The 117,881-nt window shown below is 47.4% G+C and overlaps 1 protein-coding gene and 1 long non-coding RNA gene across 9 annotated transcripts; one reads left to right on the top strand and one right to left on the bottom strand.

The window, feature by feature from the left end:
- Positions 1-5,150: 5,150 nt before the first annotated feature.
- Positions 5,151-9,515, bottom strand: LOC308654928. 2 transcript variants are annotated; one of them, XR_014023346.1, is made up of 4 exons: positions 9,414-9,515; positions 9,081-9,287; positions 6,929-7,023; positions 5,151-6,256 (listed from the first exon to the last, which is right to left on the bottom strand). It is a non-coding gene; the product is annotated as an uncharacterized lncRNA (long non-coding RNA). The 2 variants fall into 2 exon arrangements; XR_014023347.1 differs by having other exon boundaries at positions 9,081-9,484.
- A 25,657-nt stretch (positions 9,516-35,172) lies between these two features.
- On the top strand, positions 35,173-117,572 carry KIAA0232. 7 transcript variants are annotated; one of them, XM_081304092.1, is made up of 10 exons: positions 35,173-35,326; positions 63,354-63,847; positions 82,000-82,137; positions 94,562-94,628; positions 95,773-95,854; positions 97,713-100,998; positions 102,244-102,315; positions 108,829-108,937; positions 112,954-113,051; positions 115,124-117,572. In XM_081304092.1, exons 2-10 carry the CDS (start codon positions 63,704-63,706, stop codon positions 115,301-115,303), a joined length of 4,176 nt encoding a protein of 1,391 aa, XP_081160218.1. In that variant the 5' UTR covers positions 35,173-35,326; positions 63,354-63,703; the 3' UTR covers positions 115,304-117,572. The 7 variants fall into 7 exon arrangements, with proteins under 7 accessions (XP_081160218.1, XP_081160217.1, XP_081160219.1 ...); XM_081304091.1 differs by having other exon boundaries at positions 97,713-101,040; XM_081304093.1 differs by lacking the exon at positions 102,244-102,315 and having other exon boundaries at positions 97,713-101,040.
- Positions 117,573-117,881: the final 309 nt, after the last annotated feature.

Genomic DNA, 117,881 nt, shown 5'->3' with positions numbered 1-117,881 from the left:
GTTGCGCGGCTTGTCAGAGACGCAGGCAGAGACCTAGTCCTCCACGAGTCGGCGCAACAGATTTTTTACCCAGTGTCTACTGGATGCAGAGGTGGCCTAAAAGCTGAGAGCCACCAAGAGACAAGAAAAGGAGCAGAAGCTGGGAGGAAAGGGGGTGCAGAGGGGGGCCACTGCTCCCAAGGGGGAGGGGCAGGACGGCTCCCGGTGCGAGGGGAGGCAGCCCCAGGGGGAGTCCCACCTGCAGTCAGCAGGTCAGGTGGAGCCTGGCCAGCCGCAGTATGTGTGTGTCAAGAGCAGATCTGGGAGGGACAGGGGGCTGGCTCTGCAGTCTCGAGAACCAGGGCTGGGGCCAGAAGCTCATGAGGACCCTTTTGACTTCACAACATTTCCAACAGAGGACAGAACGGAATGGCCAGGAAGGAGGAGATCCCATGTCTGGTGGGGTGCCAGCTGGGATGCAAACGGGGATGAGGGTGAGCTTAGAGAGGAACCCCATAAAATCCCCCCGACCCAAGAATCTATAGGTCTAGAACCTGAAAGAGCCTCATGCAGGTCGAGGACATGCGTATCAGGCAGTCTCAGCATCATCTTAATACACACTGCATAAAGAGGATCACCACCACAGGTTGTTTTTTTTTTTTTTTTAATGCAATAGGGAAAACTGTCTCCTAAATTCCACTTTTAAAGAGTTCTCCTAGGCTGAGGCTGTGGCTCAGTGGTACAGCACTCGCCTGGCATGGGTGGGGCACTGGGTTCAAACCTTAGCACCACATAAGAAAATAAATAAATAAACAAATAAAGAGTTCTCCTAACAGGCTCAGTGTGCTCGCTCAGACACTCGGCTTACATCCCTGCCATATGGTTTGTAAAAGGGAAACCAGGGACAACCTGTTTATGTTTCTATTTTCTGTTTCCTTTCTAGACTGTGAGCTCCTCCAGAGGTGGTGGTAGAAGGGACGCTGGTGTTCTTTTTATCAAGGGGATGGGGGAGAAAGGAAATGCATCAAAATATTAGATTGTTTCTGGGGGACAGAATTAAGGGTAATTTTGATGTTCTTTATTTTTTTACTACATTTTCCAGGTGACAATAAATACCTGTGATGTTTGTAACATGAAAAAAGTTTAAGAAAAAAATAGAACGACATTAGGGTAAAGAAGAAAAAAAAGAAAAACCTGCCTCATTTGCAGAGCTCTGCAAATAATTTTAAAAGCCAAACTGGGTTGTGTGAGTCTCTGCCAGAGTACCCCTTGTGGCATCTTTTGGCCACCTGGCTGGGACTCACAAGAACAATCCAACTTGTTTGGGGAAGAAAATAATTTTCATCTTCACAGCAGTCGGCAGGCCTGAAGCCGACACATCTCCCCGCCCCAGGTGGGTTTCGGAGCTTTCTTTGGGTGCGGGCTTGACGTTTATCTGAGCTAACCAGAGGTCCTCTCTGTTTGGGTATTCCAAAGCCACTTCTGCTCCAGGCAGATAAGAAGACAGATAACTCTGCAGTGAGGAATCTGCCTTTGAATTTGTCTTTCAAAACAAGAGGGCTCTCTCAGGGTTTGGGGAGAAAACAAGCTGCTTTGACTGGTTCAAGATTGTGAAATGCAATTCTCCTGCTTTCCATTTCAGAAGGGCCAAAGGAATTCCTCCTCCAGGCTGGGCCGGCATCCAAGCACCGGTGAGAGGTCACTAATCACCATGCATGTCCCTTGGGAAGTAGAGGGCCGCCTGGCTGGAGGTGTGCAAGTCCAGGCTGGATGTCACAATGAGGGTTAGGCACAGACGGGGTGGGGGTATCATGGTCTCCACCACCCAGGTGGGAGAGGTGAAGCTCGGGGAAGTCAAGGGATGTGCCCAGGGTCTCACCACCAGCTCCTGGGAAGGCCACACTCAAATCTGGGCTGGTCTGTCCTGGACTTTTCTATTCATCCACAGTTTGGAGTGACAGAAACTCTAGTAGGACTTGATAGGAGATATTAGTTCACCTGGAGAAGGGAGGGTGCTCCTTGGCTTGGAATAGGCCAGGTGCTTAAAGGAGGAGCACACACTCAATAAGAGAGAGTGGGGAAGGGACCTCACACTCCATGAGCCTCCAATGACAGTGCAAACCTACTAATCAATCCCCAGCACACTCCCCTGGAGCTCATGCCTGTGAGCATCTGTCAGTGTCACAAAAACAAATACAAACATCACCCCTCTCATGCTGCAGGCTCCAAGCTTCATGGAGCAGAGAGACCTGACCCCAGGAGAAGGCCTGGTTCCAATCCCAGCCCTGTCTCTTCTGGCTGTGTGCGCTTGGGGAAGTTACGTGACCTCATTGGAAGAATACTTGCTTCACAGGATGCACTCACTCCTCAGATATGCATCCCAAGCTCCTACTGTATACCAGACATTGTTGTGTGCCCCAAGGAAAAGTGAGACCCGGAGCAGGATGCCTGCTTATGGAGGGAGCAGACGTCAGACCTGGGGTCATGAGGGTTGGGGGAGGACACTGTTTCAGCAGCATGATCAGAAGGTTTTCTGCAGGGCTGGGGTTGTAGCCAGCGGTAGAGCGCTTGCCTTGCAAGCATGAGGTACTGGGTTCAATCCTTAGCGCCACATAAAAAAATAAACAAAAATAACGATATTGTGTCCATCTACAACTAAAAAAAAATTAAAAAAAAAAAAGGGATTTTCTGTAGAAGAGATGTCCTGCGCACGTCTGGGGAAGAGTGTCAGGAAACAGGGATCATGGGGCTGGGCGTGTAGCTCAGTGGTGCATGCCAATCAATCCCCAGCCCCACGTCCCTGGAGCTCATGCCTGTGAGTGTCCAATTCACAGACACAAACACAAATATCACCCTTGCACTAATGCTTTCACATAGTTGTACAGCCACCTCCAGAAGGTTCCCAGCTAAAACTTTTCTATTAAACACCCACTGCCATTCCCACCCCCAAGCCCGACTCCCCCCATTGCGTTTTCTTTCTCTAAGAATGTAAGGACTCTAGGGACCTCGGGTGGGTGGGACCGCACAAGAGTTGTCCTTTAGCGACTGACAGGCTTCCCTTGGCATGTCTTTGGGCTCTCTCCTTCTCTTCCAGACAGTCACATTCTAGCATGTGGACACCCTACATTGTATTCATGCATTAAGCTGCTGGGGGACGTGGGGGCTGTCTTCACCCGGGGCTCTGTGAAGACGGCTGCTGTGAGTGTGGCTGTCCAGATAGATGGATCTCTGTGAGTCCCTTCTTTCAGTTCTTTGAGGTATATACCCAGAAGCGGAATTGCTGGATTGTGCGACAATTCTGCGTTCAGTACTGTGGCGCGCAGTGGCTGCGCACGTTGGGGCCACTGGCAGTGCCACAGTGTCAACTTTTGTCTCCAGCCGTGCGGGCGTTTCCTCGGGCGTTTCCTCTGCTGCTTTCTACCCGAGCAGTCCTAATGCCTGTGAAGCACTCTCGCCTTGTGGTTTGGGCTTGCATTTCCGTAATGATAGTGGTGCTGAGCGCCTTCTCCTGTGCTTACTGGCCATCTGTACGGCTTTGGAGAGCTGTCTGTTCAAGTCCTTTGTACACTTTAAAAGACTGAGTCATTAGTGTTGTTTGTTTTCTTGTTTTTTGTTTGCTTGTTCTGGAGTTGCAGGAATCCTTTACATGGTCCAGATGTCAATCTCTTATCAGATATGTGGTTTTCAGACAGTTTCGCCATCCTGTGGTCGCCTTTCACCCTGTTGATTGTGTCCTTTGATGTCCAAGAGCTTTTAAGTTGGATGTAGTTCTGTTTATCTGTCTTATCCAAGAAACCATTGCCAAACCCAATACCAGATGCTTTCCTTGTGTTTTCTACAGGTTTTATAGTTTTTATAGTTCCAGCTCTTACATTTAGGTCTTGGGTCCATCTTGAGCAATTCTGCTTGTAACAGTGGGTGAGGGTCCAGTCTCGGTCCTTCGCATGTGGCTGTCGGGTTTTCACAAGGCCTCTCCCTTCCACATCAAATGGTCTCCGTGTGTCATGGAACTTCTCTTGGCAGCAGAGGCCATCCATTCTCTCCCACTGATGTCTCAGTGCTTTGATGCCACTACCGCACTGTGATGTGACCGCGGTGAGACTCCAGCTCAGGAAGGTGAGGCCTCCAGCTTTGTTCTTTTTCAAGATTGTTTTCACTATTTAGAGTCCCTGACAATCCCATGAAAATTTTAGGATGGTTTTTTTCTCTTTCAACCAAAAAGTAAACCTGTTTGTAAGAACCTGTCCCAAGGAAGCCTTCCCTGGCATCATTTATAACAGCAGAGGAGGTGCCGCAGGGGATTGCACACGCGACCCAGGCATTGCTCACCTGTCACTGAGCAGGGAGAATCACGTCAGAACTGCACAGTAGTATGAGCACACCAGAGGGAGCACAAAACCTTAATTTTATTTATTTTTTTAATGTGGTGCTGAGGATCAAACCCAGGGCGAGCGCTCTACACAATCCCAACCCTCATGCAGTGTTTTAACTCCACTAAAGAGGTGCAACAATGATTGCCTTCAGATACTTTTAGCAGAATGAAAAAAGCAAGTCCATGATTTTTGGTGAAAAAGAAGACTATGAAACTGTGTATGCAAATTGCTATAGTAATGTATACGACACAATTATGAAAATACAATCACTGGGACATGAATGCTGGAAGGAAACCCCTCTTTCTCTTCCTCTCTCCCCCCCCCCCTTTCTTGTACCAGGGATTGAGCCCAGCAGCCCTGAACCAGTGAGACACATCCCCAACCCTTTTTCATATTTTGTTTAGATACAAGGTCTCACTGAGTTGCTTAGGGCCTCATTAAGTTGCTGAGGCTGGCTTTGAACTCTCAATCTTCCTGCCTCAGCCTCCAGAGCCACTGGGATCACAGGTGTGCGCCACTGCACCCAGATCCCCTTATCTCTTTTTACTTACATTTTTACTGTATGAGTCCATACAACTCCTAAGATGATGAAAAACAGGGTTTTTAAAAAATACTTAGACAAATTGAAAGTGTATCAAAATGTGGAATAAATATTTGTGTTAGGCTGAGAAGAAAGGTACTTTTTTTCTTTATGTTCAACATTTTGGCTTGTATTATCAGATTACCATTGTAATAATTCTATGAGTCTGCAAATTTTTAACTATGAGTATTTTTAGCAGTTACATAAAAACACAAAAATCATACATAGTAATGAGGCAATATATACTGTTTTGATACACATCTACATTGTGCAATGTTCAAATCAGGCCAAATACATCTGTTTCCTGAAACATTTATCATTTCCATATGGTGAAAACTTTCAAAATCCTTTCTCCTAGTTCTTTGAAATTTACATCCATCATCATGCTCTACGGAACAGAAACACACTGGAACTTCTTGCTTCTCTCTAAGTGGAACTCAGTGCCCTGCTTGTCATTATTAATCCACTGAATTGGGCCTTTTCCTTGTCACCTTGCACCATTCTAGCGGTCACCCCTGTTTCCAGATGACTAGGACCTGAACTTGGCTGAGCGCAGCAGTCCATGATTGACAGCGGCCCTCTCTTGTTAATTTGAGTCACACAGGCGAGACGGTGAACATCTGGGGAGGTGTCCAGGGACTCTGTCAGCCTCTCATGGAGAACGGGCCCTCCAGCCTAGACCGCCTCTCTTTATCTCCCCTGTGCAGAGACACACGGAGGAAGAGGAGCTGGAACAGGATATGCACAGAGTGTCCATTTTCCACAAGCCTAGACTGCCACGTCTCCACCTAGATGCAGAGTCCTGAAAACACCTCGGCTTCGCACAGGCTAGGCATGCGCTCTAGCGCTGAGCCACAACCCCAGGGGAACGCGAAGGGGCTGCCTTGGCTGCTAACAAGCCCCCTGGCTGCTGGGCCAGTGGGGAGGAAAGGCTGTGGGGATCCCCAGCTCTTTTTCTCTTTACCAGAGACATCTTGCTGAGACCTTTCATCTAGGGTTATCACCATTTCTCAAAAGAAAAAATAAATTAGTCATAGGACTTCATCTCAGAGTAGGGAAAGTAACAAAAAGCTGTGAATAGCATCCTGACGTTCCCCCAAACGATTTTGTAAAGAGTGTATCTGAAACGTTCATTTGAAACACCCCCAAATCCATTGCCTAATGAGTGGGCAACTGAAGTGGGGTCCACCCTCACAGTGGAATGAAGTAAAAAGGAAGGACTGAGAATTACGAAATCAGAATGAACCTAAAAGCATCACATTACGTGAAAGGAGACGGACCCACGTGCGGTGTGACTCCACGTATGTAAAATGTTCAGTCAAATCTAGAGGAAAAGAAAGCAGATTGGTGTTTATGTCAGCTTTCTGTCACTGTGACAAAATAACTGGGAAAATTAACTTATAAGGAGGAAAGATTGACTTTGACTCCCAATTTCAGAGGTTCGGTACTCAGTCGTGTGACCCTGTTGCTTGGAGCTGTGGTGAGGCAGAACATCATGGTGGAAGCACGGCGAGGCGAGGAATTCTGCTCACCTCCTGGTCCCAATGTCCCCTCGAGGGCACACCCAATGCCCTGACTTCCTCTCACTAGGCCCCACCTCTTAAACTTCCCCCGCCTCCCAGTAACACCACTTTGGGGATCGAACCTTCAACACTTGGGCCTTTGGAAACATTCAAGGTGCAAACCGGAACAGTGGGTGTCAGGGACTGGGAGGAGGGAGAGATGGGGAGCAACCACTATGGGTTGTGAGGTTTATTTTGAGGTTGATGAATCAGGTTATGGTGAAGTCACACAGCACTGTGAATGTCCTAAAATGTGTGGATTGTATACTTCAAAGTGACACATTTTACATGATATGAATTATCTCTCAATTACAATTCAATGTCAAATAGAGGCGTGAGACTGTGCAAATAGGAGAACACTGAGTTTTGTTCTGTGTGCATGCCGGCCCAAGTGGTCTCCCCAGAAGCACAACCAGCGGACAGCACACACTGACCTTGCTCTGCTGCCTTGGATTCTGTATCTGTCACAGATCCATTTTCACAGAGGTGGGTTGACCAAAATGCAAGCAGCGCTCATTTCAGCTTCCACCTGGGGCAGAACGTTCTGTGTGAGCTGACCCCTCCTGTTTCAACCTCTGGCCCCTCCAGTTTTCCTGAATTTAGCAGAACCCAGGCACCGAGAAGCAGATCCTGGCTCTGGCCGTACCTGGGGACTCTGAAGTTTGTCCACTTCTGAACAACGTCTTCAGGTCATAGACACTCTTTCCCTTTGAAGTTGTGTGGCCATCACCCTGTGGGGCCCTTGCAGCCTTTGTCCCTCCCCAGTACCCAAAGTCCTGCTCTGTCCCCCACGCTAGCTGGAAGTGAAATTTTGGTGTGCAACCTGAACTGGAAGCTGAGTGTCACAGCAGGGGCAACAGGGACCAGCAGGATGGCACAGAAGCAGGACTTAGAAACCCTGTGGACTTAGAAACCCTGAGGGAGGAGGTGGGGGGTCTCCAAGACTGGTGGATGTCCAGGTAGTGGGAGGAGTGAACTCTGGAGTGTAAACTGCAGCCTCTGTGGGAGAATCCGCTCCCACCAAAGCTCCAGAATGTTCCGGGACTGTACCACACATAGTTGCCCAGGCTGAGGAGAGCCCCACCCAGCTCCCGATGAGGAGGAACCAAGGGGTCTGTCCGCCATTTGTCAGCTCAGGACCAATGAACCCTTGAGGGACCAGGGCCCCAACTGTGCCTTTGTGGGCCTGGGTCCGCACTTGCCCCTGCACCTGGTTGGACCTGGGCTCACGCAGTGCACGTGTGCTGCTGAATGTGAGCGTGGGACCTGGTCCCCCTGTGTGAGTGTTGGCACACGTGAGCTTTTGGGGGATACGACATCTAAACCCCCAAACACCCACACCCTGCTGCCTGCTCCCGCATGCAGCCTGGGATGGTCAAGGGTGCAGGGGCTCAGTCCTGTCAACAACGCTCCGTGCTCATGAGGGCGTGTGCATGGGGAGGCGGGCTGGAGGGTGGGCGTGTGTGTGAAGGCCAGTGAGTGAGAGGGCGTGTGGGGGTTGGCCCACTGGGAGGAGCTGGGAGCCTGGACAGGCCTTCCCAGCAGCCACCTCCCTCTCCAGCTCTGTCATCGCCCAGGATTCTGTGTGTTATGGTGGTGGCCCAGACCAGGTGCCTGGGTGTCCAGTCGAGCTGCTCTGCCTAGCTTGTCTCCATGACATGGCCTGTCTTTGTGCTCTTTCTCTGCCTCTTTCCTCCCACCATCCTGGACTTATCCCTTTCTTAGTCTCTGTGGCCCTTTCCTGTCTCTCACCCACACCTCCTCTGTCCACCTCTCATACTCCCTCTCGGGGGAGGGCTGGCCCAGCAGCCACCGCCTTCCCTCCCCAGGACCCTGCGTGGGTCAGAAGGGCCTTTGGGAAGCCTGTCCCTCTCTCTGACATGGTGCGCTGTCACTCCACTTTGTGGGGCCTTACTGAGCCCATCCAGGCAGACAGAGCTGCAGACAATGTGGAGACAGGGTGCTGATTGGAGCGGGGCCGCCTGCCCGCACGGCTGCACCAGGCACCAGGAGCTTGAGGGAGAACGGCCTCCGCGCAGACCCTGGGGCTCCGGGGAGCCAGGCCTATAACAGCCTCGAGGTGCACACCCTGCCTCCTGGGGATGACTTCTGGCAGACTGCACAGATGGGGAAACCAAGGCCAGGGAGGGTCAGTGCCTGGTCTGAGGCCACACTGCACGGCACGTCTTGGGTGGAGACTGCCCTGTCCTTGTGTTGCCCAGGCTGGGGAGAACCCCACCCAGCTCTGATGAGGAGGCGGGGGTTGGGGAGACCTGAGCCACAGGAGCCAAGGGGTCTGTCCACCATTAAGCACCAAAGGTCCCCTCACCCTCCATTACCCCTGAGAGGCTCGGCTTCATTGTCTCCCAGAGTCAAGTTCTTTCCCTGATGTAAAGATATTAGAATATTCTCCACCTTATGTCATCTACCCCACGCCCCTCATGGGCACCTGTGGCACCCAGGCCTGGGCTGGGCACAGGGCCAGCAAAGAATCTGCACCCAGGAGGCAGCAGGAGGGGCAGAAGGGAGGCCCTGCCTCCTGGGGAGAGCTTGGTGGCCTCCTGCCCCTCCAGCCCCAGGCCTTACCTGCTTGGGCTGTCCCAGCAGTGCCCCCGGGGTTGGCCTCTGCCTCCCGGCCTGCTGTGGTCCCAGTGCTGCTGTAAGAGGGAAGGGCTGCCCTTTCAGGCGAAATGCCCTGTACCCGTGGAGGTCATGCACAGGTGAGGCCCTCCAGCCTCAGGGGCGTTTGAGGGCCGGGTCAGCCAGGCCAGGATGGCATCAGGAGAACGTTGTCTGTGGTTTTGGAGAAGAACCAGTGAGGTCCAGGCCTCCCAGGTGACCTTGACTTCCCCTGAGGCTGGCCACCCCTACCACAGAGCCCAAGGACTCCCCGCCCCTAGATATTGACAGATGCGGAACCTGAGGGCCAGAGGAGGGCTTTGCACCGATCCGCGGCTCCCCAGGAGCAGAGCTGGGGTCCCAGTCTCCGGCTTCTCCCACCAGATGGTGCCGTCACCCCCCCTGCCAGCCCTGTATGAAGCCATGACAATAACAGTCAGCACAGCACGTCCTTCAGGAGGAGCCGCACAGCCTACGTGATTTTCACCTGCACTATCTCAGCAGGGCTCTGTAAGATGGGGACACTGAAGCCCAGGGCCAGGTCCTGCCTCACGCGCAGGGGCGTGTCCAGCCACAGAGGCTGGCCTAGCTCCTGGGTAGGAACAGGGCTCCACCCAGCTCTGCGCCTCGGCCTGCTGCCTGGTAGGCCTCTAACGGGTCTCCAAGCTTGAGTGTGGCCCAGGGGTCAGGCCAGGGGGGACACTGCCAGAAAGGCCGGGTCCAGCTGGCCCCTTAGGCCCCTTAGGCCGCTCTGCTAAGTTGCCAGGCTCCTGAGTCATCCTGCCAGGTCCGCCTGCTCGGACCTGTTCCCTGGCAGCTGCTGCCAGGGTAGGTCAGCCCAGCCCTGGTGTCCTGCCAAAGCAGAGGTGGCCGTGAGGTCAGAGGCAGTGTCCTCTGCCCTCCCCACTGCCCTGCCTTTGCCCGCTGCTCCTTGCATGGCAGGGAAGCCTCTCCCCTCTCTCCCAAACTCCCACCCATCTGTCCTCCCCACCAAGTGGCCTTGCTCCAGGACCTCCCTGCCACAGTTGCCCTGAGGCGCCTCCCCTGCTGTGTCTTCAGGGGCTTCATGGCCCCTCTTCCTTCTCCTGTCATCCTGACTACAGCAGAGGTCCCCAGCCCTGGGGGGGGGTGTCAACTTCCAGTTTCCCTGGGTGATGGAGATCTCTTTCCACCAGGGCATTGGGGCATGGGGGGGCCCAGACTCAAGGGGGTGCCAGGCCGAGGGAGAGAGCTCTGGAGGGTCCAGCGGGGGAGGCACTCCATGGCTACCCCCGGGCTGGGAGGAGGCCTGGCCACACTGCCAGCCAGAATCCAGCAGGCTCTGCTGAGGGTGGGGGTACCTGGAGGCTGGTGTGTGGCTCTACTGGAGCACTGTCCTACATGTGTGCGGCCCCCCGCCTTCCCCACACGGGACCTGGCTCTCCCCAGAAGCTCACTGAGCCCTGGAGAAGCTTGATGTTATTTAAGCAGCAAGTATCCTGTCTATTCTGGGCCAGGCATGGTTCACTCACTCCTTACCACAGTCATGCCGGGCAGGAACCTGGGGCTCAGAGGACAGAGGAAACCTGCCCAAGTCACACGGTACATGGAAGAACCAGAACTCAAACACTGAGCGTCAGGTGCCGCAGACCAGGCCCACACGGCTCTTCCCCTGGAGCCCTTTACCTATCACTGATAATCCACCTCCACTGTGAACCAGATCCCACGGGGGGGCAGGGGCTGGCATGAGGCTGAGACCACTGTGTGAAATCTGACAGGTCTATGGCCAAGCCTCCTCCTAGCTGTGTGGACTTAGACAAGTTGCTTAACCTCTCTGAGCCTCAGATGTCTCGTTTCCAGAGTAGAGATGGTAGCAGTGACCATCTAATTGAGCACTTTCTAAGTATCAGGCCCCCTTCTAGAACACAAGAACACAGCTCTCATGAAGACAGGCAAAACCTGCCTCACAGGGAGGTGGGAGGATCACCCAAACCCTGGTGTGGAAGCCCCAGGGTAGCAGGACAAGCACCTCCTGCCTGTGGCTGTTCTGAATGCCCCTCTGCTTGTGCCCAAGGACCACTGAAGGACCACGAGGATAAGAGGCGCTCGGAGCTGGAAGGGAGGAGCCCCAGGCCGAGGGCAGTGCCCGTACAGAGCCAAGAGGCCGGATGGGCAGCACAGCAGGGTGTGGGCGGGTCCAGGCTGACATACCCCTGCCACAGGGGCTGCGCTGGACGCCCTGACTGGTGAGCCTGGGCTGGGGCTGGGGTCAGGCCAGCAACCCCTGGGCAAACCCCAGGTGCAGGAACATCCCATCTGACAGCTTCTGAACAAGACCCCCTGTCTTGTTCCCCTGGGCAGGAACACCCTGGGCTCTGAGCTGGAAATGTCCACCTTTTGACTTTAGAGTTGCTTTCCTTCTGAATAAAAGTAATATCTATGTGTTCATTATGAAAATAAAAGTGGAAAACTTACATGTTAATCGCAATTTCATTGCACAATTTTAAGCACACCAGGAATAGCCCTCTGGACACATGGGTGCCCAGCCCTCTGGGTGTTTTTCTGGTCACTGGTTCTGAGGGTTGAGATAAAGCGACACATGGAATTTATTCACGTTCAGCTCTTTTCGTTGAGCGTGAGCCTGTAGGGTGGTGTTTACCATTTCTTTCTGTTATAAACTTAACGTGGCCATTGTAAAGCCTAGCAGCTACAGAAATACCAGACAGAGAGAATCCAGGGAAGGCAGGCAGAGGTGCCCGGGACCCAGCCCAGGGTCGACCTCCTCAGACATCCTGGCACTGTGGACCCAGGAGGCACTTGGAGCCTGGGGTCGGGTTGGCCTGGCTTCCACTCCTCCCAGAGGACAGCTGGCCTCCCTGAGCCTCGGTCTTCTGTAGGCAGAACCGACCTCACCGGTGCCTGCCCATAAAGCCGAGGGCAGAATTCCAGAATGAACCAGAAGCACTGTCCCAAAAGGGTTGACACAGCCCCGTGCTTGGGACAGCACACAGGAAGCACAGGAAATGTCAGGTGGCGCGGTGACCCCGGCCAGCCACGGGCCCAGGGCTCGCCACAGCCTGCGGGTTTGTAATCCCCAGTCCTTCACGGACTCCGGGGGCGCAGGCCCACGCGTGGGTCCAGATGAACAGCGAGCAGTACGGGGTGTCCGTGCGACCCCGTGGTACTTGGCCAGAGAGAGAATGAAGTTCTGGTAAGCGCTCCAAGTGGAGACCCTGAGAACATCAGGTAAAAAGGCCACTCTCCAAACTCTGCCTGGGGTTTGAGTCCTTTCATAAGGAGCATCCCCAGCAGGAGAATCCAGAGAAACAGAAGGAACCCCCAGCTTTGTCAGGAAGGAGTTAAAGCAGATCAGCGCTGGGCCCAGGAGCGCGGCTGAGCTGCCAGGCTGGGAGCGGGAGGGTGGGGCGAGGGCATCCCGCGGCGGTGCTTTCCAGGAGAGAACTGGAACCACACAGAGGTGGTGCGTGCACAGCGTTGTAAGGTACAAGTGCCACCAAATTATACACTGCGGGTGATTTTGCCTCAATTTTTAAAAAAATGAAAAAAAGGTGTAGTGACTTGCCTGGGCTCAGGGTCACCAGGGCAACGAGTGACACCACAGAGCCACGATTCCCCATTGGGCCAAGTGCAGGCCACAGGACAGATCTCTCCACTTGCCAGAGCCCGTGACCTTTACCATGACCCGATTTTGAGGAGAGGAGTCACTGGGTCAAAGGTACCAACCCCCACACAGATGACACATTTGGGGACTGGGCCTCTCCCTGCGTGGGCACCTGGGTGGGAGGGAGCACTGGCACAGCCAGAACCCCAGGGGACTGCTCACAGAGCCAGCGAGGATGGACCGCCCTTTGGCCTGCACTTTCTGGTTGAGCCTGAGATTTCCACCCCCGCCTGCCGCCTGCCTGGGTTATATTTAATCCTGCTGCTTCCAGAAACCAGGACTCAAGGACAGCGTGGCCTCCTTCTGGCTCCAGAGCCCAGTGGGGTTCGTCACAACCCAGCTGCCTCTGTCACTGAGCAGCCTCAGTTTCCTCCTCTGAAAACACAGCCCAGGGAGGCTTCTGTGGGGCGGTGCAGGAAGTGCTAGGCACCCGGGGACAGAGGCACAGGGAGCCTTTGTGCACGTCTCCTGAGACACCCCCGGCTGTTCTGCAGCCTCCTGAGGAGTTGCTTATGGATTAGAAACATGTTCAAGTCCAAGGTGTAGGGTCAAGGGGGAGAGCGAGGGCAGCCAGGAGCCTGGCCCTGCTGAAGGCTCACCTGTGGGAGCTACTGCCGCTTCTCTGGGCTTTAAATGCTTTGCCCACGTGTTTCCATACACGCAGGTCGTTTCTGGAAGGCCTCGGGGAGGCTGTGGGCAGCAATTAGTCCTTCCAGAGATGGGCAGGAAGGAGATGTTTTACTTTTTTACTTAATTCCTTACTTTCTCAAGTTCTCACCATGAGCATGTATTACTTTTGTAACAAAGTCACAGTTTAACATATAATTAAGCTCTGAAACAAGAAGCTGTAACTCTTACGACCACCCCAACTAACAGAAGAGGAATGTGGCTCCTGGGCCTCACCTCCTCCAGGGAGTCCTTCTGAAGGCCCAGCGGCCCAGCTACACCACCTTCCCCAGATGGAAGGGAGCACCCTGCCTGCCGCCTTTCCTCATCTGCCTCTCCAGGGAAGCTAGGAGGGCCTGGACCGAAGGGCCTGTCTGACTCATCCTGGATCCCAGTTCCGGCAAGACGCCAGGCACTGCTGAGTGAAGGAATGAGGCTCAGAGAGGTTAGACCAGTAGCCTTGACCTCTGGAGATCACAGAGTACGTGGTTTGGCAGGGTGAGACCCAGTCTCTGGGCTCTAACCTCACCACACCCTGACTTCTGCAGCATGGCTCCCTCCCACTCACTAAAAATGTCCCAAAGAGGCCGCCTAGATGTCACGACACGGCCTCCAGCCCTTGTGTAGGTGTAGTGGCATTCAGGTTTGGGAGAAAAGATTGTTCAGGGCCCCGGGGGTAGCTGGAGATGCCCAGGTGTACATTAGGAAAGCCATAAAAGAAGGGTAATCTGCCCCTTTGGCCAAGAATGTCATAAAATAAAGAGTGGTTTGCCCTCCTGTCTCCTTATCTGACACTTCAAAACTGAGGTCTTAGCTGGGTGCAGTGGCGCCCACCCGTAATCCCAGCAGCTCAGAAGGCTGAGGCAGGAGGATCATGAGTTCAGGGCCAGCATCAGCAATTTAGCAAGACCCTAAGCAACTCAGGGAGACCCTCTCTCAAACTAAAATATAAAAAGGGCTGGGGATGTGACTCAGTGGTTAAGCACCCCTAGGTTCAATCCCCAGTGTCCCCCTCCCCCCCAAAAAAAACAACCGAGGTCTTGGTCTTCCAAGTTAGTATAGACCTCTTTTTTGGGGGGGGGGGCGGTACCAGGGATTGAATGGGAGGCAACAGCAGACAGACACCACGGATGGGCCCAGAACACTCAAGCACAGTCCCCAAAGCTAGGACTTGGACAGTTAGTTCTCCTCCCTGGTCTGCTTTGGAAGAGGAGGTCTAGGAGCCGTGGTCTTCAAACGTTTTGAATTACACGGCCTTGCAGCTCTGTGGCTGGGGAAGCCCTCATCCCAGCCTCCTGGACCACTGCCTCCCGGCTGGGCTGCAGCCACCCGCCACACTCCTCCCGCTTCAACCTCCCCCAGACACCAAGCCTGACCCTCCGACTCCTCTGCTTAAGACCCTGGGTGGCTCCATCATGCCCCAGGTCAAGTCACCACCGGCCAGGCTGTTGAAGGCCAGCGCTGCCCCACCCTCCTGGCCCCAGCGCCATCCCTGCTCGCCCTGCATGCCAGCTCTGCAGGTGGGTGAGCCCAGCCCACCCTCGCTCTGCAGCCGCCCAACTGGTGACAGCTTCCACCCATGGTCAGGTGCTGTTAGGACCGAGCGAGGAACCCAGAGTACTGGCACAGAAATGGCACTCGTGTGTGGGCAGGGTTCATGTCCAGCCTCCCTCCCTGCTCTGGGCCATCAGCTGGACATGGGCAGGATCCTTGGAATGGACCAACCCAGATGTGGGCAGCCTGGGCTGCAGTGTGAGCTCAGAAAGGCCACTCCTCTCTTGGGACCTGGGCGTCTTCACCTGCCACACCAGGAGGCGTGGCCCACCCACCCTCTTCTCCCGCAGGCTGATGGCTCAGCTGTCTGTGCCCAGGGTCCTGTACATGTCCACTCCAGGCCCTGGGTGTCCTGTTTGCCCCTTTCCCACACTTTCACCGTCCTGTTCCCCTTCGGAACAGGGAACCTGATCACCTCAGGCCTGAATCTGTGGCCCCCGCTTCTGAAGGAACACGGTGTCACCAGCCTCTGAGGGGAGGTGTCCCCTGGCAGGCGGAGGACAAAGGCGGCTCTGTCCCCAGCCCGGTGGTCATTTGATGTTCCGTGTATCTCTGTGCTCCTTCCCTCCCACTGCGGGGTGTAAGGTGGACGGAGCCTCCCGGCGGGCCCTCGGGTCTAGCCTTCTGCTGTAGGAATGCTGGCCACCTCAGACACTGCTGGGCCAAGGCCACGGCCTGGGGGTCAGCGAGGAGAGGGCAGGGGCAGCAGTGTAGCCACACTCGACCCCCAGGTAGGACAGCAGGTCTTGAATAGAGCAGCTCAGGGCCTGAGAGAGGGGGCTGTGGGGGCTTGCGGGCATGGGCAGGAGGCACCGGGCTCCCTGACCACCTGTGGCCCGTGGCCAGCGTGTCTGGAGCAGACAGCAGAGCTCCTGGAGCTGTCTCCCACGCGGCTTCTCTTTTACATTTATTTATGTAAATGTCTGTTTCATATCAAATCATCCACCTAGATTTAGGACAGTTGGGTGACACTCAGTGAATTTGAGATGTTTGTTGATCTAATTATGTGTGTGGTGGCTTTGAAACGTGACCCCGACATGCCTGGTGCAGTCTGCATTGAGAGGCAGTGTCCCCTCTTGTGATGGCTGCCACCAAAAGACGGGAGAAGCCAGCACTGTGGGACCTGGGCCAAGCTGTCTGTCCACTTGCTCTAGGCTGAAGGCCCATGTCCCCCAAATTTGTATGTTGACTCCCAAGCCCCGGGCAAGGGCCTCAGGAGGGAGGCCTTCAGAGGGAGATTGGGCCATGACAGCAGAGCCTTCCTGTATGGGAAAGAGACCCAGAGAGACTCACGCCTCTTCCACCACCGGAGGACCCAGCGAGAAGCCGTCATCTATGAACAGGAATGGGTCTCCCCAGGTGCTGAGCCTGCCCGTGTCCGGACCTTGGACTCCCAGCCTCCAGAGCTGTGAGGAGTCATATCTGTGGTCTCTACGCCTCCTGTGGCAGCAGCCCCGAGCACACCATCCCACCTCTCCAGCCACTGCAAGGTGCAGACAGAGGCGCCTTCCTCAGGGACACCCCCAGGACCTGAAGGGGCACTGGCAGAGAAGGCACGGGCTCAGGCAGCCCCGTGAACCCTACCTTGGTGCTGTCCCCCGACCTCCCTCCTCCCTTCCCCCTCACAGCCCTCCTTGAGACCCACGCTCCCCCTACATGAGTTAGCCACTTGGGGGAGGGGTCACAGGCGGTGAAGGTAAAATGACATGTGACCAGCCACTTCATCCTGGCTGTGCAGAGGGTGGTGAAGGAAAGCTCGGGCGAGGGGAGCACCCAGCAGCATGGGGCAGGGCAGGCTTCGCAGGCAGAAAGTGGGTCAGTGTGCCATGCAGAGGCAAGAGGCCGGCCGTGAGCCAGGACAGGTGGGGACGGGTGGCAATTCAGAGATGCAGCACCCGGGCCAGTGGACCCTGGCCACAGCACTCCTCGAGTGCTTGTCCAGTCTCCATTTTGCAATGAAAGCGAAGGAGAGCTAGCCTGCACCCCCGGACACCCAGGGCAAACCAGACCTGGGAGACAGCTCCCAGCGCTCTCGAAGGGGAGGGGCTGGGTGGAAAGGGGAGTGGGGGACCTCCTGGGGGCTGAGATACCATCCCTTGTCGAGGGCATGCTCACAGGTTGTTTAATATTTGAACCTCATTTTGTTTTTTCCATTTGTAAAAGCAAATGATCTCTGAGCACAGTGCCTGGTAGGAAGGTACTTGGCCACTGGTCCCTCTCACCCATGACATGGGAACAAGGGACAAAGAGAGCTGAGAAAGGCTGCTGCTGGCTTGAAGGGGTCTCTGCCCGTGCCTGGGCTCCCCATCCTGTCCCTGTCCTTGGCCATATCAATCTTTAAAACATCCCTTTCTGTTTTCTTCCTAAAGTGCACATAAAGCGGGGCGCAGTGACACACACCTGTAACCCCAGCACTCAGAAGCTGGGGCAGGAGGATCCCAAGTTTAGGGCCAGCTTCAGCAACTTAGTGAGATCCATCTCACTCAAAAAAGTCTGGGGGTGTAGCTCGGTGGTAGAGCACCCCTGGGCTCCCTGGTACTGGAAGACAAACAAACAAATTTTAGAAATAAAATAAAAAGGTACTCATCACATTTTATACTTCTCCAGGGCTGGGAATGCAACTCAGTGATGGAGCGTTTGCCTCACACACACGCAAGGGCCTGGGTTCAATCCCCGTGTAACACACACACACAAAGAAGGAGGAGGAGGGAGGGAGGGAGGGAGGGAGGGAAGGAAGGAGGGAAGGAGGGAAGGAGGGAAGGAGGGAGGGAGGGAGGGAGAGGGAGGGAGGGAGGAAGGAAGGAAGGAAGGAGGGAAGGAGGGAAGGAGGGAAGGAGGGAAGGAGGGAGGGAGGGAGGGAGAGGGAGGGAGGGAGGGAAGGAAGGAAGGAAGGAGGGAAGGAGGGAAGGAGGGAGGGAGGGAGGGAGGGAGGGAGGGAGGGAGAGAGGAAGGAAGGAAGGAAAGAGGGAAGGGAGGAAGGAAGGGAGGGAGGAAGGAGGGGAGGGAAGAAGGAAGGGAGAGAGGGAGGGGTGAAGGAAGGGAAGCCTCCTTTATCTGCTGCCAAGTTGTATTAACTTCTCTCTCTCCTGGGACCATGTGGCCAGCAGTCCCCTCTCCCAGAGGTGGTGGCCCAGTTCTGTGCACCCTGACCTCTCGGAACCCCAGGAAAACCACAGGGGAGCCTCTTAGGACAGCAGTGGAAATGGCCCAGCCATGAACAGAGCTGCCTTTCTAATATCCCTAACTCTCCCCAGGATCACATACTGTTCTAGAAGGCACTGCCAGAACCCAGCAGAGGGGACGGGACACGGAGTCACCATGATGTGACTTCCACTAGGAATGGAAACTGTCTGGAGCCAGAATACAAGGACCACGGCGCGGAGGCAGGGGGAGGCTGGGCGTGAGGGCGAGGTCCAACTGTGAGTGCCACCCAGAGGGGCCGGGAGAGGGTGAGCCAGGGAGAGAATAGCAAGAAGAGAGCGCAGCACAGACGGTGGCCACTCCCATTCTGTGGCTCCTGTCGTCCCTTCCAGTGACCCCTGAAATCAGTTGTGCAGAAAAGGGTCTGCCGGAAGACAACACATCACAGGGTCCCTTGCTGCCTGGTGTGGCACGTGACTGCATTCCAACCAATGAGATCTAGGAGCTGGAGAGGGTCTTTGCTGAAAGATCATTAAGAGCCAAGTGATTTAGAGCACTTGCCTAGTATGCTTGAAGTACTGGGTTTAATCCTCAAAGACAAACGTTCAAAAACAAAACAAGGCTGGGGATGTGGCTCAAGCGGTAGCGCGCTCGCCTGGCATGCGTGCAGCCCGGGTTCGATCCTCAGCACCACATACAAACAAAGATGTTGTGTCCACCGAAAACTAAAAAATAAATATAAAAAAAAAAAAATTCTCTCTCTTTCTCTCTCTCCCCCTCTCGCTCTCTCTTAAAAAAAAAAAACAAAAAAAAAAAAAAACAGAGTTCAGAGCTGGTGAAAGCCCTTTGAAACCATTTCTTTTTACTTTCTGCCTGAGATGGAGGCATGATCACCGGAGCCCCAGCAATTATTCTGGGCTATGAAGTAACCCCAAGGTTAGAGGTCAGAACTTAGGAAGGCAGATCAAAGAGATGTTATTTGTCCTTGATCCCAAGCCAGTGCCACTAGCCCAAAGATGCCTGGTGCCTTAACCCTTTATCTGCCCCAAGAAAAATGCATTTAGATTTCTACCCCTATTCAGAACTTGATGCCCACTCTAGCCTGTCCCCATCATCCTCCCGCCTCTGTCAGTGCACCATTGTCCCCAGTTTCTAGCCAGGAAAGTGTGTCACTCTTCATTCTTCGTTCTCATCGCACGCCCTTCCAGCTGAACCTCTGGATGTATCTCTAATCCAGACGGGATGCTCATTCCACTGCGGCCAGTCTTGGCCAGTCGCCACCGTCCCCTTGCGCCCGAGGGCTCCCCGCTTCCCCTGCGGCAGCCTCAGTGAAGTTTAGAATATCAATCTGCTCACGCCTGTGTCCCGTGGCTTCCTACCGGATTTAGAGAAGGCTGCCCTGCTGACCCCAAGGCCTGCCCCTCACCCTCGCCTCTGTGGGTTGAGCCACGGTGCCGAGCCTGGGGTCAAGGGACTTGTGCGCATGCAGGAGGAGAAGGCACGCAGACAAGAGACACAGCACACACCCCAGCCCTGCCCCAGATGCCCCTAGGAGGACAGTGACAGGCCCTCCTCTCTCCTTGGCCACCTGCACTCCCTTCTCCCTCCCCCTCTAGCAGGAGAGACTTCCTGATTCCTCCAACGCCCCACCTAAGGGGGTCCCTGGGTACTTTCACTCACGGCCGATGGTGTGTGCCTCAGCTGCGGTTGTAGTCAACACTGGGACCAAAAGATCAAACCAGAACGATTTTAGAGGAGGAAAAGTTTGTCACTCACAGTTTCAGAGGTCTCAGTCCGGAGACAGCAGATTCCATCCCTTAGGGCTCAAGGCGAGGAGACTATCATGGCAGAAGAGTGTGGCAGAGGGAAGCGGCTCAGGACATGGCCACCATGAAGCAGAGCGCTCTCATCGTGACAAAATATACCCCCAAAGCCACGTCCCCAATGCCCACCTCCTCCAGCCACACCCCCACCTGCCTCAGTCACCACCCAGTTAATCCCAACAGGGGATCAATCCTCTGATTAGGTTAAGACTCTCACAACACAATCACTTCTCTCTGAACCTTCTTGAACTGTCTCACACCTGAGCTTCTGGGGGACACCTCACCTCCAGACCGGAACAGCTGGGAAGCCCGGATTGCTGATTCTGCAAATGCTCCTACCACAGCTAATGTCAAGTTGCCAGTGTGGTATCATTGAACTCCGAGCTGTGTGCAAGCAGGTCTTGTTAACCCTGTGAGCCAACTGCATGCACTGTGGTGACCCTGCAGCACACGGTGAGCGTGCAAACCGAGGTGGACGGTGTGCATTTACCTTTTTAATGTCACTGTTCCCACGCTCGGTGAGGAGTCCACTACATTCCCGGGGCTAGCACAGCGTCTAGCTCATCACAGACTCCAGCGGAGAGGGAAATCAGGGGGAGAGGCCTGGATGTCAGCTTTCTCCTGGTGCCCCGCAGGCTCCTACAGGGAAGCGCTGCTGATGTCGAAGAACTGGCTCACAGGGCTGCCGGTCTGCAGGGCGGCCTGCAAGCTGGAGCCTCTCAGGCAGAAGCTCCTCTTCTCAGGGAAGCTTCAGTATTGTTCTTCAGGCCTTCGACTGCTCAGATGAGGCCCACCAACATCAAGCACAATCTCCTTGGCTTATCAACAGACAGTGATGTTAACCACAGCTACAAAGTGTCCTTCCAGCAGCACCTGGATTCCTGTGGGTGAGTAAATGGGGCTGGCCCCTGGCCGAGCAGACCTCTGACACTGACAGCACAGCACTCTAAGAGGGTTCTTGCCTCTCTTTGAGGTCCCCGCTGGTGTGATTTCTCCACAGCCTTGGTCACTGTCTTCGGAGTGAGATTGGGGTGGCCAGTCTCCTCGCCCAGAGCAGGGAGCTGGCCTGTACAGTCAGAGCCCACTCTTTCCTTGCTCCTTAGCTGCCTGGCGGGAGCAGGTCACCCGGCTGCAGGATCCTAGGGCCTGGGCTCAGATCCAGCTGGGAGCCCCTGGCTGAGTGTGCGGATGGGCTCGTGTCCATATCCCAGAATGGAAGGCATGTGGGACAGCACCGGGGGCCCACGGGAAGCAGAGAGCTGTCCAGCACTGGCCCTTCTCAGCCCACTTGGCACCGAGACCTCCTTTCCCTCCCTCGCTGGCCCTTCCTCCCCTCCCCATCAGAGGCCCCTGTCCAGCCCTCCCAGGAGTCCTTCCCCTGCCCTAGCCCCTTCCCCCCTGCCCCAAGGACCCCCGCTCTGCTCATTCTATAGGGTCGCAGGAATAGACCACAAGGGACAAACAAGGCAAAGACCATGTTCAGGACTCCAGGGGCATTGTCCCCACTCATGGCCCCCACCCAAGGTGACCGTGGGCCTGTGGGGCTTCTCCTTCTGTGACCCAGAGCTTGTCAGGTCAGGTGACCAGTGGGGGTGAAGGAGCCATCCTTCCCTCTGAGGCCATGGTCTCCCATCACGGAGTCCCCCAGTCTCTCGGCTGGCATGACTGAGGTGTCCTCACCAGGCCTCCCCCATCTTCCTGGGTGCTCGGCCTCTTTCTCAGGGTCAACTCTGGGGATTCTGTTGCCCTGGAGCTCAAGTCTGGGAGAGAAAGGGCGGCTACCTCCTGGAGCAGGGGAGGCTCAGCCCTCGGTGTGGCTGGGAGGAGAGAAGTAGGCGCAGGGAGACGGCGCGTCCTGCCCAACCTCACCCCGTGGAGGCAGCATCAGGCTCAGCCCTGACTCCCAGGGCACTGGCTCAGTGCCTGACCCCAAGAGGGGTCTGCTGCTGACGGTCACACTCTGGACCCTCCACCCACTGGTGCTGGCCCAGTGCTGGGGAAACTGGAGGGGTCGGGGCGGTGCCTCCTGGGGTCTTCTCCTCCTGGTGAGCAGAGGGAGCCAATCATGGCCAGCGGGCAGCCTCTGAAAGCCCCGCCCTGGCAGAGCCGCTCGCAGCCCACCCAGGGACGCCAGGGGAATGGCAGATGGCTGCCCCTTCCTGCTTCATACACTCCTTCTTTATCACCTCAACGGCGAAGAGGAACTGGCGCTATGCCCACTGTGCAAATGAGGAGACTGAGCTCCTCAGGTGCCCAATGTCACCCACATGGCTAGTGGCAAAGATAGGTCTTCGATCATATGCACAGATGCTTTGCAGAAGCTCATCCCTAGCCTCTCAAAAGTGGTCTAATTCCAGGGGACTCGGGAATCTACATCCACGCTCTTAACCAGAATTCCATCTTGCCCTGGAGAACAGTCACCATGGACGGGACAGTTTTTCTCTGCCCACCAGATCCTTGGCTCATGGTAAACACAGCCTGGCACCTAGAACTGCCATCAGTTCCCTTGACTCTGGTCAAGAGTCAGCCCTCCAGAGTGGGGTAGAGGGGCCCTCTGGGAGCTGGGATGGGGGCTGCCCAGGTGGGCTGGGCAGCCAGGAGCCTCCAAGTAGTGGCTGCCTTCCTGTGCCCCCCTCCCCTCCCACAGAGCTCCTGCCAGGCTGCAGCCGTCCCTGCCGGGACTCAACCTGGGCCACAGCTGCTGCAGCCAATGTGGACCCAGACGGCGACGGGGTGCATGCGGGCCCTGTGGGCACACCCACTTCCAGGAACTGAAGGTGGTGCTGATAACAGAGCTCCAGCCTGGCCTGGCCCAGGATAGAGACCCCAACACCTCAACTGCCTCGGGAGCCCACCACTCAGCCTGGCTCACCTGGTGAGGCTCGCGCAGAGTGGGGCTCCGGGGAGTCCACAGATGTCGGTGGCTGAGCCTCTTCTCTCTGGATCTTCTGCTCCTTGGTGTTACTGTGGTTGTGCAGAGCTGGCCATCTGCACCACGTAGAGTGCATCACAGGATGAGGCTCATTTAATACTTAGGACAACCCCACCAGGCAGCTCCTACTAACACAGATAAGGAAACCGAGGGCCGAGAGCTGAAGGGACTTGCCTTAGGTCATGCACAGAGTGACCGGGGAGCCAGGCCTCGAGTCCAGGCAGTCTGGCTCTGGGGAAGGCCCTTTCCTCTTTGAGCCTCTGCTTCTTTGTCCACAAGATGGACAAAAGATGTCTCCCTACCTGGTTCCCAAGGGGACAGCTCACCGGCCAGTTCCAGGTGCTGGAGATAGAGTAGGGTACAGAGGGACGAAGTCCCTGCCCGCCCTGCAGAATGGAAAGGAGCAGATACACAAGCATCTCCTGTGTCAGCTGATGAGCAGCAGCAGAGGAGGTGAGAGAACTCCGAGCAGGCTGCAGTGCCTTCCACAGAGGGAGCAGCGAGAGCCCAGAACAACACCTGCCCAGAGGGGGGTCCAGTGTGTTTGGGTTGTGTGGCTAATGTGACATCATCCTTATCTGCCAGACGCTTCTACCTGCAGTTTCTGACTTCACCCTCCTTGTGGCCTGGACGGTAGATATTAATACTCTCAGCCTACAGATGAGGAAGAGGCTCTGAGGCTCAGAGAAGTTAAACTTGCCCAGAGTCACCCAGCTGATACATGGGACAACCTGAATTCAAAGAACCCTCCTGATTCTTAGAGCAGGGCCTCCTCTTCATGAGGGAGTAGAATTTAACTTCATGTTGTAGAATTTAAACATAATGAGTTCTTATGAGTCTGGATTCAAGTCATAATGATGTCGTGTCAGAGGAATTGAAGGATCTTTTGGGCCCTGGTCCAACCTTGTTCTAGGCCTTGTCCCAGAGCTGTGGGCCAGTAGTAGTATGAATGGGACCATGAGATGAATAAGCTGTGGGTGTCCCTGCCAGTCCCAAGTGCAGGAAGGCCAGTGATGCTCTGGGGTGCCCTGACAAGGTGCAGGTGGGCCGCCCTTTCGGAGGGCAGGGCAGGGCAGGGCATAACCACGTTCCAGTTCTGGGCCCGTCACTCCCATGCTGTGTGACTTAGGACAAGGCCCTGGTCTCTCTGGATATTGGGAAACTCTGTGGGGTGAGCTGCCTGGAGTGGGGCCCTCATATCTGGACAGAGCAGTCCATCAGGTAGTAGGAGGCAGGGCACTCACTGTCCCCACTACTGCGTGTCCATTGGTGGGGGGCCCTCACAGGGACAGCTCAACCTGACTTTCCTGCCTGCACCCTGGGAGGTGCCCAGCAGCGATCATGGAGAAAGCCCCCACTTTTTTTTTTTTTTTTTTGGTACTTGGGGATTGAACCCAGAGGCACTTTACCACTGAGCCATATCTCTGGACACCCTTTTCTGTTATTTTAATTTTTATTTTTAAATTTTGAGACAAGGTCTTGCTAAGTCACTGAGGCTGGTCTTGACCTTGCGATCCTCCTGCCTCAGCTTCCTGAGTTGCTGGCATTGCAAATGCGTGACACTATATCGAGCAGGCTGCAGCCTTCTGGGTCATCACAACAGCCACAGGAATGAAGCCAAACAGGTTTTGGGGTCCAAAACCTGTCCTTGACTCCTAACTCTGCCACCAGCCAGCTGTGTGACTTTGCCCAAGTCAGCCTCTCTGAAACTCAGTTTCCTTATCCATAAAATGGGGGACACATTTATGAGGAACACAGCACGGTGTCTATGAGCTGCTCACTCAATGATCAGCTGGCTGTCGAAGCTGGAAATAAGAAGCTGAGGATGTTGAAGGTGTCACATAAGCATGACCACCTCTGAGCTCCAACTATGGGTCAGAGCATGTAGTACCAAGTAGGTGCTCGGTGCCCATGAGTGGGCCAATCTATCCACCTACCTACCTACCTCCCTAGGAGAACGGTGCACCAGCTAACGTCCCAAAGCACAGCTGGCCGGATGCTGCAGGGTCACGGGCTGGGTTGGCACTCAGGAAACACTCCTTTCTGCATTTTAATTTTGAATCATGTGGTTATTTTACCTGTTTGAAGCTTACATTAGAATCAGACTCAGTGATTTATCATTTGATCCTCAAAGTGGCTACCAGAGCTCAATCCCCACCCTCCTGACAGAGGAGAAGAAAGGGGACATGGTTTGCTCCAGGTCGCAGCAAGAGTGAGGCAGACCTGGGCTCCAGGGACAGCTCTCTGGCTGCTGGAGAGGAGGAGCCTGGGCCGCTCCTGCGGGCCTGGCTCAGGCAGCCCCAGCAAGTGGCCCCGGTCTGTCTGGCAGGTTTCCCTGGCTCCATCTGAGAACCTGCCCCACAGGCCTCTGCTCTGCAGGGTAAGGAATAAAAATAGCCAGGCGGAGAGGCCACGGCTGGGCTGTGGGCAGCAGCGCGTGCCTTTCCCATGACTTGGTGCCACAGAGGAGCGTCCTTCCCTAAGCCACCCTAGGTGCCAGGCCCTGGGCTGGACGCCCAGAAACCCCACCCAGAGGGACTTGCAGCCTGATGGGTGGGACAGATGCTTCCAGGGGCAGCACCTGGAAGGGGGCCTGAGAGGGGTAGCAGTAAGCAAGCGAGAGAGGCCTCTTACCCACCTGGGAGTGGGCACGGGAAGCTGCTGGACACAGTCACACGGAGAAAAGAAGAATGCGGCAGAGATGGGGGGGCATTCCAGCTGCAGAGGTTAGCCCAGCAGAGGTTCCTGAACACGGCCCACGGGGAAAGAGGGGCCAGCGGCTCGTGCTCCTGCAGGCGGGGGCCCGTTGGGCTAGGACACGCAGCAGCTGGGGAAGCAGGCAGACCAGGACTGGGGGGCAGTGGCCAGCCAGCTGAGGTTAGGACCAGGTGAAGGCATGACTTCTCTGTCCCAAGGTCCATGACCCTGGGCTGGGGCTGCGGCTCGGTGGTGGTGCGCTTGCCTAGCTAGCACGTGGGAGGCACTGGGTTGGACCCTCGGCAGCACATAGAAATAAATAAGTAAAACAAAGGTCTATGTGTCCATCTACAGCTAAAAAAAAGATCCATGACGTTAACCGCAAAGTCCCTTTTGCCATGTGCCATCCACATATTCCCAGGTCTGGGAATTAGGAGGCACGCGACTTTGGGGGTCAGTATTCTCTGAGTTCACCTCATGATCAATCTTTTGCTCTGAATACTAGCCCACGGTTGGCTTTTAGGGTCCCCGGATTAAGATACCCCCAGCTTCAATCCTGGTCTCCGAGTCCCCCTGCATGTGTCCCCCTCGGGGTCTCAGCAGGGCCTCTCTGCTCTGAAGGTCTCTCAGGCCAGTCAGGGACAGAGCCAGGCTCCAGCCAGCCTCTGCCACCTACTTGCCTCTGCCCTCATCCACTGGAGCCCCCTTTCCTCATCTGACAAACTTGGGGACGGGCCCTGCAGGATCCCTGCTCAGGTTGGAGAGTCGATGGTGTGAATCCCTGAGCAGAGGGCGCTCCGGAAACAAGAGTGGTCGGCAGGCACCAGAAGTCCCAGCTCTTTGTCACCTCTCCCTGCACAGAAAACCATCAGTAATCATAAGTACGTCCTGGCTCTCACCTGAGCTGCCAGCACTCTCAAGAGTAAAAGAAGTTAGTTTCGTTTGCTTGTTTCCTGGAGGCAAAGTACCAGTTGACTGACTTCTCCAGGCCTGGTGCCGGCTACAAGCGACCCAGCCCACGCTGACCCGGCCGACACGGTTGGAGTTGGGAGTGGCACCCAAGAGGTCTCCTCCGCAGAGCACCTCCACCTTGAAACCAGTAGCAATCGTGGGCCATGAGCCAGCCCCGGAGGTAATGAGGCCAGAGGGTTTCAAGGCAGAAATTCCAAGAGTCCCCGTGACCTGCTGTGTGGAGCCACGGGCGGGACAGACGTGGAGACCAGCAGCAGTTTCTCCCTGACAGCCACGCGGCCAGCCTTCTCTCCACTCCTCTGTGGATGTGAACACGGTGATGGGTGTTGGCTTTTTTTTTTTTTTTTTTTTGCCTTAAATTAAGAGGAGGATTCTCTTTGGATATTGTTTGATATTCTTCTTGATCATGTCAACTAGACAGAATGTGTTTTTCTAGCACATTTTCAAAAAAGATGCGTGAAATAGGAGCTTTTACGTAATTCCCAAACGGGTTGTCGTGGTAGGTTGTTCTGTTTCTCAACAGATGGGACTGAAGAGCACCTACCTTTCCGGGGTGGTATGCCTTTAGTCGGCCGGAGCAGCTGCAAGTCTGCGAGGCCCGCTTCTCACCCTCCTCCCTGGGCAACTGGATCTGATTGGCAGGGTGGCCCATTCCCCACAAACCCAAGGCACAGACTCTCTGCAGCTTGGTCACAAGCCTGGCTCCAAAATGAGTCAGCTTTTCCAGATCCTTCTGCTGAGTCCTCCCAGCAACTGGCTGCTCGACCTTGGGAAAGGTCATTGTTTCTTTCTGCTTCTGTAAACTGGGTTAGCAAGGGTGCGCCTAAGACTCTGTGACCGTGAGTCCCCGCAGTCTGTCGACATCGAGCACACCCCACACAGGCTGTGTCGATGCTTTCCAGGCCCCCAGGGCTTGTTAAGAAAGTGGCAGGCAGAGTCACTCCTATAAGAACATGAGGACAGGGACACTATTTTGCAAATAAGGAACAAGACTTAAAAAGAATTGAACCATAGCAGCTTTTTGGCTGTTATTCCCAATAGCCAAAAAGTGGAAGCACTCCAGTGCCTGGACAGACGAACAGATAAAACAACTGGAAAAAAACATCCATACAGTGGAATATTAGTCAGCCTTTAAAAAGAAGGACATTCAGATGCCTGCTACAATATGGGTGAACTTTGAGTAGCAAAGGATGCTTACTGGGTGATTTCAGTTATATAAGGTTCCTAGAGCCTCAAAGCCATAGAGAGACAGGAGACCTCTATTAACTCCTTCCCAGGGCAGCTTCCCCATGACCTAACCACCTCTACCAGGCCCTGACCCTTAAAGGTTTACATCTCAGGGTTACCACACTGGGGACCAAGATTTCAACCCACTAGGGGACACACTTAAAACACATCCAAACCCCACTGTGGCCCAGAATGAGCAGAATTCCCGTTCAAGGTCAGGGACCCTGAGGGGCTGCTGAGTGTGGAAGGCAGGAGAGGCAGGGCAGCAGGGGCTCCCACCACCAAGGTCTAGCGCTCTGAGGATCAGCCACCTGCCGACTTTTGCCTGTGGAACGCAGAGACTCCGAGAGGCCCCATCGCCTGCCTTTCCTGCTCTGGGCAGGCTCTGTGCCAGGTGCTTACCTGGGGGTCATCTCATTTACGGTCACTTCTTTCTGGAAGATGCTAGCATCCTGCCAAAGATACTTAAGCATTGTAATCAGACTTTGAAATAATTATGGCATGTAAATATAATATAATATCCATCTTAATAAATGACAATTATACCACTTCCCCTATAAACACCACAGCATCATTAGCTGTTAGTAGCAATTCTTTATAGCCCAAATAGGGCTGTAAATCCTTGGCATTCTGAGTGATTGCCACCCTGCCTGCCTCCTAACCAGGAAAGCTTCATAAACACACCCAAGGTACGCGTCGATCCTAGAGTGCCAACCTGCAGGGTTGGAGGACCTTGGAGATCATCCTGTGTGGGCCCACGAAGCACTTGAGGATGACTGGGTCTTGCATGGAATTGACACAGTTTCTCACCACTCCTGAGGACACGTCCCCCAGCTCTGGACACCCGTGGCTGTCCAAAGTCGAAGAGTGTCACAAGGGGAGAGGGTACCTGGCTAATATTGCTGGGCCAGTGACTTTGGACAAGTCATATCACATCTCTGAGCCCTCGTGTCCTCACCTATAAAACGGGGGCTTCGGGGGGAAGGGGAGGGAAGTGGAAGTCCTCAGCAGTCCCTGCTCATGGAGGCAGGAGCATCCCCTGGCAACAGTGCACGTCCCCGAAGCCACCCAGTCTCTGCTCCAGGTGTGTGATATTAGTCCTATTTCACAGATGAAGAAACTGAGACTCACTGACCACCCAGCGTTGGACAGTCTTGGCCAGAGTCTGGCCTTATGTAAACCTGCAACTTCACATGAGCTGAAGATACTGTGAGATGTCAAGGACAAAGGGTCACCAAATGGGATCTTTGTCTTTCTCCCCGTCTTTCAGAGGGAGCACATAGCACCCCCTTAGTAAGCGGGGAGGCGGAAGTTCCAAGGGGACATAACTGGCCTAGAGTCACCCAGAAAGCCAGACCCGGAACTGCAGGTCCTCCTCCCAACGCGGGGCCCCTTAGAAGAGACAACTCTGAACAGCAACCTTGCCAAGTGGACACCCAAGAGACCCCAGAGCCCAAACACCTCCCAGGCCAGAACCTCCTCAGCTGTGAACTGATGGCAGCACCAGATGCCTCATAGGAGTTCCATCCAAACTTGTTGAATAGATAAGTGGATTATTCCACAGCTCACTTGCCCGCAGTTCCCATTTCCCATCAGCTTTGGGAGTAAAGTCCAAACTCCTTGTTATAGTACACTAGCACTGGCTTGATGTGGACCCTGTTACCTCCAGCCCCTGCCTCTCCAAAGTCATAGGGAGCTCTCCAGCCATGCCCCATTGCATTCATTTCCTCAGTGCACCATGACCTTTCCTGCCTCAGGACCTTTGTATGTACTGTTCCCATGTCTGATATGTTCCCCTCAGCCTACCCTTCCTGATCATGAAGAGCTGGTCCTTCATATTGTTCAAGTCTAAACATAAACATCACTTCTTCGGTGAAGCTTTTACTGGTACCACGGCTAAATTTGCCACTTGTTTCTTCTCATAATTATCAGGGGTGCATTTTTACATTTTATAGTCAGCCCTCATCCTTAGATCCCAAGTTCCATGGAGACATTTTGGTTTGTTCTCTAAGGTTTACAGAGAGTCTAGCACAGTGTCTGCTATACTGCTCAAAAGAGGCTTGTTAAATGAATGGGTGGAAGGATGGAGGGGAAGAAAACTAGATTTGGGGTTGACTTCTTGTTTTAATTTTACACCAGCTGAAATTGTGACCTTGTGAAAATGACTTCAATTCTCTAAGCCTCAGTTCTCTAATCAGTGAAACAAAGATAATAATAGTCCCTCCCTTCTTGGGAAGAATAAATGAGACAGAGCATGCAATTTGTAAGGCCAGGAATATCACAGATGTTGAATCATGACCCTCCAAAAAAGACCTGTTGGAGTCCTAATCCCCAACCTCAGAGTGTGACCTAATTTGGAAATAAGGTCTTCCTGGATGTAACGAATGGAGGCCATTATCAAAAGGTGGGTGTCTGGGGCATCTGGGTGCCCTGTGTGCAGTATGGAGAGCCATATACACCAGTGTCCTATGGATGGAAGAAAAGGACAAAGTTGCTGTCCCCTTGCATGGCCAGGCCCCCACCTGGTGCTGTGCACTGGAAGGGAAGTCATGGGGACTTGTCTGGCCTGAGATCTGGAGGTCAGTGGAAAGGGTCCAGTCCACCCAGCTTTTGAGCAGTGGGACCTGGTTCTCTGAACACCACTTGCTCTCAGGCCTTTCCAGGACCTCCCACTGCCCAGCAGTGGGGCAGCTCTCAGTGCTGAGAGGAAGGGATGACCTCTCGCTCACCTGCTCCAGGCCCTTCCGTCTCACCTGGTGGAGCACCCTCCTCTGCTCAAGGCCTGGGTCTTGATGGGTGGCAGGGAGCCTGTGCTCATGGTTGGCCAGATTGATTAAAATCATTTCCGCCTCCTTTGCTTGCTGAGGAACAGATGCCAGGTATCTGGGCACAGAAGATCAAACCAGGGCAGATGAAGCCTCATGAGTGGCTTTAGGTTGTTATGTAAGTCATCAGGGCTGAGGCCAGGAGGTGAGGAGGAGGGTGTGGCCAGTGACCAGCCTTCAGCTCCATGCAGGAGTGCTAGTTTTGTATCACATCCAGATTTGCAAGGGTAAGGGAGAGGTTTTCCCCAAACACAGGGAGGCGCTTCATATACCAGACGGATGAATCAAGAAATGTGTGTTTGAGGCTGGGCATGGTGGTGCATGCCTGTAATTCCAGAGGCTCAGGAGGCTGAGGTAGGAGGATTGCACATTCAAGGCCAGCCTCAATAACTTAGGGAGGCCCTGTCTCGAATATGAAGGGCTGGAGATGAAGCTCAGTGGTAGAGTACCCCCAGGATTGGGGACTGTGTGGAGAAGGCCAGGAATCATCTGGGGTAGGGCCACAGCAAAGCTGGCAAGTCCGTGAGGCAGGACTGAGCTTGGACAAAGGCCAGGTTGGTGGAGACACTTTGGATGTCACCCCACATCCAGCTGAGAGCTTTCTGAGTGGATGGGGCCGCCCCAGGAGCACGCAGAGTGCCGAGGTTGGAGTGGGGAACTGCAGGGGGCCAGGAAGAGTACCATCTGGAGATGGGGCACCTTCTGAGCTGGGGAAGGCTGGTTGTGGGTGCTGGCATTGACTGTTCACTGTATGCAGGGCACCGGTCCGAGCGTGCTGTATGGTGTCCCTTACCCCCTCACAACAGCCCCCTGGGACTCGTACCATGATAATGCCACTTCACAGATGAGGAAAGTAGCTTCCCCAGGTCACCAGGCAGACACAGTGGAGGCCAGCTTCAACCCTGGGCAAGGCTGGGGCCCGGCCTCCATGCTGCCCGTCCGTCCCCTGGTTTGGACAGGTGCTGGCAACATTGTTAGGTTTTCCATGGATCAGGGTGGCACTGAGGGGAGAGCCATCAGCCCTTGAAACGAGCTTGGAATAGTGATGAACTTGACTTTTACATGGCATTGTAGAGGCTGCAGACGACTTGTTTTGGCCCCAAATCTAGCCTACAGAGCAGTAGCACGGGGCCATTATTCCTCTGTCGTTCCATATACTAGGAAAGGAAGACCCTCGAAGGTCAGTGAACTACTTAAGGTCACACTGTGAGGCTGTGTCTTGACTTTTCAGCCATCTAAGTGGAATGAGGGTGACTGAGAGGAGGGAGACCAGGAATGGTACTGGTCTGGGGAGGTTAAGAGAGAAGATCACAAAGCCAAGTCACTGGCCGCCCTGACTGACGGCCTGTGAGCGGAGCTGAGCAGTGTGCATCCTAAAGGAGGTGTTGGTCCTGCGGGAAGCCGTGGGGGTGTCTGGTTGTGCTTCTTATCTGGCCACCAATCATCAGAGAGTTGACTCAGGAGGGACTTGAATGAAGCAGTGTGGCCTAGTAGCAAGAACAGGGCTGGGATGACATCTGGCAGTGCCACTGCATAGCAGTATGGCCTGGGGGGAGCAAGGTAACCTGGCCAGAGCCTCAGGACCCCCTACCTACTAAGCAGGGATCACCTTTCCCTTGTGGCCACCCTGGGGTCTAAGAACAGGTGACAGTAAAGTATCTGGAAGGCAGTTGAGGTCCTAAAACAGGAAGTGGCATTGTCAGTGTTGGTGACAGGGGGGGTTTAGACATATTCTTTTATCAAAACGTCACTTCATCAACATTTTGTTTCCAAAGTTCGCAGGCGGTGAGGGGCGGGGGAGATGACGACTTAAAATCTGCCTGCCCAAATCCATGGCCGTGGTGAAGGGGAAACTGAGTCCAGGAGAAAGGCTCTGCACCCAGGATCTGAGCCCAGGGAGCTCTGCCTTCCCACAGTCACCTGTCATGAAGAGCTGGGCTGCAGTCCGGCCCACTGTTCACCACGCACATGCCACAAACCACACGCTCTGGCTTCTTCGAGACCCTTGCTGGCATCCGAGTCAGAGGGCACCAGGGGTTGACATCTCCCCCTGACACCTACGTGCCCCTGTGCAGGGGTTGAAGGATTGTGGCAGGAACTCTGGAGAGTGGAGAAATGATCTCAGACACACACGGGAAAGCAAGATGGCTGCTTTGTAGAGAATGCCAGAGGGGGTGTCCTCCTGGCCTCCATACTCTGCTTTAACCCGAGTCCTCTTGTGCATTCCTGGGCATCTCAACCCAGACCTGGGAAAGGTCTTGTTCTCCTGAGTTTAACTTGGCTGACCCCTACCTGGAGCTTAAAGGAAGGCCGTGGGCGGGCAGCACACTTAAAGATGCAGGCTCTGCACCTGAGAACCCTGCTCCCGATTATCCACAGGCAGGCAGAATGGCTTCTCTCTGAATGTCCACTCTGGCTACAGTACAGATGTAGACAGTTCAGTCACTCACCGGCCAACTATGGTGGGCCCTGGGCATGCAAAGGTGAACTTCAGGGACAAGATGCCTGCTTTCCTGGGATGCAGGTCTTAAGGGTCAGGCTGATATTAACTACCAAACATACACACCAGGTAATTTCAGATACTCATAACAGCCAAAGCAGGGTGATGGCATCAAGACTGGGAAGGCTGGTTGCGCTAAGCTGGGCAACAGGGAAAGTGTCCTTGGGTAAGTGACATTGTAGCTGAGCCTTGAACAAGAAGAAGCCAGCTATGTGAAGATTTGGAGAGAAGGTACTCTGCAAAGAGGAACCAACAAATGCAAAGGCCCTGAGGCTGGCATCTGCCAAGACTTCTTTCTAGGCCTTTCTCAAAACAATTTGAACCATAGGGGGCTGTTTTGCTAAGGAAACAAAGTAACCATGAGACTTTCATTCCTTAATCTTCAATCTTTCTCACCACCTCCAAATCCTACTAGTTTTAGTTAATTCTGATTTGGTTCAAAATCGTTTTCTGAGAAAACTTCAGGTTCTACTAGTCCGTAGTTTATAAAAACTGGCTGTGACAAAACGATGAAAATAAGATCAATAAACTGTGGGTGTGTGTAACTATGAAGTTGCCAACTGTGTTTTCTTTCCTGGGAGAATATCTGAAATATACTGTTACTATTCTTAAAATTTTTGCTGTAACAATGAATGTCCTTTCATAAAATATGAATGGAGATGACAGTAATGTCACTAATGTGGCAAAGATTGAGAGTTGGCCACCTTTTGAATATCTCCCATATTTTTGGAAAATACTAGTTTGTGAACCCCAGAGCCTGGGGCAGCTGGGAACTAGATACTGAAGCAAGTTACCCTCCCCTTTGCTTCCAGGGAGCCTCGGATTCCCAGGCCTTTCCCACTCTCTCCCCACTTTGCAGAACGCATTCTCCAGGAATGCAGGGATATCCAGGCTCAGAACAGGTGCCCAGGAGATGTTGGTGGAGTGCAGGGTGTTTATGACCGGAGACAGTCACTGAAATGAATGTGCCTGAGAGTGACCTGGGAGGGAGCTGATGAAGGGAAAGAGCTGTGTAGAGGAAAAGACCCCCAATCGCTAAGCCAAGGGCCTGGGTTGGACCCTGGGAGGAGCTAGGGAAGGAAAATAGCCTCATGCCCACTAGCAGTCAGGCTTGGGGACATCACTTTCTTTGAGTCTCACCTCCCTTACCAGTAAAATGGGGGGGGGGTGATATCGCTGCATCCTAGGATTCTTGTGAAAATCAAAAGGAATATTTGCAGAAAAGCATCTCGGAGACTGTGTATAAATGACAGCTGTTCTGGGTCCTCCCCCGAGCAGCCTACCTAGGGGACCAGCACTTCCCAGGTTCAGCCTGCTTCTCCCACAAAGCCTGGGGCCTGGTGCGGGAAGCTTGCCCACAGGCTCTGAACAGAAAAGCAGAGCCTGGCACCCACCGTGTGCTCCACAAATGAAACAATGAAGAAATGACCCAGCGAGGCACCCGGCTCCGGACCTGTTTCCTCCTTGAACGTAGGTAATCTCCGGGGCTTCTTTCTTCCTGGTATCTATGACACTTAATTATTTGCTTTTTTAGAATAGGGCTAGGAGTCACATTTAGGGAAGGTGGGTGGGTGTGAAGAGACTTTGATTAGAAGGTTAGTGCACATTTTTGGCTCCCACTTCCGAATCTTCCAGAATGTCTTTTAGCTCTTGCCTACTTAATAACAAATTTAAAAAGCCATGTCACATTTCTCCTGGGCTTCTTAGAAAAAGAGAAAGTCTTCATTTGAGGCCGCCCACTCCAGCCATCCCAGGACACGGCGAGGAGGGGGCGCGGACAGGTGGAGCGTGCGCCGGGAGGGCGGGGCGGGCGGGGGGCCGGCACCCGGGCGGGGCGGGGGGCCTGGGCCTGGCAGCCCGCGGTGCCCCTCCGCAGGGGGCGTGGCCCTGGCGACGCCCGCACCCGGGCTCGGCGCCCGGCCCTGCAGCCCCCAGCGGCCCCGCGGCCCGGCGGACGGGCGGGGCGGGCACGCTGATGTAATCCCGCGCCGGGCGGAAGGATCTGGAGCGCGGCCGGGCCGGCGGGGCGCTGAGGCCAGTTGCCGGGCAACGCGGCGGAGCGGCTGCGGCGCGCCGCCTCCCGCCCTCCGCCGAGTGGCGCTGGGGCCGCCGCCGCTTTACGTAAGGCGCAGGCCAGGGCCGCCCGGCGCTCGGCAGCCGCCCGCAGCCCCGGAGCGCGAGCAGGCGCCGCCGCGCTGCCCGGCAGCCTCGGCAGGTAGAGCGGGGGTGCGGGGGTGCGGGGGGCGCGGGCCGGGCCGGGCGGCGGAGGGGCGGCGGAGGGGCGGCGGGCGGCCCGCGGACACCGGCCGGCCGGAGCCCGGAGCGCGGCCGCGCAGGGCCGGGCGGCGCCGAGCGCGCACAATGGGCGGCGGGCGCTGCCGGGCCGGGGCCGGGGCCGGGGGCGCGGGCGGGGCGGCGTCCGGTGGCCGCGCTGGCCCGCCCCGCCCCGCCGCCAGCATCGTCCGGGGCCGGGCGGAGGCCGGGCGGGCGGCGCGGGGCGGCTCGGCGGGTGGGGCGGGCGGGCTTCCGCGGCGGGAGGCCGCGCCCGGGGCCCCGCGGCCCGGCTCCCCCCGCGGGCCCGCGCCGCCCGCCCGGTGCTGCTGCCCGCGGCGTGGCCTGCGGCGCGGCGCCGTGACAGGGCGCCGGGGCCGGGCCGGCCGGGTCGGGGCGCGCGGCGGGCGTGCCGGGTTTTGTCCTCCGGGCGCGAGCGGAGGGCGGCGGGGAGGGGGCTGCAGCTCGCCCCGTTGTCACCGCCCGGGCTCCCGGAGCGGGCCGCGCGCTTCGGGGTCTGCGCTTGTGTGGAGCACGGTGGCGGAAGGTCGCTGAGCAGGTGGGAACCCTTAGTTTTGATGGCAGGTGATGCTGTGTGTGAGACACCATTTATCCGGTGAAAAACCCCGGCGAGGTGTCTGCGATGCAGCGACTCATTCCAGAGCGTTTTGGCCATTTCGTACCCTCCGAATTTAAAGGGACAGAAATACCTATCCGTTTGCATCCTGAAGGTCAAATATTTACCCATCAGTCATTTTGGACGGAACTATTCTTAAGTAGGTCTTGGGATCTTTACATCCTGGATTCGGTTACCGTGCTTGATAAATCATGAATTTTCCATAATTCTGTAAGTAGTTTACTTTTCAGTTTGGGGTATAAGGTTTTTACGGAAGCCTGTACTTCCAGTTTGGGCATTGAAATATTAAAGGGGGAGGAGAATATTACTCTTAAATATTTGTCTCCAAAGGAGGTGTAATTAGAGGTGTAGGTATCTTTGCGTTCCTTTGTTTTAAAATGCAGGTTTTTAATATGACATCATAAGGCAAATCTAACTATTATTGTAGAAGCGCAAATATTTAAGAACATGAAATGAATTTTTAGTACTTCAAAAGTAATTGAGATTTTTTTTTTTTTTTTAAAAGTACTGAGCCTGATCTTTGTCCCTGTTTTGGTAGCAGTTGACATGGAGCAGTTAATGGCCTTCGAGCCAGTTTTGTCATCTGTGAAATGGGAAGAATGAGGACACATGTCTCACAGCATAGTTAGGATGGTCAGTGAGGGAAGATGTAAAATGATTTCATCAACACTCAAACCCTTTAAAATGACTTGATCAGTGCTCTTATTTTCAGATTCACCTGCTCAGTTTACTTAGCTCTTTTAGCTTTGTCTGCAGGCTCCTCCCTGCCCCTTCCTATGCACACTTTCCCTGGCTGCTGCCAGCATGCCCTTTCCTAAAGGCAGAGCAACTCTTGCCAGCCTCCGGCTCAGCAGGCTTCCAGGAGTGCCTGTTGTTTTGAGCTTAACATGCAGACAAACCAGCATCACATCTAAGGACCCTAAAGTATTGTCATGTCTCCTTTCCACATTGTCCAGCTAACTATACAACTCTTGCTTCTCCGTCCACACTACTTTAGTCCTTATGTTCTTTCCTCTGACTGGATTGCCCTGTCTGACCCCACCTCCTTCAGTTTTTAGAAGTTCATATCAAATATATCTTCTCTGAAGCAATGTGGAAGTAGTATCAAAATGAATTATTCCTTACTGCAATGCTAGTTCTCTATTTCACTTCCATTATTGTTTCTGTTCACTAATCCTAGTCATCTACTACTCACTTCCATCATTTTATATTATAAGTTATTTATATTAAACACTGGCTGTGGGCTAGAGGTATCAGTTTAGCCCAACACCTTTTAAATATATGAAGGTACTCAAATGTTTGCTAAGTAAAATCAAAGTCAATAATCCACCTTAAAGAATATATTAATGTTGTCAAGTATGTCAGAAATGTAGTTTCACTATGTTGAAGATAGTTACTGTTTATTTCTTTGCGATTATCTTTGGGCCCTCACATAATCTCATAACAAGTGATATTTTACACAAAATGAACCCATTCACTTTCCCATCTCACTTGAACTCTCAGGGTCTACACTGTGGACTGAATCTCTGCAGCATTTCTTGGGTAGAGGGAACCAGAGAACGAGTTTAAAAATATTCTTTAAATTGAAAAGATAACATGTTTTTGTTTAATATTTTTCCTCTTTTGGAAATTTATTATACTCATAAAAAGTAATTCTTGGGGGGGTTTATTAAGAAGAACATTAGCACTGGATTCGAAAGACCCACGTTTATGCCTTGGCCCTGGGTCACCAAGGGCCAGTGTGCTGTCTCTGTCTCTTTGTTTTGTAGCCTTAGAGTGGTGAGGCCATGCTGCAATCCCTGTGCAGGTGTGAGGTAAGAAGATGTCTTGCTTCACAGCATATTTTGTTCGTGTGTGTGTGTGTGTGTGTGTGTGTCTGTGGGTGTGTATTTTTCTCTAGTGACCATAAGAGAAACTAGACACTGCCTATCACCTTATGATGGTAGGGTTGGGGGGGTTGCCAAGTAATAGTTAAATTTCCCAGGCAGGAAGCCTCAAAAACTTCCCTCCTCAACGACCAGATTTGTACCAGTTCTGGGCCCCTGGCTCTTTTCTGTCCCACCTTTCCTTCCTGGTTCCTGGACCCACTCTCTGAGGCGGTCCCCATCCCTTAGGAAGGTGGCTACTGAATCTCCTAACTGGTTCCTTTCCCTGGTTCCTCTGGTCCTCCTCTGAGCCTGATTTCTTTACTGTATACTGTGCTCTGACCCCAGGTACCTGTGCACCAGGGTCTCAGCAGCCCCACTGCGGCACACCTGAGGGTGTTCTATTGGTCAGGCTCACCTGGGGTGCCACCATCCACACCTGCTGCTGGAGCAGGAGGTGACTTGTTAGGAAATCCCTGAGATCTTTGCTGCATCTCTCTCAGAGTGTCTTCCTGTCCCTGATACCTTGGGCCGTTTCCACCATGGCCCACTCCTTAGTCTGCACTGCCCTTCCTGCCCTGCTCTTCCTGTCAGAACTAGTGAAGACTAATGCTGCTACTTCCACTCTATAACCTGATTTCCAGAATTAACTCCTCGTTACTGTTCTCTCACACAGGACTTGACAGATACTGCCACTCAGGTATTTTTTCCTAGTTTATTTGCATGGATGCCTATCTTGGATCTTAAATTCCTTGAGGAAAGAAAGGAAAATCTTATTCATTGCTGATTCCCTTTAGTGTGCTGTGTCTTTCGAGGTCCCCATCTGGTGAGCTCAGCAGGAGAGGGTGGGGTTGGAATGTCTTTCTCTGGAGAACTGTGAATCCACAGGGCAGGGACAGTCCCTGGGAGCAGGGCTCAGCATGTAGTAGCTGCTCAGTAAGTGGCAGCTTTTGGCTTTTAGTGGAGTAACTGTAGAGTACCCTGGAGGTGGGGCAAGTGGTTGATTCTGTATGCTAGTTTGTTTTCTTAGAGTTCACTGATTTGTTTCTGGCATTTGTATGTAGAGATAAAAACATTTGTTCTCTGAATTGCACGTACATTTTTTATTATTCTTAGGAGTATAGTGGGGAGGACTTTCTCACGATTTGTAATGGTGGTTCTAAATTATTCTGAAGACAGGAAACCTCTCTGTAGGTGTACAAGGATTTTTGTTCATTTGTTTTGTTTTTTGGCATGTGGTTTAAGAAAATCATATAAAATTGAAGTTGTCAAAATTTTACATATACATTATTTTTCAGTAAAGCAGATATTTTCACTTTAATCTTACATCTTGTAATTATTCATTGAATAATAGAATTTCCCTGTATAGGATTTAGAGTGGCTGTGGAAGTTATTTTTTATATCTTCTCCAGAACCCCTTCCCTGTCTCTAGGCTTTCTGCAGACCCTGCTCTTCTGTTCTGTCAGCAGTCTTGTCCCTGGCTGGACATGGAACATATTGATAAGGAAGACTGGTTTTAATTTTGAAACTTTTAATATTTAGTTACTGTATTTAAGTTTGTATGGTTACTGATTATATAGGGCCTCAAACTGAACAGGTTGTATCCAGAGATGTATTGATGGTGAATTAACTTACATTGGCTTTATTTATGATTATCAGTTTTTCCAGTCATTGGAAATTACGTATTCCTAATGAATCTCTTAAAACTTGCTTTAAAGATTTGCACACGATGGGATTATCTCTGGGTGAACTTAATATTGCTAGTGTTTGTATTAGAAATAGAAGACACTAGGACAGTTAGAAGATGAATAATTGCAAAAAATGCTTGAGAATATGTTGCTCTGTGTCATTTCCAGTTGGAGTGGTGGAGGAATGTGAATTTGGAGAACACACAGGCGCTGTGTGTGTGTGTGTGTGTGTCTGAGGGTGTGTATTTTTCTCTCTAGTGACCATAAGAGAAACTAGGCACTGTCTCTCTATCACCTTTATGATGGTAGGGTTGGGGCGGGGTTGCCAAGTAATAGTTAAATGAAGTGTGACAGTCAGTGAGCACGGTGGAGGACAGATTCCTGGGGGTGAATTCGTGGGGAGCAGTGGGGAGCCGTGGGCCTCAGTGTGTCCCCTCTCATAGGGTGGTTGGATAGTGCCTCAAAAAATATTCTCCCTTTTATCCAGGAGTTTGTTTCTGACTCAGGTACATTTTCCAAAGCACCTTTTGAATCTTCATAGTCAGTACATAACTATTTCAAAGTTGCTTGCCCACTTTGGAAATTTATTTGAATATTTTTCTTGTTTTTCTCTTTAGTTATAAGCCTTTTCTTGACTATCTTATTAGCATTTTGCTCCTCATTAGCATTTCCCTGAAGATTTTAATGGAGAGAAAGTTGAAATTGAATAGACATGTTTTTGACCCTCTGTTTCGGGCTGTTATTTGCCACTGCTTTCTTTGGGTCATCACCATAGATAGCTGAATATGGATTATAATTTTTTTTTTGAGATGGAGTCATTCTGTGTTTCCCAGGCTGGTCTTAAACTCTTGCTCTTTCTTCCTCAGCATCCTAAATTGCTGGAATTGCAGATGTGTGCTGTTGTGCCCAACTTTACAGTTTTGTTAATAATCTTTTGTTAATACTCCATCCAGAGGAGTTTCTTATTGTCATAAACTGTAAAGTTTAAGTTAAATCTGTTAAAGGACTTTTTGTATGCATATTAGTCAGCTTTTCATTATTATAATGAAATACCTGAGATGGGCTACTTATGAAGAAAAGAGATTTATTTAGCTTACAGTTTGGGAAGTTGAAAGTTAAGATGGGGTGGCCCATTGGTGAGGATGGTAGATGGCATCGCATTGTGGTTGGAATGTGTGCAGGAGTAAGCAGCCACTCCTGTATCAGGAAGCCATGAGAGGGAGAAGTCGGGTTTCCCCCTTTTGTTATAGCCCTTTTGGGAGAACTACTAATCTCTCTGTAGGGCAGTACCCAAAGATCTGAGGACCTCCTATGAGGCTTCACCTCTTAAAGGTTTCACCATCTACCAAGACTGCCACACTGAGGATTAAGTTTCATCATGGACCCCTGGGGATCACGCATATGTGTCCAAAGGATAGCATCTGTCCCAGACCTAAAGGCTTTATGTACATTTCACAAGTGCAAAATGCATTTATCTCACCCCAGGTAGTCCCCAGGTTTTAACTGCTCTAGCATTGTTCCAAAGTTTAAGTCCAGAGTCTTGTCTGAGACTCAAGGCAAAGCCTTTCACCTGTGAGCCACAATTAAAAAAAAAAAACAAAACAAGTTGCATACCTCTTAGGTAAAATGGCAGGAGAGGCCCAGGTTAAACATTCCTATTCCAAAAGGAAGGAATAAGAAATAGAAAGGAGTAATCACCCAAAACAAGACCAGAGCCCCCATAGGCCAGGCACTAGATCTGTAGCTCTTGTGCACAATACAGTGACAGGTGATCCCCCAACATGGCATCTCCGCTCTGTGGCCCTACTGGCCTACTTGCTTATGCCCAGGCTGCATGCCGACACTGGCCGCTTACCTGGGCAGGCCATGCACTCTGCTGGCTACTTTACTTTTCTGGGGTCTCCTGCAGTGTGGTTTACCAAAACATTGTTTTAAATATAAGTAGCTGGTAGAAAGCCTGTTTGAAAAATATGTACAGGTTAAAGAATTCTGAAGACGTAGTAAATATAAAACGGAAAGCAAGTATCCTCTGTTATTCCCCATCCCACCCTGTACTCATCTTTCCTTGAAAATCAATGATTAATTTCTTGGATATCAGGGGAAAAGCTGCCTATATATCTTTTTAAAAAAGTAATCATGATAGAGAGTATTCTTGTGTTATGATTTTAAAAAACACTAAATTTATATTTTGGAGCGGTTTTTATACAAGACATAGATCTGCTTTGCCATGGTTTTGTTTGGTTTGGTACTGGGGATTGAACCCAAGGACACTTTACCACCGAGTCACATTGCCATCCCTTTTCATTTTTTATTTTGAGGTGGAGTGTCACTAAGTTGCTTAGGGTCTTGCTAAGTTGCTGAGGCTGGCATCAAACTTGTGATCCTCCTGCCTCAGCCTCCCTAGTCACAGGATTATAGGTGTGTGCCACTGTGGCTGGCTCACCATGTTGTTTTGCTTTGTTTTTTGGGTACTGGTGATTGAACTCAGGGGCATTCGACCACTGAGCCACATCCTCAGCCCTACTTTGTATTTCATTTAGAGACAGGGTCTCACTGATTGTTCAGCACCTCATTGTTGCTGAGGCTGGCTTTGAACTTGAGATCTTCCGATCTTGGCCTCCCGAGCTGTTGCAATTATACGTGTGCACCACCGTGCCCAGCTCACCATGTTTAAAAAAAAAAAAAAAGTCTACTATTCCATTGTGTGAATGAGCCAGAATTTATTTAACTAGTTGAAGGGATAAGTTTTTGCGTTTTTGTTATTGTAACTGCTACAGTGAACATTCTTGTATATTCACCTTGTTGAACTTTTACAAGTAACCTTTCTTTAAGCATCCCATTTAAGAAAAAAATAATTGACCAAGTTTCTGACTTCTCTGAATATCATGTATCATATTACAGTCTTCTCATGTTACTCTATTTAAATAATTTTGTACATTAGGCTGGATATTTCTTCTGGGTAGTCCTGTGATACAATGTTATATGATTGAGGAAACTCAACTTCTTTGTGTTACACATTGAATCTTAGGTCAATAAACTTGTGAAGGCCCAGGTTCAGCCTGCTTCCTTCACAGTCACATACCACCCCTGCTTGGTTTAATGATGTCCTGCTACAATCTTGATAGTCCTTTTTGAACCAGAAGCCAAATTATTATGCTCCACTGCACCTACAAATTATGAAATCATTCTTGGAAGACTTTATGAAAAAACATGTAAAGTAAAGCCCCTCTCACCCTCTCACCTCCTAATCCTGTTTCCATAATGACTAACATTAACAATGTATTTACTTGGAGACTCTTTATACAATGTCTCTTTAAAATGTCCCATGCTATTTTAAAAAGTATAATTAATTTGAGATCCATGGAAAGTCCATATGTATTTTCTTGGAAAACTCCATCAAAGATCATAAATGCTACAAGCTTTAAAATTAAGGGGGGAAAAGGCTCTAAAAGTCTTGTAAGTTGTAAGAGGTTGGTAGTAAACTGCAGTTACAGGTTTATATTGTCTTGTTTTTATTTTTTATTTTATTTACTTTTTTTAAAGAGAGAGTGAGAGACAGAATTTTTTAATATTTATTTTTTAGTTATTGGCAGACACAACATCTTTGTATGTGCTACCGAGGATCGAACCCAGGCCGCACGCATGCCAGGCGAGCATGCTACCGCTTGAGCCACATCCCCAACCCTGTTTTTATTTTTTAAAAAAACATATTTAACCTGAAGCTTTAGAACTTAAGTTTCACAGTGTTGAGCTGTCCATCTCTGGTGGAATTTCACTTTGTAAAATGAAGTCAGACAAACACTAAATACAGCATAGGTAAGTTAGAATGAAAATAAGGTTTATTGTTAGGTTCAGTTGAATGAGGATTCATGGCATTATCTAGTTGCAAAGTAGTTGGTTGGAATCCTGGGTAGAATGGGTGAAGCGCCTTAGCTATAAGTTTGAGGTGCCAGTCAGACACCTATTTGGTAGCTTGATGGCATTAGAATTCTGGTATTCTGGAGAGAGGAGGGTGGACAGAGTTTGGAGCAGTCACCACACAGATGTTACATAAAACTCCGGGGGAGGAGGTCAGCCAGGATTGTGCTGCTCAGTTAGGCAGCCAGGAGCCACATGGAGTTTTGAGCTTTGGCACAGGCTGATCTAAATGGAGAAGTGTCACAATTGTCACATCAGATTTCAAAGACAGTATGAAAAAAGAGTAAAAAACATCTCACCTTGATTATATTTGGAGTGACACTATTTTGGATATTTTGGGTTAAATATATTAAAGTTACACTTGTTTCTTATTGATATTGCTAAGAGAAGAATTGCTCTTGGAGGCATGATGGAGGAGTTGTGTGTAGTCAGGGAAGGCCTGAGTTTGGGCCTGTGGCCATGCAGTTGTGGACTGTGCATGGGTGAGCATACTGGGTAAAAGAAGTGTCAGGGAGAAACCGGGTCTGAGGAGTATGTAATAGATGGGATTGTTTGTTCACAGGCCAGAAAGAGCTGTGGAGATGGTCTGTAGGTTCAAAATATTTCCCTATACTGTTTTTTATAAAATGAATTTCATGAGCCTATTCAGAGAAAGCTCTGCTGCAGCCTGAGGAGTCCATCAAAAAGAAAGCACACACCAATAGGGTTTGACACAGCTGATTCAGGAAGGTGGCTCTCACGACCCTTAAAGCTTTGGTCGCAGGGCTTTCACCTTGCAGTCTTCACTTGGTGAAACTGCTCTATGTGGACACCGTCTGCTAGTTCTGAGCTCTTCAGATGCCATTGAGTGTTGAGTTAGGCTTCTTGTGTGGCCTTGGCTACCCTGAGGGGAGGGATTTGTGTCCTTCTGTTGTGTAATCTCATGGTTTGGTTTTTTGGTTTACCACTTGGTCACTTCAGCCAGAATCATTGGGAACCTCATCCACCTTTGTCCTGCTCATCTGGCAAAGAAACAGACTTTGGCCATTTACAACAGTGGGACTACAGATCTTCCCGGTGGAGCCTGTGGACTGCCTTTTACTTTGTTGATAGCTGTATCAGTATTGGGCAGTTATTTTTTCTTATGATGTTATACTTTTTCCCTCTGAATTTCATTCTTCTGTTTACAAAAAACAACAAACCTTTTGCATATACAGAGCGGTGTTATGGAAACTGGAACTCCTGATTGACTCTTGCTTGGGCCTTACCAGGACTGGCAAAAGGTGGCATTGGGAAGAAGCAGGTTTGTCATTGGCTACAGTGGGGTCAGAGTGGGTCTCATTTTTCTTTTTGGCTTCAGGCCTTTGGGGATGGTGAACAGTAATGGCCAAACCAAAAACTTGAATTAAGGAGGCTCTGCTTAGTGCAGGGGAAAGGCTTTGCTGCAGTCCTCCCTAAGCAGGTGAAGGAAGTGCTCCAGTAAGATGGGGGTAATAGTATGAGGGAAGGCACCAGCTCTGGAGCTGGGGCACATGGTTGCCCTGGTTTTGACGCGTGTTGGGACCCTGAAAACATGTCTAGGTTTCTTTGCCTCTGAAAAATCAGAGGGGCTTCATTCATCTCCTGTGTATTAGTTAGGGTTCTCTAGAGGAACAGAATCCACAGGAAGTATGATTCCGAAAGGGGGACGATTAGGTTGGCTCATGCCACCAGAAGCTGGATGGTCCACCGTGGCTGTCTGCAGGCTGGAGAGTGGGGAGAACCAGTAGCTGCACAGTCCAAGAGGCTGAAGCCCCAGAACAAGAGGGATCCACGGTGCTACCCTAGTTCAAGTCCAAAGCTTCTGGAGAATCCGCTTTGGAAGAGTGAAGAAGCGAGAGTCCGATATCCTCAGCAGATCTCAGCAGCAATCGCGTCTGCTGTGGCTCCCTTGTTCTTCTAACTTTCATTCCATTTAAGCCACCATCCTATTGGTAGGTGCTGCCCACACTTAGGGAGGGTCTCCATTTCTGTTAACTGTCCCACATGCCAATCATTCCTAGGCGCCCTCATTGACAACCCGTAATTGTCTTAATCCTCGGTATCTTTTAATCCAATCAAGTTGAGAATTCAATTAAGCATTACATCCTGGGACTGTTGTAAGGAAGTACCATGAACTGGGGCTTATAGCAGCAGCAGCAATTTATTTATTTTTTTTATAGTTCTGGAGGCCAGGTGTTGGCAGGGCTGGTTCCCTCTGAGGGAGGACCTGGTCTGTGTGCCAGCAGCTCCTGGCAGTCCTTGGTGTTCCTTGGCTCATGGGCACATCACTCCAATCTGCCTCTGTCTTGGTGAGGCATTCTCCCCCAGTGGAGTAGAAATGCATTGAGGTTTTAAGAAAAGGCAATGGTGTTTACTGATTGAGAGTGGCTGCGGTGCCTCAGACCTGGATGAGTATATCCATGTTTAGAGGAAAAACAGTTTTGTGGGTGGAACTGTGGGTTCTGGTTTACCCGTGGTGCAAAAGTTCCCAGGACCATGAGGATGAGCATTTCATGTACGTGATGAAATCATATTGTCCTAGTTTTAAATTTGCTTGTGAACATGCTGCTGTTGCCTCTAGATTAAACTCACTTGTGTCCTTCTCTGTGTTTTGCCCATGGTAAATGTACACCAAAGGGTGGTGGTTCTGCTGTTTGGAGTTAGTGAAGAGGTACTTCAGTGGGCAGGGGAAGCCAGTTCTTCCCTCAGCGTCACATGCTGGTTCTCTGGACACAGAGGCACGTGGAGCGCTAGTTAGGGCATGTGTGGGGGAGGGAGCCCTTGAACTGCCTGACAGGCCCAAGGAGGCACAGCCTCTGGAGCCCTGGGAGGCTTGGTGGTTGCCTGGAGCTGGTTTCTGCAGCCAGAGAGCTCTCTGAGGGGCTGATTGAGAGGGGAGCAGCCCAGCCAGGTCCCCTTCAGGTGGATCCTGGGTGACTCAGCATAGTGTCTACCGCAGTGCAACAGTATTTTTCTTAGGAATGTTTTGATTGATTTGATTTGACCCATTGTTGGCCTTCAGGAGAAATATAGGTAATAACAGAAATGAGTCCCCTTTCTCCATGCCTCTGCTTGGTGTGACAGAATTGTTGTGCTCAGTAATCTCTTCTTTCCTGGACTAAATGTACTGGTTTTCTCAAACGTGCCATTTTACATGATGTCCATTTCAACCTGCTATTGTCTTGGCTCTCTTTAGCCGTCTCTGCACATATTTTCAGACACCAGTGGCATTAAAGGCCTTGGAGCAACAGCTCATTCTAAAAAATTTGGAATGTATGTCAGGTGAACTTAAAATTCTCAGCTCATTTAGTCCCCTTTCTTTTTCCCCTGTTGAATTTGCCCTGCTTTGATAATTTGAAAGACATATCTCTCTTTTTTTAAAAAATATTTATTTTTTAGATGTAGTTGGACATAATACCTTTATTCTATTCATTTATTTTTATGTGTTGCTGAGGATTGAACCCAGGGTCTTACACATGTGAGGCGAGTGCTCTACCACTGATCCACAACCCCAGCCCTCTTTTTTTTAAAAAAATATTTTTGGTTGCAGTTGGACACAATGCCTTTATTTTATTTATTTTTATGTGGTGCTGAGGATTGAACCCAGGGTCTTACACATGTGAGGCGAGTGTTCTACCGCTGATCCACAACCCCAGCCCCCTCTTTTTTTTTTTTAATATTTTTAGTTGTAGTTGGACACAATGCCTTTATTTTATTATTTTTATGTATTGCTGAGGATCAAACCCAGCGTCTCGCAGGTGTTAGATGAGCGCTCTACCGCTGAGCCCCAACCCCAACCCCTTTTTTTAATATATATATTTAATTGTAGATGGACATAATACCTTTGTCTTATTTATTTTTCTGTGGTGCTGAGGATTGAACCCAGTACCTCACATGTGCTAGGCGAGTGCTCTACTGCTGAGCCCCAGCCCCTTGAAAGACTTCTTAGAGTACCTGTGGCCTTTTGGACTGTGGTAGAGTAGAAGGTAAATGCTGGAAACCCAAGTTCACTTTGGAATCATTGCTGCTGTAGTCTTTGTGGCCAGAAGGGCCCTTGGCTGAGCCACTGTGGCAGGGAAGTACTGCTTGCTCCCGAGGCAGTGCGGCCTGTGCCTCTGCCCAGTTCTTCCTCCTCTTTCAGTGGGAGATGGTCTCTTTGAAGTCTCATGTCGTCATCTGTGAAAAGGGAATAACAGTGTCTACCTCTTGGGGTGGTTGAAGTGAGATGAACATCCATGTACAAAACTTCCATGTTAAGGATTCGCGTGAGTTCCTGCTTCTGCTGCTGCAGGAAAACCACATTTATATCCTAAGGAAGAAAGAGCCTTTGTCACTGAGTCTTTGACAGAGGTGACTGAGCTGTGACTATGATCTTGCAAGCTTCAAGTAGGAGGAAATGTTCTTAATCCGTGAAGAGTGTCTAAGAAAACCGGCCTTACAGAGAATGCCTGTCAGTCTCATGGGGGAGTGTGGGAACATTTCCTGTGTAGTCAGGTGCAGGGCGAAGGGTGCCCCATTGGTGCCAATTCTAACCAGCCTAGCTGACTGCCACAGTAATCTGACAGGACGGTATTGACAGGCACGAGGACTGTATGCCTAAACAAAATTGCTGTCACTTGCAGATGATAAAGTGTAGAAACCTAAAGAGAATCTGTAACCCAGTATCTAGGATAAATCCAACAGCCAGAGTCTGGATGTCAAAATCTAAAGTTTATTCAAGAGACATAAAAGGAGACCTAATTAAATGTGCGGATGGCTCTTATTCCTGACAGGAAGACGGTGCTGTAAAGCAGTCGGTTCTCTTCAGATAGGTTGATACGTGCAATTCATTTCCCATCAGAACCCCAAGAGGGCCTTTCCTAGAATATGACACACTGATCCTAAAATTGTAAGAAAGGGAAAAGGATAAAGAATAGGGAATATGCTCCTAAAGCAGAATTCCAAGACTTGATGTAAAGGTCTCGTAATGAAGACTAGTGTGGTGTTGGTGTAGGTGTAAAGGTCTCGTAATGAAGACTAGTGTGGTGTTGGCGTAGGGTTGAGTCCCAGACAGACCTGAGGTTATGTTGAGCTTGATGAGAGCAGTGGTGGTAGCAGGGTGGTGGAGGGCTGGTCCTTCCATGAGGTAGGATTGTTGGTTTTCCAGATAGAAAAAATGAAATGCAGGGGTTGCTCCTGTAGAAAGTGTCTCAGATCCCTGAGGCGGAAGGTGGGGACATGCATGTTTTAGTTAGTTCTTTTTTTCTTTTTTGGTACTAGGGATTGGACCTAGGAGCTCTTAACCACCAAGGCACATCCTCAGTTCCTTTTTTTAAAATTCGGAGACAGGGTCTTGCTAAGTTGCTGAGGCTGACTTTGAACTTGTGAACCTCCTGCCTCAACCTCCTAAGCTGCTGGGATAACAGGCGTGTGCCACTGTGCCCAGGAGTTTAGTTAGTCCTTTCTGGGGTGTTTCCTTAGCACCTTCCTGCTAGAGCACTCGTCACCTGTCTTCATAGGTGGTATAGTTATGCGTCACCTTCACCCCTTCTCCAAGGGCAAAAAGATAGAAATGGGATTTTGCCTAACAGGGTAGAATGCAGAGGTAATTCAGATGTGGAGCAAGGTGTGGTAGGTGGTGTGATGTAAGGAGCAAAGGAATGAAACTAACTGGCAGGAGGTTCTCAGGGCAGAAGGTGGAGGGAAGGGTGAAGGGCACTTCTGAGTCCGTGTATTTGTGTGGATGTTCTTCAGCTAGCTGAGGTCAAATGGAAATATCCTGTGGGTAGTTGGAACTATTAGACTGAGAGGACAAGGTAGGAAAAAGAGATTTGTAGGGGGGACATCTGTATAAATCACACCAACCAACCCACCGTTCTCTCTTCCTTTCTCCTGGCTTCTCACTGTGTTGCCCCAACTGCTCTTGAACTCCTGGGCTCAAGCCATCCACCACTGAGGGTCGGCTTTGCTGGTCTTGTGCAGGGGGAGGCAGGGCGCTGTGGAGGGCCTTTGCCCCTGCACAGAACACTCCGTGTGAGGGCGGGAACCTGAAAGCCACTCTAGTGTACTCAGAGACAGTAGATGTGCCCGGAGGCTGTCCAGGGTAGAGGGGAAAGCTGAAGGATTCTGATACTTATAAAAAGGAGTACTGGTTGGTTTGCTGTATAGAGTAACTGTGCAAGTTATTTGAGGGGAAGTAAAGAAGAGAGATACTTAACAATTCAATTCCTAAATTATGCCATTAGTTTAACTTTTCAGTCTTGGAGAATTCAGGATGGAAGGACCTCAGGTGGTCTATATCTTACTTATAATTTAGACTTTGGGGAAAATGTTAATTTCATTCTGATTAGAGGTCATGTTTCCCAAACTTTGTTCCAAGGAAGCAAAAGGGGTCTATAAATAACTCAGCACACAAACTACCTACTTCCTTCCTTCTTGGAGGTCCTAGATGTATATTAACATATTGAAAGTTTCAAGAAGCTCTGGTGTTTTCCTAATTTATGCAAAATAAAGTTCTAAAGCAATACAATACATTTTTTGTGTCATCCAGAATATACTTTGAGAAACCCCCCCCCCAGCCTGTTATCTTTTAAATGATAACACTGTTCCTTTAAATAGCTTCTAGGGGCTAGAAGAATTACTGTAGTTACCTTAAGAGGTACATCTGAAGACTTGATTTAATGTTTGAAGCATATAACAATGGATGAAAAATTTATCACACATACTTTGATACTTTCTGAGTTCTCCAGTGTATCTTTCTGCATAATCAAATAGAATTTCATTTAGACCCTTTGAAATTTCTAACTAGTATCAGACACTCCACACAATTTTTATATTAAATGAGATTTTATTGGCAGATAATAAAACATTGTTGAAGTGTTGCTTATTACCTAAGCCCATTTTGGGGAACTATAATATTTTTTAGCTTTTTACAGTAATTTTTAAAAATCCATGGTCTTAGCAATTGGAGAGTTTTGGGCCACTCTCCCCCTCTCTTGAAACTCAGAGGTAGATTGCCTTGGGTTCTGAGTTTAGAAGTTGAAAGCAGTAGAATATCTATGCTTAGACAATTTTTTTTTTTTTTTTTTTGGGTACTGGAGATTGAACTCAGGGGCACTCGACCACTGAACCGCATCCCAGCCCTGTTTTGTATTTTATTTAGAGAAAGGGTCTCACTGAGTTGCTCAGTGCCTCGTGGTTGCTGAGGCTGGCTTTGAACTCGAAGTCCTCCTGCCTCAGCCTCCGGAGCCGCTGGGATTATGCTCAGACATTTTGACAAGCAAGAGTATCACTTTGAAAGATCATTTTGGCACAGTGTGATCTAGTATTTTACATGATAAAATGTTTCAGCTTTGACAGTGCTTTTCATCATATTTGAGCTTTTTGTATTTTCAAAAATTCTAAAAATCTATTTGTTTTAGTTTCTAAATAAACTTGCTTAGGATTTTTGAAATTTTTAATTTCCTAGAGTGAAGATAAATTTTAATTTCTCCTATCTGATGTTTTAAAATTTCTAAAATTTAATTGTTTCATTACTTTTGCAACAAATTTCATTTCATTTAATTTCATTTACTACCTTTCTAACAAAAGCTCTTAGAATTTCATGATAATGAACTTTGTTTTGTCTTGTGTTTGGATCTTGTGTGGTGGCTGTTTTGTTGCATTTTGCAGGCGAGGAGAACTGTTGTAGTTGTGAGTGTGTACATTTCCCCATCCCTTTGGCTAAAATAGTTTATGCTTTTTTAAAAATTTGTAACCTGTTTGACATGAAATTTGCCTCTGCTAGGAAAAAATGAATTTTTGTAAATTCACATAAAGACTTTGTGTGTGTGTGTGTGTGTGTATGTGTGTGTGTACCAAAGATTGAACGTAGGGGCATGTATAGCCACTGAGCCATATCCCCATCTCCCATTTTAAAAAATTTTGAGACAGGGTCTTGCTAAGTTGCTTATGGTTGTGCTAAGGTGCTGAGGGCTGGTTTTAAACTTGTAATCCATTGGGGCTGGGGATATAGCTCAGTTGGTAGAGTGCTTGCCTTGTATGCACAAGGCCCTGGGTTTGATCCCCAATATCAAAAATAAAATAAACTTGTAATCCTCCTGCCTTAGCCTTCTGAGTCACTAGGATTACAGGTGTGTGCCACTGCACCTGGCCCATTAGGACTTTTTTTTTTTTTTTTTTAAATAAGGAACTTATTTTTTAAATAAGGAATTTCATTTTGCAGGCAGAAAAACTGCCATTTTGTAGCCCTGCTAATGAATTCTGACATCTAGCACATCTAAGTGAACTGTATTGGTTATTAATAACATAGTAACCTGCAAACAGTTTTAATCTGGCAGTCCAGTTTTTCAAACCTGAAATGCTAACAGATGAGTATGATCATCAGATACCTGGAGATCAGGTAAAAGTTAGATATAAAATAGTGCAACTTTACTTAAGCAGCTTATCTCCTAAATGGCTGAATTCAAACAATAAGGACAGAAAGGCTGACCAAAGCTTTCTGGTCTGTATGTATTTGCAAGTAGCAGGGTCAGTAGAGAATTTACCCAGATTGGATGGAAAGCCCTTCCCTTTCCCATCTCCTTTCATATGTGACCTGCTCTCCTTTTGCTTTAATGGAAAATTGCTGATTCTACATGGAAGCAATTGCTTTCACCTATCCTGTGTCGTCACATTTGGTTCTTCTTTTTGCCTTCATCTTCAGGTCTGGTTACAGGCCTGCAAATTTTTAAAATTCTTAATAGTTTTGTTACTGTTAAGTAGTAGTCTTAGCTATCAGAACAATCCTGTATTTATGAAAGTAATTCACTGTATCACTGGAGAGCCTGTTCTTAGCAGTTCCTTTCTGATACCTTGGCTGGTAAGGATGCAGTGTCTTATTCTTTGTTCAGTTCTCCCTGTTTTCATGAAAGGAACTCAGGTCCCTCATGAGTTGTTTTTTTTTTTTTTTAATATTACATTATCTTAAAAATAAGCCTTGTTCATTTTTCACAGGATACATCTCTAGAATGGGATCTGAATGTCCAGCATACATAATTTTTCAGACATGGAGTAAACAGGCTTACATGATCAGCTTTTGGCCCCTATCTCCTGTTGTTAGTGATAGAGTTCCAGGTCCGATTCTTTTTTTTTTTTTTTTTTAAGAGAGAGAGAGAGAGAGAGAGAGAGAGAGAATTTTAATATTTATTTTTTAGTTTTCAGTGGACACAACATCTTTGTTTGTATGTGGTGCTGAGGATTGAACCCAGGCTACACGCATGCCAGGTGAGCGTGCTACCGCTTGAGCCACATCCCCAGCCCAGGTCCGATTCTTTATGGAGGTCCTCTTCTGGCTATAGATTGGCTTTGGGAGCCAGACTCCCTACTAAAGAAAGTAAGCAATACTTTGTGGTCCAAATTGTAGCACCAAAGTGAGTAAATAACAGGCAAAAATTATTTATAAATATATAAAACCTTGGTATGTGTTTGCATTCTCTGGTTTGCCAGGCAAGTATTATTTAGGATCTTGGTAAAAAGTAGTAGCATCTAAAAGCCAGAGCCTTAATATTTCAAACATACTTTTAAAAATTCTCTTTTCTGCGGTCTTCTATTTTCTGTTACATCCTCCCCTCTCCCCTCAAGTACATTTTGTGTGAAAGTGCTGCAGCACCCAGCTTGAATAATTATGAAAAGAAAGTTTAGGGCATGAATGCCCTTGAACCTGACCTCTTCTGCACACTTATTGTGAACTTTGGAATGACCAGTTAATATATGTAGTTGGAGTGGATGTATAAATTGAGGAAGTACCATACTAGATCAAAGGGAATGGCAGAGGGTTTCAGCTGGTAGAAGAGTGAGTTGTTTTACCTAATACCTGAGCATAAAGCCAAAGCCTGCATGTACAGGATGGTGAATTTGGAAGTCAAAACCTCAGGGTCACTATCTTTTACCACCAGCACCATGCACAGTGCGTGGGACACAAGAATCTCTAGTGCACGTGAGAGTGGGAAAGAATGAGGAGTTCCTAGGTTACAGTCCCCCCTGCTCACGGGCTCAGAACTTGGGCCAGAGGGAGTCTTGTGCCACATGTTAGTATTTCAAATATTGATTTATTTCTCAAACTCTCTTCAGAATTTATTCATCTCCATTTAGGTTTGGGAAATTATCAGTTCAACAGTTTTAATGATCTGCCAAGATGGGAGCATGCCACTCAGTGGCACATGGAGTATGTCAGTTTGGCTTGAAGAACTTTCAGCCTTCTTTTGTGAAATAGCCTATCCCCAGGAGGCAGCTAGAGAACAGTCTGAATGGGTCTCATCCCAAGACAAAGGCATGAGGACAGTAGCTGCCTTGAGTATGCAGGAAGAGAGTAGTAGGATGGTTGCAGGGTTGCAGGAGGCAGGGCAGGCCGCACTGTGCCGCCTGCTGGGCAGTCCTGTCTCAGCAGCACTGGGGCCTTCTGGAACCTTTCTGAGTATATTGCTTTTGTCTCTTTTTTACAAATTATTTTTTGTTTTACATTATTTTAATTCATCTGTGCTTTAATTTTCAGTTTACCGGAATGCTGATTTTAACAATGTTAGATAGTTCCTATTAAGAATTCCATATTTTGTCCCATGAAGTGGTCTTCAGGGCTGGTTGCACCTGTCCCTGCTGAAGAGAGGCCAGGAGACTTGCTTTGACTGATGAGTGTGAGCAACTCACTTCTTTGAGAAGGCCTCAATCCAGTGTACACATCTTATTTTCTGGCCCCTGGACTGACAGAGTTCAAGATGGTGTCCATTTTGTCACCCTGTGTCCCAGAATGATCATGTTTTGAGTGATTACCCTCAGTATCCCTGCCAACCCAGGAGGGGTATATAGCATGACAAAGGTATAAACCATTGTTTTAGTCTGCTACAATTTGGGGGCAGTTGTTTCCGAAGTATCATGTGCCCTATTTCAACTAAAACTTTCTTCCATTGGCCTCTTGTTCAGGGGCTCTCTTACTCCTTTTCCTCTGTCAGTAAGCTTAATCTGTTTTTGTTTTCTCACTATTGTGGTACAGGGGATTGAACTTCACCGCTGAGCTACATCCCCAGCCCTTTTTATTTTTAAATTTGGGACAGGGCTCACTGAGTTACTGAGTTTAAATACCTGAATTTAAATAGCCACATATGACTAGAGTCTACCACACTGGACAGTGCCTCAAGACTGTGGAACAACATGGGGGGCAGTGTTGATGAAAAAAACAGAATATGAAATATTTGTATGTTATTATTTAACATGTTGAAATACTAAAAAAAAAAGTACTTCAAGGTGCTAAAATTGTGTGTTTCTATTTTCATATTTAATAAAATCTTTTTAAAACTTTTAAGAAAAGTATATAAGAGGGCTGGGGATATAGCTCAGTTGGGAGAGTGCTTTCCTCTCATGCACAAGGTCCTGGTTCAATCCCCAGCACCACAAAAAAATATATAATATAAGCCAGGCATGGTGGCACATGCCTATAATTTCAGCAATGTGGGAGGCTGAGGCAGGAGGATTGCAAGTTTGAGGCCAGCTTGGGCAATTTGGCAAGACCCTGACTCAAAATAAATAAAAAGGGTTGGTATAGTTCAGTGGTGGACCTCTTGATTCAATCCCCAGTACCAGGAAAGGGGGAAAAAAAGCCAGTAAGGTAAAATTGAGCAGAAAGAAATACTCTGAAGTCAACTGTCAACAGGCTGCTTCAAAATATGAATGCACTGTTTGCACAGAGCTACCCAGCTTTTTCTCCCACATTTTACCCAGATTCGCAGCTGCTCCTCCCTGTGTGCTATGTGATTGGCTAGGATATCACACGAGGCAGTCAAGTCACCATGCCTGTGCACTGTTGTATTTTTCAGTGATTTGCATGTGTTGTGATCACACCTAGAATACTTACAGTGCATTGCAAAGAGAGAGAGAGAGAGAGAGAGAGAAACACCTTGCTGTATTTGAACACCAAAGAAATTGAACTGTAGACAAAGTATATCTCTTACTGGAGCTGCTGCTAGTACACTCCAAACAACTATCTCAAAAACCTAGCAAGAGCTATAGTTTGAATTATTTTCAGTAATAACATGTGGCGTTTAAAGCTTATAGAAAGATGACTGTATTTCTTAGAACATTGTCACATAGGGATGAGACTTTGAAAGATTCGTGAACTTCCTCAAAATGATCCCTCCTCAAAAAAAAAAAAACACTTTATTATTGAAGTACTTATTTTAAATTTGTGACATTATCAGTTTTATATATTTTTTGAAATAGCTTTGTTTTAGGTAATAATAGCTTGAGTACTTAGGCCAGTTTTCTCTTCCTTAGTGGCCAAACCTCTTGGGGAATGTCGCATCACCCTGAAAACATGTAGACTAGATGGTGGAAGGATCAGTGTCTTTGCTTTAAAAATCTACTTTGTTATTCTGGTTCCAAGAAAGATCTTCACATCACAGGCGCTGGCATTGACTCCTGAAGACTGAGGCTAGCGTGTATTCTAACTCAGTGCAGGGTTACCTGGGGGATCAGCTGGGCCTGACTGCTGTTCTTCTGTCATACCACCACACTCTGGCTGCCAGGCACAGAGCCATGTTATTATGGTTTAGATATGAGTTGTCCCCCCAAAAGCACACGTGTGAGACAATGCAAAAAGGTTCAGAGGTGAAACGCTTAGAGGAGGAGAGTCGGAACCCAGTCACTGGATTAATCCACTAATAGGGATTACCTGGGTGGTGATTGTAGGCTGGTAGGTGCAACTGGAGGAGATAGGTCCCTGGGGATATGACTTGGGGTTTATATTTTGTCCCTGATGAGTGGAGTTCTGTCCCTGCTTCCTGATTGCCGTGTCCTGAGCTGCTTTCCTCCACTATACCCTTCCGCCATGATGATCTGCATTATCTTGGGTCTAGAGCAATGGAGTTGGCTCTCTGTGGACTGAGACCTCAGAACCCATAAGTGACAAATACGCTTTCCCTTCTCTGTGTTATTGTCAGGTCCTTTGGTCACAGCAATGAAAAATTTGACTAAAATACATGTTAATATTGACCCAAAAGCCTGCATAGCGTTGCTTCAGTCTTTGGGGGATAATTTTCATTGACTACAAGGGCTGTTTTTAATCCCAAGGTCCTTAAAATGTCTACTAGGCAGAAAAAGCCCAATTTGTGCTGAGCTTCTTTGAGTCTGTTCTGTTTGGGTAGAGTGTGGCTTAAATGCACAGAGATTGCTTTGCAGATGTCTGCATTCCAAAATAAATAGAAAGCTGGACGGCAGAGGGAGGCTGTGTATCTCTGTATTCGCCCTCTGCCACTAGCCATTTTGGGGACTTTACAATGTCACATTTTTGCCAGCTGTGTTCTTCAGCTTGCCAGGTAGATGAACATGGGTTTTGTTTACGTGGGTAAAACCGCACTCCCCCGGCCCCATGCTTTGACTGCTAGAGGGAAGTTTCAGCTGGGTGTCTCCGCATCAGCTCTCTGACTTGGTCAGATGTTCGCCCTTTACTACGGGAAGCTTGGTGTTTAGGGAGAGGGAGCCTAATACCTGCTAGTAGCTCCAGGTTCAGAGCAAGGAGGGCAGACGCCAGCTGCAAGCCAAGAATGGCTCCCCCTGAGCATGTGGTACTGGAAGAAACAGGAAGAAGTAAGCCGTCTAGTGACTGGTGTCCTGTGTGGATGGGAAGGGACTGGAGAGGTGGGCACAGCCTTGTCTGAAGTTTCCAGACTTGCTTCCTCTTTCTTTTCCTTGGTCCTCAGCTATCTGTGCTCTGTAGATTATAATCTCCTAGTGACTCTATGGCTGTGACCATTTATTTGTGCTTGGCCATTGAGAAAGTCACAGAAAGAGTGACTTTTGAGTGGCTGATAGCACAGGTGGAGGTCGTGCGGCTTCGGCTTCGGGAGTGGCTTCATTTTGTATTTGCATGCCAGTTTTTCCTGTGCTACCTGGTATCATTTGGCTAAAGAAAATCTCCTTCAAGAGGCCATCCTGTGGTTGGGCTGAGATTCTCTTTTAAAGAAATGGGATAAAAATCGTGACAACATTTCTATGTCAAATCTTTACAGTGAACCAGGTCTTTCACAGCATAAAAGCTTAAGGCTTTTATCCATTTCAGTAATGAGGGAAACAAGTATAAGCTGAGCCTTTCATAGTAAACTAACATTTTGAAGGTGAGTGGCAAAGGTGACTATATATTTCATTAGCCTGTGCCCTCTCCGTTTGATGGATATTGTTTGATTCAGTTTCCTCAGATTTTGGTTAGAACTTCTGAATCTCTCATCTCTCTTCCTGTGGGTTCGTAGTTTTCTTGTACTATATTTATCTGGCTTTTGGTATTAGTATAATGCTGGCCTTATAACATGATTCAAGAAACGTTCTCTTCACTTTCAGAAAAATTTGAATAAAATTGGCATTACATTTTCCTTAAATATTTGGTAGAATTCAGCTTTGAAGCTGTCAGGGCCTGGAGATTTGTGAGTTTTTAACTGTAAATTCAGTTCCTCTTGTGGACACAGAGATATTCATTAAGTGTCTCCAAGTGAGCTTTTGGTAATTTGTCTAAGGAATTTGTCATTTCTGTCTGAGTTGTTGAGTTTATTGGTGTAGAGTTGTGTGTGTGTGTGTGTGTGTGTGTGTGTGATGCTGCAGATGGAACACAGGGCCTATTCCACGCTGGGCAAGCGCTGTCCCTGGTGTGAGGTTCTTCTAATACCCTTTTCATGTCAGCAGAACCTGTAGTCACCTCCTCTCTCCATCCTGGTGTTATAATTTGCCTTCTCTCTTTGCTGATAAGTCCAGGTAGAGGCCTGTCCACTTTATGTAAAATAATCAGGATTATTTCATTGTTCTTCTGCTTTCTATTTCATTCTGTTCTAATCCTTTTTCTTTTTCTTTTTTAGTTTAGGCTACATTTGCTTCTCTTTTTCTAGTTTCTTAAGGTAAAAACCTCAGAGATCATTAATTTGAGACCTTTTCTAACATAGGTAGTGTTTTAAATTTCTTCCTAGGTAAATACTGCTTTTGTGGCATTCTGAAAATATTGATACATTGTGTTTTCATTTTCATTCAGTATAAAATATTTTCTGATCTCTCCTTTGTCCAGTTGGTTGTTTAGAAATACATCTATTATTTCTCAAATATTTGGGCGAGGGCTGGGGCTGGGGCTATAGCTCAGTGGTAGAGTGCTTGCCTTGCACATGTGAGGCACTGGATTCAATCTTCAGCACCACGTAAAAATAAATAAAGACATTGTGTCCATCTACAACTAAAAAATATTTTTAAAAATATTTGGGGGATTTTCCATACATCTTTATGTTGTTTATAATGTAATTCCATGGTCAGGAAATATGCTTGTGTGACTTGAATTCTTTCAGCTGTTTGAGACTGCCTTCGGACCGAGAACCTAGTCTGTCCCTGTCAAGCTGCGGGGGGCTGTTCTCCTCTCTGTCTTGGTTTTCTGTGATGTGCTGAGAAAGGGGTGTTGAACCTCCCTGTGTAGCTGGGACTTTGTGTTTCTCCTTTCAGTTCTCCCAGCTTTTGCTTTATATATTTTGAAACTGTGTGGTCGGGTGTGCACTATAGAGCTGCTAAATCCCTCTTGATGCATCAACCTTCATCTTCACACATTGACCTTGGTCTCTGCTGACCTCTTTGCTCTGAAATCTGTGTTTTCGGACAGTAACAGTGTGGACATTGGGCTTTTGTCTTGTCAGCGTAGCATCATCTGTGTTCTTCCAGCCTTTCCCTTGGAACATTTGCATTTTTATATTTAAAGTGGCAGCACATAGTCTGGTCTTGCTGTTTTAAAATCCAGTCTGTTGGCTGGGGCTGTGACTCAGAGGTAGAGCGCTTACCTAGCATGCATGAGGCACTGGGTTCAATCCTCAGCACCATATAAAAATAAAATAAAGATATTGTGTCCACCTATAACTAAAAAATAAATATTTTTTAAAAATCCAATCTGTCTCTGCCTTTTAAATCAGTGTGTTTAGATATTTGTTGTGATTATTAATAGCTAATTTATCCGACTCTGTCTTCAAGTGAAATGCCCTTTCCTGTAAGAACCTTGCAGTATCTGGGCACAGTGGCTGCTCAGGAGGCTAAGGCAGGAAATCAAGGTTTAAGTCCAGCCTAAAGTGAGACCCCATCTCAAAAGGAAAAAGGGCTGGGGTGCAGCTCAGTGGTAGAGCAGCCTTGGGTTCAATTCCTAGTAACAAAAATAAAAATAAATAGATTTCACGATTATTAAAAAAAAAAAAAAAAATGGAGAGGCTTGTAGGAGTGTGCTGCATCTCTGCTCCCAGCCTGGGTGCTTCTGCTCCTTGTCCTGCACTTTGCTTGTACATGTGCTACACGTATGCTATTTTTGTTTAAAAAGTCAGTTATCTTTTAAGGATATTCAAATAATAAAACAAATATAATTACCATTTCCAGCTTTGAGTGGATCCACATTTTGTTCTGGTACCATTTTTTTCTCTTTTCATACTACCGTAGGACAGATTTGCTGATGATGAATTCCTCAGTTTTTACATGTCTTAAAAAGTCTTGTTTCTTGTGTCCACTGAAAAACTAAAAAATAAATATTAAAAAATTCTCTCTCTCTAAAAAAAAAAAAAAAAAAAGAATTGAACCTAGGGGTACTTAACCACTGAGGCACATTCCCAGTCCTTAATTTTTAAATTTTGAGACAGGATCTTGATAAGTTGTTTAAGGCCTTGCTAAGTTGCTGAGGCTGGCTTTGAACTTGCAATCTTCCTACCTTAGCTTCCTGAGCTGCTGCATTTATAGGTGTGCACCACCATTTCTGGCCATATAATCTATCTTAATGAATATTCTAGGTGTGCTTGAAAAGCAGGTGTATTCTGTTGTCATTGGGAATAGTGTTATGTAAATGCCAATTAAGTCAAGGTACTTGGTAATGTTGTGTAGATTTTCTAATACCCTTATTGATTTTTAAATCTAGTTCATTATAGAACAAGGGTCTTACAATCTCCAACTATATTTATAGACATCCATTTATCTCTTTAATTCTGTTAATTTTGGCATCATGTATTTTAACGTTCTTATATTCAATCTATACATATTTTTAATTTTTATATCTTTCTGATGTGTTAGCCCTTTTATCATCATGAACTGTCTCTTTTTATCTCTAATAATGTTGCATGTTGTGTTAGTTTTCCATTGTTGTTGCAAAATATCTGAGCAAATCAACTTAAAAGAAGAAAGATTTATTTGGGCTTACAATTTCACCTCTGAATGTGGCTAGATTGGGGATCAAGTCTTTAATATGTGAACCTTTGGAGAACATTGCAGACCCAAACCATAATACATACCTAAAGTCTATTTTGCTTGATATAAATATAGTGACTCCAACTTTCTTATTAAAAAAAAAAAAAGTCTGTTTCAACTTTTTTTTGTTTGTTTTATCTGTTTATTTTTAGTTCAAGATGGACACAATACCTTTATTTTGTCTGTTTATTTTTAAGTGGTGCTGAGATGGAACCCAGCACCTCACCTGTGCTAGGCCAGTGCTCTACTACTGAGCCACACCCCCAGCCCCACACCTTGATTTTGGAAGATATTTTTAAGGAATATAGAACTCTCAGTTGACAGGGTTTTGATGTTTTTTTTTCTTTCAGTATTTTAAAAGTCTTGCTCCATTGTCTTCTCACAGGAGCTCTGATGTCATCCTTTTCTTATCCTCAGTGTGCCTCTCATTCTGGCTGCTTTAAGCATTTTCTCTGTCTCATGCTTCAGTGTTTTGTTATGGAGTGTCGTTTTCTTCATGTCTCTTGGGTTGGAGATCATTGAGCATCATGGATCTGTGAGTTTTTTTTTAAAGCTTCATCAGTGTAGAAAAATTTTCAGGTGTTAATCTTTAAATATTTCTCTATCTCCTCCATTTCTTTTCAGATACCAATTGCACGTATTTTGCTTTTCTAAAGTTGTCACACAGCTCACGTGCTCTATTCAGGCTTTTAAGTTATTTTTTCATCCATCCTGCAGTTAGTTCTGTGTTTTGTAAAGTTCAGTGATCTTTTTGTCTAACAGACTTCTCCTATGTTTCTCCCTGTGAACATGTCTTCATCTCCAGGTATTGGTTGTACATCTTTTACATTATCCTCTGTTCTCTTCTCATCTTTTTGAACAGTTACAAAACTGTTTCAGTGTCTTCTCCGCCTCTAACTTCTCTGACAATTCTCATTTCATTTTGGATGTTTTTGTTTTCCTATAAAAATTGAGCTTTTTTCTGGGACCATAGTGAATTTAGTTGGAAATAGTTTGGTCCTTTGAAGTCTTTTAAGATTTGTCAGGCAGGACCAGAGCATTGTTTAGGGCTAATGCCCACCATAAACACTAGATCCTTCTGAGTGTTCAAGCCAGGGTCCCCTACACTAACTGATGGGTGTCGCTTGCCCCACTGTTGAGCAGGAATCCTGTCTCCTCCTGCTCTTCATGGTGCTCCTTGCCCGCGCAGGGTTAGGTCCTTACTCACACACACACACCCATGAACACTGGTGAATGTTTGTGGACAACCCTTTGCACAAGTGTCTGATATTTCCACTCTCTGCAGCCCTCTCCGACTTCTTCCTGTGAATCCAGTGGCCTAGGTTCCCCTCTAATTTCTTTAGCCATCGTGTCAAATCTCCTTGAATGATAAGACAACTTCTCAGCCTGCTACATGTGACATCCCAGATTATTCCACTGATGATCTGTCTATAATCCTGAGAACCAAATAGTTGTTAAATGAGTTCTGGAAAATGTTTTCATTTTAAGAGTCAGTTGAGAAAACTCTGAAAACCTTTGCTTTGATTTAATCAACTTTGATAATTTACAAAAGATAACATAGTAGCAAGAGTTTTTTAAAGTAGCCAAATACTCACTAGTGATACATTAATCCAGCAACTTAGTCCTACGGTGGATTTAAATTTTTTTTTAAAAAATATTTGATGTATGTAAAGTTTACTATGTAGTTGTAGATGGAATGCAAGAAACTCAGCTTTAAATCTTTGGGGGAAGAGTATTTAACTTTCTGACTTGATGCTTTTACTAACAGTGAACACTAAGACTGCTTTAAGAGTTATTTTCAGTAGCCTTCTTATTGTCTGCTAAAGTTCATGCAGAAGCTGAGCTGATGAGCTTCACCTCTAACTATGTTGGTGTTATTTGCTAGTAGTATACATCAATCAGTACTCTGCCACAAAGAACATTATGATTTTATAAACTCATTGTTAGATTAGTTTCACATATTAAAATATGTTAAAGGGAATGCTGTTAAATCAAGAGTGTCATCTATCACAAACAATCGGAAATTCAACCTACGTATGTAAGAAAAGTTATAGTAGGTATAAAGTGTAGCCTGCCATGGTATAAAAATGTTTGTGTTTCACCTTAATTTGTATGAAATAAGCAATAACTAGTCCTGAAATATTTAGGCATATGAAAGAATTGATCACCTGTATAAAACTTAAATTTAAAGGACTAATTCGTTTTGCCAGTGTTTCAATAAAATTAATATTTGACTGCTTATTTCTGTTACACTTAAATGTGAACTAGTGATTTGTTAGTAAATTCTTTCAGTGTTACATATAAACAAAAATTTATTATTAAAAATTTATTGTAATCTAATAAAATGTTTTTATTAGTCCTGTCTCTTGAGATAACAAAATAAACCATCAGTATAATTGAGCACAGACAGAACATAAACTTCTCAATTTTCCTGTTAAAAGATAGTAAGCTTTTAAAAGTTTACAGTGTCATTTAATTTTAAATGTGAAAGGTTCCAGGGGGAAAATAGTGTTCTAAGATCAAAGGTATTTCAATAAAGAGGAACAGTTTGTTTTTTTTTCACAAGATAAATAATTTGGTTTACATGTATATATAATGCTATCTTTTTTTCTCTCATTTTTGTAGGTTCTGCCGGAGACTTAGATTTGGCCTCCATGTGAAATGAAAGTAGGAAACTGCACGCGCATATCTGTTGCTGTCAGGATGCTGGTTCAGTGGTCATGTCTGAAGAGGGAGGTGCTGTTCTAGAGAGCTGATGGCCAGCACGGGTGGATGCTGGTCCTAGGTGTCAAGCTTCTACCCTTTCTACTGGAGTGAAAATCCCCTCCAGGTACAACAGCACACCAACTACAGAAAATGCCTTGTGTTCTAAGGATGTCAGCAACCTAGATTCATGTACCTGTCTGCACAGTTGTGGATGGTTTGCCATCTGAGAGCTCCTCGAGTTCTATCCAGGCCCCGTGTCTGTTTCTGACATGTCTCTGCTTCATGCTTTGGGCCCAGTGCAGACCTGGCTGGGACAAGAGCTGGAGAAATGTGGCATCGATGCCATGATTTATACTCGGTACGTCCTCAGTCTCCTGCTGCATGACAGCTATGACTACGACCTGCAGGAACAGGTATTCATTCATTTACGTGTTTTAAATGTCCTGTGAAAACCGATGATTGTATTTGCATGTGTTACGTTCTTAACAAGGGCGATTGTGCTCCAGAGCAGGCCAGTCAGTGTGTGGTGTGCAGACTCGACTCTGTCGGGGACGAGATGACAAGTTGGAACTTGGGTTGGAACTTGGCAAGTCCTATCCCTCAGCACACTGTTCAGTTCGTCGTTTGTTTGGCAGCTTTCTCCGTGTCACGGGCATTCGAGATGTTGCCTGGATTGCGGATAAGTTGATGGCCTGCTCTTTGAGCAGCACTGTCCTGCAGCCTTGGCTCCACATTCAGGCAGTTGTATATCACAGCTAGGTGTTTAGTCATTGTTCCTGTTCACTTCTTACCATCCCAAAGTTTAACACCTGGATCTTATTGGCAAGAGTGATGTTAATTAGCGTGACAAATCAGTAGACTTAAAGTTCTGTAAAGCTCATAACTTTGCCAGAAGTCACTGTATGTCACCTTGAAATTCAGACATTGTGAATTTTTTTTTTTTAAAAGGGAGAGTGAGAGAGGAGAGAGAGAGAGAATTTTTAATATTTATTTTTTAGTTCTCGGCAGACACAACATCTTTGTTGGTATGTGGTGCTGAGGATCGAACCCGGGCCGCACGCATGCCAGGCGAGCGCGCCACCGCCTGAGCCATATCCCCAGCCCCGATTGTGAATTTTTTTTGACATGGGTGCTGAGTTTAAAGTGAGAAACCAACCAAATCTGGGTTCTTGAAAAATAACTCAACCTCAGTCTCATTCTCCAGGAGGAGCTCCTCAAGTGTGGCCTGCTGAAGGGAAGCACAGTTTTCAGCCACCAATGGATGGGCTCTGGGTGACCTCTGCCTGCAAATTTCACATAAACTCTTGGTTTTTATAGAACCTTGGTGGGAAGAAGGGGCTATTTTGTGGACTTTTATTTTTCAAGCCATTGTTACTAACGCTGAAAACAAAAACAAAGTTTCATTGACAGAGAAACTGCCTTTGCCCTTTCAAGCCACCAAAGCACCTGAGGTTCTGTAAGTGTAACATGCAGAACATCTCCTCGGGTCTCCCGCGTCCCTGTACAGACAGGCCTTCCCCCTGCAGGTGTCTCATCATGTCTCTCTGGACACATGACTTCCAGGCAGCTTACAGCCTGGGCCAGAGGGAATTGGGAAGTGAGGTTTCCAGAGGGTTGACTCAGAACCTGATGATCAGCAGATGGGTTCCGTATTTGGTAGTTTCCTTACTAAAGCTTGACGATTTGCCTCCATCTTTGTTGCAAATGCAGAATAGAGTATTTAGGGACAAGTAAAATATTAAATCTACAAGCATGGAAGAACTTTCCAGAAGTAAGAAACATCTTTCTTATAATTAAAATAATCACATACTTCAGTTATAAACATGTACTTGTGTTTACATGGGAATGAGTGATTTTTTAGTAGGACTTTAATATAATTTCAATTCTTAGAGATGTATGTCAGCAGTTTCAGCTTAGAATATTTAATCAATAAATTAATAAGTTCATTAAAATTAAATTAGTACGTTTACTAACCCAAAGTGTTCATGTGCTAAGGGCTGTAAGACATTTAGGGTAAAGCATAGGCCTGTTCTTGATAAGATTGTGGTGAAGCACATCTCTGATGAGATTTGATGGTACACCCGCTGGTGTCTATGAGCTGCAGCTGGTGGGGGTCTGCCTGGCTTTGGTCCTCCCTGCTCAGTTGTGGTTCATCATCAGGACATAAAAGGTACAGGTTGGTGAAAACAGTGTATCTGGAGTTATGAGAAGGACCCACAGGGAAATAAAAGACCCTAAAATACCTCTCCACTCAGCCCTGGGAAGCAGACATGCGTGTCGTGTGTTGATGAGGAAGTTCAGATGGAAAACCATACCTGAAAAGAGGTGACTCGGTGCCGAGGCAGGTATTCACCCCTCTGGCTGGTGGTGCTAGCTGCGCGCTGAGTGGTGGTGAACCGCTCCGTCTGGTGTGGAGGTGCCACGGCTGGCAGGGATTTCACCTCATGGGCTTTCCTGCTTTCCTTCTCTGGTTGTGACTGCTGTGCTCTGGTAGGTATATTCTCAGACAAGAATTCCCTGTGTATCACTTTTAGATGATATCAACTGCTTTTCTTCCTCGTCCTTCAAAGCTCAGGTCACATTTTCTTTGAAACTTTCAGATTCTTCTCAAAAGCAATGTCTTTTACCACGATCGACTGTGTCACTTCTGTGCAGCTTTTCACTTTGTTTGCTGGAATGTGTTCTCTTTCTCAGTCAGCTACAACATCCTTGTGGGCAGAAAATCACATTTTTTTTTTTTAAGAAGATTTCAACTTTTCCTTGAAAAGTCATTTCTAACATCAGAGGAGCAGCAGGAGTAGTGCACACTCTTGTGGTGGTCACTCAGGCCACAGTTGGTGGTGCCTTCACCCTTTGCTTTATCTCTGTTCTCCTGTGCATGCCACCTCCTGAGTGCACCAGTGTGCACGTGCTGGTGGCACCTGGAGCATCCTGCCTCAGAGCACATCCCCGGTTCCTTTTTAATTTAATTTAATGTCTTTTGTGGGGGTACCAGGTATTGAACTCAGGGAGACAGGGCCTCACTGAGTTGCTTAGCACCTTGGTAAATTGCTGAGGCTGACTTTGAACTTGGGATCCTCCTGCCTGTACCTCCCGAGCTGCTGGGATTACAGGCATGAACCACCACTTCCGGCTTAATTTTATTTTAAGATAGGGTCTTAACTAAATCATCCAGGCCAGCCTTGAACTTGTTGTCCTCCTGTCTCAGCCTCCCAAGGAGCTGAGATCACAGGCGTGGTCACTAAGCCTGGCCTCAGTGTGTCTCCTGGACAGCCATAGTACAATTATAGAATTAAGGAAAATTACTATCAGTGCAACATTACTGTCTCAGATCCAGTCAGCATTTAGTTCTCAACAGTTGTCCCAGTGGTGTTCTTCATTGCAGTTTTTTTTTTTTTTTAACTCTAGTGTCCAGCGAGGTCATGCATTGGTTTTAGTGGTCACGTCTCTAATCTCATCATCCCTTTGTGTCTCATGACATTGGCAGTTTTGGAGAGTATAGGCCATTTGCTTTCCAAGGTGTCCCTCAGGTTGGTGTGTTGAGTTGGCCTCAGTTCCTGAGGTTGTGGCAGTGCTGTGACCTAAGTGATGGTGTATCCTTCCCTGTGCACCATAGCATGGCATGTGCTGGATGACAGTCTGTGCCTTCTGGCTGATGCTGGCTCTGCTTCAGGTGTTGCCCACCAGAGTCCCACTCCAGAGCCGAGTGCTCCTCTCCTTGTGATGAGCCGAGCTGAGCTTGACAGTCTGGAGTCCACTGCTGAGTCCTGCCTACATCAGTTGTTACCGTGGTGGTTGGAGGTGGTGATTTCCCACCTCAGTTCTGCCCCCTGCATTGTGGTTTACATTCTGCAGGGCCTTCCTTTTCCGCTTTCTCTTTTTAAAATCAGTAAAGTAACCAGGTCACGCAGAGAGCACTCAAGTGCACCAGATGCAGTGCTGGCTATTTCTCATGTAGGGATTGCCTTATTTTTTCTCAAGGTAAGCCTTGAAGGTAAAGATGGTGTTCCTTATTACTTAGAGAGCAGTTAGAGGATCCTGGGTCAACATGGTTTTAGATACCAGGATTCTTTCAGTCTGCTCCTGTTAGAGCTGTTTTTTTATGCCAGATGACTTTGTGGGTTTTTTTTTAAATTTTATTTTTATATATAACAAATCATTGTCAGATACATAGCAGACTCTATTGTTAAAGGCAAGCTTTTTTTTCTTAAATTTTTAAAAATTCTAACTTGTTATACATGACAGCAGAATGCATTACAATTCATATTACACATAGAGCACAATTTTTCATATCCCTGGTTGTACACAAAATATAACACCTTTTGTGTCTTCATATGTGTACTTAGGGTAACGGTGTCCGTTTCATTCCAACATCTTCACACCCCTTGCCCCCTCTCTTCTACTCCCTCTTCTTTGCCCTATCTAGAGTTCGTCTAATTTTCCCAGGCTTCCCCTCCCAACCCCACTATGAATCAGCCTCCTTATATCAGAGAAAACATTTGGCATTGAATTTTTTGGGATTGGCTAACTTCACTTAGCATTATATTCTCCAACTCCATCCATTTACCTGCAAATGCCATGATTTTATTCTCTTATTGCTGAGTAGTATTCCATTGTGTATATATACCACATTTTCTTTATCCATTCATCTACTGACTGACAGGCATCTAGGTTTAGCTGTTGTGAATTGTGCTGCAATAAACATTGATGTGGCTGTGTCCCTGTAGTATGCTGTTTTTAAGTTCTTTGGGTATAGACCGAGGATTGGATAGCTGGGTCAAATGGTGGTTCCATTCCAAGTTTTCCAAGGAATCTCCATACTGCTTTCCATATTGGCTGCGTTATTCTGCAGTCCCGCCAGCAATGTATGAGTGTACCCTTTTCCCCACATCCTTGCCAACACTTATTGTTTTTTGTATTCTTAATAGCTGCCATTCTGACTGGAGCGAGATGAAATCTTAGTTTTGATTTGCATTTCTCTAATAGCTAGAGATGAAATATATTTTTTTTGTATATTTGTTGATTGATTGTATTTCACCTGAGAAATGTCTGTTCAGTTCCTTGGCTCACTTATTGATTGGGTTATTTATTTATTTATTTAGTGTTAAGTTTCTTGAGTTCTTTATATACCCTAGAGATTAGTGCTCTATCTGTTGTACAAGTGGTAAAAATTTGCTCCCAAGCTGTAGGCTCTCTATTTACTTCACTGACTGTTTCTTTTGCTGAGGAAAAGCTTTTTAGTGTGAATCCATCCCATTTATTAATTCTTGATTTTAATTCTTATGCTGTAGGAGTCTTATTAAGGAAGTAGGGGCCTATCGGATATGATGGAGATTGGGGCCTACTTTTTCTTCTGTTAGATGCAGGGTCTCTGGTTTAATTCCTAGTTCCTGATCCACTTTGAGTTGAGCTTTGTGCATGGTGAGAGATAGGGGTTTAATTTCATTTTGTTGCATATGGATTTCCAGTTCTCCTAGCACCATTCATTGAAGAGGCTATCTTTTCTCCAGTGTATGTTTTTATCTAATATAAGATAACTGTAACTATGTGGGTTAGTCTCTGTGTCCTCTATTCTGTACCATTGTTCTACCAGTCTGTTTTGGTTCTAGTACCTTAAGCTATACTACAGAGCGATAGTAACAAAAACAGCATGGTATTGGCACCAGTAATTGCATTAAATCTGTATAGTGGTGGTGTGGTCATTTTGACAATATTAATTCTGCCTATCCAAGATCAAGGGAAATCTTTCCATCTTCTAAGGTCTTCTTTAATTTCTTTCTTTAGTGTTTTTTAGTTTTCATTGTAGAGGTCTTTCACCTCTTTTGTTAGTTGATTTCCAAAGAATTTTCTTTTTTTGAGGCTATTGTGAATGGGGTAGTTTTCCTCATTTCCCTTTCAGAGGATTTGTCACTGATATACAGAAATGCCTTTCATTTATGGGTTTTGATTTTGTATCATGCTGCTTTGCTGAAAATTCATTTACTAGTTCTAGGAGTTTTCTGGTGGAATATTTTGGGTCTTATAGGTATAGAATCATATCATTGGCAAATAGTGCTAATTTGAGTTCTTCTTTTCCTATCTGTATTCCTTTAATTTATATCAACTGTCTAATTTCTCTGGCCAGTGTTTCAAGAAGTGGTGACAGAGGCATTGTAAGGGCAAGCTTTAGAGACCAGGTGGAGTTAGGTTACTGTTTTTTCATGTACTGGTAGCTTTTAGAGAAGGGGGAAAGTTCCTTGTCTTTGTTGTTGACAATTGATGTAGGATACAGTTCCCCCAGAGAGAAAGTGAGTGCCAGAAACTTGGGAAGGCAGGCCTGCACCCTAGGTTGTGTCCCTTGAAAACACTTTGCATGTTGCTCAACAGTGGCTAAGAGGGGAGCTGTGGTAAATTGTCAACCTGCATGTGCTGGGGGCTTTCCTTGCCTGGAAGCCATGCTGATTGATGGCAGCAACAAGCTCTCATTATCCTTCCAGGTAGGGAGGGGAGGGCTGTTCAGGAAGATCATTTTACAGTCCCAGACATTTTTTTAAAAAATTGTTTGTTGTTGATAAACCTTTATTTTATTCATTTATTTATATGCAGTTCTGAGAATTGAACCCAGTGCCTCACACATGAGGCAAGCGCTTACCACTGAGCTGCAACCCCAGCCACCAAGCATTCTCGACTTTCCTTTATAGCTAACTAATTAAAACTACCGGTCTGGGGATATAGCTCAGGTGGTAGAGTACTGGCCTTGCATGCACAAGGCCCTGGGTCTGGGTTCAATCCCTAGCACCACGAGAGAGAGAGAGAGAGAGAGAGAAAGAAAAAGAAAAAGAAAAAGAAAAAGAAGAAGAAGAAGAAAAGCACAGCTACCACCGAAGAGTTTAATATTTTCCTGGTTGTAAATTCTGTTTCTTATTCATACTAGGAGTCTGGGATTAAAACAGAAAGCCCAGGTCAGTGTGGTTTAAATGGAAATACAGTAAAAACGAACACGTGTGCCAGCCACTGTTGTAAGTGCTGATTTTTCAGTTTATAGTACTCAGTTATTACGGTGTGCTGTTGTTATCTGTGTTTTATAAGTGGAATACTCAGTTACAGCAGCTAAGTAACTTGTTCAGGGTCACACAGCTAAGTAACTCGGGTAGCACTTACTGGTTTGGAAAACTTAAAATGTCCCTGGGTTAGGATGACCTCAGTGGCAGCCTGATGCAGAGCCTGGCTCTCAGTTTGCCTCCTCTGGCCTTTGTTCACAAGCCTCATCCCTCTCCTGCCTGCTGTCGCTCAGACTCACACGTCCAGCAGAACAATGAGGCTTCTTGTCCTTGCAGGTCGACTTGGCCATGGGCCTGTCCTTGGCCTGGCCACTGTGATGAGGGGGCTGCGATGGCTAGGAATTGGCTGTCCTCCAGAGGCAGCCAGAATGATAGTGCTGAACCTTCAGAGGAGAGGTCCTCTCTAAATTCCTTTGTACAAGGTATTCTTCCTTTTTATGATCTGTTACCGCTTCTCAATTTTAGGAAATAGTTTCAATTTGTACTACATTCCAAGATTTGGTCTTCAAATAAACCATTTTCCTCATGCAGGAGTCTGACCTTCTTAGACTTCTCCCACAGTCTTTCCAGGACACCCTCAGTCTGTGGCAGGGTTCGGGATCCTTGAGCTGCTGGGGTTTTAGGACTCAATGAACACTTCAGCTATGGAGCAACCGTGGATGCTGTCCAAGAGTGAGAAGGGTGGTGCCTCCGTAACTGCAAACAGAAAGACACACAACGTGGGGAATGTCCACAAAGGTCCATCTGTATAACTCTGCCCAGATAAAGAAATAGAAACTTCTGGCCATCTAGAAGTCCCTTGTGCCCCACCCAGCTTCAGGGGTCCTGTGTCCGAAGGGAATCCAGCAGAGTGGCCTGTTTCCCACCCCTCCTTCTCCCCCAGTCCTGGCACCTGCATCTCTGTAGTTTTCGCTCTCTAGACCCCAGAGACTTCCTCAAGCTATACTGCCCCCAACTTTCCCCCTCCCCCAGTACTGCTCTACCAATGAGCCACACCCCCAGCCTTTTTTATTTTTTATTTTGAGACAGGGTCTTACTAAGTTGCTTTGGACTTTGCTAAGTTGCTGAGGCTGGCTTTGAACTTGTGATCCTCCTTCCTCAGCCTCTGGAGCCAGTGGGATTACAGGCATGCGCCACCGTGCCCAATTTATTCTAGTCTTTGAAGTAGAAACTACAAAAACTGAATCCATCCTGGGTTCCTTGGGTGTCTCACTGCAGGCACAGAGGTCTCTGCTCGTTGGGGTTTAGCTTAATGACTTTACAGTAGTGTGAGAGCAGTGCACATTTAGTGGAAACCATACTTTGAATTTGATCTTCTCTTGGGCTAGTAATGTGTTGGTATGCTACTTTTTCATGATGCTGGGCAGTGGCAACCAGCCACAGAAATTGATGACCCTGTTGTTTTACTATCCCATCATCCATCAATTAATTTTAGTTCAATTCTTCAAACATTCTTTAGGCCCTGGATGCTTTGAGCTGGTGTACATTATTAGTGAGTACCCTCATGACTATTCTGTTGTGCACTTTCAGTGCAGTATTCAATAAATTACACGAGATGTTCAACCTTTATTATAAAATAGGCTTTGTGGGACAATTTTGTCCAGCTATAAGCTAATGTGGGTATACTGAGCACATTTAAAGTGTGCTAAGCCATGCTAGAATGTTCAACAGGTTAGGTGTGTTCAATGCATTTTTTGACTTAGGATATCTTCTTTTGGGGGAGTGGTTTATTTTGTTTTGTTTGTGGAACTGGGGATTGAATCCAGTGGCACTTTACCATGATTTATATTCCAGCCCTTTTTAAAATTTCTTATTTTTGAGGCGAGGTCTCACCAAGTTGCTGAGGCTGGCCTCAAACTTGGGATCTCCTGCCTCAGCCTCCAGAGGAATCACAGGCATGCACCACTACACTCTGCTCAACAAAGGGAATCTTCAACTTATCTTGTCTTTATAGCAGCCTCTTCATAAGTTAAGCATCTGTGCAGTTTTTCAGCAACTTTCCATTTAATAGACGTTTGTTCTACATGACAAGTGTTGACATTTGCATTCAAAGAACACTTTTTTATTCCCTTATTTGCTTAAATGTACCTAGTTGGCTTAATAGTTTTCCAGTCTGAATTTCAGAGTGTGAGGAAGGAAGCCAGGAGTGTCTTCTTAGCCCTGAACCTTCCCAGGATTTGCCCTTGCTCCTAATGGATGAATGGTGCCCACCAGTGTTCACATTGACTCTAAAAAGTGACAGGGAGCATTATGGCCTGAGAGGGTTGCTGTGGAGTGCACCTCTTCAGATCATTCATGAATAATTCAGCTGGTGGTGTGGGAGGGGTGATAGGGTGAAACTACATATTGCTAACCTTACCCAAATTTGTGCCTGTTGCGCCATGACATTTATCCCAGATGGCTGTTTCCGCTCCACCTCTGAGATCCTCCCTTGCTGTCAGTGTCACACAGTTAAAAAGAACATGGGCTGTGGAGCCTGAAGACCTGCCTTCTGGTGCCACCTTCTTTACTTCCTGACTGGGGCAAGGCAGCGTCTTTGTGCCTGTCTCTGCACTGCTGTGATGCGTGTCCTGTGCAGCATGTCAAGTGGCACTGTTGAGGGCTAGAGGAGGCTTGTTCTCTGCGTGTTTATTGAGCTGCTATAGGTGCTAGGCATCATTCTAGACACTGATTCTACAGTTAGAGCAGGACCTTTCATCTCCCCAGCAAGTAGCTTTTCCTCTATTAACTACCCATCTTTCAGCTGCTGGGCAAATACGTTTATTAAAGTAGGCTTAAGCTCTTGATAGTGTATTTCAAACATTTTCCAGAATAATCTCAATTTGAAATATTTGGCCTTGCATGTATCCTAGTTATGGATTCAGCAAACATGGGCCTGTTGCATTTCTGGATATAATTGCTACCTTTGTCATAGTTGGGTCTTTTTAAAAGGTGTTTTGTCCCTGCGTGCCCCCCCCCAACTGAGAAGTAAAGATTCTGGTGGCAATTATTATTATTTCTTTGTGAAATAATTATCAGTTTAAAAAATAATAAATTTTTAAGAAGCTAAAGTAAAATGCAGATAGAGTGAATCTGGATTTGTTCACCCAGAGTTGTAGTGGGAGGATAAGGGGACTTTCTCTTGAGTTTAAAGCAAAAAGTTTTAGTAGAAAAGAAATAATTTTATATATAATATATATATATATTTATATTTATTTATTTAAATATATATATATTTATTTATTTAAATATATATATTTATTTATTTTTAGAGTCTGTTGCATAATATACTGCCTGAAACTTAATAGGCGTGGTGGTGTAGGCCTATAATCTGGAGAATTAGTCGGAGGCTGGAGTATTGCAAGTTCAAAGCTAGCCTCAGCAACTTAGCAAGACCCTCAAAATGAAAAATGAAAAATAAAAAGGGCTGGGGGTGTGGCTCAGTGTTAAAGCAGCCCTGGGTTCAATCCCCAGTACCCCCCCGCCCCCCCCCAAAAAAAAAATCCAAAACTTATTAGCTAAATGAATAAAATCCTCTATTATAAACCTGACAGATTCTATGAGTCAGTCAGGAATTTGGGCAGGGCTCAGTCAGATGATTCTTCTCTTTGTAGCTTTACCTAAAGTTACTCACTGCTGTCAACTGGTAGATGAGCTGTCCTGGAGGGCTTAAGGTGGCATTGCTGATACATTTATCACATCAGAGAGGTGCTGGAAGGCTGAGCCCAGCTGGGGTTGCTGACAGACCTCTTCATGTGGATTAGGGGCCATGACCTTGAATAATACAGGCAACTTTGCTGCTTCTGGGGAAGTCACACACCATCACTAGTCAAGAGGAGCATTACTTTTCCTCTTGGTACAGGACCTTCCTCTCCACCCAGGCATGTAGCTTTGACATTTTAGACCACCAAGGATAAAGAGGAGCCTGCAGGTGAAAAAACAGGCCTCAAAGAATTGGGACTTCTGATTTCTGGTGTTACTTCTGAGAATGGAGTGGAGCAGCGACTTTCAGATTTGAGGAAAATTATTTCCAATCTAAGAGATTTTCCCAAGCTATTAAGTATGAAGGTTCACAAACACGACTCAGACAGAGAAGGTGTCTGAGGTTGCTGGGGTGCTCTAGGTCTGAGAGCAGCCTGGTGCGGATACTCTGCATTGACATTGTGTCTACTCTAGTGCCTAGGACAGATTCAGCATTAAAAGCATCTAGTTGTGTGCCAGTTATTAACCATAGTTACTTTTGGGGGTTGACAATGGGGTGGAACTGACTTTTTCTTTTTTAAGCTACTTTTTAACTTCTACATATTTAACTTTATTAATATTTTTATAATAAAATTAACCAAGGAATCTGAATGTCAAAATTCTTTAGTCCGTTTCAAAATTATTATAAAGGTTGATTATGGCTAAAGTATGTTTTTTGCAGTTTATGAGTTGATATTTCTAAAATAAATAAAACAAGAGACTTCCCCGCTGAAACTCTGAGGAACAATTTTGAATAATACAATCAGCTTCCTGGGGCTGGGGCTAGGGCTGGGGCTGGGGCTCAGTTCTAGAGCACTTGCCTAGCACATGTGAGGCACTGGGTTCAAGCCTCAGCACCACATAAAAATAAATAAATAAAATAGAGGTATTGTGTCCATCTACAACTAAAAATATTTAAAAAAAAACACTTCCCATTAGGTTTAGAATTATTTTTTTTAAGTAATGAGAAGTGATGTCTTTTTTTTAATATTTATTTTTTAGTTATAGGTGGACACAATAACATTATTTTTATGTGGTGCTGACTATCGAACCCAGTGGCTCACTCATGTGAGGCAAGCACTCTACCACTGAGCCACAATCCCAAACCCGAGGTTTAGAATTATTTTGCATGAGCAAAATGTACAAAAGTTTTATGCATAAGGAATATGAAAATAATCATTATGAATTAATCTTGATGGTATGTGCACAAACTCATCCACATATTGCCCAAGGTATCATATTAAAATTTTTTTGTATTGAATCTTTTCATGGGACAAAGAAGTTTTGAATGCAAATATTTTTAAAATTCCCCATTTTGCTTTTTTTATTCAAATGTGAAGGCTCAGGGCTTGCCTGATTCTGTCAGGCATCAGGAGTATAGAGACAGATAGGAATGGTTCCTGAGGAACAGCTGCAGCTGACAGCTCACCCATCCTGTGTTGGCAGTGCGTGGGGGCAGTCACAGTAGGAGTCCTGGAGGAGATAAAGGTAGAAGAACCATCATAAAGGAAGGGGAGAGGAATTGTGTATATAAGGCCACAGAAACAGAAGGGGCTCTGTGAGGCCAGAGGTGAGGGGGGGGAGCGTGGGTGGGGCTTGAGCGGGAAGAGCCAGTAGGGGCAGATACGCAGTGTGGGCTAGGGATTGGGGCTGAAAACCTAGGAGGAGAAGAGAGGGAATAAGTGTAATTAACCTCAAATTATGCTTGTGTGATTGGAACTTCTTGTTTTTTAGAGGCAAATGGTTTTGAGCAGTGAGATGTGTTGATTTATTGCTGAGTCCTTTCCTCAAATTCTGACCGTATTTTTCATTATTCACAAGCTACCAAAAATTTGGCCTGAATTGACTTGAGGGAAAATGTTCTCATGACTGAAAGTTCAGAAGGACTCTCCTGCCTGGCTTGATGGAGCGCTCACTAGTCATTGAGGCTTCTATACTGGCCCAGTCTGCCTTCTTATGGCTTGGTTTTGAACCAGCTCCTGTGGGTAAGAGGGTAGTGACAGTGCATGTGTTTCTAGCATCACAGTCTCACAAGTCTTCCTTGGAAACCAGCAAGTGCTTCTTTCTGACTGTTCTCCTGCCTCTCGCATCTACCCTGTGGCTGAGAAGGGACCAACCTACTGATTTGCACTTGACCAATTGGGGCCTGCCGGTGGGGGTGGCCAAGTCCCATTCAGGCCACCAGGGCTCTGTTCTCCCCAAGGCTGCTAGCAGGAAGGTGTGGGAGGCAGGGGGCTGGGTGCTCTGCAGCTAACAGCAGACGTCACTGATACCAGCTGTATTTTAGAATGTTGTGTTCTTTTTCCTCCTCCAGTCCCCTGTCTCCTTTTTGATAGAAGACAGCATGAGGAAGTCAGTCAAAACTCCAGCCTTATATTACCTCACAATAGTGTCCAAAATGTACCTGGTAATAAATAGATTCTCACGCTGGGAAGTTCTTTTGCCACATCTGCTTTTGGTATTTAATAATTGTGTTTTTGTTTTCAAGATTAGGAATTCAGAAAACTACATTTGATTTTACTCCATTTTTAAAGTGACTTGGGCACGTGTCAGTTGACTTTCAGAACAGCACAGCAAACTGAAAAGATAACAAATAAAATAGAAATATCTTGGATCTTTTTATAGTATGCTCTCTTAAAATCTGATTGTACAGTTCTGCAGTTGAATGTTGGCTAATAAGTTATGTGATATTAATTAACATGAATCCAGAAGAAAACAGAATGAGAAAGCTGTCAAAAGAAATGCCCATAAAATGCATGTGGCATGCTATTGTTCATGCAGCTTTTACTACAGATTAGAGGTTTCTTACTGAATTCCACCTAAAATTTGAATGGTGAAATAGTACTTTTATATAAAATTAAAATGTGGTAAAGTCATTTTAACAAGGAATTGTTTGATTCATAAAAAATAGCAAGGTGCTTTGTACAGTCTAATATTGTCAGAAGTTAAAACGTGAACCAAAATGTCTGTTCCTACACAAATTTACAATGATTCTATTGTCAGAGTTCAAACTGCAGTTTAGCAGTGCTTTACACACCTAAGACAGTGCAAAGGACATTTCTCTATCTCAGTATCTATTAACCTGTTCAGTTGAGGACCTGTGGGAGTACAATATAATGAAGGAAGGCCACATGCAGAAATGTACTCAAAATGGAATACAGACTTGAATGTAAGAACTGAAACTAAAATTCTTAGAAGAAAACATAGGAATGCATCTTCATAACTTGGCTTGAACAGTAATTTCTGCAACACCGGAAGCACAAGCAACTAAAGAAGATGTAATAAATGCAACTTTATTGGAATTAAAAAGTTTGTGCTTCAAAAGGGTAGCATCAAAAAAGTGAGAAAAAACCCACAGAATGGCACAGAATTTTTGCAGGACATATGTCTGATAAGGCACATGTATCCATATTGATAAGAACTCTACAACTCAACAATGGAAAGAAAACTCAGCTTGTCCAAAAAGATATACAATTGGCCATTAGGCACATGGAAAGTTCCCAGTGTCATTTGTTGGTAAGGACATCAAAACTGTGATGCTCTTCTCTTTCATATCCATCAGGATGGCTAAAAAAACCCAGTCAGTCACAAATCTCTTCACAGATATGGAAAACTTGGAACCCCCATAAATTGCTGGAGTGATTGTAAAAGCAGTTGCTTTGGAAAATAGCCTGGCAGTTCTTCAAAAGGTTAACATAGAGTCAAATTATGACCCAGCAACTCTCCTAGGTGTGTACTCAAGAGGATTGAAAATACATGTCCGTACAAAAATGTTCCTTGAGTCTTCATAGCAGTATAATTCATAATATCCACAGGTGGAAAAAACTCAGATGTCCATCAGCAGATGAATGAACAAACAAGACAGAGTCCATCCTACACTTGAATATCATTTGCTCCTGAGTGAGAATGAAGTTCTGATACAGGCTATAGCATTCACAGACCTTCAGAGCACCATTCTCAGCATTGGTTTGAAACTTCCAGAATAGGCAGGACTGCAGACAGGAGACACATCAGTGGTTTCCAGTTGCTTCTCTAGCACCTTCCCCCAAAGTCAATTTTATGATATAGGTTCACAAAAGTGTTAAACATCAGTATTCACACTAAAACATACACTTAAAAATGGCCGAGATAGCACATTCATGTGTATTTTACTTTACTTCTAATACCACAACAACTAAAAAGTTGGAAAGAAAAAAGTTAGTATTAAAAGTTGAATATTGGTAGTTGATTTTGTTTTGTTGAGGTATTGTGCCACCATGTTGCCCAGACTGGCCTTGAACCTGCTTCTGTGTCACCTCCCCAGGCTTGGAACCCCTTCAATCAGATGACATCATCTCCCCCAGAAAGAATTGCGTTCTTCTTGTCATTAGAGCTGTATAACACAGAGTGGGAAAGAGTTAAATTTTTATAAATTTCTGGAACTTACGTAGTTTCTTTCTTTCTCTTTCTTTTTCCTCCTCCTCCTCCTCCTCCTCCTCCTCTCCTTCTTCTCCTGTTTGTCCTTCCCTACCACATTGGCCTTGAGGTACCTGCAGTGCTTACAGAAAGGGCCTGCTGGTCCTGCGTTAGCACTCTGTTTCAGAGTTCTGCTTGGATTCCCACTCACCACTTTGTTAGCCCAAACTTCTCTTTCTTTGAGACTGTGCATGTTAGAAGAGGGGAAGTGGATGGAAAACTAAGGAAATTGTTGAACTCTAAATAAATTTGTCACACAAAAGAGGAGGGGGAAACATTAGCAAAAGGATTGCAGTTAGTGACCTTCCTCCCACAGGAAGCCTGTGCCAGCACCAAGGCCAAGAGGAGGCCGCAGCGCTGAGGCATTTGTTTCCTCAGTGGTTCTGCGGAGGGCTGTGATTGCTGGGCCGGCAGTCACACTGTACCTGCTGGCATGTCTGTCTTTTCCCCACTAGATTCTGCCTCTGGCAAGTCGTACTCATTGTTGGACACTACCTGACTCTCGCCTGGTTTCTGGGTGAATGGGGAATGTTTCCAAGTGTAAACAAACGGTCCCCAGACAGGAAATGAATGTAGTAAAGCCAGATACCTGTTATGGTGAAAATCTGAAGGAGTGCTTCTCTTTTCTTTTGTCTTAGAAGTTTTCTATTTAAGACAACAGTAAACCTTTTTGACCATTAAGAGCATATGACTCGGGGCTGGGGATGTGGCTCAAGTGGTAATGTGCTCGCCTGGCATGTGCGGGGCGCTGGGTTCGATCCTCAGCACCACATAAAATTAAAATAAAGATGTTATGTCTACTGAAAAAAAAAATATTTAAAAAATTCTCTCTCTCTCTCTCTCTCTCTCTCTCTCTCTCAAAAAAATAGAGCATATGACTCTATTTTTTAAAAAAATTTGGGAAATAAAAATTTGGCCAGGTATGGTAGTGTTTATCTATAATCTCAGTGACTCTGAAGGCTGAGGCAGGAGGATTACAATTTCAAGACCAGCCTGAGCAACTTAACAAGACCCTGTCTCAAAAAGAATAAGGTGTGTGTGGCTCAGTGGTAGAGCACACCAGGGTTCAATCCCCAGCACTCCAAAGAGGGGGGGGGGGAGAGAGAGAGAGAGAGAGCGCGCGCGCTGAATGGCCTACCCTCACCAAGAGAAAAGCTCCTTGGTAATCTCTTGATGACATTTTTCTCAGACATTTTAATGCACATAAGTGTGTGTGTTTTTAACCAAAAATGAGATTATATTGTTGTATAGATTACTTCTCTTACATTGTCAGTAGCTTTCTGTTTCAATAAACACACTTCATAATTCCATTTTAGTGTCCGTAATACCATTGGATGAATCATGACTTATTTAACCATGCCTGTCATTTGGCACTTAGGTTGTCTCTACATGTTTGCCATTATTGACAGCAGTACAGTCAACATCATTATAGCTAAATATTTGCACACTTAGTGATTATTTCTCTAGGATAAATTCCTAGAAGTAGAATTATTGGATCAAAATTACATGCACATGTTTAAGGTGCTTGATATGTATTGACAAACTGAGCTCCAAAAGGACAGCATGCCCATCAGAATTCTGAAAGTCTATTTGTATTTGTAACACAAGTGTGCTAGGATCAGTGAGTGTCCGTTACCCGTGTTGAGTTATGATATACAACAATAGAGAAATATGTTTGTAAGTATTCAGTAAGGAGAAGCCAGGCGTAGCAGGCCAGACAAAATGAGTGGTATTTTCAATAATTTACAAATAATTGTCCTGTGTTTGTTCTTTTATATATCATGAACGACGGGAAGTTACACCTTTCTCTGCCTTTTAGAAGCTGTGTGTGGACACTGTTCGGGTTCTGTGTGCTCCTGTACAGGAGGAGCTCTGCCTCTAGGAGGAATCGTTGCCGGGGAGCAGCAGGCCCAGATGTGGTCCAGCTAGTAAACTTATGTTCAATGAGTGGAGACACCAAGAGTTCTTGTTTGGCCTAAAGCATATTTTTCCTGGGAAAAGGGAAATAAAACCTTTCAGCCAAAGAATATGTTTTTCAAGTTTATGAGCTCTGAATCCATGCCCAAAAACCTGCTTACAAAGCGTGCTGTTCATGATGAGTACAGGGGAAGCTCTTTCTCTGTCTTCCTCGTAGCATAAAAATGGACTTCATAGATGGGATTGAAGGAAAAATGGGGCTAGGCGGTTGGTGGGGTGTGATTCGATCTTGGAAGATCTTTAAGCACGCTGTTGTGGTGCCTTGCCTCCTCTTCCATCTCTGCACTCGCCTGGCTCTTTCCCCAGGGCCTCCTGCCCCCAGGGCCTCTTCCAGGTTGTGGCTTTCCATTGCCTTTCTGTCTGATCTGTCTGTCCCTTTCTTTCTCTCTCTTTCCTTCAACTTCCTTCCTTCCTCTCTCTCTCTCTCTCTCTCTCTCTCTCTCTCTCTCTCTCTCTCTCTCTCTCTCTCTCTCTCTCTCTCTCTCTCTCTCTCTCTCTCTCTCTCTCCCTCTCTCTCTCTCTGTCTTTCAACATCTTTCTCCACTGGTTTTCACCATAATTTTCAAGTGAAAGGCTTAAAAGGCAAAAATAAATAAATAAAATAACAAAGCAATAAAATGTCTTACTTAGTCTCCATCTAGGACAGTCCTAGGAACCTACATCTTGAAATATTCATCTGCACCAACACAGGGTAAGGTTTGCTGTGCAGGAAGTCAGATGCAGAATTATACAAGTTGTATGAGTTCATGCATGTTTTTTTTAAACATATAAAAAAGACTGAATGAAGCATAGTTAATTGATTTAGTTTTGACTGAGGTTAGGATCACAGGTGATTTCCTTCTTTTCCTTTTTGCTGCTTTTTGAAATTTTCTTTAGATTTTTATAATCGGCTCATATAAGCAAGAAAAAAACAAAATCCTAATTATAATATTTTTTACCTGTTGATTATTTAGACTATAAGATATAGATATATGGGTTGAATCATTTTTTAAGTTTTAAAATCTAATAATAACCTGAAGTCCCATATGAAAGAGTAGGAATTATAAAAGGCCATTTAATTTTGTTTATAATTTAGAAATTATGCTGAAATTTATATTTTCTTTACACACAAACGTTAGGGTTGTTTCTTGGCATGTACTATAAATATAAGTGGTCAGGCTTGGTAAGTTGATAAACAGTAAGCCCTAAGCCACCTACGTGGCAGTACCACCTGGGTTATGCCACAGTGTCCTGATTGGCAGTGTTCTATGTCCTCCTGGTCATCAGGGTCTCATTTGTGAGTGAGTCCTGTTGGAAGGCATGTGTCAGGAGATGGAGTGGTTCTTGAGGCTTGTTTAGTCTTGGTCCCTTAACTGGGTGCCTTCCTCTTGTAGGAGAATGACATCTTCCTGGGCTGGGAAAAAGGAGCTCCTAAGAAATGGGGGAAGAGTAAGAAGAAGTGCTCTGATCTGACGCTGGAGGAGATGAAGAAACAGGCTGCTGTCCAGTGTCTTCGATCTGCTTCTGATGAAGTGAGTTTACATTTTATTTCAAACACAGAGAAACATTGGAAAAGTTGACAAATACAACAACTTGACCCAGAAAACTCAGAAAAATGAATCACTCGTTATCTTCCCACTGTAATGTGAGCATTATCATTCTTCTTCTTCTTTTATTTTTCCAGCTCATCTTAAACATTATGCATAACTGGTAATTTTTAAACAAAGATGGAAATCAGAATCAAATGTCCAGCTTTAAAAAGGACAAACAGCATTATCATTCTTTATGGAAGTTCTCACGCCTTGTTTGTAAAATATATTATTTTGTATATACTGCTCTAATTAGCATGTATACAAAAATTTCCACTTTTTCCAATTTAAAATCATATAGTTAGTCCTGTTATTACATAGTCTTTACTTTTTTTAGTGTCTTAATTTATTTCCCAAATAACATTCTTTCAGCAGTCTAACATAATCATCTCATTAGATATTTAGCCTACTCTTGGTTTTTTGGTTATGCTTTCTAGCATTTTGCATGTGTGGTTTATATATATATAAATATTTAGTTGTCGATGGACCATTATTTAATTTATGTGTTTATATATGGTGCTAAAAATCAAACCCACACATGCTGGGCAAGTGCTCTACCACTGAGCTACAGCCCCAGCCGCAGCCCGCATGTGCGGTTTTATCCATGATTTTCATTATTTCTGGATATATTCCTAGAAGTAAGATAGCAGTTCTGACACTGTAAGAGTAGTGTTTTCACTTATGATTTATATTTTTTCTTTGTTTTTTGGAAAACATTATAAGATTTTTAAAAATTCTTCTTTTAGTACTTTATATAAAATATTTCTCATACCTTTTTGCATCCTGATATAAAATAACTCTAAAATATGATCATTTATTTAATTTAATATTATGAATTCTTATTTTATTACCTACTCTAGGATGTTATCTCTGAGATAAGAACTTCTTAAAAAGTGGTTTTTCTTTGGCTGTGCTGTTCGAGATAAGGTGGTTTCAATACCTCTTAAGGTACAAGATGAAATTGAGGGATTCCCATCTCTGGATACTTCCTCTTGGAGCAGGGGGTCTGGGTGTTCTTCCAGGAGAGCCAGCTTTGCTCCCTGTCATCTGTTGGCCTGTTACACAGTGCACATGCCTCTGGGCGCCTCCCTGCTCAGTGTTGACCCGTGTTCCTGTCCAATGCAGAGGTGTCCTTGGAGGCCAGTCCTTCCAGCTCAGGGCTCACAGCACCTGTGTGTGCCTTGGGTGTCGCAGCCCTGGCGTCCTCATTGCCCCTGCCAGGCTGTGCCGCTTGTGGGCAAGGAGTGTGCGTTGTGTGGTTTTTACTCCCTGGTGCCCAGCACAGTGTGTGCCTGCCTGTGGAAGTTACTGAATGTCTCCTGAACTAAATCTAGTCTCAATTTTTTAAGAGCCTCCCCTCCATCAGATCCCTTTTTTCTTCCCAACTATTTTCCTCTCCTTTAACCCTACTTTTTTTTTTTTTTAAACTTCTGAATTGTCCAAAACTGACTTTGGAAGTATTGCTTGTATGACTTAGTTGGGCACCATTTCATTACTACAAGTAGGAACATGGTTGATCTAGTTTAAGGGGAAAAAAAGAATATACATAAAGGATGCAGGGGTACCACACTATAACCAAGGGCTGACAGTACTGGGCTAAGGAGGGATCTACACCGGAAGCTCTGTGAGTCGCAGATAAAGTCACTTTCTCTAATAGCCATGGTCTTATTTGCCGTTCTCCTTTGGATCAGTGTTGCTGAGAAATGACTGTGGTTAAGCTGAATGAGCAACAGGGCAGCTGAAATCTGCTGCAAGAGGGGGAAGAATAGAAGACCACTGTATCATGACCCTACTCCTACACGGAGCCTGCTCTCTCCCCGCTCCCGGGTCATTTCCCATTTCTGAATTCTGGCGCACACATGGTGAAGGATGGCCATTCCATCCCCAGCCCAGCATGGCCGCCAAACTCTAGCACCCAACACCATTCAGCTAGAGAGAGCCTCTGAGCACCCCTAACTTTGTGAACTGTGGTGAGGGGCAGGCTGCGAGGAGGGCCACCCCCTTCAGCAGGGTCTCCAGGTGATGGGCAGCCTGCAGAGAGGTGTGCGTTCAGGCAATTGCCCAAGATGTGTTTTCCTCATGACACCCCAGTGGTGGGGGTAGATTGATAAGCCAGCTGGCACTTTTGAAAGGATTCAGAGTGCCGTGATCTTCAGCAAGTGGTAAATGCTTTGAACAAAGTCCAAAAAACTGCTGAGTCATGGTGGGGAGCTTGAATCTGAGAAAAGATCTCCTTTCTCCTTTGGACCAAGGCTGCGGAGAAATGACTGGTTGAGCTGAGTGAGCAGCAAGGCGGCTGGAGTCTGCTGTGAGAGCAGGAGGAATGGGAGAACGTGTGTCACCACCCTTCTCTGCAGCTTGTTGAGCCTGGGTCTCCTTCATAGTAGCTGAGCATGTTGTATGCTGGGCAGAACTTGACAGGAGGTGGACACCATGCAGGGAAGGACAGTGGCCTGCAAAGGTCCTTGCTACCTTGGGTCATTGCTCGGGAGATGTGTTCTCCTCTGCCCGGCAATAAAACATATCATCCTAAGTCCATTGCTTTTCCTAATAATTCTTTTTAGTCCTATCAGATGGATTTGGAGTCGGCAGGGGAAGTGAATGTGCTGAGCATGTGCCAGGTCTCCGTGACTCTTTATAGAATGAATGGAGACAGGCCCCAAGTATCAGGGCCCTGCCCCAGAGCCATACACTTTGTTTGTGCATCAACTTATAGACCCTGGAAACTGTTCTTAGGGCTTTTGAGATCCGATAAAAAGAATGTGCAGGCTGGGGATATAGCTCAGGGGTGGAGTGCTTGCCCAGCCGCACAAGGCCCTGGGTTCAATCCTCAACACCACAAAAAAGAAAAAAGAGAAGAACACTGTACTTACTCTGTAGCAATAGAAAGAACTGGTGTGGCAAGTTATGAATGTTTCTCCGAGCTGTCTTTTCCAAATCTCTTGGCTTCAGTGCAAAGAAAGGAGCAAGGAGGACCTGCAGAGGAAGCTTATTGCCCTGCCCCGTGAGTGATAGTGTGTGGCTGTGGCTGATTACCACACACTGAGGACAGCAGGGGCCGTGGCTGTGCCCTGCTTGCCTGCCCAGTCCAGATGCCCTCTCTGAGCTCTTCCTAGTATGCTCTTCAGTCAGTCACTGTCAACTGATCACAGTTGAAACCCACTGGCAATCCATGTTTATCATCCAGTTGATTAAAATGCTCATGACATGCTCAGGAAGCTGAGGCAGGAGGACCACAAGTCCCAGGTCTGCCTGGGCAGCTTGGCGGGACCCTGTCTCCCTGTATTATTGTGTGGTTGACCACTGCACTTGCATCTGTACTGCAGACTGCCCACTGTGTCGGGATTTAAGGGAAATGGCTGGCCTGCCTCACTCTACCTCCCCATGTGTGTGACTCTGCCTCTGCCTCCCTTTGTCTTGTAGCGAGTCGTTCACCACTTTCTAGTGCACCTCTTGGCCTGCTTGGCTCAGTATTTTATATCTGAGAGGCATCACTAGAACTGAATGACAACTCAGGGGTGTCAAATGCATTTTTGTACTTGGAGGAGAGTTTGGCAGCACCTATGAGTATCCCCAAGCTCTTGCTGAAGAGTCACTCCTCTGGGGTCATGACCTTTGATGGACCTCTAGTCCTTGGGTCCCTGCTAAAGCTGCCTTTGCCGAATCCCCTTTCATTTATACATGCAAATAACATAACATGCAGGTCTCCCGGGTGTTCACTTTCTGTAACACACTTTGCATTGGTTGTGGTTAGAAGTGGGGTCTGTTAAAGAGGAACGGTACTGAGACTTGATAATAGATAACTCCAACCCTCTGCCAGATGTGTAGATTTTATTAAGTGATGTTATGCAAGCTGTCTGATGGTTTTTATCAGTGGGCGTGGCTCATGCCTGAAATTGCTGTATAAATCCAGGCCTTCCTCCCTTTCCCCCTTTAAAAAACTATGAAACAGAATTCTGAAGTGTGCCCCAGCCATTGTTTTTTGAATTCCTCAAGTTTACCTGGTTCTATTTTCCCTACTCCCAAAGTTAGGGCTTTTTTAAGTTGTTTGCTTGCTTTTGTTGTTAATGATTAATTTTATTTCTGTTCTGTTTTTATTGGGCCCCTAAGATTTAATTGAAGCTGGCCCATCATCAGCACTTGGGGTGGCTAGAAGATTAGAAATGCGGTGTGGCCCTGTCTGGGGGTGGCCAACGCCAAGTGCAGGGTGACTGAGTTCACCTTGGGAGTGTTGGAGCAGTGCTGCTGCTGCAGCCAGCAGACCAGGCTCTGGGCTCAGAGGGCCTTGCGGAGCACCCACGCTCTGGGCGCAAGGCTCTGCCTTCGCTTGCTCAGCTTCTCCCATCCAGGTGAGCCCTCTGGGAACTTCTTTTTGCCATTAGAAGTGCAGAACTCGCCTCCATGTTTTGCACGGGTTGTCTGTGTGCATTACAGGGCTGTGTACAAGAGAATGTGTCTCGTGACAGCTCGTTTTCACAGCAGATCTTGACCATGTATGTTGTTGGCACGAGCATTTTTAATCTAATTCTTTCTGTGTAATAAGAACACCAAACAATGATGAGTAGCATTTATTGAGACTTGAGCTGTGTGGGCCCCCTATGTACACGTGCTCTGTACTTGGGAGAAGTGGTGCCTGTTCCCTCTTCAGGCCAGGCCCCTGAGGAGCAGCCAGTGGTTATAAGAGCAAAGGACACACATTCCTGCTGTGTAGTCATAGTCAGCCCTACCCAAGGAAGCCTGGCCTTGGCTCTCTGGCATGTAGACAGAGCTAAAGGCCCTGTAAAGCATTGGAGGGTTTGGAGGAAAGGGTGGCGCAGCCTGGTGCAGATGTGCATCAGGGCGTGTGCTAGTGTGTGGAGACTAGACAGGGTGGCTGAGGCCGGGTAGGTGAGGGACAGAGGGCAGACTGGGGGAACCAGTTGAGAGACCCAGAAGGGACAGGAAGGTGGAAACTGGTTGGTCTGTGATACACTTTGTAGCAGAGCTGGCAGAATTGTGCATGGGTAGAGAAGAGGAAGGAGTAGAGGCCTGAGGTCAGCTCCTTGGTCTAGGCAGCTGCAAGGTTGGAATACCCTGTTGGTGAGAAGCAGAGTCCCCAGGAAGGAGCCTGTGTGGGATGGTGCCTCCATGAGAGAGCTAGCTGGGCTTAGGTTTTTTTTTTTTTTTTTTTTTTTTTGGTACTGCAAATTGAATCTGTAGCTTCACACATGCAAGGCAAGGACTCTACCCCCTGAGCTGCATCCAGCCCTTTTTGTTTTTAGACAGTCTTGATAAATTTCCCAGGCTGGCTTCAAACTCACCATCCTCTTGCTTCAGCCTCCTCCCCAGTGGCTGGGAGTCCAGGCAGTGTTTGTGAGTGTCCAGGGTTGACTAGGACTTCAGTCATCTCTTTTTTTTTTTTTTTTAAGAGAGAGAGAGAATTTTTTTTAATATTTATTTTTCAGTTTTTGGTGGACACAACATCTTTATTTTATTTTTTTTATGTGGTGCTGAGGATCGTACCCAGCACCCCGCGCATGCCAGGCGAGCGCGTTACCGCTTGAGCCACATCCCCAGCCCAGGCATCTCTTTCTTCCTCATTTATCTGACCCAGAGCTTCTGCTTTCCCTTTGAAAAAGGTGGAAAATTGGGATTTCTTCTGAGAAATTTCCTGATCTTTCGAATATTAGAAAGTGAGGATGTGAAATGAAGCAGGTGGGGCGACTGCAGGAGCGAGGGAGTGAGGGGCAGAGGGCTTGGACAGAGGCTGGGCCGGCGGACGCTGGCGTGCTCCCTGGCCTGCTGGCCCGGCCTTCATGTCCTCAGGACCTGACTTGGCATCTGTCTTTCCTGTTATGTTTCTATTTCTACTAAATATTGTTTGAAGTTGTGTGCAGATATGAGCATTATTTTGGATGTTCATATCTTTATTTAAATGGTACCACACTGTATATGTATATTCTGCAATATTCCTCTTTTAGTTAACATTTTAGAATTTATCTGTTAGTAATCGTTCTTATTATTTCTTTTCATTACTAACTAATTGTCCATAGGGAAACTGTGAAGCACTCATCTATTTTCTTAGCACTGAGTCACTCACAAGAGTTTGGGGTTGTTGGCTATCACAGGAGTGCAGCAGAGGAGCCCTGGGCCCTGGCCGTGCTGCCCCCACAGTGCTTTCTCTAGTGTATCAGTTTGCTACATTGAAGTCAGTTGTTTGTTTTTTGGTGTGTGTGTGTGAGTGTGTGTGTGTGTGTGTGTGTGTGTGTTTTACTGGAGACTGAACCAGGGCCTCACACCTGCTAGGCAAATGCTCCACCACTAACCATACCCCCAGCCTTCTTTATTTTATTTTGAGATGGTCTCACTACTTTGTCTAGATTGGCCTCCAAGTTGTAAGCCTCCTGCCTCAACCTCCCGAGTAGTCGGGACCACAGGAGTTTGCCTCAGCACTAGTTTTGAAAAGCCGTTGTGAAGCCTTGTAGCCTGCAGTATTTGGTGGAAGTCAGGACCTAACCAGACAGACAGACATGGACTTTTCTTGTGCCTTCTTTTTTAAGAAACAAGGAGTATCCAGACCCTCAACCCAGAGCCAAGCCTTTGGGTCTGAGTCTTGTTCAGGGAGTTTAGTTCTTCCTGAAGGAATACAGCTATCTGAAAGGAAGAAAGACTGCTATCTCCAGGTTCAAGTAAGAAATGGGGCAATTTTGAAAAATAGGGTCTGCTTATGTCAACAGGATGCTACAATGAAATAGGAACATTGAAGGACTTAATTCAAATTGAAGTGTTTCCTTCTCTTTGTAGATGATGAAATAGAGGCACAGAGAAGTTAAGTAACTTGTCCAGCCACCCACAGCACAGGATGTCTGATGAGTCCAGATCATCATGCAAAGATTCTCTTTGCATACATCACCCTACTGAACACTGATTCAAAACAGTTATCTTTTTCCAAACTTGATCATGTCAGCTTTATCATTACGGATAGCACAGTGATACCCTCTACTTCTCCTCATAACTCTCGACATGCTTTCCTTTGTCATTCCAGAAGTCTGCCATCTATGTCCTTAGCAGCAATGGCTTTGGGTTCGGGGGCCTTTAATCTTGGTATTCTTTTTCTGGCCTCTGAAGGCATGTGTGTGGGACCCCAGTCTTGCCCTTAGTCCTCTCTGTTGGTGCTCATTTACTGACTTAACTGTAACATTACTTTTGTTCTAAATGTTTTAATAAAACTTAAAAAGCTAATCATTAAAGTATGGAATGCACCCTTGCTGTCCAGTATGCTGCCGCCAGTGGCCTCCCCTTCAGCATGTGACTGGGCTTCCTCTCCCTCCCCCAGCTCTGCCTTAGAAATCAGTCTGGAGTCTGAAACGCCGTCACGGTCAGCCGTGGGGAAGCTGTGGTTGGGAAGCCTTTGCCTTGGTGTGGCTGCAGGACGGAGAACTCAAGACTTGGGGGCTTTAAGCACCCATTGCCTTTGCTCTTGATTGTATAGGTTAGTGCGCGCTCAGCTGGGAAGTTCTTGTGTTGGTCCTGCTGCCGTCCGTGCAGCTGTAGCGGCAGGGCAGGGTGGCACTCCTCGAAGAACTGGTATTGCAGCAGCAGGGCTCTGAGCTGCCACCCCACTCTGCATGCAGGTGGAGCCTAGGAGTCGGCATTCCAAGCAGGTGTGTGTCCTGCTTGGTAATAGTCATTATGAAGCCCTGTCACGATGTGAGGGGACCCCACCAGGGGTGAGTACCAGCAGTCAGGTTCACCAGTGCACCAGAATAGCTGGCTTTGTCTTCACAGTTACTTTCTAGAGGGATTGAAGGGGCAGGTTCTGGGCTTTGAGACATCAGACACCCTTGAGGGAAAACATGGGCACTCCATAATGAAAATCGGGGACTGGATGAAGTCGGTGGACTCCTGCAGACCCCGTCCCTCTCTGTTCCCAGCTGCTGGGTACCGGTGACGGAGGGTGGGGTTGCTCTCTCACAGAGGTTGCTTTCAAGAAAAAACAAGTCAAGAGACAAGATGATCTCTTAGAGATTGTGAGCATAATTGATGTGAAAAACTGAGTTGAAGGTTTGGAGTGTACACCTGAAGTAGAACAAAAAAGTAAAGAAATGGTGAACAGGAGGGAAAAAGAAATGGGGACCGTTCCAGAAATTCCAGTGACCATTTCCCAATGTAGAGACTGAGGCTGCAGTAGGCCCCTAAATTCTGTACGATCAGTGTGGTTCACCTTGGCTTCACACCTAGATCTCTTTGATCCTACTTCTCAGTGTCCAAATGGAACCAGCAGTTACGGGCCAGAGTATTGTACTGAATAGGGGTCACAGGGGAGGGGCGGGGGCACTGTCCAGCACATAGGGACTCTTCCGTCCAGATGAGTGCGCTGTGGGAAGGTTTCTGCAGCAGCAGAAGCCTCTGGGTATGCAGAGGACAGATAATGAGCAGAGCAGGCCATTGCAGTGATGATTATGTCACGAATTTAAAGGGATGGGAAGTGTGCAGCCAGTGGAGAAGCACTGATATGTCGCAGGGTAGGAAACAGTAGGAACTGTCAGGAGCAACGAGAATCTCTGGAAGTACCAGACATGAGCTGTGCTTTGGCCCAGGCTTAGTCTCCATTATGTCACTGTCCTTCACCTTGCCTGCAACCGCAGAGCAGAGTGGGTGCTGTCAAGGACCCAGTGTTGATCAGAGAAAAGGACTCAGCCGAGGTGCCCAGGTAGGACCCAGAGGGGTGCGCCGAGCCGCGTCTGGTTAGTGCCCATTCCCACTTCTCACCCCAAACTCAAAGCAGGAAAACCTGAAGGCTTTTTTTTTTTTTTTTTTTTTTTTTAGTTGTAGTTGGACACAATATCTTTATTTATTTTTTTATGTGGTGCTGAGGATCCAACTCAGTGCCTCACACGTGCAAGGCAGGTGCTCTACCACTGAGCTACAGCAGCCCTGAAGGCATTTTTGAAGGGATGAATCCAAAACTGAGTTCTGGAAAGTGAAAGACATACAAAATCTAGAAGTAAACCCACATTTAAGTGAGCAGGATGACAGGGGCTCTGATGCGCGCCCAACTGCTTGGCCGCCTCCGAGCATGGCAGGGCAGGCATTCAGACCGAGGTTTGCGGAACCCGGAGCCCAAATGCAGCCGCCCTGGTCTTGCTGCCTGAGAAGGAGGTGAGCAGCCCGTGTACTCTGGAAGGACAGGCTGTCGTCTTCTGCACGGCCGCTTGGCGGTGGGGTCGTGACCGCTTGTGCAGTGGGTGAGCGTGTGTGGTGAGCAGGTCTGGCCGCCACCGGCTCCTATGGGCACTTGCTGGACAGCTCTGGAGGCCAGCTGGTCCCTGTGCAGAGCCGGCTGCTCTGCAGGTCTGGAGTGCTGACTTGCGTCCTGGTGTACCTCTGTGTTGCTGGATACCCACCAGTAGCGGGCACCCTCTGTTATCAACGCGGTGGGGAAAGCAAGGTGAGCTCATCAGCAGAGGTCTGGGTTTCTCCCCAGCCTGTGCCCCTCAGAGTTGTTACTAAAGACTGGGCGCTGTGCTCTCCTTGTGTCTTAGGATGCTGTAGGCTGCAGTGTTCTTAAATGCTGTATGGATTCGGCCTACTATGAAATATGAATGTTAAAATTCTTCAGTAGCTTATGGCATAATTGGGAAAGTGAGTGAAATTTCTCCTTAATAGTTCTGAATTAACACTTTGCCTCCCAGGACACAACAGAGTATGATGCCCGTTTCTGATGTCCTTTTGAGCTTCTCAGTCATGATCATGATAATGTAGTGGCCTAATTGTTCATTAAAAAAACATAAACAGGGGCTGGGTTTGTGGCACACTTGCCTAGCATGTAGGAGGCGCCGGGTTTGATTCTCAGCACCACATATAAATAAACAGATAAAGGACTATCAACAACTAAAAATATATTTTTAAAAATTTAAATAGGATACTGCAGGTAGTTAAGAAAGAAAAGCAAAACTTGGTTGGTAAAGCTTATTTCTGCACACAAGGTAAGAAGTAAGTTGTTTGTCTCTTGCTATTTATATAGGAAAGCATCATAGATATTTACTTATTTATATGAAAACAAATATATGTATATATACACATATCAGTCTGTGCGTGCATGTATGTATATACCTTTGTTCTCACATACAGATCAACATGGTATATGTGTAGTTGGTGTCCGAGACACAGCATAACAACCCTCCACGGAGTCCCTGGGTGGTAGTGGTCATTCTGCGGTAGCTTATTACATGGCAGCCCATTTTAGTATTGAAGGAAGCCTAGCACGCAGTCCCTGGAGGCTCAGTGTCCTGCACTGGAGACCGCAGGGTTTACAGCACAGTGACATGGGCTTGCAGCTCAGAGCGTCGTGCGGCAGGTCAGCTGACCCCGGTGTCAGTTGTTTGACCCGGAAGAGGGAATATAACTGCCGTCCTTGTCACACCTTGAACATCATGGTAAGCAGACCCTCTCTAATGGAATTGTCAAGCTGACCCGTGTTTATGACTAACATCTGGCCTGGGTTTTAAGAGTGTTTTTTTAAGGGACGGCAGCTCTTGTCTGGCCTGTTTTCCTGTCTCCCCGTTAAAACTGTGGTGTGATGTGGCATAGAGGGTAACTGAATGTTTGCAGTTATCCCTTTTCAGTGGAATCTGTTTCTTGCTGCTCAAACTATATAACTGTGCGGTTTCTCCTTTAGGATATCTATAATACTTGTGCTGAGTCATTTTGGGTTAAGTGAATGAGGTAAAGTTCTATTTTTAGCTTCCCTAGGCCCAGTGACAGCTGGGCTGGGTCATGTGCATCTGTTTGATTGTGCCCACCGAAAGATACTTGATGCCAACTTAAATAGGACTTTGCCCACTGAATAAATCAAAAGTTCCAGGGGCTGGGGATGTGGCTCAAGCGGTAGCGCACTCGCCTGGCACGCGTGCGGCCCGGGTTCGATCCTCAGTACCACATACAAAGAAAGATGTTGTGTCCGCCGAGAACTAAAAAATAAATATTAAAAAATTCTCTCTCTCTCACTCTCTCTCCTCTCTCACTCTCTTTAAAAAAAAAAAAAAAAAAAAAAGTTCCTAAAACCACATTCATTTTTTTATTCATTGTAGAATATCCTTCTTTCTTGTGAGAAATCGAGAATTCACAAAGTTTGGAAGTCTGCTTAGTGAAAGATGTGCTTGTGCCTGTGTCCAGCATTCATTTTTCTCCAAAACCTGACTCTTCCTTCCACCCCCTCACTCCCAGGCTCCTCCTGGTGTTCTGCAGTCCTGCCCCTGTTCTTAGCAGAGGCTCGTACCTGTGCAACCCTGCAGAGAAAACAAGGTCCTCGCGCTGGCTCCCAGCAGCCACTTGTCTGGGCTGCTCTTGTTGTTGCCGTCATGAAGAGTTTTCACCTCTTGTATTAGACTGTGAGCTCCTAGAGGACCAAGATGAGGTTTTTAAATTTTCTTTGCATTGAGTTTGTACACGGTAGTACTCACATAAATTCTTTTCTTTTTAGAACTGGGAATTGAACCCAGGGGTGCTCTGCTACTGAGCCACATCCTCAGCCTCCCTGTCTCCTTTTTTCAAATTTTGAGACAGGGTCTCACTAAGTTGCTGAGGCTGGCCTTGAACTTCCCATCCTCCTGCTTCATCCTCCCAAGTTTCTGGAATTATAGGCAGGAGCCATCACACCCAATGTCACATATGTTCCTCTTCTTCTTTTTAAAAATATTCTTAGTTGTAGATGAACACAATACCTTTATTTATTTATTTGTTTGTTTGTTTATTTTAAAGAAAGAGTGAGTGAGAGAATTTTTTTTTAAAACATTTATTTTTTAGTTTTCAGTGGACACAACATCTTTGTTTGTATGTGGTGCTGAGGATCGAACCCAGGCCGCACGCATGCCAGGCGAGCGCGCTGCCGCTTGAGCCACATCCCCAGCCCAACCTTTATTTATTTGTTTGATTATTTTTATGGGGGTGCTGAGGATTGAACCCAGGGCCTCACACATGCTAGGCAAGCACTCTGCCACTGAGCCATAACCCCATCCCCTTCTCATATGTTCTTAATCTGATTCACTTAGATTCTTTTTGTTGGTGACTGGCTTTGGGCAGTTAGGCCTTTGATCTGTCTTAATGAGCAAAGTGATATGCCTCTGGGAAGATAGAAGCCATTCTAGGAGATACATTAATGTTTCCACATTTTGTTAGTAAGTTCCACTTAATGTCTTTCAATAGTAAAATATATCGTTTAGGTCTGCAGTTGTGTAATTTTTAAACTCTGCTATTCATTAAAGTATTGATGATATATTTCTTTTGGAACGTCTGAGATTTGCAAACCTCTGTGTTAAACAGAAGTGTACAGGTGCCTGCTTTGCTGGACCCAGAGGTAACCCCTGGTCTTTCTGTCATCTCACAGAGCTCTGGGATCGAGACCTTGGTGGAAGAACTCTGCTGCAGACTGAAAGACCTGCAGAGTGAGCAAGGTGAGCGTGCAGTTCACAAGCAGAGGCCACACTCAGGGATGATAGCCCCAGGATCTAGAGTGAGGAAAACCGTAGAATTAATTAAAAAAAAGAAAGAAAGCAGAAGCAAACCTTTGTGCCTAACATACCCCACCAAGCCAGCGTCCTACTCTGTCATCGGCCCTGTTGTGGATTCTGCCACGGCCCTTGGCAGCCAATTTGTAGAGTTCCCTGCTCCCAGAAGAGAAGAGGGACTTAATCCACTGGTGCCTTCCTAGACAGGAAGATCCCCCCGTGTGTGTCTTCATATCAACACTCAGAGACAGGAGCACCACCCCTTCTCCTCCTCCATCCCTACCCCACTTGTCACCATCTGCCCATCCATGTGAAGCCCTCTAAAGACGGGGACACTGGTTACTTCAGGTTTGGAAGAAACTTCTGCTTTGACTTTAATTTTTTAGATAGTCAGACTTGACAAGCCCATTAAGTCATTTAGGTCTGGGAACCTCATTGCTGCTTTTCTTGATGACTGTGTTGAGACCTAAGAAGGAGGCTCACGCTGAAGGCTGAGGCTCTTGTTTCCTTGCCCTTTTCGTGGTTACGTTGCTGTGCACCAAAGCTTGGCCTCCTGCTGAAGGATCAGTACGATTGATTTTGACCTAAGGCTAAGCTACAAGGATAGCCCGTTGTTTCTGGGTGAGGTGAGACATAGCCCTGGCTTGCCACCTTGTCAAGTAACAGAGCTAATTATAATGAAGGATTTTCTTTACAGATTAGTATTTGTTTAAAAATGAGTCCATATAGAGTCCATCAGTCAGAATTTTGTGAGAAAATATTTTTGGAATCTAAACAGATGTTCTCCCCATCTGGTCTAATTAATAGTACACAGGGACATCAGCCTTTTAATTAAGCGCCTCTAGAACACCATATCAGTGACGAACAACTCACCTCTCAGCCTAATGTTAAAGTGATTTAGCCAGAAAATTCCTTCTGGCACACTGAAGAAACACATTTTTATTAAAAGATAAATTGGTCTAGAGTTCTCATTTTTAAGCCACAGAAGCCTGTATCATTTCTGTTTAAAATTAAATGAGAAACTTTAACAATATGGGTATTTATTAACTAGATGTAAGACAAATCTTTCTGAATTTTTGTTTCATAACAGAAGAGAAGATTCACAAAAAGTTAGAGGGGTCTCCCTCTCCAGAGGCAGAATTATCCCCTACAGCAAAGGATCAAGTGGAAATGTATGTAAAAGTGTGCTTTTGTTAAAAATCAGACTAATAACTCTATGTGGTTTCCATTTTTGGTTTGTCATCTTCTGTTTAATTTCATGTTTCATAATTTAGGAAACATTTACTGAGTAGTTATTAAGTGCTTGACACCTCTTCAGAGGTGAACAAGTGGGTTCTGTGCATATCACGCATGTTCAATAAATGTTTATGAGATGCATGAGACAAGGAAAGTGGCTGTTTGCCGAGAGAGTCCATTTATGTACTATTACTTTTGAAATTCACAACAGTCCTTTGAGATAGCTGTAAGAAATTATGATTATTCTTGTCCACATAACAAGAAAACCTAGTTCTCACTTCTTTTTGCAAAGGGAACATGGGCAGGCCCCTGATTTAACCAGACCTGTTTCCTGTACTTGTAGTTCTTTCTTTGTAAATGAATAGTGTTACTGTAATATGCTTTATAAGCAGATTTCTTGTTATACATTTTATTTTAATCTTCTGAACCTCTAAAACCCAAGGAAAAAATGCATTTAGTTGGTTTGTATAGACCCATGCTGTACAACACAATAACCACAGCCAAGCCAGGCACAGTGGCACACACCTATAATCCCAGCAACTTGTGAGGCTGAGGCAGGAGGAATGCAAGTTCAAGGCCAGCCTCAGCAACTTTATAAGGCCCTAAGCAACTTATCGAGACCCTGTCTCCAAATAAAAAAGGATTGGGGATGTGGCTCGGCAGTTAAGCACCTCTGGGTTTAATCACCAGTGCCAAAATAAAAATCAGACCCACAGGCCATAGGAGGCTATTGAGCACTTGAAAGTGGCTCATTCAACTTGAGATGTACTCTAAATACAAAATTCTCACTAGCTTTCAGAAACATGTAAAGAAGTGTTTAATATGGCATTAGATTGATATTGATTTGACGTTGAAATGGTGATATCACGGGTTTACTTGGTTAAATAAAATGTATTATTGGAATTAACTTCACTCATTTTTCCTTACACTTGTAATAAGATTGCCAGCACATGGGAAACATTATGTTTCTGTTGTGCAGCTCCCACGTAGGTGGGAAGGAGGGTCAAGTCCAGGCCCTTGAAAGCATGGCCTCGTGGCCACTTCCTGTGTGACTTGAGCACTGCCTCCAGACTAGCAGTGCTCTCAGTGGCCAGGGCACTGTGCTGCCATCCTGAGATAAAGTGACAGCAGCGAGGCCAGTCCCATAAGCAGTGCTTTTCTGTAAGGCAGAAATGATTGTTACCTCTACTTTCTAGGTGAGGAAAGTGAGCCACAGAGAGATTAAGCAACAGGCCTAGGGTCACACAGCTAGTGAGTGGCAGAGCCAGGATTTGACCTTAGGGAATGTGGCTTTAGAGCTTACAGTGTTGACTCAGGTGCCATTCAGCTTTCCAGCTACATTGATTTATAACTTTCACAACAGCTTGGTGAGGTAAGTCATATGCTCACCATTTTACAATTAAGAAAATAGACCAGAACACTAAGTAATGAGTTTAAATTCACAAGCATAAGTGACTGAGCTGAGATTCAAATTCCAACATTTCCTACTAAAAACACTACATTTTCTTACTATGTTGTATTTGTTAAAATTTGAGCTTTGGAGATAAAAACTCTCCTTTTACTTATTTTCAGAGTACAGTGCTTATCACAGTGCTCAGCAAAACAGGTGCTTGAGGCATGGGGCAGTGTTAATGTATAGTGTGCTTTATTGTGAGCCATGTTGGCTAATGGTTCTTGAATGATGTGAGTGCTGACTCTGTTAAAATGAAACATTCCATTTTGCTGCCTAGCAGCATTGTTTTCCTGCATGTAACACATCAGAGTGCTCATTTCAAACTCTTCACTGCTTTTCAGGTACTACGAAGCGTTTCCACCACTTTCTGAGAAGCCAGTTTGCCTGCAAGAAATCATGACTGTGTGGAACAAGTCCAAAGCCTGCTCTTACTCCAGCTCCTCTTCATCGTCCACAGCCCCCCCAGCAAGCACAGACACATCCTCTCCCAAGGACTGCAATAGCGAAAGCGAAGTCATCAAGGAAAGACGCTCTGAAGTGTCCACTGCTGTGCATGAGAAAGCCCAGGGCAGAGGCAGACATGAGAAGGAGGACAAGCTGAGCAGTGGCCCTGCTGAAGAAAGGCCTGCCTTGTATAGAAAGCAAATGCGGCACAAACCTGAAGGGAAGGTCCGCCCTCGCTCCTGGTCTTCCGGCTCTAGTGAAGCAGGCTCAAGTTCAAGTGGGAATCAGGGAGAATTAAAAGCATCCATGAAATATGTCAAAGTAAGACACAAGGCACGAGAAATTCGAAATAGAAAAGGGCGGAATGGGCAAAGCAGGCTGTCACTGAAGCACAGTGACAAGACAGAGAGAAGCATCCACGCAGGCGGCGGCAGCAGCAGCAGCAGCGGGTCTGTGAGGCAGCTGTGCAAGCGCGGCAAGAGAGCAGCCAAGGAGACAGGCAGGAGAGATCCAGCCAGCACTGCAGGGAGGGACCTGTATGCAGAGAGCAGAAACGACACCGAGTATAAAGAGGAGCCGTTGTGGTACACCGAACCAATTGCTGAATATTTTGTTCCTTTGAGCAGAAAAAGCAAACTAGAGACCACATACCGAAACAGACAAGAGTCAAGTGCTCTGACGTCAGAGGTGGTGGAAGACTTGTCTGAGTCAGTGCACGGTCTGTGTATCAGCAACAATAATACTCACAGAACATACCTCGCAGCAGGTACTTTCATTGATGGTCACTTTGTAGAAATGCCTGCAGTTATAAATGAGGATATTGACCTCACTGGGACCTCATTATGTTCTCTACCAGAGGACAACAGATACCTAGATGACATTCATCTATCAGAATTAACACACTTCTATGAAGTGGATATTGATCAATCCATGTTGGATCCTGGTGCCTCAGAAACCATGCAAGGAGAAAGTCGGATTTTGAATATGATTCGACAAAAAAGCAAAGAGAATACAGATTTTGAGGCAGAATGTTGCATAGTGTTAGATGGTGTGGAGTTGCAAGGGGAACGTGCAATATGGACAGATTCTACCAGCTCTGTGGGTGCTGAGGGCTTGTTCCTGCAAGACCTTGGCAATCTGGCTCAGTTTTGGGAGTGCTGTTCGTCCAGCTCCGGCGATGCCGACGGAGAGAGCTTTGGAGGAGACTCTCCAATTAGACTCTCTCCAATCTTGGATGGCACAATGCTCAATTCACACTTGCTTGCTGGCAATCAAGAGCTCTTCTCAGATATTAATGAAGGATCTGGTATAAACTCTTGTTTTTCAGTGTTTGAAGTGCAATGCAGTAATTCTGTTTTACCATTTTCTTTTGAAACACTCAACTTGGGAAATGAAAATACAGATTCTAGTGCTAATATGCTTGGGAAAACACAGTCTAGATTACTAATATGGACCAAAAATAGTGCCTTTGAAGAAAATGAACACTGTTCTAATCTTTCAACAAGAACTTGTAGTCCATGGTCCCATTCAGAAGAAACACGTTCAGACAATGAGACATTAAACATTCAATTTGAAGAGTCCACACAGTTTAATGCAGAAGATATTAATTATGTAGTTCCTAGAGTCTCGTCAAATTATGTAGATGAAGAACTTCTAGATTTTTTGCAAGATGAAACTTGCCAGCAGAACAGTAGAACTTCAGGAGAAATTCCTACATTAGTTTTCAAAAAAAGATCTAAGCTAGAATCTGTCTGTGGTATTCAGCTAGAACAAAAAACGGAAAACAAAAACTTTGAAACTACACAAGTATGTAATAAAAGCAGTCCACACGGAGATGGCTACAGCTCAGGGGTTATCAAAGACATTTGGACAAAGATGGCAGATGAAAATTCTGCGACTACAGTAGAAATAGAAAGAATTGATGACGAGTTGTTTTCCACCGATGTAAATAACTACTGCTGCTGTCTGGATGCTGAAGCAAAGGTGGAGACCCTTCAGGAGCCTCGTAGAGCTGTGCAACGATCTGAGTATCATCTCTGGGAGGGACAGAAGGAGAACCTAGAGAAGAGAGCGTTTGTTTCCAGTGAGCTATCAAAGGTGGACGGTGGGGATTATACTACACCCTCTAAACCTTGGGACGTGGCCCAAGATAAAGAGAACACATTCATTCTTGGAGGGGTTTATGGAGAACTCAAAACCTTCAGCAGCGATGGGGAGTGGGCAGTTGTACCACCTGGTCACACAAAAGGAAGCTTGTTACAGTGTGCAGCGTCTGATGTTGTGACAATAGCTGGAACAGATGTCTTCATGACCCCAGGAAACAGCTTTGCTCCTGGCCATAGGCAGTTATGGAAACCCTTCATGTCATTTGAACAAAATGATCAGCCGAAGAGTGGGGAAAATGGATTAAATAAGGGATTTTCTTTTATCTTCCATGAAGACTTACTAGGAGCTTGCAGTAACTTTCAAGTTGAAGATCCCGGACTTGAATATTCATTCTCTTCCTTTGACTTAAGCAATCCATTTTCCCAAGTTCTTCATGTGGAATGTTCATTTGAACCTGAAGGGATTACATCTTTCAGCCCCAGTTTTAAACCGAAATCAATCCTCTGCTCTGATTCAGACAGTGAAGCTTTCCACCCTAGGATATGTGGAGTTGATAGAACGCAGTACAGGGCTATTCGGATCTCTCCTAGGACTCACTTTCGCCCAATTTCTGCATCTGAACTGTCCCCAGGAGGAGGAAGCGAGTCGGAATTTGAATCTGAGAAAGACGAAGTAAATATTCCCATTCCTTCTCAGGTTGATGTATTTGAAGATCCACAAGCAGATCTCAAACCTCTGGAAGAAGATGCAGAGAAAGAAGGCCATTACTATGGAAAATCAGAACTTGAATCTGGAAAATTCCTTCCAAGATTAAAAAAGTCTGGAATGGAAAAGAGTGCTCAGACATCACTGGATTCCCAGGAGGAGTCAACTGGGATTTTGCCAGTCGGGAAGCAAAATCAATGTTTGGAATGTAGCATGAATGAATCTCTGGAAATAGATTTAGAAAGCTCAGAAGCAAATTGTAAAATAATGGCACAATGTGAGGAAGAAATTAATAATTTTTGCAGTTGCAAAGCAGGTTGTCAGTTCCCTGCTTATGAAGATGATCCAGTTTCTTCAGGACAGCTGGAGGAGGTATGTCTGTGCACGTCAGCATTTGGCACAGGATTGGATCAGGTATAATCACCACTGTTCATCCTACTACCAGGAATAGCTGTATCAGACAGCAGAAGATAGGGTTCAACTATTGGGGAGACTAGCCCAAATGTCTTTAAGAGTTCTTATGATTTTACCTTTAAGGACGGAAAATGGACTTGATTATAAATTTGAATTAGCAGATATTCTTTCAAAGGAAAGACCTTTTACATTAAATCACAGGATTTGGGATTCTTTTATGTTAACATACATGTGCTATGTGTAGAGCAGAAGCCTACACAGCTGGGCGGCGGCCACGCCTTTGATCCCAGGCACCTGGGAGGCAGAGACAGGAGGACTGTAAAGTCTGGGCCAGCCTGAGCGATTTTCAGACCCATGTCAAAATAAAAGTGAAGCGTGGGGTGGGGGGATGTAGCTCAGTGATGGACGCACTTGCCAACTGGGGCCTGGCCGCAAGCTCTGTTGAGTCTGTCAAGGGAGGTTCCCAATGACAGTTTTGTTAATAGGAATCATTGAGTCCTCAGCCACATTCCTAAAAGTGGCTTGAGGTTAAGTTGATTGCACCAGAACTAACACTTAAAGCAGTAACCTGTTTCCCAAAACAGCATAGCAGCCTGCCTCCTCCGGCTGCGATTGGACTCAGCAGCGCCTGGCCCTTCTCTGGGAGCGGCCAACTTGACAGGCAGGGTTGGAGTTTTAGTAGTGTGCCATCTGAGGCGGAGCAGCTGGTGGCCCCCCCCCCACCACCGTCTGTCCTGCATGCGAGTCCCACCCACACCATGAGGCCCTCTTCGCGTACTCCTTTCCTTGACACTGTCCTCAATTCCTCTTCTCTCCTACCCACCCCACCCTGCATCAGAATTAATTTCTCCATTTTCTTGATGTTCCTGCACGTTGTGGCTCTTTAATTGCACTTCTGTGTCTCACGAGTGAGTTATGCACCTTCTCTCTCACCCAACTGTCGGCTCCTGTGGCTGTGGACTGTGCCTTGCTTATTCTTTGAGTCAGTGCCTAGGTGTGCAGCTGCTTGCCTGTGATTGCAGGAAGCCCCAGGTGACTCGAATCACTGTTCTAGAGATCCCCAAGGGATGAGTTTCATCCCATTCAACACTGAAGTCTGAACTGAGGAAAAATCAGTAATGTTGTTAGCCTTATTTGTTGTTTATTGCCCCATTTTCCTCCTTAAATATTCCTTTATGTACTTTGTATTTCACCTGGTTCCAGATTGGGAAGAAAGAAAAGGAGGAAGGAAGCACGATTCTGCATCACACCACTACCACACTCCTTCGCTTTCTAGTATGTTGACACGTTTACCTGCTACCAGAATTCTGGGTTTTCCTGAAAGCTTTTAGCTCTGGAGGACGTGTGGGTGTCTGAGAGGTCTTGTCAGTGCTTGGAGCTGGGGACGAGAGCTGGAGAGAGTTGCCTGCAGGATGGTTTAGGACCAGGCAGGACTGGGACCTGTGCCCTTCTGCCTTGTCGCACTGCCTGGTCAGTCTCAGGAGCACCACTTAAAGCTTGCTAGTGGTCCATCTGTTTCAGAGCAAGAGGATGAAAACGCAGGGTTTCTAATAGCATTGGTGTCTGGGAGCATAAGATGTTTTTTGAACATGCTTTAATTCAACTCAATAGACATTTATTAGACACCTGTCTCATGCCTGCCTGTCAGTATAGTGAGCCCTAAACAAGACTGTCCTTGCCCATGAGGAGTTCAGACGAGGAAAGGAAACCTATTTGTAAGCAGTTTATTCTGGTTTTTGTCTGGTTAAGCTGCAGAAGTTGCCAGTGGGTGTTGGCACAGTGCAAGCCTCTCCAGGAGCCACCTCTAGTGCGAGCTCCACTGGGCTCCTCTGGGGTATTTTCTGCATGGATAAGCAAGTACCTGTTTACCTATCTCCTCCTATTTTTCTCATTTTAACTAAACTGGCATCACAATATAATCACCCTTCTTCTTTTATTGCCTCCATACTATTCCCTTGTATGGGTGCACCACAATTTAACTGGCCAGTTCCTTATCTTTCAGGGCATTAGGGCCAGCAAATTTTCTGGTAATGTGGTAGGTGGAGCAGTGAAGGTGAGCCCAGGAGGCTGTTGGAACCTCTGGAGAATCCTCCCAGGCTTTGAGAGGTGAGGAAGGCTATTTACCCACACCTGGGTATCAGGGTCAGAAGGAGGAGGCAGACCTTGTGAACAGAGCGCATGGCAAGGCAGGGGGCCTGCACCACAGGCACACGGGGCGATGAGCTTGGCTCATGGTCCAGGTATAGATGGAAAGTCAGGAGTAGCAGGGGAAGCACTGTGCTGCACTATCTGTTGGTGCATAGATCTGTGGCACAAGTGTCCTTTACATTCATTTGGTTGCCCACTTGGTGCCAAGCACTTTGAAGCCCAGAAAAGCAGCAGAAGTCTTCCTCCTCTCTTTTGGGGACTTTCCAGTCCTGTTCAGTGGGGGAGGTCTTTTTGCCACAGGCAAACATTGCTCTGTGAAGGTCACCAGTTCTGGAGGCCAGAGAGGGAGTGGGGGTGATCTGAGTGGCAGGGCACCCAGCTGACCTGTGCTGGGGCCAGACAGATTCTTCCCACCCGACTACTGAGGACATGCAGGCCCAGAGGGGTGGGAGGCCTGCCCAGATCCCACAGAAGGGACAGAGCCAGAGCTCTTCCCGCCGCTCTGAGCAAAGAGAGTCTCAAAGCAGGACTCGGGTCTCTGCCTTTGGAAGGGTTCCTTTTGCTTTTGCAAGCCGAATGACAGAGGCACAGGGGCCCCTGAGTAAACCAAACCCTGGCAGCTTGCTCTCTCAGAACTTGTATGTCCAGTGAGAATTTAAAGCTGTGAAGCCTGTTCATTTACCTGATTTCCATTTTCCACCTTCTAAAAAATTCCTGAGGCCTGGTGCCTATCGTTCTAGCTACTTGGGAGACTGAGGCAGGAGGATGGCAAGTTCAAGGCCAGCTTCAGCATCACAGCAAGACTTTTTCTCAAAAAACAAAAAAGAGCTCAATGGTATAGCACTCCTGGGTTCTATTTCCAGCACTGAAGAACAGAACTGAGGAGGATGTCTGTGGCTGGAAGCATTTATGGTCAGGCTTTTGAGGTTAAGTTTATGTCTTTTTGCTCTCACGCGCACCCACCCCCGTTCCGTTTCTTCCATCAAATGTGTTAAGTGCCTCTGAGTGGAAATAAGTGGAGCCCTGCATTTGGGGAGCTACCTGCAATCTTGGGGAGCTAACAGCAAACATATTGTGTGCTGTGTTAGAATATAAAAGGTATCTGAAAGAAGGAAAAGAGTTGGAAGAGGCATGTGGTGGGTTGGGACTGCTGGGAGGAGCTTCCCAGGTTAGTTGAGTGATGCGGCAGGCTTCCTTGCAGAGCTGCCATTGGAGGAAGGCCCTGGAGGGAGGGAGCCCAGAAGACACCCAGAGGCAGGCAGGTGTGTGTGTCTCCTCGGGGCAGGCCTGTTCTGTTTTGCTTTGCTTCCTGTTCCCTCTGTCCTTTCTGCATTCCTTTTAGTCACAACCAAACCAGAAGTTGAGTAAAGTGTGAGCTCTTTAGATGAGCAAAGTGTGGTCTCTGCCTCACAACCTAAAAGTTGGCAGCAGCTGAGGGGAAGGCTGTCTCAGTGATGCACGTTGGTCATGTTAGTCGTCTTTCTGTTGCTGTGATAAAATACCTGAGAAAAATAGCTTCAAGGAAGAAGGGCTTATTTTGGCTCACAGTTTCAGAGTTTTAGTCCATGGTCAGTTGGTTCAATTATTTTCGGGCCGCAAGCAAGGGAGAGCATCGTGGCGGGGGCAAAGCTGCTCAACTACTGGTGGCTTGGAAGCAAAGAGGGAGAGAAAGGGCTGAGATGCCAGTATTTCCTCCAAGGGCACATCCCTAATGACCTAGCTTCTTGTAATAGTGCCACCGGCTGGTGACCAATCCTTTAACACGTGGGTTTTCTGGGTCATTAAGATCCAAACCACAACATTCTGCCATGATGCAAAATGCATTTAGTCCATCTTCAAGAACCCCTACAGTCTAACTGTCCATCATTGTTCAAAAATCCAGGTCCAGAGTCTCCTTTAAATGTCAAGGCAAACTCTTAGCTGTGAGCCCCTATTAAAAATTAGGAAACAAGTTATGTACTTTCAGGATACAGTGGCACAGGGTAAACTCCCATTCCAAAAGGGAGGAACAGGAAGATAGCAGGAAGGAATTGGACCAACAAAAGACTGGAACTCAGCAGGGTAAACATTAAATCATGTAACTCCTTGTTTGGCATCCAGGGCACAAGGTGGTGTGAGGTGAGCTCCTCGGCGCTTGGGCAGCCCCACCCCACAGCCTTGCTGGCTGCAGCCCACATAGACGCTCTCTAGGGCTGGTTCTGCCCACCGCCTGCAGCTTTCTTTGGCAGCCGGTCTAACTTCCTGGCATCTCTAACTTAACTGGGGTCTCTAATGGAGCTTCAGTTTGACTCTTAAAACTTCACACTTCACCCTGTCAGAGGTGCTTGTAGGAACTCCTGACCTGCCAGACGTTGCCTGACCTCCCATGGCAACCTCCATGATCCTGTAACTCTTACATTCTGCATGTCTACAAAACTGTGTCACATAGATGATGCCAGTGCCTGTTGCCAGTTTGAACTTGAGCCAGCGAGCTGCATTCTGAATGCCTTGATGCTGAACAGTGGGACTCCATCAGGGGTGGGGTGGGGTGGGGTGGGGATTCAACAGTGGGCCGCTGGTCTCAAACAGCAACTTAGAGTCTGAAGTTCCTGCTGATTCCTAAGTTGCCCTCAAGGCATTGTTCCCATTGCCCTGGTGACCCTGGTCCCACAGTGCTGGGGAGCCAATCCAGGACTCCTGCATGCAAGGCAGACACATCACTGACCGCATCCTCAGCCCTGCTGGTTCGTTTTTAATGGTGCTGATCTCTAGCAACTGTACTCTTCTTGGCTGGGACTTCACTCCTTCTCTGGTCAAGTTTTTCATATCTTTCCACTCTGCTTTCTGCTCCCCATTTTCACAGTAAACCTGGCTGAAAGCCAGCAGTATCCAGGCCACTACCTGAGTGCTGTGCTGCCTTGAAATTTCCTCCACCAAATTAATCAGTCCATCCCCTTTAAATTTAGCCTTGCACAAAGTCTCTGGGCATGGACATAATGTAGAAAAGTTCTTTTCCAGAATATATTGAGGTTGGCCACAAGTCCAGTTCCCCATAGAGTCCTCGTTTCTGTCTGCAGCCTTGTTAGCACAGCCTTTACTCTCCATAGTCCTATCAGCGTTCTGGTCTTCTGATCTCCCACCAGAATCACCCATTAACTCTGCTTATAGCATTCTCGTCTTTCTGCCAAATTTTTCCAAACTTCTTCCGCCAACCAGTTCTTAAGGCTTCTGAATCACATCACTAAGTATAGTTACAGAAATGACCCTACTTCTCAGTATCAGTTTTCTGTTTGCTTTTCATTGCTTATGGAAAAAATCAACTTAGATTTGGTTAGAGTTGGGTATGGTGGCATACACTTGTAATTGTAGCAGAGTGCCTGTGGATTCAATCCCCAGTACCACCAAAAAGAAAAAAAAAAAAAAAAGATTTGTTTGGCTTATGGTTTCAGAGATTTCAGTCAAGAGTCACTTGGCCCTGTTAAATGCCTACCACAGGAATTGACACTCAAATTGAAGATACAGAAAGACTCCTAAAATTGTAGTAGAAACTGATAGGCTCTTACCAGTGGTTTCAACAGGAGAGAAAGGAATTGGTGTGCTCAGTAATATGGGTCTAGGCCCAGGAATTGGTGTGTTCAGCTCTGTAGATGCTGAGAATCTACTTTGTGCTTGGAGATGCAAAGATGATGAGTAAGACGTGGGCCTGCCCTTTAAAAGCTTCCAGTTCGATTCCATTGGCAGCTGGCCTCGGCTTGGCTTGGGCTCCAAGCCCCGTGGTGTCCTGGCCCTCCGGCCTGCTTTCCTGCAATGCCCTGTCCTCCACGATGAACTCTCTCCCTCTCTCATCCTTTCCTTGCTTCCTGTCTCAATAAAGGATTAAAAGATAAGCAGTCTTACTGAACCCACACTAGAAAAATTGATAGGAACTCACACTGGCGCCTGCCACCTCCAGATCCAGCTCTCTGTGTAGTGCCTTGGGATGATAAGGGGATTCTGGCCAGGGGAGCCTTCCTTGCTGCCTGAATGGCTTTAAGTAATATCACAGGACAGGCGAGGCCTTGCCGAGGGCTCAGGGTGCTGGGAATGGTGTGCCAGGTGCTTTACATGCCTCAAATTCACTGCTGACCTGCGCGTTTCTCACCTCATTTGCATGAGGTAGAACTTTTTTCCTTTGGCCTGGGCATCTATTATCTAACAGCAGGACTAGTTTTTATTGTTAGGATAAGCTGCGGAGAAAACAGTGCAGGTTGACTGACCTGGGAAGACAGTACGGTTTCCTTCAGTTCCTAATTGAGGAATATATCTGAAAAGATGCATAAAATGAGAACAAAAAGTTTAGTGTTTCTTATGTTGTAAAAGACATGTTATTGAATCAAGCAATTTTAGACCCATAAAATAATTTACAATTTTAAGCGTAACAGAATCCTATTGGAGAATTGTTTATTAGTTACTAAAACAGTCCAGAACACATCATGTTAAACTCAAATCCACAGTGGCACATCTTAAAACAGCAAAGACTCACGCAGAGTCCAGGGCTGCTCCGAGAGAGCACAGTGTAGGGGCCCTGGGCAATACAAAGATGCAGAGGCCAGGCCTCATCTGGGAGAGCTGGGCAGGCAAGTGGAAGGACACCACCAGGGTGCAGGTGCTGACCGAGACTGACTAGGCATCTCCTAATGAGTACTCTCAAGGACTCTCCTGGGTCACTGAGGAGAGCCGCTGTTGACCACCAGCCACGCTGCCTCATTGCCCAGGTTGGTGGCAGGGTCCTGCTGGGCTTTGAGAGTTGGAGACTGGACTCTGACTTGGGTCCCTCCTGTGAGGCTGGGTGCTTCCACTCTGCCTTGGCCACCGGGGCTCAGGGTGTGAGTTCCCCTGCTCCTCAGGAGTCATGCCCTCATGGCTTTCAGGCAACGCTGTGGGTTTTGAATATGAGTTTGTGATTTGTCTTCTTTTTGTCCCAGCTTCCTTTTGAGTTCTCACCTGAGCAAATAGTTTTTTTCTAAAGAAAAACATTTAGGCTAGTAACTGCCTGTAAGAACCTACCTTGCATCCCATCTCTTCTTTTGTTATCTCCTGCCTGATGTGTGAAGAAGAGGCCCCCATTCTTTAGAACACCTCAGGCTCAGGGTGCATGTTATCTTTGTGCACTGCTGAAGTCAAGAAATTTGCCTTAGTTTAGGTGTATTTCCTGTTCTGTTGTAATTTTGCCTTGTTAAGAGTTCTCTGGGCTTGCAAGATGGTCATTCCACTTACAGTGTGAGTGCTTTTTAAAGAAGACTTTCTTTTTTTTTTGTAGGAAAAATAACAGTTTTGTACAAGAGATGAAACAATGTGAATTCAAAACTTACAGATAAGGGTTAGCTCTATCACTCAGTGGAAGTCTTTCTTTATTTTCTACAAACATGTTGGCCTTTTTTTCTTTACCATATCCAGAACAGTAAAAAACTCACCAATTTAAAAATCCTGGATTTGGGGGGCGGGATGTAGCTCAGTGGGGGAGTGCTTGCTTGGCAGGCACAAGGCCTTGGGTTGAATCTCCAATACCACATACACAAAAAAAGCCCTGGGTTTTAGTCCATAATTAATAAATAAAACTTATATTTTTACCTCTATCCTGAAATTTATCAACGTTTTCTATATTTCGTTTAATCTGAACAGTTTCCTGTATTGAACACTAATGTACAAGAAATGAATAGAAGTCAAGAAAAGCAGACCTGGTGGGAAAAAGCCTTGTACTCTCCTCTCTTCCCTGCATCAGAGTGTGAAGGTAAGGAGGCCTGTGTTATTCATTATGCATTCAGACTTTGAGTTCATTAAGAGCAGTAAGTTTTCTGGCTGTGACTATCAGTCCAGGAGACTCTTAGAGGGTTTTCTGTGGCCAGTGCTTTGCCACGCTCTGGGGATACAGCGATGAGTAAGAGCCAGACTCCACTCTGGAACTCAGCCATGGGCTGATGGAGGGAAAGGACAGGAAATTCATGAAAAGTCCAACCATTGATGAGATGCATACAAGCTATATGGACTTGGGGAGGAAGAGGTAACGAGGCAGTGCCTGGGAAGAAGAGGGTGAGGGAACTGGGGCAGGCAGAAGGAGCAGGGAGCCATTGTGTTCAGCTGGGCTGTGGTAGACGGGGAAGGTCCTGTCGGGGGTTGAGGGTGTAGGGAGGGCCTGATGAGGGACTTCAGTTTGGAAAGCGTCAAGGTCGGGTGTGTGTTTAGGACACTTGCAGCAGCAGTGGAGATGGAACTGGACCTGCAGGGCATCTGCCAAGGTGCCTGGGCTGTGGCAGAAGTTGGAGTGGTAAGACGAAGGTGTGAACTGAGGTGGTGGCAGTGGCAGGGATAAAGGGAACATGATCAAGACGTGTAGAGATGTGTTTGTCAAGCAACTTCCTGTGAGGAGTGAGCACCAGATAAAGACGGGGAGATGGTGGCCGGGGGTGGCAGCTGCTGATTTGGGAGAAAGGTCACGAGTTTGGGGCATGTTCTGAGAGCACCATCCGAGCCTCCCAGGTGGACCTGTGCAGAGCTATAAGACATTTCTACCTAGAGTCTGGGGAGAAGCAAGAGCTAAAGAAACATCTGTAAGGGTGAGGTCAGCCTGCTCAGCCTGCCTGGCTCCTGGCCTCCTGGCTCCTGCATGCTGGTTCCTTACCAGTCTCTCCCATCAGAGCCCTGCAGGGCCACGGTGCTCTCGTATGTGTTCAGGGGTTTGCTTCTGTCACACTTGCCCACAGTCAGCCTTCCTTCCCATGCCTGGGCAGAGCCGATGGGACAGAGGCAGGGTTAGCACCGAGACTCTTCTTGGGGGTTGTCTGCTTCTCATTGGTCTGCAGCTGCGGCAGCTTCCCAAGTCCTTTCCTTCTCCCCAGGGGTCCCGAGAAGAGCAGAGGGCCGAGTCTTCATGTGGCTTCTGATTGTCTGGGAGCCCCGTCCAAGGTGGTGGCTGCTCCTCTCCTGTGTTAGCTAGTGGCTTGGCAGCCTCAGGGTTGGCAAGCTGCTCTGTGGCAGCCTGGCAGGGTCTTAGGCCTAGTTCCCAGAAGAGGAAGCTATGTATCAAGGGGGGCAATTTGCCCAGATCTTGCAAGTCAACTGTTAAGCGTGACTGGAGGCCAGGTTGTATATCCTGTGGTCCAGAAGTTTTGTCCTCCACCACAGCAGTCTGTGCTTGGCACTGAGCTGGACTTCAGGGTTGGGGCAGCACATACCTTGTCTTCCTGAACATATAGCCTGCAGCTGGGTCAGGACAAGACAGGTGCAGGTGCAGGGAAGCAGGTGGGAAGTGCCAGAGCTGTGCACAGAAGGAAGGGCCCCGAGAGACGGGTGCTTGCTGTCTCATGGTGGGAGACCTTTCCTCATAGCAATTTTCCAACACACTCATCTCATGCTTCCCTTACTTGAGTTCAGTTTTCTGCCTCCATTAGTGGAAACCCAGCTCTAGCTCCTAATTCTAGGTTCCTGGTCACCTGCACAGTCTTTCAGTAGCTGCTAGCAGATGAACGTCCATGGTGCTTCTGTGTGTGAGGTGGGGTGGCACTAGAGGAACACTCAGAGGACAAATAGTGGTAGAGCTAAATCCCATGCATTTGCCCTGCAGTGACATTATGAAGCACCCCTCTTTTGACTTACAGGATGGGGACAAGTAGCCTCAGGAGAGGGTTAGCCAAGAAAACAGGTAGCCCCTCACCCACCAAGCAGAAATAGCCAGGGACTCCTGTTCCAGTGTTGCAAGTGGTTCATAACAGGCACGTGCTACCCTGGGCCAGTGGCTGGCCTGGAGCCCTCTGGGTTGCTGGTAAGGGGACTGTTCCCTTTTACAGTAGGGTGCAGAGACAGGCTGAGGTGGGGCTGCTTGTCCTGGCACCCATCAGGCCTGAGAACACACGCCCTTGGCGCTCTGCCCTCACCTGTGTTGCCATGGTAGGTGCTTCCACTCTGCAGATGCGTAGCTTTATTCTGCTGGACACTGTTCCAGGCTCTGGGAACACAGGCAAACTGTCCCACTCCTCCTATTCAAGGGCCTTCCGAGCAGGGACTTGAGGGCATGGTGCAAACCACTTAGAGCTGGGGCTCTACAGGGAGAGAGGCCAAGCAGAAGTGTGGCTGCCAGAGGGGGAAGCTCAGGAGTACAGTGGGATGAGGCCAGCCAGGGACTGGCAGGGAACTCACAGAGCCTTGAGACTCTCCAGGGCTCTGGGGAACGGCTTCTTGGTACTTCGAAGGCCCATTTGATGTCAATGTGTGTGGCCTTAGCCTTGCAGAGCAAGCCCTGCAGGGGAGCAGCACAGATAGTGGCCAGAGCCCAGTGCCACTGTGTCCAGCTGCTCAGCCTTGGCAGTGCCTAGGTCTTCCTGTGTCTCCACTGCTGTATTTCTAAGGACCTAAAAGGAATGCCTTCCTGGTAGCTGTGGAGTGCCCAGTACCTAGAGCAGTGCCTGACACATACATGTCACTCAAAACCTGGTGGAGCAGTAGGAAAACAAGGACAGCAGTTCACCATTGCCCTTTCCCGATTCCCTGCATGAAGGGGCAGAGGATCGCTCCACCCGTGAGCATATTCTATTCTAGGGAACAGCCTCCTACCCCTCATAGCCCTCCCCTGGCAGCAGCGGGGAGGGGTGCAGGATGAGTGGCAATTGGCCAGGAGGGGTGAGACAGGGTCTCCAGCCTTATCAGAGGGTGGTGGCCTTCTCTGCAACCATCCCAAAGCCTGTCCTGGCCAGCAGCTGTAGAGGGTGTGATCGCTGTGTCACCCTCTGACGTGCCTTGCATGTGGATGGCGTAGCATGGAATCAGCTGCAGCCTGACCAGCCTGGGGCCTAGGCTGCTCTCCTGACCTGACTTAGCAACTTCAAGTGCCTGCAGCTGCCAGACCCCTTGGCCCAGGTCCACCCCAGATGGAGAGGTGGTGCAGTGCTCCTCGAGGCCCACCTTGTCCCCGTGGCTGTGGGTGGGGGAGTCTTAGCATGTGCTTGACGCCTCATGTTAACACTCGTGGAGGACCAGGTGTGGAGGGCTCACAGGTCAAACCCAGCGCTGCTGGAGTCCTCCCCGCCCTTCACCGTGCCTCTGCCACAGCAGCCTTCTTCAGGGAGTCAGGGAATGAGGTGCTGCTGGAGAGCAGCTCCAGAGACCAGAGCCCCCGGGTGACCTGGGCATGCAGCCCAGGCAGAGAACGGCTGCCCTCCCTGGGTTCGATTCCTTTCCATCCAGTGGGCCACTTGTGCAGGAAGTCGGGCCTGACTTCCTTCCCTGCCCCAGAGATGGTGTGAACGCGTGTTAGCTCGGTGTTGAGTCAGAAGGAAGCCAGGACACTGCCCCCCTGTGTCTCCTCACTGCACCTCCCTCTGTCCGAGCTCCTCTGTTCCTGTGTTTTATGAGCATATCCATGGTGCATCGTCTGTCTCCTCCATTCCACGTTCCTTCTTGAGAGCACAGACCTCGTTGGTCCTTTTGTCCTGTGCCCCCAGGGCCTGTCACATGGCAAGTGTGCTGGTGTACTGTTGAGTGACCGTCTTGTGGTGGAGCAGTAGGAGTACCAGCTTACGCTGGCCTGGTTTTAAGAACTCACTCAAGAGTGGCGGGTCCAAGAAGCTGCTATTGGTGCGGCTTTCTTCTCGCACACACCTGGCCAACTATGCTTTTAATGACTACCTAAAATCTCCAGAGGGTTGGGAGACCTAGCTTTTCAGTGAAAACGGAACAAGAATGTGTGTTTCATAACTGTGTCTTAATGGAATTTCCCCTTTCCCTCTCTTCCCTTCTCCACTCAAAATGATTAAGAATGTTATACAAATGCCAAGGGAGAGAATGGTATAGAAGAGTATCCAGATGTTAAAGAAATACCCAGTAATGAAGAGCGTCTGTTAGATTTTAATAGGGTAAGTGGACTGTCCTCCTCGTTATTAACATAGAATGACTACCACCTCCCCTATCTCTCTAGTCAGAAACCTGGGAGTCCTGGGACATGCCACCCCACCCCAGGTGCAGACTTCCTCCTCTCTGGCCCTTCTTTGGGCCTGTGGTCTGCCTCACAGCCCACCTTGATGATCCCTGGCCAAGCTTCCTAAGGAGCCCTGGCTTTCCCAGCCTTTCCTTCCCAGGGCTGCCACAGAGCATTTCTCAATGCACAGCTGCCCCTGTCACCCCGCTGCTGGTCCCTCAGTGGTACCCCTTTCATCTTTTGAGGCATGCCCCAGGGGAGACCGTCCTGGGGCCAGTTCTGCCTGTCCAACTTCTTGGGGGCCTTTGCCACTCCCTGAGCAGCATCCTACTGGCCTGGCACCCAGCTGTGTGTGGCTTCTGATGTCTGCCTCTCTGATGGGCCAGTGAGCGCCTTGGGACAACAAGGCCTGGCTGGGCCTGGTTCAGTGAGTCTCAAACCTTGCCGTTAGGCAGACAGGTGAATGGCCTTGGGAAGCTCCTCTGCCTCCCAGTGTTGATCTTGCGTGTCGGCTCAAGTCCAGTGAGGGCTCTCCTCAGGTGCCCTTTGGTGTTGGTACCGTGGACCTGTCAGACTGGATGCGGCAAGGCTGCCTCATGAGGCCTCTCCAGGGATTTTGCCTCAGTGAACAGCTCCTATCACCTGCCCCACCAGCCTCGATCCCCAAACCTAATCAAGAGCCACTCCTCAGCCCCTGCTCTCACCCCCGGGCAGTGTGCCTTCAGCCTCTTCACCTTCCCTCTACCCAACTGGGCCACACCACTGCTCCCAGTCCACAATAGCTGCCACTCCAGCTCCCTCTTCCCACTTCCCCCGACCTCTCCGGCCAGCAGTGCAGGGTGGCGTCACAGCACCCTGTGCACTAGGCTCTGCTGGCATGTCCACCTTACACAGTAGAAAACTGCAGCATCTAAAGAGTATACACTGGCAGGTGCAATGGCCACGCCTGTCATCCCAGCAGCTGGGGAGCTGAGGTAGGAGGATCGCAAGTTCAAAGCCAGCCTCCGCAATTCAGCAAGGCCCTCCCTGAATTTTATTTTCCAAAATAAAAACTAAAATAGGCTAGGGGTGTGGCTCAGTGGCTGAGAGCCTTGGGTTCAAGTCCTAGTACCAAAAAAAGAAGAAGAAGAAAGAGTAAATGCTGTTATCTAAGGTTGTGGAGACACTGATTCAGTGTGGACCTGATCTGTGAGCCCAGCAGTCAGACTGTAGGACACACGTTCTACCCGCTGCACTGGGACAGAATCCAGACTTCCTGTGCGCCTGTGAGGCCCTGTTGTTTTGCCCTCTCTGACCTCAGGTCCCGACACTCTCCTGGCTCTTTGGCTTTCTGTGCTCCTGCTTCAGGGGCTCTCAAGAAGGGGCAATGCTGCCATCTGGAAGTGGGGTGGGGCTGGTCTAGTGGCGATGACAGGGAAGGGAGTGTTGCTAGTTGCCGGGACTGCCAAGGGGCTGCCACTTGCATCTAGTGTCCTGGAGACCAGAAATGCTAGCCATCTGGTGGGGGCAGTCTCATACAATAGAATGTGCCTAAACAGCATTCACGAAGACGGGACCCAGTTCAGAAGCAGTGCCTCGAGGCAGCCATGAGCATGCGCTCTGCCTCTCCTCGAAAGCCGTGCCTTCGGCCACTCCCGTGCCCTCCCCCTGTGCTGTGCATCTGCAGTCTGAAACTGTGTGTGTTGGTCTGCTTGTCAGTCTTCTCCACTGGAATGCAAGCCCCAAAGGGTGTGACCTTGCTGTCCTGCAGCAGGCAGGCCTTAGTGGAAGTTAAGCAACCCTTTTATCCTACCCTGCAGAGCCACGTTGGTCCAAGTGACTGATGTGCAGAGCGAGGGCCGGGGTCCTTCCTGGGCTGAAGGAGAGGTGCTCTTGAGGCAGTGGAGCTTGTGCTGCTGTGCGGCGCAGCAGGGCCTCCTTCTTCATCTCTGTGTGTGAACAAAGGGTGCATCAGCTCTTTGGAGGCAAAATCTGATTTTGATCTGTTGAAAATTGTTTCTTGACTCACAGGTGTCTTCTGTTTATGAAGCAAGATGCACAGGAGAGAGAGGTTCTGGGGCGAATCCAAACGGCCTCCGCAGGAAGACATGTTCCAGCGCCAGCTCCAGCTCGGGGGACTCGGGCTCCGAAGGTGGTGGCGAGTGGGTGGGCCCCAGCGAAGAGGACCTCTTTTCCCGCACTCACCTCTAACCTGCAGAGTAGTACAAATTATTTTTAAACCATATGTGATGGGAATTGCCCTTCTGTGAGGCCTGTTAATCTAAAGCAACAAATAGGTTTCTTCTTCAATTAACTGATTCAGATCAGTAATTATCTTTCTCTTCTTGCTTATTTTAGAGTTGAGGACAGCTGTCCTGTTGAAGATTTTTTTTCCAAGCTGTTAAATTCTTGGCTATTTGAAATAGACTAGCTTGTGTTGTGGAATCCAGATGGGTGTGCATGTGCTTGTCGTAGAGGTGCCGCTGCGCCTGCACCATCCCTGCAGCCCCGCCCCTCACTGCAGTCATGTCGGTACACCGTCGAATCGCAGTGTCCACACCACTCCTGCTGCTCAGAGACGTGGCTTTGTTCTCAGTCCCTGGGAGATGCGTCCTGCCCTCTGTGGATCAGGCCTTTTCGAGGGCAGGAGGGAAGCCTGAGTGACATGGCCATGGTCTCCCTTCAGTCAGATCTCATGTGCATTCAAAGTAGAAACCACAGAGGCGTGCTTTTAGAGACCCACCAAATACCGCGTTTCTGTCTTAGGATCCCCCACCCCAAAGTATCATGAAGATACTGTGGTTTGTGACTTTTTTGCTAACTGAAGATGCTAAGGACTTGGGCCGTGGGGTGGTAAATGAGGCAGAGTGGGGTGAGACACCCACCCTGCCTGCCCCGAGCTGGTGTTGCAGTGCGTGGACACCAGAACGCCATCAGGGCTCTTCGTGGTGAGTCTGACAGCACACAGTGAGGACCTTGGTTGCACATTTTATTTTCTGGTGACTACATTAAATTAAAGCCCCCAAAACTTGAAGTTATAAACATTTGACATGAGATAAAGGCCACCTTATCACCCCAAAGAAATCTTTGGCTGCTGCAGCTAGCTGCTCTTGTGGCTGTGATGTAATGTAGCTTCTTATATCATCTTGTGTTGGAGAGAAGGTTCTGGATGAGTTGTGTGTGCGGTGGGTTGGGTGGGTAGAGTAGTTTTCCCACATGCCCATGTGGCCCCTCATGTGACCTGCTTTGCAGCACCTTGGTGAGCCTGGGAGTCGGTGCACCTCGTGCAGGTCGCACTTGTGCGTGCAGACACCTCCTCGAGCTCTCCCAACACCACAACAGTTTGAAGCCAGGAGGAGCACTATCTGCAAAGCCTGGACGTTTTAGGTTGTTTTTCTCTTTTAATCAGTGCATCATTTTAAAAACACCTAATCTGTGAAGTCAGTTTAGCATCTGTGATATCGGGAATGGCGGTGATGCCCGACGTGGCCGAGACAGCTTCACCACTTGCTTCAGGCAGCAGACGCACCTGATTAGCTAGGAGCTGAGCTGCCTGTGAAGTACCTGACTTGCTTTGAGCATGTGAGTTTATCGCCTTTTTCCCAATAACAGAAACACCGTGGAAGGCTGTGGAGTCGCCGAGGCTCCGTGTGTCCTCACCATGAGAGGCCTGATGTGATCCTCTGGTGCCATCTCGCCGTCGTGGGGGTTTGTCTTTATACAGCACATCTTTTGACACTTTACAGTGGGTTTGTGTGTGCGTGTGTGCATGTGTGAGGTTTTATGTTGCTATTATTTATTTACAGACATCAGATAAGTTTTTATGTATTTTTCTTTTTTCTGGAGCTTCCTAAAAATTGATTAGCATCTGCACTGAAATATAATTTAACAGCAACAGCAGAAAAGGATTGGAAGTTGTAAAATTCCTAAAATCACTGTGGCAACGATGATCTTAGAAATCGTTGCTTACATAGCAGAGACCAAATAAGTAGATTTCAGACACAACCTTGAGCTCAGTTGGTTTTGGACAGCTGCTTGCTGTTCATCAGGAAAGGGCTCCAGGTGGCAGAGTGCCGACCTCCTCAGGCGTGGGACGGTGGAGCACCTTCCACAGGGAATGGGGACGGATAATAGATGGGCCAAGGGATTAACAAATTCTGTATTTATTTGTTTTAATAGTTAAGTGACTAAAACTCAGAGGCTTTCAGCAACAGAGTTGAAAGTGTGGTTTTTAGTTTTGTGAATGGATGATCACAAAAAGCATTAAAAAAATAAATAAAGTTGGCAAACGCTGAAGCGCACTGTGGTATGAAGCGCGTTGCATCTCCATGGCACTGAAGTACCAGTTTCCATTCCTGGGCTGAGATTTTTTTCCCGTGGTTGTATTGTTCTGATTTCACGTACACCAGAGTAACTGATTTTTTTTTTGTTTGTTTTGTTTTCTTGTGGAGTTAACACCAAATAAAAAGTTTTAAAAAGAGTGCGTTGTCTTTATTTATCATCTCAAAGGTTCTTTCATGTAGGTCCCAGCTTCTGTGTCTGCCTGTGAAGCAGCTAGTCGTGGCCTCATCAAACATCAGCAGTGCCTTGTGGGGCACCAGGGACAGAGACACCCTCCCTGGAGTCCCCCAAGGCCATGCTGGAGCAGGCTGCACCACCCTCCTCCCGGCTATGCTGGGCTGCCCACAGGAGGTGGAGCAGTGCCTTCCTGGTGGCTTGCCTTGGTTCCCCGAGTGGCTGTGAGCACTGTTGCCCCTACCCGCTGGGGTTCTGGCACAGTGTCTACGTA

The sequence above is a fragment of the Spermophilus citellus genome, assembly GCF_964194105.1.
Source record: "Spermophilus citellus genome assembly, chromosome: 8".
Taxonomy (NCBI): domain Eukaryota; kingdom Metazoa; phylum Chordata; class Mammalia; order Rodentia; family Sciuridae; genus Spermophilus; species Spermophilus citellus.
Note: the sequence above shows the minus strand (reverse complement) of the source record. Positions and strands in the feature narration are given on the sequence as shown.

Bases quoted from the DNA above. Each gene is read 5' to 3' on its own strand.
- KIAA0232 (XM_081304091.1), top strand. From the start codon at position 63,704: ATGTCTCTGCTTCATGCTTTGGGCCCAGTGCAGACCTGGCTGGGACAA. The intron at 63,848-81,999 runs GTATTCATTCAT...TTCCTCTTGTAG, and splicing joins ACTACGACCTGCAGGAACAG to GAGAATGACATCTTCCTGGG. The intron at 82,138-94,561 runs GTGAGTTTACAT...GTCATCTCACAG, and splicing joins TTCGATCTGCTTCTGATGAA to AGCTCTGGGATCGAGACCTT.